At 37.7% G+C, this 121896-nt stretch overlaps 2 protein-coding genes across 4 annotated transcripts in view; one reads left to right on the forward strand and one right to left on the reverse strand.

Moving 5' to 3' along the window:
* The window catches only part of JMY (junction mediating and regulatory protein, p53 cofactor), a 64382-nt gene extending 38941 nt beyond the window's left edge, over positions 1–25441 (forward strand). For 2 of the 3 annotated variants that reach the window (XM_041470613.1, XM_041470615.1), the window contains 7 exons: positions 131–296; positions 3659–3846; positions 10444–10530; positions 13013–13108; positions 14329–14875; positions 16468–16778; positions 20063–25441. In XM_041470613.1, coding sequence (XP_041326547.1) covers positions 131–296; positions 3659–3846; positions 10444–10530; positions 13013–13108; positions 14329–14875; positions 16468–16775 — 1392 coding nt within the window. In that variant the 3' untranslated portion in view covers positions 16776–16778; positions 20063–25441. The remainder of the gene's footprint in view (positions 1–130; positions 297–3658; positions 3847–10443; positions 10531–13012; positions 13109–14328; positions 14876–16467; positions 16779–20062) is intronic. The other variant, XM_041470614.1, reaches the window with a different exon arrangement.
* A 10742-nt stretch (positions 25442–36183) lies between these two features.
* Positions 36184–121489, reverse strand: HOMER1 (homer scaffold protein 1). The gene is made up of 9 exons (XM_041470751.1): positions 121364–121489; positions 97210–97366; positions 91144–91275; positions 86690–86782; positions 80445–80587; positions 56741–56897; positions 44252–44362; positions 42528–42608; positions 36184–36953 (listed from the first exon to the last, which is right to left on the reverse strand). The coding sequence occupies exons 1-9, from the start codon at positions 121366–121368 to the stop codon at positions 36765–36767; spliced, it is 1068 nt and encodes a 355-aa protein (XP_041326685.1). The 5' UTR covers positions 121369–121489; the 3' UTR covers positions 36184–36764.
* Positions 121490–121896: the final 407 nt, after the last annotated feature.

Raw genomic sequence — 121896 nt, forward strand, 5'->3', positions numbered from 1 at the left:
AACTTTAACGTCTTACATTTATTGTACCAGACAGTATCTAGCTGTAATCATAAAATCTGCGGTTTTGTTCTCATAATTATCCTGGAGTTGTATGGTTTTTGTTTGTTTGTTGTTTTCTCTTTTTATTTAGATGCAGAGTCTGAAAGGGGGTACAGAAGCATTAGCCCATTTGGACCACTTAGAAGCTGATTACTATGATCTACAGCTTCAGTTATATGAAGTGCAGTTCGAGATTTTGAAATGTGAAGAGTTGCTACTGACAGCACAGCTTGAAAGCATCAGAAGATTGATGTCAGGTGCTTTATTTATTTCAATTAATACAAGCCTGTGAAAGATAATTTTCTTCCTAAGAGTCCAGGGAAGCCTGTGGAAATGAAATGAGAGCAGATTCTTTGCCATGTGAAGAGCTGCAAAAGTACTGTTAAATTAAAATCTACACCTGTTTATAAGGCATATACATACACATAAAGAAGTTCTGTTATGGTTCTCATTGCCTGTATTTGGAAATTTGCACATAAGATATGCAAACTATATATGTTTTGAAGAGCTAAGATGGGGGAGGAGGAGATGTCTTAATTAGTAGACTTGTCTAAAAATATGAAATACACATTGATATTACTAATTTCTTGAAAGTGATTGTTTTTCAAAAGCTGTATCTGCAAATTGGATTCCTTTTGCTACACTTGAAGCTCATATTGTTATCTCAGATTTAGAGCAGCAATGAAAACCTTATGCTTCCAGAACCGACTATTCTGCTATACCTCATGTACTTACAAACTGTGAAAACGGTACATGCAAATCATGCAGCATTTTTCAATCCAGTTCTGTCATTTAGACCTTTCTATATTTAATGTTTGTATTTAAGCAAGCTTTGTTTTGCTGTTCTCAGAGTGTAGGACTTGAATAAAAAATTTTGCTATGAATAGAAAATTCTCCTAAGTTTGAAGCTGGATTGTATTTTGAGTTGCCACTGGAAAAGGAGAAAACATAGGTATCACAGATTCATCTCACTGTAACATGAATCTCCACCTTTATGGCTTCTGATGGAAACAGCTATAAACTGTGCTTGGAACCAAAGGGTTGAAAACTTTGTAAATGAGTTACAGAAATGTGGCAGCTTTGACTAGGTAGAGAATTAGTTGGTGGTTTTGAGATAGATAGATTTTGGACTGGGAAATCAGACATGTGCTTTTGGTACTGAAGATGTGCTCACTTAGGAACTGAAAGAAAGCACCTGAACAGGAGACTGATAAGAAATGTGTATCAAAATCCTTTGTCTTCGGTGTAGTGATAGTAAAACGTCTGGGCCGACAGAGACTAAGCTGTAAAAATGTCACACGGCAATACAATTTGTCATTGATGTTTTCTTCAGAAATGTCAAAAAAGCCCTTAACCCACAAGCTAATCCAAAATAAAACCCTCAGTCAGCTAAACCATCACCCTGTTCCTTCCCTCATGGCAACAAACCAGTTCACCATTCTGGCTTCCTTTGCTATTTTTAATTTGTAAGATAGTGTTTAATAGTAATTCCATATATAATAATTCCAAATAATAAATAATTCCTAAATAATTCCAAATAATTCCAATAATTCCAAAACTATCCCATAGGACAGAAAATGGAAAATACAGTTCCTAAATGTCTGGGAATTGCTCAGCACATGAAATTACCTTCTCAGACTTTCATTAGGTGGATAGAACAATTAATGTGAAAAATAATGTGATGTACAAGTGACTACATGTGTTTGACACTATTCAACACCAAATCTGAATTCAAGCATCTAAAGCATTTAGTGGTCTTTTAATATGTGTTGTTTCCTATGATGCCAAAAGAAAAGCATGATCTGTTACACTTTCTTTTTGAACTGCACTGATAGTAAAGTAACAGACTTTGATTTCGCACATGTGTATGATTTGAAATTCATGTCTGTATGCCAAGTAGATGCTGTTGCTTCTCTCTAGTCTTTGACTGTAGTGGTTCTGTAGAGATAGTTCAGAGAATTCTCAGCTAATGTTTTGAGAGCATAGTTTGAATTGACTGCAATTGTTTGTGACCGAGAAGAACATCTTTGCAAATTCAGCAAAGGATCTGAAAAGGATCAAGTGATAATAGATTGTCATATTATGAGCAACACTACTCATTAAGCAAATACCTGCATTGAAATTCAAAAAGCATGACTTTATTAGGTAGAATTTTCAAGGGTTTTATCTTATTCGTACAGAGTATGAGTACATTCTTGTCAAAATGGTTTTGTGATGGATGAACTTGTATATTTCTATTTTGCATGAAAGTCTTGTAAAGCAAAATTCATAACTGCCTGGTGAAATATAATTGTCAGGCATGACTCGTCTTCTTACTCAGTGGTATCTCAAAGGGAGTTCCAGTGACTTGACATCAATATGTAACTTCCAGTTACATATTGATGAAGCTTTACAGGGCTTTTTTTTTTTAAACTGAGCCCTGAAGTAATGGAACTGTTTGGTATGTTTTATTAGCTTTTATTTGTTTAGGTGAATATCTTGCTGTGCTTATTGTCTGGTCCTGCCATGACTTCTGCTGAGCTGATACCAGCATGGCAGTCGAAATTCCGGTTGCAGCAGAGACTGTACACACAAATAACATGAAGTGACAACAGCTTTTAAAATGGACTGTGTGCTGAGGAAAATCCTGTGCCTGTCCCCAAATAATCAAGTAGCTGAAGTAGGAGAAATTACTGTCTTTCTGAAAGTAGTTGAAAAAGTTGAAGTAAGAAAGTTGGGTGTTGCTGTGGAATAGACACTTGGCAAACATGCCAGCTGCATCTGCCTGTTTCAGACAGCAGTAATGCATTTCCTTCTTGCTGTATGACAAATATATCCTACTTTGTATGCCAGTGGAATAAAGAGCAAGAGGTCTTCACTGCTTCTTCATCCCAACATCTTTAAAGGATTTATAATGACCACACTTTCCTTCTTGGCAAGCGATGAGAAGGCAGCATTTAAAGATGAGCTCAGTGTTATTCCAAATGCTTCACTCAGCAAGCTAAAAATCATAAGTGTTGATAAAACTATTAGTAATTACCTCCTTTTCAGGCCTGTAATGCTTTGAAGGATTGCCTTGAAATTGCCCTCCCTCCCTCCCTGGAGCATTGACTGGGACATCAAAAATCTATGAGAGGATTTTTGCTGTCCCGTTGTCTGAGTCCCTTACATGAAATTACAAGTTGGTTGTAACAGAAGAATCTCATATCGAGGACTTCAGGTAGTCTTGTCTATCCTGAACTTCATGGTGAAGACCAGTGAAAATTGCTACACCCCTTGGGTCGCTTGTGAGACGCAAAGACATGCATGGACATTGTGTTCAAATTAGGCTACACATTATAGCTGTATGTTTAGAATTGCATTTGTGTTTTAATATTCTGAGCTTGCCTGAATAGCAGGCTGAGCTTCATTGGTATTAATTTCTGTTCCTCTTAAAGACCTTAAAGCTGTATAGTGCCTTGCTGTGTAATGCTTTTCCTCTGACCTATTGACTTTTGGTAGTAGTCCTCTGAAAGGGCTGTGGCATTCTTCTGCATCATATCTTGCAAGTCACTGGGAGGGTTGTTTTTAAGGAAAACAAAATGTTAATCAAATACAAACCATTGATTTGATTTTTTTATTGCTGACATCTTTAAAACAGAGAAGAGAGATGAAGTGGTGTATTATGACACTTACGAAAGTATGGAAGCCATGCTTGAAAAAGAGGATATGGCAACATCTGTGCACTTGCAAAAAGAGGAGCTGCAAAAGTTACAACAAAAAATCCGCCAGCTGGAAGCAAGGCGTGGACGTATTTCAGCCAAGAAAGCCTACCTCAGAAATAAGAAGGTACTGTTTAATTGCCTTTTTTTTTTTGACATAATTAGCAAATTTAATGAAACTTCAAAAGGTTTCCTTCAGATACAAATTTCCCAGAATTTTTGTGGATTGTGTTCATTGTTTGCTAAAAGTTGTTTTGCAGAATACTAAATAAAATAGCATGTATTATTATATTGATACATTTAAGATTCTGTTTACCTTTTTCTAGCTCTAAAGGAACCTTCAATTACTTTGAAGTCAACAAATTAACTTACTTCTATTAACTAATCAGAATACTTTCATGCAGGAAGTCCATGCTAGAATGAATGTTTTTATGAGAGTAGTTTTGTATATGTTTGCTGAAGTGAACTTCCAAGTGTGTTTTTCACTAGTGAGTTCTATTTTCATTCTCTTACCATCCTTTTAAACTTACGTCATATGTTGTTGATACTCTGTGTTTGGCAGATGTATATTAAATACAGTCTATATTCTTAAATTGTATTCTGAGCATGCTATTTAGGTCAAAGTTTTGGGAGACCATTGTAATACTTGTTAGAAAATCAGTTCCACGCCATACTATGTAAAGCTATGCAGAAATGTCAGATGCGGTCTCATTCTGGATTAGGATGAGTGGTCAGTTTGGTTCTGTGTTCGCGATCATGTCCGTTATGCGAAAATGACCCTTTCATATAAAGAGTTCTTGGTAGATTGGCAGTAAGCTCTTCAGGTCTTGCCTCCACTTCATAATTAATATATCTATTTCTATCCCTAAATCTGAAGCGTAACAGAGAAATGAAAAGTTGTTGATACATTTAATGTATTTTATTTTTTGTATTTTGTCAAGCACTGCCTTGTTTCTGGTTAACCCAATATGGAAAAGACTGCAAATGAAGTATTAGAAGAGACGTCTCCTGTTAGCTGATTATGTGAAGTAGCTTGCTTTGTCATTGTGTTTGTTTTACATTAGTTTGTAAAGACAAAAGGTATCAGGAACGTTGTTAGTATTTTGAGTAAGAGACCTTACCTGTTGTATTACGCTAATTTACACAGGCTATAATATAACAAGATATTTTCTCCTGGATATGAAAAGACGCTGCTGGCACCTTACAAAGTAGACATACCTGTTTAAAAGTGACAGCCTGTTTGCTGTTCTTTGCTTAACTTACTGGAGTTCACAGGTCAAGAAGAAATCCTGAAGCAGGAGTTGAGATTTTTTAGCATGCCCATATATCTGTATAATGAAGTAGTCACCTTCAGTGGCTGATTTGTTTCAGTGTTATGCTGTGATAGAATACCTTGTTTAAGCTGAAGGAGTTGGTTTTGGCTGCAGCAGGAGTAGCAGCATGCCTGGTTGTGCACTGTAACAAGATGCAAAGCTGTGTGTGGTAGTGTTGCTTTTCTGCATCTGCATGCAGGAGTGGTACGGCTACGTCTTCTCAACATTGTGGTGGGATAGCTGTGGCTACAATGCTTTCAGGACCTGAGGTAATGTCTCCGTGTGGAACTTGGACATCACATCGCTCTCAGAAATAGTTCCAGCTCTCTTACTTATGTCATTGCCCAGCACAGCATTCTCTGCAGTTGAGTGCTGCAGGGAGATACTTAGCTTCTAGAAAAATCACAGAGTAGAACAATGTGTGTTTAAGCTTACAGGAGAAAATAAATGGTCTTTATTTGAGCAAAAAGAAAGGGCAGAATCTGTTGTGTGACGTTATGTGGCACTTGTTGAGTAGAAAAGAATATGGCCATTTTTTAGCTTCTCTTACTGCTGGATAACGCAGAGTACTACTAAGCTTTCTGGCAATTACCTGAAAATCAAAGCTCATAGATTTGTCTCATTTCTTTGAGCAATCTTTGTATTTTTAATGGCCTTTCTAGCGATACTGTAAAACATTGTTCATGAATGCTATTTAAGGTGCCTGGTGTGAGTACTTGTATTTGTGGGGAAAAAAAAATATTCTTGCTCTGAAGTGTTTGGAAGTCAAGTATGCAGAACTAAGATACAGATGGGATACAAAAGCAGACTGTAGATGGTGAGAATGAGGGCAGTGATGACTGAATGCTATGTAAAGAAAATTGACTTTTTGGGGGGTGAGTATGGAAAGTACATACTGTGTGGTAAACCTGTGTCTGTCTCAATTAAGAAACATTTATTGTTGAACTGAGATGAGAGTGTACTTAATGCTTTTCAGATTGTGTTCCTGGCTTCGCATGTTTCAGGCTTTTAAACTGGTGTTCTGTTTTGGATTGGGTTCGTGAGATTTTGGTGGTGGATTGGTGGTTTTTGTGGGTTTTTTTGGGGGAGTTTTGGGGTTTTTTGGGTTTTTTTTGGTTTTTTTGTTTATTTTTTGGTTTCTTTGGGTTTTTTTTTTTTTTTGTTTTTGGTTTTTTTGTTGTGGTTTTTTTTTTTTTGTTTGTTTGTTTGTTTTTGGGGTTTTTTTGGTTTGGTTTTTTTTTGTTTTTGGGTTTTTTTAAGCATGTCAGTTCTGCAGGTGGAAAGAAAAAGCAAGCTATGCATTAAGTGGTGTATAGGACAGTCTTGTGATATGTTTAGAAATTACAGTCCTTTCTCATTATCAAGATTTTGGCAACTGAAAATGCCTTTAGGAGAATATCTCCTTTCTAGCAGCAGATATCAGGATTAAGGAAACAATAGGAAGTTTTTGTCTGTCATCAGTTTTATTTTTTGGAAGAAGGTACTTTCATCATCCAGGTATTTGAAAATCTTTTCTATTGAGGAGATAACACAGTGAAAGGAAATAAATTACTCTTTATAGAGTAAGATGATTTGTAATTTAAATATAAATTTCAGTGGCTTCAGTCTATTTTGTTTTTCAGAAATTCCTTCCCTAATTTTGCAGATGATGCATCAGTTTTTCAGTGATGTTGTCAAATAATTGTACCAAATTTTTATTTAGAAACTTTTGTTGAAGGTTTGTTACAAACATAACTTAGTCATGACTCTAGAATAACTGAACTGACATTTTAAAAATTTATGGTTTTACAGAGTTTGATATTTTTTCACTGTACTACCATGAGTATAAACTCTTCATTCTCTTTTTTTTAATACAAATCTATTTGCATTTGTTGAACAATCATTTCCTGATGTTCGTGTTGATGACAGTGAGTTATTAAAAAATAAATTTTTAATAGCAGTTTTAACTTTTTTTTCCTTACTTCTGGAGAGCTAGCTGTAGGTTTTTTGTGCAGAAAGTTGCTATTGTTATGCCAGTCTACCCCCTGCTGGCTACACATTAGTATTAATTAGATTATATATGGAACAAGCAGCTGATTTATTAGAGGGCTGGATTTATAGCAAGGAGGCAAGTTAAAAAAAATGGTATAGAAGGTATCTCAAAAACTCTGAAAAAACAGAGTTGTGATGAAATCAAGTTATTTTGCACCTGAAAAGAGTATTCCTTATCATAAGCAGACTGGGAGAAGCAACTGGTTGGTGAAGCTATTTGGGGTATGTTCATAATGTGTGCTTTCATCTAGGAAACTTCCTCACATGCTTTTATGTTCATTTAATAGGACACATTTAGAATTTTGCAAGCCCAGATTTTAAAGCATGACCCATGCCAGAGTAGGTCTTATGAAGACACTGTGACAGCTGGCATAGGATTATTGGTATTCTGTTAATAACAACAGCAGCATAAGAACATAACTACACTGAATGCTTGTAGTAAAATATGATTTCTGCACATGAAAAGCTAGCCTTTTAATTGGGATGTTTTTTAAGCTGAAAGCAAGACTCACTGGTACTAGTTAGATATATACTAATGCACATCTCTTTTACGTATATTACATCTTACTAGTCTTAAACATTGTAGTTCATGCAGTGACAAAGGTTGAAATGGTTCCTCAGCTCTTCCTTTTTGTCTCTTTAATAGAAGTACAACTTGATACTGTGAAATCAGTCAGTTGATTAAAGAAAGAATGGGCATTACTTCTTGTTGCTTTCCTCGTTCCATACAGTTGATCAACATATTTCTGGAGGTGTGGCTCTCACTGGACATAATTTTACAGGGAAGTGGTGAAATCATCCCTGAAGGTGTTTGAGAAGTGTCTCGATTTGGTGCTGGGTGATGGTTTAGTGGTAACAGTGGCAGTGCTGGGTGGACAGTTGGACTGAATGATCTTAAAGGTCTTTTCCAAACTTGATGATATTTTCTATGATGATGTGCCTGCTTCCCAGTGCTTAGAAGTAAGGACTACCTTGCATGTGCAGTAGGCTGTTCATACACCCAATTATTATGTATAGTTTTGGTGTTTTTTTTGCCATTGTTCATTGGTATATGTTGAACTTGTCATCTACTGTAAACATCCAGTTGGTTTTCTTAATGCTGCTATCTGGCTGTTTTCAATTTCATCCTTTATTTGAAGTCACTTAATCTTGTCTACAAGTAGAACCCTGCATTTGTCCCTCTGAAATTGCAACCTATCCTTTTCTTCTTAAACCATTTCTGTAATTAGTTAAGATGATTCAGATTTCTAATCCTGTCCTGCAACATGTTTTCAGCCCCTCCTAGTAGTTTTTATTATTTCATGTCAAAGAGATCTAATTACATTGAAGTAGGTTGTTTATTAAAACAAGCTCAGCACCAAGTATGTTTTGGTCAGGTTTGTCCTCTTTACATACTTAAAATATCTTTCATTATTGCATTTGATCAGAAATGTTTAAATACTGATGCTAAAGTGAAAACATCAGATAAAATTGTGCCCCCTGAGTATCTGAGACATATCAAAAAACCCAAACCATGCTTGACTTATATTTTCTCATTATTTTATAATATTTAAAACCTAAATAGAGAATAAACTGTAAACTAGTTAGGAGTATTACAGAAAGTTGTTCAGATTTTCTGTTAGTATTATGTAGCTTGCTGTGTCTTTGAAACATAGAGATGAAGTATTTTCTACTTTTTCAGCTGCAAATTAAATTGATTGACTGTTCCAGGATTAACTCTTTTCACCAGGGGAAAAAAGCCTCCAGAAAGAAAGACAAAACCCAGCAGTGTTTGACTGTGTGCATGTGTGGACCTGTTACAGCAAGTCCAGAGTAGGTCCACGAAGATGATCAGAGGGTTGGAGCACCTCTCCTATAATGACAGGCTGGGGTTTTTCAGCCTGGAGAAGAGAAGGCTCTAGGGAGACCTCAGTACAGCCTTTCAGAACATAAAGGAAGCTTATAAAAAGGAGGAAGAGTGCCTTTTGACAGGGACAGTTATTTTACATGGACAAGGGGGAACAGTTTTAAACAAGGAGAGATTTAAATAGCTATTAGAAACTTCTGTACTCTGGGGGTGGTGAGCTGCTGACACAGGTTGCCCTGAGAAGTTGTGGATGCCCTGTCCCTGGAAATGGTCAAGGCCAGGTTGGATGGGACCCTGAGTATCCTGGTTTAGTGGAAGTTCCCTGTCTGTGACAGAGAGATTGGCACTAGATGAGCTTCAAGATGTCTTCCCACCTAAACCATTCTGTGCTATACCTCTGATGAATGTGGGACAGTATTTGCACAGAAATCTTTGCTTTTGTCAGTTACCTGTGTACAGCAGCAACATTGATGGTTTTACTGTCCTATACAGGAACACTTTTTTTATGTGATCAAAGCATGTCCATAGACAACTTGCAGAAGAACAGCTTTTTCTGCATTTTTATGCATCTAAAATAGTGAGGTTTCTTTAATCCCTTCTCTCCTTATTTTTGTGCTTTACTCTATCAGCTCCCTCAAGCAATGCTTTCAATGGCAAAGCTCTTTTCTGAATCTGCTTAGAAAGTCATACTGAATGATACTTGAGAACCCCATCAGCTCCATGCTCTATCTGGATTCACACTCCAAACCGCTAACATTGCACCTTCTTGCACAACTGTGAGATTTGTTTATGACTGTACATCTGACTTTGTTCTAGTTCTGTGTGGTGCTTGTACCAGGTCTAATTCCATTGCTCCTGCTGTCCTGGCTCTCAGTATCGTCCAATGAAGTTGTCAATCTACTTGAAGTTTGACTGTTATCCTCCTCATCAGCTGTTGTAACATGACCTAGGGGTTTTTTTTTTGTTTGTTTGTTTTTAACCTGTTCTTATTTGCAGACAGTGTAACAAATATTTGTTTTAAACCAGATGTTAGAGATGTGAACTCAGTGTAATAAATGAACACCATGAATTGTAACAACTTTATTCCTGTCTGCGCTTGCAGATAGTACATGGAAAAGATGAACAGACATCTGTAAATGGGAAGCTGTCTATTTGCATAAACAGAAATATGTGGTACATTCAAGAGTTAGTTATTTTCCATGGGTACCAATATATGGGGTTAAACAAGGGCATTATGAAGTGTTGACAGATTGGTTATTTTTTGCTACTCTTATACTGGTCCTGTAGAACAGACTTTCCAAGCAGCTGTCACTTGGATCTACTCTTTTGATAGTTAAAACTAATAGATTTGGGGTTGTCTGGCTTAGTTTTTGTTTTTTTTTTTTTCTAGTTACAGTTCATTGTAAGTTAAATGAGCCTGTATGAAATAGGCTCTGCAGTTTCTATTTTTCTACCTGCCATTTGCTAAATATGACATTATGTAAATTTGTATTTAAATTGCATGCTTTATAGGTTGTATTTTGTGTCCCTGCAGGAGATCTGTATTGCAAAGCATAATGAGAAGATCCAGCAACGTCGCCAGAGCGCGGAGGAGTACAAAACGCACCATACTGTTCAGATGGTAAGTCTGAGTTTTCCACTGTTGGGCTTAGCCTGTCATTAATAGCTTGCATTCCTCATTATACATTAATTAGGGGAGCATTCAGAGTGATAGCTCTTTCAAAAGATGATGTGTATCCCTGACCTTTGCACCATGGATTTCTGTGTTATATTATGCTGGCAAGGGGGAGTATATAGTTCTGTTAGGAAGACATGGGAACCAAGCAACGGAAACAGTTCTTTAGCTAGGTTGTTTTGTTATGTTTATCATCATGTGCACACAGATGATTCTGAACATCTCTGAGTACCATGTCGGGTATGCTGATAGGAGTAAGGAAATCGCACATATTTATTCTTGAATCTTAATAAGCTTGTTTACTACTTTTCTTCCTTCTACTAAAGCAATTACTGGAATTATGTTGTATAAACTTGTAGTTCCAGATGGATGCTCCATGTTTTTTTCTTAGTCTCGTTGCAGAGAATAGACCAGCTGGTCTCTTATGCTGTACCTAATAGTCTTATCTTAAAGAATATTCAAATTTTGGACTAGGTCTTGGGAGCTGATGTAGTATCAATATTTGATAAAGATCGCTGACAAAGATGCATTGAAATCCAAGTCACTTTAATTCAGTCTTCAGTTAGATTAGTGAAAGTGATTCTATTTCATCCTTATACATTTTTAACATTGATATTTTTGTCCAGGAAGTCAGCTGCATAATTTATTTTATGAAAAGGCTACTTGTCAAAGGCAGTATGTATTGGAATATTCTTTCAGGAATTTAATTTTTTTTTTTCATAAGTTCTCACAATAAGGCAGAGGAAGTTACTGTGGGGACTGTAGACCATTTATCAGTCTTACAAATAAGACTTGACAAAGCCAAAGGATTTCATTATCACTCAAGTACTGCAGAGCTTTATATTAGGGAGTTGCCTGCTTGAATGATATAAAGAACCTTATGTTAATTTTTTTGTTTGTGTGGGTTTTTTCTGATAAAAATGTGACTGAAAAATTCTAGCATTATGGTAAAATAGGTTTTAAATTACTGGATTTCATTAAGAATTTTGAAAAGATAACTCTTAGAAAACTTTGGAAAAAGAGTCCAAATTTGAAACTAAAGAAAAATTGCGATTTTACTATTTTACTTAAAGCGAAACAAAACCAAATACACAAGTTGGCCAAAACAAAAAAAAACTCCTTGATTTTGAGACTGCTTCAGGGAAAGTTTGATCTGAATGCATAGGTAATGCATGCAACATTCAGGTACAGTGATAGAACTTCTTTTCTTCCTTTCTTTAAATTTCTGTTCTAACTTCTTTGCCCATTGTTCTTATTTTCTTTTACCACATGCTTCTCCTCCTCTTCACCTTTTTCTGTTTTCTGTCCTTACTATTTTTCAGACATGTTCTCATCTTTCTCTCCCTAACGCATCTATACTTCCTTCCTTCCAAATCACAGGAGTTGGCTTTTTATGAAGGACACCAGGCCACTAGCTGACTTATGAAAATGGCAGGCAGACACTGCTTTTGTGGTGACTGAATGAGAGTAAAAGATTCACAAAAGTGATCAGAATTTTTGATTATGAAGATACGCTTTCAAAAGTAATATTAAATGCTGTGAGTCATCTTAAGAATTAAAGCTGCTCAGGGTTTTTGCTTTGTGGTCAGCTATTACATCACTTTTCCTCATAGCTTCTGAACTTGAATGCAGTGAATTTCACCTTCTGGTAATTAGCTTCCATTTCCAGTAAATTTCACTGAGGAGTGGGTATTTGTTTCAAAGGTGTAGTAAGTCTTGCTGAAGTTCTGTAAGAAAGATTAGTTAAAGGAGATGTACCCAAAGGTGTGTTTTCCATGAGGTAAAATAGCTGTACAAAAAAAATATGCAACTGTCCTAGGTGGGAGGAAGGCCTTTACTTAAGTGCAGTTATGTAAAATCAAGCTGGATGAAGTAACAAAAGCTGGAATAAACAAACAAATATTTACTGTTGTAAATGTAAGTGTGAAAGCATTTACTTAATTTGCTCGCTATTGGGTTCAAAACTTTGTGATGTTGAGTTCTGTGAATTCTTGTACTTTGAGAATACTAATACGTCTTGTTTAAATGGACAGCCTTGCGATTTGGACTGTCATTTTGTTATTGGAATGAGGGGTAAATGGATACTGCTTTGCCCTCTGGTTAATTTATGTAATTTTACTTCAAGGGCACCTCTCTAAGTATAGTATTCTGTCACTTGTTATTTCTCATCTCTCAAAGTAACAAGTCTGCCAAGTGTTCCTGTTCGAGATTGAAACATTTTTTACTGAGCTTTGCATTTCTTTGAGAAAACAAACCAGGAAATGTATACTATTTTCTAAGGGGAAGTCAGAGGCCAAATTTTGAGGTTATGTTTATTTAAGAAGTAACTTTTTAAGTAACTCTTCTCATTTAGAAGAAGAGTTTTTTCTAGTGAAGCCAAATAGAACACTGGATGTAACATTTACATATTTTCCATATATTTTCTCAGAAACGAGATCAGTTGCAAGATGAAGAGGAAAGAAAGAGCTCCTGGGTTAGTCAGGAGCGACAGAAAACCCTAGACAGACTTCGTACATTTAAGCAGGTAACAGAAGAACAGTTGCTCTTTTCTGGCTGTTTTGTTCCCCAAGGAAATTCTCACTCATTCCAGTAATAGCATTCACTTTCCTATTAGTGATTCTCTTTCATTGTATCATTAAGTGGTCTTTGGAAAATTCACAACAAAATATGGCATTGTTGGTAACAGATTTCTCTAGCTGTTGCATTCCCAGTGCCATAATAAGTTTCTGTTTACTCTTACCTTGTTACAAGACACTTGGCACATATTCCTGAGAAGTACAATCTAAACGGTACTTCCCAACAAAGAGCATTGCCATCTGACATGACCCCCTGCTGCTGATTGCTGGAATACCTGCCCCTTCTTATTAAAATGGAAGCATCAGACAGTGCATAGAAGGTGGAATGAAGGGGAAGGAATAAGAAAAGGGCTGAAAGTGAAAGAAAGCAGAGACTGTATTAATTGGTGAAGACTTTTTGTTGTATACATTAAAAAAAACAAAGGTATGAGAAGTTTCTTTGCTGGAAAGTTTTCTTCTTCAGCAGTATATTCATGTCCTTATTGTTTGCAAGGTTCTTGAATTCTGTAACTTCTGTAAATTGAAGCAAATTTACTTACTTTAACCATCAACTGTTTGTGAGCTGACTTTTTCTATTATCATACTAATATTGTTACAAGTTATTGCTTTAGGCCTTCCACAGTTGTGCAAAAAATTAGACCTGTCTTTCAGAAGCAGCTTAATTTTTTGCTTTAAAAAGGCTGTGGCTGAAACTAATATGAAAAGACTGATAATGAGGCAGCAAATTTAAGGAGTAAATTAAGGCTGAAAGTCTTCGATGTTCTCAAGATATACCTTTTAAAACTGTTTGATTCACATATAAGGCCAGTGTATTAAGTCAGGACTGGTCTGTACTTGCAGAGGGAGCCACTGACCAGATTTAGAAGAGGAAAGCAAGAGGGAATTTCGAATTTTTGTTTCCAGTAAAAAACCAGTTTTGAATGTGTAATCTGATTCATAGTAAAATCATAATTCTAACCTATGTATTTCACTGATTTAACTAATCAAATTGTGACTTAAATAAAAATAAAAAATATGAATAATTTTTTGCATAAAGCTGGGAATGTATTTGCTTTGTTTTTACATAGAGAGCGAAATGAAAATTGTTTGTCAGAAATGATAAGTACGTAAAATCTAAAATAGTCCATTGCATGTGCTTACGTAATTGTCAATACCTTATTCACTTTAGCGGTACCCTGGGCAAGTAATACTTAAATCAACCAGACTACGGCTGGCCCATGCAAGAAGAAAATGTGCAGCCAGCTCAGTGCCCTGTGTCGAGCAGCCTCAATCTTTGCCAGCAACCATACAAATCCAAGACAAGAGTGAGGAGGTGGAATTGGAAAAAGCAGTTCAGCCTTTGCAAGTGCAGGAATCCACAAGCCTAAAACAACTTCAAGATGTCTCTTTGCCTCCTAATGGTGTTACCTCTGAACTGCCCCATGTTAGCACTTCTCCACTCACCAGTGACCAGCTTCAACCAGAGACTGCTACTGGAGTGCAGCTTCCACCCCCTTTGCCTCCGCCACCTCCACCTCCACCTTTGCCCTCCAAGGAAGATGCCACCAAATCCTTAGAGAAAAGTGACAGCTTTGTTAAACGTCAGAGTGTGGAGAAGGGAGTCCAGCATTCTTCTGGTGTCCCGCCAGCACACCTGTTCGATAGCAGTCAGCTAGTCAGTGCCAAGAAGAAGCTTAAGAAAACTGGTGATCTAGAGGGTTTACAGAGGAGGAGAGGTAGTGTTTTAATTTCTGCATATTTAATGTAAAATTTGTTGTTATTAATTTAAAAATTGCAGTGCATATCCGTTCGTCTTTTGAATTGCTCTGTAGGAAAGTTTATACTGTGATTAATTTATTATTAATGGGAAAGCTGTCAAATCCTTTCTAGCTGAGAAATGCTAGCAGTTTGAACTCCAGAGCTTTAACGACAGCATGGCGTACTTGTTCAGTGGAAAAACAGTTGTGAAATTTAGTCTACATTATCCCATGTCAGACTAGACAGAAAATGGACCTAAATGCTGTTGAAAAGAATATTTATATATTTAGTTTCTGCCAGCCTTGTAAATATTCTATGCTTCACTTGAGGATGCAGTGTTCTATTTAATAACAGAATAACAATATTTTTTATGTAGTACTATTGTTTATTTTACTGACTTATATTTTGTCTTGCAATTTTTTATAAAGCACCTATTGTGTGTGCAATTTTAAATACATCATAATATGACAAATATAAGTTCAAATCAATTATCCCTCTTAAGAATACTCTTAATGTCTGCAGCAGCACTCCACCTGCTGCTCCATATCCCCTGAGATGTTTCAAGTTTCTAAGTGGCTTCAGAAATTGTCTCTTGTGTGACAGACAGGGACATTACAGTCCGTCCCTCCTCCCTCAAATGTGCAATACTGTATTCTTTTATATTTCTCTTCTCATTGTGTCTTTTCTGTCTAGGCCTTTAGTGGGATGGACAAAGATTATTCCTAAATGGAAAACAGGTTTTAAAAAACATATTGTACAATGTACAGAAAAGAACCTGGAGATAGATACATATTGATAGAGAGGTGCTGCACAAATTACATGCTATTGTATGCAAGGTGTTTAAACTTTATTATACTTTATTATAATGCATTCTCCGGGCTGAAGATCTTTCCCGCTCATGGTTCTTAAAAGAGCAAAAGCCTGATTTTTGCAGAAAACTCATTTCAAAATTAGTGATAAAGGAAGGATTTGCCATAAAGAACTATCTCTGACTTCTTTGTTTTCATTAATGATAAAGTAAGACAATTTTTATAACTGTGCTGGGACTAGATGCTAACAAATACCCAGAGAAGCAGGAAAATGCATGCTCTTGCAATTGACTGTATTGCTGCTTCCCTTGCTGAGAAATAGTCATGTAGTAGGTAAAATTAGCCTAAAAATGCAAGTGGTAAGAATGGATCGCGCATGCCAGTATGTAAGACACGTACTCATTACCTGAGTTCTAAAGTAAAAAAAGATGATGCAGTAAACACTTTCATTATGCTGAAATCCTTGCAGTTTATATGACTTTCCTGACTGCAGACAGAAAAGCCACATTGTTCAGAACGTTTTATTTCCTGATAGGGAGTTAAGTAGTTACAAAAGTTCTAATTGTCTGTATAAACCAGCTTGGACCCGATAATAAGGAAGATTATTTAGAAGCTAAAACAGTATTGGAGCAACCATTATATTTATAGTATGGGACTACCATATTAATAGTATGCAGGCACTTTTTGTTCTGTAGAAAATAAAAACTAAAACTGATAAAATTTTGTGAAAATAATACTGAAGGTCTTTTGATTTGCTGCAGTGAGTTCCCCGATGGATGAAGTGCTGGCTTCCTTGAAACGTGGCAGCTTTCACTTAAGAAAAGTTGAGCAGAGAAGTCTCCCTCCTTTTCCTGATGAAGATGATAGCAATAACATCTTGGCGCAGATCAGGAAAGGGGTGAAACTGAAGAAAGTACAGAAAGATGTTTTGAGAGAATCCTTTACAATTCTGCCTGATACTGACCCTCTGACAAGGAGCATCCATGAAGCATTGCGAAGGATTAAGGAAGCATCACCTGAGTCAGAGGATGAAGAGGAGAGTTTGCCTTGCACAGACTGGGAAAACTAACCTGTAATTAAGCTATATTTAAAGATAATATTTCTGCAGCAGTTTTTTTATAACACTAGCAGTTAAGCCTCAGGTTGTGCATTCTAGGAGACTTAGTAGGAATGTGACTAAACTGTCTGATGTCCAGTGTGATAAAAAAAGCACATACGAATTGAGTATCACTGACTTTTCAAAGAATTTTAGGTTTATAGTAAGGAAAACCTCTTTTTAGACAATATGTTAGCCTTTTACTCTTCCAGTACTTCTGCTGAATATTGACACGATGACTTAAGAAAAAAGCTCTATTTTATTTAGTAAATTTGAAGGGACAGTTCCCAGTTTACCTAAAAAGTTTAAAAAGCAGCATAATCAGTCTAGGACACACCTTGTACTTACTTTCTAATTATTTCTAGCCTTGTAAAAATTGGATATGTCTTATTTCAGACTGAGTAACTTCTAAGTGAAGGACAGTTAGGTTTGAATGCTGAACACATTGAAATCTCAGGGGTTATCCTGAGTGGCTGACTTCTTGATGGCTTGGTTTCAGTCTCTAAAATCTGACTTAAGTGAATTTCCAGGCTATAAACAGTAAATATACAATTTATGCTTCTGCTAGTCATATGAATTCCATGAACTTGCATTAATATTAAGCTACAGTGCCTGAAAGTACAGATATTAGACTTCAGCAGGTGAAATTAATGATTTCAGAACAAACCAAAAATTGGCAAAAGATCAGTTTTCAAAATAATTGCTGCATCAGTAGCACAAAGATATTTGTGACTGCAGCAGCAGCTTAGGACACTTCTCTGTGGTGGCTCTCTCATTTTACTTACATGTGAATGAACTTGAGTATCAATGAAGGTTCCCACTAAACCAAAAATCTGAGAAACCAGAGGTATGACAATCTGTAAAGAAATTAAAAATCTGTTTAGAAAGGCTATTTAACCAGAATGGAAGACAAATATTTGTAATCCTTGCAACACAGTTAGCAGTAGAAAGGAGATAACATTTTTGAAAGTTTACAATCCAGCATTTCTACCATGGTTAGTTGTTACCATAGCTGGAGAGTGACTGTTGGTAAAGTGCTACAGCTGTTTAAAAAACTGATTCTGACTTGGCACATCATCTGCTGCATGTTCTTATGATTATGAAATACTGTCTCAATCTGTTGCATTGATATGGTATTTCCAAATTATAATATTTTAATTTTTTTAAAAGGAAAATAAATGCTGAGTTCAATTCCTCATGAACTAGCCATTGGCCCCCCTAATGATACCACACTGTTTAATTATGTCTTGCTCCTTCTATTCCATACCAAATGTACTGCTAGTTTTGGAGTTGAGACTCCAGGAGTGGAGATGTGCTTAAACTCCAAGTGAAAATAATTTTGCTTTCATGTAAATTCTTTCTATTCTTGCATATTGAAAACTCCCACTACCACAGTTCTTCAGAAGTCAAGTGACAGCTGTAAGAAAAGACATGTCTTGGAACTAACTTGGCTTTCTTAGTTCAGTTGCAATTAGATTGCAATCTAATTTCCTAGATAACAGATCAAATTTAAACTTTGTGATTTGACTTTGATTTTAGTAAATCTATCTGACTGTTTAGAATTTTGTTTGCATTTTTTCGGCAAGATCCAAAGAAATTTTCCAAAACTGACTTAATTGTTTTAAAATCAAATAGGTTGACCTCCTAAGCATTTTACGTTGGAAGTGCATCTTAGAAGTATTCTGTGGTCATTGTCACACAACGTAAATATAGGTTGTTTCTGCTATTTGCAGCACTATAAAAGGAGTTCAGAATGCAGGCTGAAAATCACTGCTGCATGTTCCCTGGTTGTTGTCTGCTTTTTACCAGTCTACATCCTGCTGAAGTCCTGTGAAATCATTTGGACCTAAAAGCAGGATTCAGTGTCAGTTCAGTGTCAGGAGTATGTGCTCCTTGTTCTTTACATATCTGGGACTTGCTTTCTCTTACCAATGTTGTATTTTATTACAAAAGCAACCCTGTTAGGGGTTGTTTTAGGCAAGATTATTTAACACATAATAGTTTAGATTGAAAAATGGTTGTAAAGAATAGCTCAGAAAATAGCTCAGAAATAGCTGTATTAACAGCTCAGAAAAAACAAGGAAGGCCCTTGCTATCCAAGCACATGAAGTAATTTGGGAGAACAGAGATTGAGACAAAGCCCTTGAAAAATTCAACTGAAAAAATACTTTCCATATAGATGAGCATACTTGCTTGAAGATACAGACTGGTTTACTAGCATTCATCATACAAGACAGAAGTAATGAAAATCTGTTGTAGAAATAGCAGGCTAGTATTTTTTACTGTAAGGTTATCCACTTAATATCATGGTTTAAGATTGACCTACTGGTTTTTAACTTAAAAGCACTACATGTGCCAAAACGGTAGCATAGAGATTTTAGGTTGAAAACATGTTTACAGAAGTGTGTTTGCACATATTTTATATGAATTATGCTTAATTATATGTATGTCTGTGTAGGCTAAGTGCAATGCAGATTTTTGCCTTACAAAATGGAGGCTAAATCTGATACAGTGATACATATTTACTAAGTACCAGAAAGTTCCTTGATATATGTGAAGGGAGTATTAGCAGTGCTCAGTGAAGTGGATTCATTAATTATTGAAGTTTGAAGACAAAACTAATAGTAACTAATTCTTGCAGGAGATCTAGTAATTTCCCGTATCGCCTGTTCTGTGAGTTAACAGAACTTTCTACATAAAGTAACATCTTTTTAAGAGCAGTTCTTTCCAGACAGACACTCCAAAACATGTAAAAAGATACTGAGGCATTCGGTGTATTGAAGTAGCTGAGCAAGCAGTATAAATATCTAGTAGCTTCTGTATGAAAAATCTGAGAGATTACTGATTATCAAAAGTATCCTGAGAATATCTGCGTATGAGTACATAATAGTGCACCATAGTACACTAAGAGTACTATAAGTAATGCAGAACCTGAGTTCCTGTCAGTGGTGGACAAAGTAACAGGCAAGAAGGGAGCTTTTGTTCTCTGTAGTCTCCTAATCCAGTATTTTAGGCCTCTTAAACTCTAATCTGTGTTAACTGCCAATAATACCAGAAGGCAAAAAAAAAAAAAAAAGACCTGGTCATGTGTGTGTTCTGGCTCCAGAGTCACTGTGTCATTATCCTGGGAGCAAAGAGAACCTTTGCTCAGTACACACTACTCAGTATATTGCATGTTACCTAATATGTTGAGAATAGCAGAGAATATTTGTACTGCCGTTTAGCTTTTCAGATGTTCCTTTTTCTTTCTTCCCAAACAGGTGCTTGACAGCCACCAACGTGCAAAAAGAAACCCCAGTTGAAGATTACTTTTCATCTGCATTTCTGAGAATTCAGAGCCAGCAGTTATGACCATCAGTTCCACAGGAGGCTTTCTTTGGCAAAGAAATAGTCTTTCTTTGGCAAATGACTCAGTACGTGGAAAAAAATGGCCTGAAATGTTAATTTCAGGTCACTTTTTTCTTTATTTGTTCAGACAAATTCTGGTTTGGGCACGAAGCTAAGTTGTTAAGACATGCATTTTATACTATCAAGAATGCCCAATTCTTAAGCACTTTTTATATTTGCTTTAGTAATGTACGGCCAGTTAAGTGAGGGGGCCATTTTGAGTTGGGAGACCATTTGCTGTTAGAGTAACTTTGGGGTTCCAAACCAGCTGTAAAATGGCCCCTTCACTGCACTGAATATCTCATGTGCTTGAAAATTCAACTAAATGACTCCCTGTAGAGAAGCTTGCTGTGTAGCAGTCTGATATTCCAGAAAGAGAATTCCTAGTTGCACTACAGTAGCTGAAATTCAGTAACATGCAACTAAGACTTTTTTTCTTCTTAGCTTGAAGAAGCATATATCAGTATGAAAAGCAACAAGTGACCACAGCACAATGAAAATTAAGAGTTGAATTCAGTACATATTCAAAAATATGTTTGTTTCCATCATGATATATTTAGCAAGACATACTGCAGCACCTTTTTAGAAGGTCATGTTTAGTCTGACATCTTTTTAAAGTAGACATTTTCATGCTTTTTAAAAATATTTAGCTATGCTGAATCAAGTTAGTTATACTTTTATCATTTGTTATAAGAAGCAATATTTTGTAATTTCATACTTAAAAATATTTTTCTCTTTTGGTTTAAAATGGCTTTTGATTAGTATAAGCAGCCTTCTTTAAAAAAGATCAAAGCACTTAAGCATTCTGATAATTGAGTTGTGAAAATCATGCTATTCTTGCTGGTTTTCATTATTCCCTTTAGTGGCTGCGAAAATGTTTGTATTTCATACCCAAAAGCCTACTGGCTGAAAGAAATTTCTTTTGATTCTGACTGTTTTATTTTTAAAGGGAGAGTTACAACTTCCTCTGCAGTGAATACTTAGGAATAGTCCTAAACCTCATGACTAATGGCTGCAGGCAGCTACTCTTAGGATACCACAGTACCAAGAGGTATGTCATACAGAGATACAAGTAGCCTTGTGCCACCTAAAAACCTCATGTGGTATTAAAAATCAGGCCGTTACACTTCTAGGAAAGCTGAATTTCCACTAGCATTCTGTTTTTACTAGTGTAACATACACTGTGTTTGAGAAATACACAGTCCCTGTCCTTTGTGTTGTGTGGTCCATTCACTGTTCCTCTTTTGACAGATAAACTACTTTATGGGGATCTGGGTTCTTTTAAGTGGAGTTACTCATTGCTGCTGTCGTGTAATGGAACACGTACTGTGTTAACATTTTTAACAGGGGATTTCACGTCTTGCCGTTTACTTACAGAGAGAGAAGCAGGAGACCTTACCTTAGCAATAGGCTGTGTAATCTAAAGGAACCTCAGCTCTGGGACCCTTCAGTCTATTGAAGATGTTTTGCTGTGGCTGTCCAAAAATTAAAGCTCTGTCAAACATCTCGAAAGGATTTTCTTAACCATGTTGCCTTACTTATAAAGTTAGTGAACATTGATTTTCAAAGCACCTGTGAGCAGCGTTACTGTAGAATTGTATAGATTTTGCTGTGTTAGTTGCTAGGTCTCTATTTTTCAGCTGTGTGAAACACCTGATACTGGCTTTCCACAGGCCTAAAACTACATGATGCTTTTTTTCTTAAACTTATTCTCCAAATTCTGTGTTACATGGTATGGTTGCAAGCTGTCTGATGCTGTATTCATGCAGCAATAACAGCACTTTAAAGGTTCATAATCATGCGACACTGCCTATACCATCAGCTGTTTTGTTCTAATTTGTTAGTATTCTAAGTTCCACCACACATTAAAACCAAGGTTATCAAATAACTTTTTGGCTGTAGCACAAAACAGAACTTCTATGTAGAATGATAATACACATTATATATTTCATCTGAAACTTAGTGCTAAATTAAACAAGCAACTTTTATGTTCATTTTTTTCCTATTTTCCAGCCTGCAGTTTCTTTCCTTGGAATATGCATAGAGAACACTAGCAAAATTTCAAGCCGAGGAAAAATAGTGTAATTTTAAAGTATTTGTACAGTGGTTCCCTTGCACAACACGTTTGTCTGCAGTTTACCACTGTGTTGTAATCTAAATAGCTTCATGCTGTACTCTACTACAGTTTTCATATATGTTTGCCATGTGATCTGTCATCTTTGCCTTGAAAAATGTGTGCATGATTGATGAAATTACTCTTCTTAATCTGTTTCATATTTAGCTGAAATCTTAGATTTCTGTAGAAGCTTAGTCTCAATAGAAATGGAGTTCTCATATGAGCATGTATTTTATGGGCACACAAAAAGTAGTTGTTACGCTGATCATAGCAGTATGTATCAGTTCAAAACTGCCATCTGTGTGGAAAACGAATGGGTTTTTCCCTACATTCTGCTCAAAAAAAAAAACAAAAAAAAACCTGATTTAAATCTTCGTGAGTCACTAGATGTCACAATTTCACATAATTTTCACTTTGATAAAAAAGTTGTGAATATGTAGTGTACACAGGCTAATTCATAAAAGGTACCATCCTCTGCCATGTGAAATTTTCCAGTGGGATGGCTACTGCAGAAGAAGGGGAAAGTTTAGTGCATTTACAAAAAACTTAGGGAAATTATGACAGTCCTGCGTTGAGGTCAGTTCCTCCACAGCTGAGAAAAGCTGTAATAATTGTGTTGGTCTGCGAGAAATCTTGGCAAGCATCACTGAGGAAAAACACGTAAACATGCGCAAGGAAAAAGAGCCTCCATAAAAAGACCTGCCTATGGATATTTTTCATTTTATTGTTGTGGCTGCATTGTTCTGTTGCTAGTTATTTATCTTAAGTAGTTTGTCAGCTCTTGGGCTTTTCCTATTTTTAGAAACTTCTTTCTTTTTTCAAATTAGAAGTTTTACTATGGTATTACTGACCCAGTGAAGTAAAGATTTGGGATGCATAATTGTTTATTGTACAAATGCTTATGTAAGGACTGAAAAACCTTTTATGAGTGGGAACAAGAAACTAAATATTCCATTTCTGCTAAAATAACCAAAATGTAAGGTAAACAGCAATAGTCTTGTTCAGAAATTGAATTTGTATCAACAAGGATTTCATGTTCTCATTCATGGAGGTTCCAGATCTTTTACAAATGACCAATAGTCTTACTCACTTTACTGTATTTTCATGTTAGTTATCTGTCTAGGGTAGATGAAGGCTTTTTTTTTTATTCTTTGAACATCACTTCTAAGTTTTGCCTGGTTTTGTTTGTTGGTTTTTTTTTAATCTGACAGTCTGCATTCTACACCAGACACTTGTAAAATAAATTAGTATGATTATATATTGTGTACTTTTGTGACTGAATTGGGGATAGAACTCAACATACTTCACTACATTATTTGTAAAGAATCATTTTGAGTATAAGCACTATATTCTGTACTGTTTAATAATAAAGTAATGATAGATGCATTATTGAAGATGCAACTTATTGAGAAGAGGAGGCAGAAACATTATTGGTTTAATGTTACCCTTATTCCGTTTGTTGCACTGAATTTCAGGAGTATAATTTGTAAATCAAGTTTGCTCATGCGTGTAATCAAATTTTATTTTCATTGTAATGCTTATGTGATTAAATTACCTGGATGTATTTCTGGTAATGATTTCATAAGCATGAACAATATGTTGTTGATGTTTCGCATTACAGCATTAATGTTAAGAACAAGCAAAGCTTCTTGCAAAGAAAAGGAGTAACAGAAGCACCTTACTGGGAGAGCATGTTGCATGATTTCAGTCCTCTTGGAGCTGACAGACAGTAGGTCATCCTAAACTTGACTGCAAATTGCTCTTTGGTGTAATAAGCACATCAACATACTGCTATCAATGCTATCAACACAACGGCTGTTTTTAACCTAAGAAGTATACTGTAATTTAAGTTTTCCTACAAAGTGAATTTATATTTAATTGCTGCCTAATAGATAAATACTTAGAATTTCTAGGAGGGTTAAGGGAGGGTGGTGGGCATGCCAGTATATTTGTGGGAGGGGCTGTTGCATATATGGGTCTTTGTACTTCCCATTCAGTTTGACTGTTACTCCAAAACTCACAGCTCTGGCTTTGGTGAATCTGCAACCTGACATTATGTATTTTTATTGTGATTCAGGTCTTCTTTATTCTGTGGCTCAGAGCTTCAGAATTTGACAGAAAAGGTCATCTTTCCATTCTCAAATGTGAATGCTCTGTACCTCTAACATGGAAAATGACCAAGCAATGAATTTTATTCTCCTGAGTTTTTAATATTAATGTGTAGAGCATTATCTAAAGCTTGTTAACCAGTAGTGTGTCCATTGAAAACAAGTAGAAAGGATGAAGACCATTTTGGTGCATATAGTCCAAACTCTGCAGAGACTTTATTCCAGAGACTGTCACCTATCCAGGAATTAATTTGCCATAAACTGGCTTGATTTTCAGAGTATAAACATAGTTTTGACTTCTGAATTGGTAAATAGGTGTTGGGCATTGGGGATATTCACTTAACATCTTCCAGCGTGTTGTTGCTGTTGCTGTATGTTTCAAACTTCATTTTAAGTGTATACAAACTTCATTTTAAGTGTATACATCATGAAAGCTAAAGAAATACAGATGGCTGCAAGTTGTCTTACATGAATGAAGCCAGTGAAGCTTAATGAAACTAACTTCTTTGTTAAGCTTGTAGAATAAATAAGAAATAATGAAAACAAATTTTCCATTCACTAGCTTTGTGCAATATTATCATTAGACTAAGACACTACTAGCACATTGTGCTTGGCTTTAAGAAAGTTCTTTAATTCCATTATATTCAAAAGGACATATTAAATGCATATTTTATTGTAAACAACTCTGCAAATTTACTATGCCTGAAAATGCTCAAAGTTATTAAGTATTAAGCACAAGTATGTTTAAAAAAAAAAGTTTAATAACTAAACAAAGATTTCTAGCAATACCTAGAAACTAAAAAAAGTTCTAATTGTCTGCTTCTTGGTCTTTTTTCTTTAGTGCAGCTTTTCTGCAGTGCAAGTTTATTGCTGTGTATTTCATAGGGTTTTATTATCATGATTCAGAAATATAAACCTGTACGCAAAGTACTGCATTCACCTTATTGTACATGCGATGTAACATCATACTCACAGTTTTGGTGCTTTAAAATTATTCCTCTTTTCTTTATTAAAGGATATTTATTTGATCACTGTCTTGGTTTTAACTTTATGTACTAGCATTAAAAAAAATACTTTTGGTACAGTTTGGTTCCTACAAAAAGACATTTCAGATCTAATTCATTTCAGCTCCCATTGGTATTCTTACGGCTCCTCAATGGAGTTGTAAGAATAATGAGTTTCCCTGTCATGGTTTAATGGTAGGTGGTTGCATCTAAGCTATGTTGCAGCATGGAATATTGGTATTTAGGTAACATCTTTGTAAATGAAGCCACATTAACAATTAAATTATTACAGAAGAACCTTGCTTCTAAATAATGCTGGGTAGTTGTGTGTAGTTACAAATCACACCCACTTTCCATCTCTTGATGAAAAGACAGAAACACTCTGTGAAAAAGGGTGAAAGTTTAAATACAGAAATGTTAAGAGCTTAGTACCCTTATTACACCTGCCATGTCCCTAACTGGAATTCCTAGGGTCTGTAAGTTCTTCCTTTTATTGCTCTAGCCATTTTGTGTTACTATTTATGTAGACCAAATCTTGCAAAAGACGTATCTTTATATTGTATCTCTTTTCCCTTTTGTTTCTATGTTTTTGGTGTAGTGCAGGTAGGTTCTGTTTCTAGCTGGTTCCTTAACATGAGGAAACAAAAAACCAGTGTGTTTCTGGAACAGGAACTTTTTAGTGCCATCACGAGAAAACAAGAAAACATTTCAAAGAGCAACATGAAACCAACTTTGTATTTGCAGTGCAAATCTGTGCTGCAACATGTCTTGTACAAAATTCAAAGCTGTCTGGATTTGGTTTCCTAGTGGTGTGTTCCATGCCAGGTAATAATGACTCTTAATTTTGGGTTATGGCAGAACATGTAGAACAAGTAGGAAATGTGTTTTGAAATAATCAGTTCTTTGATTGTTGCTGACTTGAGAGAAGAGAGTTACATTTGTGTCTGAGGTCTGTTCCTAAAGTTCTGGCAGTGTGTGACCTTTATAACTCTCTACAGGATCCATGCAGGTTGGAAGTGTGTATGCAGTTGGAATTTAGTGTATGCATCAGGATTGCATATGAATGATATCTGTAGGCAGACTTAAAAGGCAGTGGTATGCCATGCAACATAAGGCTTCTTGTTTGTACAACATAGAAGATGAAAGAACGGTCTTTTTTTTTCCCCCTGGCTTGTTACATGTCAGATGTAAATCAAAGGTACGTTGTAAATAAATACTCAGTGGGCCACAGTGCCTCTGAAATTATACATGCAGGGTCTGTCTCTGTTCCACCTCGTAATGCTCAACAGAGGTAGTAGGTACAAGGGAAAGAAGTAAAAATGGAAGGTGTATTTTGCAGATGTTGTTTTCCAAAACCTATGTGCTGTTCCTTTTCTCAGTAGTTCTTAGTGCTGCTTCCCATCATAGAGAGAAGCCCATTTTATAGGCTTCATTTTTCCTGCAATTCGAGGGAGCTTAGAGGAATCCTGGACTGCCACAGTATGTGAATCTTGGGATCAGCAAGCCATCAGCATGTCACTGCCACCACTGCAGCTGGAGCTTTATGCTCAAGTCACAGATCACTGTCTAAATCTATCATTACAGAGTTGTGCCACTGTGTTTTTACCACTTGTAAAGGAAGGTTTTAATGTCCGTAAAAATGGATAAAATGGTGTCTTAAACCTTAGAAGTACCATGTCAGCCATTTGACTGTACAGGCATCACTTTGCTTACACAATCTGCCCTTCAGCAGAAAACCATCCCAGAGGAGTTCACAAGAAGCTACAGCATCATCACTGTGTAACCTACCTTGCTCACAGAAGTGCTGCAAGTCTCTGTCCAAATCTCCATCCTGCAGAACTGATCCCACAGAGTAGCGTTTTTGCCCTTTCCCCCTTTGCAGTAAGATTCTCAGTCTCTTATTACTTTCTCTAAACTTTATGCAAATCTTCACCACAGTCATGCTCACTGTCAGATTTTCATCAGCTTAAAAACAGCACATCTCCCTTGAACTGTTGCCTCCACAGGAAGGGCTGGTGGATAAAAACAGTCACAAATACTCTGTGCTGTTAAAGCTGCTGCCTGTGTTCTTGCTGGGGTTCGCTCATCATTAATCCACCCAAACTTTGGGAAAAAAAGAACCTAAACCAAAAGAGAAGTTATATTCACATTTACACTGTATCTGCTGTCTTACCCCTTTATTCCTATTGTAGTTTTGTGCTGTTTGTGGGATGTTTGTTGGAGATACTTGTGCCACAGGCAAATCATCTGTATTGCTTTCTTGTCACTCTTTCCTCACCATGGAATGCAGCAGCCTTCTTGACTTCTCTGAGACATCTCACTATACCCCACATGGCTTACATAAAACTAAGCACATTCACAGTCTTTCAAACATAAGTCACTGTTTACTTCATTCTTTCATCTTAACAACTTTTCTAATTGGCATCATATTCCCTCTGTACATTACTGTTTAAAAGTCAGGAATAAGGAGGATTGAAGAATCATGCAATTCATACAAAGCACTTATATTAACTATACTTTTTCTTCCTCAGTACTTTATTTTAATCCCATTCAATTTCAGTAAGAGTGTAACTGAGTTCTTAGCATACAAAATCATCAGTGCAAGCTCAAACTGCCATGCATGTTAAAAGCACAATTTAAACACCAGTAACAGACATTTATGAATCAACTTCTTTCGAAGCACCATAAAAGGGTGGCCATTCCCCCCCCCCCCCCCCCCCACCATGCACTTGGCTGTGAGTAAAATGACTGTTGGAGTGGATAAAGTTCTGTGAAAACAATTAAAACAATTTGACAGAGAAACCACTGCACACTGCTCTTGGTTTCTAATGACATGTTGAAAAAAAGAAAGGCATCTTAAATTTGCATTATGAAATAGTATTTATAGTATCAAAAAAGAAGAAAAAAAGCACACATCCTGTACTTCTGTTGATGGCATACATATATTTTTGTCATGGTTTCCTAAAGATTTATGCTGCTGAAAAGCCTTCTCTTAATAGCAAAGTAAGTTGAAACATAAGGTTCATTCTTCTCCTGCCCAGCACCCCTGTAGGAGGAAATTTATTTCCCCCACTTTACAAACAGTGTTTTATGTGTCCCCTGACACACCCATACCTTGCTGTGTCACTCAGCTCTAAGTCAAACTGTGCTCAGTGAGTCAGGCTGTTGGCTTTTGTGAGGTCTGACCATTCATGGGCCATTCCATGGGCCAGCAGTTGGTCAAAACCCAATGATACTTGGAGGGTGCCTACCATCATTCAGCCATTCTGGGAAAAGATCAGAGGAGTGCAGAAATTGTCCCCAGTCAAAGGTTCTATTAGTTAAAGCAAATCTGTTTAGGAGATCAGGTTTGTCACTCTTTTTAAAAACTTTTGAAAAAAGAAAAAAAGAAAAATGTCTACTTGGGCTATGTATTCAGGGAAAACATGAGCCACATAGTGCCTACCAGGGCATGCTTTGCTTAATTGGTGTACAAAATAACATGCATTATATTTAAATACTCAAAAGCAGTTACATTTCCAAGTTAGTGCTATGTCCCATTTTGCAGAAAACCCCAACCGTTCAAGTATTCAGCTTTTAATCTCTGTTTGCAGTAAGAAACTTTGAACAGAAACTTTGTGTCCCAGATAGCATTTGTTGAGACTGCGCTGTCAGCCATCTGGGATAAACCTGGGTTCTGCTCCCAGCCATTAGCTGCCTGAGATAACTACAGAATCCCTGCCTTTTGAGGCCCAGATGAATGAATCTGCTGCAGTCCTTGGTGGATGCTCAAGGTTGCAGGGATGCTTCTGGATAAGAAAGTGCTTGGTACTGTCAGTAGGACCAGCTTGGCTAAGTGATTGAATGCAAACATTAGCTTCTGCTCCCCAGTGGAAGGAGCCTAGCTGTTCCCCAAGAGGACACTACTTCTGTTAACCCATCAATGTATCATTGCAATAGCAAGCTATAAGTTAAAAAACTTACCCTGAAATACTGTAAATTAGAATTTCTTCACTTAAATCTGTCAAGACCTTCCAGCTGATGAAGCCCTGATCCCTTGATGTGCCACTGTCACCAGCTAACTATTTTCCAAGTAGCTGCATGCCAGCATTTATGCCATATAAGACCCAGCACTGTGCTTGTGGGAGCTGTGGAGGTCACTTTACAACTTCGTCTTGTAATGGTCCCTTCTTCTGGTGCAGCCCCTCTAAAGAGAGATTTGAAACGCTATGGCAAATTCCACAGCCACCTAGCAGCTCTTGCTAAAAAACTGGCCTCCAGGCTGGTGAATCTATTTGTTCTTATCCTGTGAGTGAACCATCCTCATTGCCAGGTTCAGAGAGCCGATTCAATGTTTGGGGACATCAGCAGTTCCAGTGCAGTTGCTTGCTCAGTCACAGAGCCGACCAGTGCTGTGCTCTGTGAGGCCTTATTCCCTTCTGGATTTTAGATACCTATATCCATGTCACAGCTTCAACACTGCAGTTTGGCCCAAGTGTCAAAATTCCTTTAAACCCCTCTGAAACGACATCGCTGTTTGCGACCTGCTCAACCTGTTAGTCAGGACTAAGTCCCATAGCTGGATTTCCCAGCCTGACTCAGCTACAGAGACCTGCTCTTGTCTTTGTACTGGTTCTCTCATGGAGATTTCCAATGTTGCTATAATTATTTGCAAAAGACCTGTCACTTATACTAGCTGATGACAGAAATCCTCTAGCTTGATGGGAACTTTTGCTGCCAATCCTAACACATTTTTGCATTTTGACTTGAGGAGTTATATGTGCCTTATAGGTATTTTCTATTTGTGCAATACAGTTATCATCATTGGTGGAGAGCATGAAAACTCATGTCTTCTGAAAATACTCACACTGCTGTCTTTTAGACAGCTCTGATTCAAGGTACTTTCTAGTAGCATGCCTCAGTAATGCTTGTTTAGAAGATCCCCAATGCTTCCTCACTGAGGCTGAGATGTTCATGCACAACAGTCAGCACCTCATTCCCACAGGTATCTCTTGTGTGAGTGGGTTTTGGGTTTTTTTTGGGTTACTGATGTCCCTGCTGGGTGAGCTTGACACTGAATATTTATGTTTCTCATAAGCAGTTTAGGGCTTACATTGACTAAGTTTGGTTGTTCCATGTTATGCAAGAGAAAAGAACACAGACAGAACAAAAGGAAAAATGCAAGAAATAGAGGATAATGAAAGTTTTGACTGGTAGGTTCAAATGGTAACAATAACCACCTCAAATAAAGCCTTCATAATTTATTTTCAAAGAGGTGGGGCAAAGCAGCTTATATCAAATCTACATATTACTCTGCTTCTTTAAGATATACAGAATGAAATTTCCCCTTTTCTCCCCCTGCAAGCAAAACTCCGAATGTGTAAAATGCTCTGGAGCAAAAGGGCTCCAGTCTGGTAGTGATAGAGCTACAATTTTGAAGCAGCAGTTTCTGAACTAAGGACAGCACGCACTCCTGGGTTGCTTCTGGGACAGACAGCAAGTGCAGCTGGCAGGGCGTAGCAGTGAGGCCATGCAGCAGGGACTAGATGCAAGATGCTCGCACGAAATACTACTTGAGGCACTCAGCTACATACTTCTACACTGGCTCCTCTCACTAAGTGAAAGTCGAAGAGAGCTGTACCTTACACTGATAGATTTCTGGTTCTCATTGCTGCAGATTCCTGAGAAACACAACTGCTGGAATTATAAAAATAACCATATATATTCAGAGGTGAAGAAAGAATTAGATTTAATGTTAAAATTTCCATCCAGAAGTAAGGGCTACGATCTTTCTCCTGTAGGCAAGTACAAGGTCATTTTGCTTCAAATTTCTTTTGTTTAGAGACAATTCCACTGAACATTTAACAAAATACAAGCCAGACTCAGAGAATTTCAAAGGCCTTGTTCTCTGCAAGTATCTGCATGACCATATTTAATTCAACAGGAGGAAATCCATACACACAGATTATATTTACACATACCTTGTCAAGTGTAGCTCTTCCTCTCCCCTTAGCACTTGGATGCATGGTACTGTTTGTGAAGGTCCTTAGTTCTGCCCTCCTTCTTGATCTAGTGGGAAAAAATCCTTCTTCTTCAAGAATTACCACAGTCACAGAAATGCAAATTCTCTTCCAAGAAAATGTCTATGTTGCTATTCTCAATCTAATGGAAGCAAAAGCACCTGACATACTGCTGGATCCATGCAGTGAGATGAGGCTTGGATGAGAGCAGATGAGAATTCCCAGAGCAGGGAACAAGGTTGGAAACTACTTCCAAGTTAAAAGAAAGAAAAAACACCAAATTCGGCTCAGAATTCCATTACACAATCATCATAGGAACTGATGGCATCAGAAAACAGGGAGCACTGATGGCTAATACTGGTATCAAACCTCTAGAGTCATGAAGGTAAAAGACAGAAAGGACATGGGGTTTGCAGACTGTCAGGACTTCAGCTGTGTTCATGAAACACACCCCCAGTGCTGACCTTGGGAAGTCTCTAGCAATCAAGAGTGGGCAAGCCTGGTGTGCTCAATGTCAGCGTGATGTGAGCACATAAGGAACATGAGATCCTTTCAGGTGGTTTGTCATTCCCTATGCAAATCATTCTCACCTATTTTACAGCTACACAAGGGTTCCACACTAGGGAATCTTTTTGAAATTGTGTTTCCCTCACCCACCCCGAATTTACAACACCTTTGATAGTTACTGTCCTTCCAATTTTTTGAAGTATTTTTCAAAATCCTTTCCTTTATCTGAAAATACTAAGGATTGCCAGATACATCATTGCATCTGATCTCTGCTTATGCAAGACCCAGCAATAAGGGGGAAAGTAGGTATATTGTGTTTCTTTGGTCCTATTATGAGCTGCCAGCAGTGCAGAAGCAGAACTGGCCACTACAGGTCCCTGAGAGGTTGTGGCAGGCAAGCTATGAGACCCCTTATGGTGTGAAAACCCACTTATGTCTATAGTATCTAGAGGTATTGTGACATTAGACTCACACCTGCTTCCTGGCTAGGCATGGCCAGAAGAGTGGACATGAGCTGAATTGACTCTGGGATCTAACACAAAACTCCGCTCATTGTTCCAAAACGTTTAACAAAACAGGGAAAATTCATCCATCTTGTCTGAAGTAAGTGGAGTGAAACGAGGAACTAAGGCTGCTAAGCAAAACCATAGATTTCAAATAATGTGTGTTATTCCATGATATGGTCTCTGCTTAGCACTGTTCAGAGGTAGTGCACAAATGCAGCATTACTAAGAAAATGTAAACAAGACAGTTTGAACATTGCTTAGCAGAGTCAGTCATTTTCTGAAAAAGAAACCCCAGTGTATAGGTGCCACTTAACTGGCATGTTCAGTTACTGAGGCTGAACTACGCACACTGGGACGGAGTTTCTTGATGGTATTTTTTTAATTGTCTTCTGACATCCAGATCTAATCTCTAATTAGATCTATCTTTGGCCTTAAGGTTTTTGCAACTAACCAAGTTAAGTGCTTTTACTGATATCTGCAGCTCTGCAGAGAATTACGGTCTGCAACAGTTTTCCATTCCTCTCTCCATGCAGTATTTCTGAAAAATGGCTTTGATTTTGACTTTTGAATGCAGTGTTCACAGAATGCTGTTCAGCAGCCACTTCAGTACAGAATATATAAGATGATAGAATGAAATGAGGTTTAGCTTCTTACTGAAGGCAAACCTGAAGTTAATCCCCAACTGGTAGAAAAATGAGCAGAAATCAGAAACGTTTCACAACTGAGAACTGAAATGACATATCCCAAAACATTAATCTTTAATTGACATATTGTTAATTCTAGGGTTTTTTTTTAAAGGAATTCTCTTGGGAATGCCACCGATAGTGTTAAATGATACTTATTTGTGTAACAACTGGTTTAGCCCTTTATTTATTTATTTATTTATTTATTCATATTTTACCTGAAAATGTATTTTCTTAGAGACGTTATAACCGCATTTCTGCATTATCAGTTCATTTTGTTCTCCTCTTTCCTGGATATATTGGCCAGGAAAAGGAACTTCCAGTCATCTATAATGGACAGTTTAATTCACATTTTTTACTTTGTCCACATTAAAAAATGCAATTTCTGGATCATTGAGGCATATGGATTATGAACAATACACTCCAAAATCTAGCTATCCAGACGGGGATATACTTACAAAAATTTTTTATGTCAAAGTCAGGATTTCACAACATAACACACTAATGCAAAATCCAGTAGCACCTGAAAGATTAAGGTAGCTGCTGCTATCACTTGCACATACTTGAAAAAGATTTAAGGAAAAAAAAAAAAAAGAGTCATACATTCTCCAGAGAATAGCAAGTGTATTTAAAAATAAAAAACTGTGGGTTCAATTTCTTTTCTCTCTCTTTTTTTTTTTTTTTTTTTTTTTTGTTTTTTCTGTGAGGCTTATGGTAATTCTTGTGTTGGCTTTTTTTTTTTTTTTCCCCAAGACTGTAGTTGCCATGTAAATTTATACATAAAGTAACTGCTCTCCCCTCCAGTGCAAGTTCATGGTCATGTTTTCAGGCTATAGTACTGAACACCGTTTTCTTGTACACATATTCCCATCGTTTCATTAAAGATAGATACAATGTACAGTACTTGTCTCTGGGACAGTAATGTTTCAAATGGCAAAACCTTCACCTTAAAACATAAGTGAAGAGGCTACAGTAGGTATAGCCACCTAAGTATGAACTTTAGATCACAATTTCTAAACACTTGCCTACTGTACATAAGCATTAAAAATAGTCTTAGACATAGGATTTTATTTATATGTGCACGTATGTCCACCTCATCCCATATTTATGTTTGGCAACTATTTGGGAATTCAAAGGTGCAGCCCTCAGTAATTGTATTATTTAAAAAAAAAGAAATGAAGCTTATCTACTCTATGAGAAAAAGAAATTCTCAAATATCAATTTCCAATTTTAAATTTAATTTCAATAGGAAAATATTAAAAATGTGCACATCTAAATTTTTCCATGTTCTGTATATACATATGTGTGTGTACGTATACATAGAAATGCTCATGTACCACACATATTCACAAAATTTAAGTGGAAATATTTCTGTCCACTATTTTCCCCACACATATGACATCATATCTTTAAAAATGTCAATAATAATATCATTAAAAATAATATTACATTTATTCCATCATTATGTTTTTTTATTCTTTCTTCATCCTTATTATGTCCACTGAGCATTAACAGGCCAAATTCTCCTTACACTTCCACGGATGTTATGCCAACGGAATGTTGCTGACATCACATCAAGGACACATCTGGTTTACAGCAGCACAAGTGACAGGAGAATCAGGCCCAAATATCCCCAGGAAAATTAAAAACTGGCTGTATCTGCTCATATGGACCTGATGAAGATATACACACTACTGTCTAAAATCCCCTGAATGATTAACATGTAGCTCACCACAAAGTTTTCAACCAGTAGCACAATGAAACAAGCTCCCCCCACCCCTTTAATAAATGTGAGAAAATACCCTAAAAAATATGGAGAAAGCGTAAACATTGTGTATATTACATACCATATAATACAAGACAGTTTTAGCATTTAACCTAAGCCACTTCCCTGACTAGTCAGGGGAGACCTGATAAATCACCAGTTAATGGAAAAGAAAAAGGTATCCTAGAAATAAAGCATGTCTTTCCAATATAAATGACAACCTGCGTGTATTATATGGTACATACACACAGTACATACATGAAAACAAACTTATCTTTTCTAGCTTTGAATATCAGTCTCTAAGTGAAGAAAACCGTGTTCTACAAATTGAATAAGCAGCTAGATTTCATGTTTAACATTCAAATTAATTTGGGGAGCAAATAAAGGTTCGTGCATCTTTCAACTCTGAGGTCTGACATTCATTCATACATTTTAAAAAAGCCCTCTTCTGCATTACAAGCAATTTATGGCAAGAATGCACTGTGATGCAAGACACATGACAATTGCCTTACCTTTCAAAGAGTAGGGTTTTTAAAATAAATCTATTCTATAAAGAAATATGTTTGCCAAAAGTCTGTTAAAATTACATCAAAACAACTTTAAAACCTGCTCACTGAGGATAATTAAATTCAATGTCCTGTTTTTAAATATTTAGTTAACAGTTCAGAATATTGCCTGGTGTAGTTTGGATAAAGATGTGATATGAAGACCCATAAAAGAGTAAACATGTCTTCAGTTCAATTTGCTATGACAACAAAACTTCAAGAAAAAACTTCTAGCCTTTTTGGCTAGACAGGCTCAGTGTATGAGCAATCCCTTGCGGTACCTCTGTGCTCCTAATGAGTCTGTAACAGAACAGCGCTCCCCATAAGCCATTATTCACAGAACCTCTGTTTCATGTCACATTCTGAAAAAGTCTCTTGCAGAACAGATTAACAGCAAATTGAACACTCAATATAAGTATCAAGGGCAGAAAACAAAAACCTGGCCATTCCTTGTTATGTGTGCAGGTCAAATTTAAAATGTTAAGTTTACATTTAAAATTCTCAGGGGATTTGGGCTTTTTATTTTTCCTGCGGGACTCACCTTCTATCACTGGTTGGCTCAAAATTTATTTAAGTGGAAGATACTATCTCACTGTAATTACATGGAATTCATACGAAAAACTAAACCTTACATTGGACAATATTGTAGAACACCAAAGTAAGCTCCATAAAGAAATACGGTATCTTCCAGTATATATGTATAGCTATAAAAAAACCAAAAAAAGCCAACCAGCCAACTAACCCCAAAAAAACAAAAAGGAAGAAGTTTATACAAGCAATTATAATAAATTTGTTTCAATTAAAGATGCAACTCTCTCTCATTCCTGGCAAGAATAAATTTGTTCCGGCACTGCTTCTCCACAGTGCAACATATCCTGAGAAATTATTAAGAACAAAATACAGGGCTGTCATCACTAAGTTCGTGCACAAAACACAGCATTTAAATATTTTAAATAAAACAGCCAATATTTTAAATAAAACAGACAGATACCTATATTGTATCTGTCACAAAATGGGGTGTGTCCTGGGACACTGCTAATTCTTCCATCACTGATAATTAGAAAAGGATTGCATTCAATTATTGTTAATATTTTTCAAGTTATCTGTAGCCAATAATGTAAAAGGAGGTAATTTGTAATTCAAGTTTTTTGTTAGTTATTTTTTTCTTAAACTAGCTACAAGCTAAGTTCTAAATTTTACACTGAATTACAAGTCAAATTTAAAACAATCCCCCTCAGAGGAGCATTTTCTAATTTTGTGCAACTTTGATGCAGAGCCCAACACAGTCCTATGAAGAGAGACAGTGCATCTTTAAGCTGATTGGCACTGAAATCCCATTTCTTTAACTGCACTCTATTAGCTTGGCCAAGTTATCTCGTAATTCTGTTAGTTCAAATATTTTTCCATCAAGAATTTCTAAAAGTGTCTTCAAGTTATTGCGAAAAGCTTCTTGCTCATTCTGACTTTTCTCCAGACGTTGCTCTAGATCAGACAGCTGTCCTTCCAGGTCTTTGTTTCGAATTTCTACTTCCTTCAGAGAAAATACACAACATGTTAATGTGTTGTCTGCAAACAGAAAGCCACCTAATGTCCTCTTGGTACTCATGTGCTATTTGTGTCAAGTGCTTTTTAAAATGACTTGTAACCCTTTACAGTTTTCAGTAAGTCAAACCAGAACCTGAATTGTTACTACAATTGCATATGTATTGCTACTTCCTCCATTTTTTCCATAATTATCTGAAGGACTGAACTTTTGGAGAGGAACAAACTTTAGTCAGTGAACAACTGATACACTTATTCAGGTGTGCTATCACTTCTATCATTTAGAAATGTACTGCCTAACGAAAACACCTTCTCAGAGTTTACTTACATTCAAGTATGCCCTGATTTAGACTACATGATTTGCTCAAGGACACGGTTCTCCATCAAAAGTTCTCATGCAAATACTCATCCAGAACACTGCTTTAGAGACAGAGGAGCACCACCTTATTCCCATCCCATATACGGGATTTGCACTCTGAAAATTAAGACAGGAACATAACCGGGCCCAAGTGGATGTCAAGGTGGCTGTAACAGAAGTAAACCAGGAGGTGCAAGCTGCACGTGGTGCCTCGCTGCACAGCACCCGCCTGCGGAGCAGGGACAGTGGCAGAGCCACCACTGCTGTACGGACGTGCCGCTCCCACGCAGCGGGGGCAAGATGAACAGCGGCGTGTCGGACACAGCTCAGGGGGTGGGACCCTGGGCAAGATCAGTTCTCACTCACCAGGAGAAGCCCTTGGCATCTGCCCTGGGACTCCTCGCAGCTCCAGCTTGCACCTGATGGGCGACAGTGCCCACAGACAGTGCAAGACAGGTGCCCTCTCTTCAATCAAATCACAGGTGATTCAATCACCTGGGTCTGGAATAGCATATTGTCCTTTGTTCCATTCATTGCACACCTAATAAATGAAATGCTAAGGTTTGTAATTTCAGTTACAAAAATAATTTTCAAAGGCAGCACAGAGGCATTGTGTTTAGTACACTATACACCCTGTACAGCCATCTCTGGAAAAGTGCATAATTAATTCATATTATGTATGGTAACATGTTTTTCAACACTTCCTCCCTTTACAGTGGTTTTGTGTCACAAAGCTTTAACAGACCTGCTCTGAGATTTTACTACAACTAGTTTTACAAATAGGAAGGGAGATCTGGCAGCAGTCAATGACCGCAGCATGAACAACTCCTCCTTCAGCCCTCCAACTCTCTCACTGGTTTTGGTGTGATTCTTCTGTCTCCCTCAAGGCTAAGAAATATATTCATGTTTATACTGGAGATATCTCAGCTAACCATAGAAAACAACTTGACCTATACAGAAAATATACTGGGTCATTCAAGAGTAACAGGTATGTAATGGCAGCCCTGTGTCAAAGCCTGAGAAAGGTATCCACTTGTGAGGGGTCTGATGGGCAGCATCAATTGGGTGCTGCATCCCTGGCCACAGGATGGACAGGGTGACATGGCCAGTGCTCAGTTTCAGCTCCCAGCCTCTGCAGCAGCGCAGAGTTCTGGGCCCCCCAGCAGTGCTGCAGGACATTCACTGCCTCATAGCTGTGGCTGCTTGTGGAGCCAAGGGTTACCTCCCAGCTAAACTGAAGGCCTCCCTTACTTCTTGTCTGCAAATGAGCAAGTAAAAAACTATGGAGTTTTCAGCACCAGTCTTGAACAGCCAGCACACCTGAGAGCAGGAATGACCCCCTACTGCCAGGGTCAAGAGAAGAATTAATTTGTTTAGCACTGAATAATTTAGTTGCCAAAGTGCCAAAATAAGCTAACTGGATAGCACACTTGTAGAAATTATACAAATAAAATGCATACATGCTTATATAGTGAATAACTACCTCACTGCTGCTACAAATGAAGACAACTGGTTATAACCAGTCATACTTGTAAAGGCTCTTCTTCATTGAGTGTACTCCTGCCTTCCAAGCCAAACACTTACAGGTACTACCTGGTGTAGTGATTACACAGGTTCAAGACACTCTGAGGGCCAAGTGATTACAGTATAGGACATAAAAGTGAAATCCAAGGTCCTCTCAGCTTTGCCAGAGTGACACAGTCCTTTCTTTAGCTCACAGAAAACTGATTGCTGTTTTTCAGTATTTGCCCACCCTGTCATTGCTTCTCTCCTAGTCACCAAATGTGTGTGCTCCAGGAAGTTTTCTTGCCACTGCTCTTACCTCAAAAATAATTAATTCCTGCAAGCAAGGAAGCCATTGGTGAAATAGACCACTTTGGGACAAATCTATAGAAAGTTATATGGCTTTACATTGTGATATCAGGGCTTGACTAGAGAATTCTGTTGGCCTGTATCTAGCACTGAAGAACACCTTTCAGGCCCTCCTCACACATTTTTAATGAAATATGCCAGAAGATGCTGCTTTTAATTTCTGGAAAATGCTACTTCTTAAATTTACATTTGACCCTTATGCATATTTACCCTAAATTAGCATTAATGAATTCTGCAATGCTATTGCATTGTAAGTTCATGTCCAGCTCATGTGCTGTTTCCTGTTTCAAATCAGTAAACCTCAAAACTTGTTTCTTGATTGGAAGAGGTGGATTACATGTAATGTAATCTCCTCCCCTAACTGTGCCATTTCCCTTTACTGGCAGCTGACCTCATCCAACAATAAACTGACTCTTTGGTACATTCAGGCCCTTTTCAGAAGGCATTTTGCACGTTGATTTTTTACTTTTGGTTTTTTTAAGCTCTTCTTTCATCAGATGTAATAATTTCTCATATTGTTTTCTCTTACAGAAAAAATAAATTATTACTAGTTATGTTTGTTGTTTGTACTGTAACAATCTTTTGCAGAATTCAGTGCAAGGATTGGAATAAAATATTCAAACCATACACAACAGCTATATTTAGAAATCAGCCATATTAATAAAGATATTCTGACCTACTGTGAGAGTCACACTGATCATGACTCACTGATATGACTTCTCTACATTACTAATGGAATTAGGACCCTGATACTTAAACTTCATGACAACATATTGTTCTTCACTAGAGTTTTCCAATGGTTGATATGTAAACAACTCCTGATACGCATGTGTCATAAATGCACTACACCTTGAAATACTTATTTCTTTGTATAGCATTTTTCATAGAGGATTTTAACCAAAATATTTTAAAGTTACATAATCCACCTGCAAAGCACAAGAGGGAAAAATAAACCACAAGAACAAAGAGTGAGAGAAACAGATACAAACCCTGAAGAGAATCACTCTGAAAATAAATGATGAGTCAGGTAAGTGAACATATATGAGACAGTGTGAAGCTACAGCATACGATGTGACAGATGTAGGGTGAAGTGCATCAGAGAACACCAGTATAACCAAAGCAGGACAATTACAGCAAAGTAGGGACTCAAGATGTTTTTCCTGGGCAGGATCAGGGCAGTAATTAATTTTAAGCTTAATAAAGGTACATTTAAACTCAGATCCTAAGTGATCCTTTAAATTTAATTGAATAAAACCATATAGACCCATTTCAGAAACAGATCACTTACAATGTGACACATGGACATATATACAAAATGTATCCATTTGGTGATTAAACAATCACAGAATCATGAAATGGATGAGGTTAGAAGGGCCCTTAAGGGGCCCTTAAGGGTTTCAACCCTTTGTCATGGGCTGGAACCCTCTCCTCTAGGTAAGGTTGCTCAAAGCACCATCCAACCTAGCCTTGGACATTTCCATAACTTTTTTGGGTAACATGAAGCAGTGCCTCACCACCGTCACCATGTAGCATTTCATCCTAGTATCCAATCTGAACCTACATTCTTTCAGTTTGAAAGAACTACTCCTTGTCCTATCACTGCAGTTCCTGATGAAGAGTCCCTCCCTGGCTCCTCTGTAGGCCACTTTCAGATACTGTAAGGTTGCTATGAGGTCTCCATGCAACCTTCTGTTCTCCAGGCTGAATAGCCCAAGTTTTCTCAGCCTCTCTTCATAGGGAAGGTGCTGCAGTCCTCTTATCATCTTCATGGCCTCCTCTGTCCTTCCTGTGCCGGGCCCCAGAGCTGCTGCAGCCCTGCAGGTGGGGTCTCAGCAGAGCAGAGCAGAGGGGCAGAATCCCCTCCCTGGCCCTGCTGCCCACACTGCTCTGGATGCAGCCCAGGACACGTGTGGCTCTCTGGGTTGGGAACACACACTGCTGGTTAGTGTTGAATTTTTTATCTACCATCACCCCCAAGTCCTTCTCTGCAGGGCTGCCCTCAATCACTTATACATAAATATACCAAAATGGAACTACTGACTTTATAAGGTAAAATTTTAATAAAAATAATCCATTTTCTAATCTTTCATTTCTTAGTAGTCTCATCATTCTGCTTGCTAAGGATAATTCTGGCTCACTGCTACTTTTCATATGATCATACAATGAAATTACTGCATTTGCTATTGCTGGAACAATTTCCAACTCTCATTACAATGCCTCTTTTTAGTCTCTCACCTAAATGCCTTTTCAGATGAAAACTTGTGTATTTAGCCTAAAGCCAGTAACAATTTTTGGAACAGGCAAGATCAGGTGTACTGAAAACACTCTTTAAACACTGTTCAAAGTAATAACATACTTTGTACAAACAAGTTGACGTAAGAAGGGGGAAAATGAATAAACTCATTTTGATCTTTAGTGTCTTATTCTGTAGGTTAAAATTTGATTCATAGAGGTTCCAATTCATGTCACACATTTCAAAGAATACCTGCCTAATGATTTTTAAGCTATGGCTGTGATCTGATGGGGCTTGCTTTCAGCATGCTAAGCCACAGAACGAAGAGAATCCCCTTTCAGCTCTTTAGGGTTGGAGCTATTTAATCCCTGAGTTTCCAGTTCTTTCAAAACTCTGAAGGCTGAACCCAGAGTGTAATCCACACAAGTTTTTGGTCATTCCAGAGGCAGGTGTGACAAGGAACGTGACTATGTGCTGGCTGGTCAGTGCAGCAACAGACAGGAAAGAGCTCAGATGGAGCATGGGAGGATATAATGAGAGAACATAATTCCAGCAGCCTCAGGTATCTGGCATTACACACAGTAAGAAAAAACTTCTAAAAAACCAATAAAAGCACAATGTTTCTAAATAATTCCAAGAAAATGTAGAAAGTGTGGTTTTAAAGCCTGTACTACACAAGAGCACTTCAACCCTTGCTTTCTCAGGGCATGTTTAAAGGCTGAACACAAACTCATCCCAGGTTGATGATCCACCAACAGATCGTTTCAGTGGCATGCAGAAACTATGGGAAGCCACTGCTGTGAAAATGAGACCAGAACTATCCATGCATCAGGGAAGGATGTTTGCTAACGTGAGAGTACTCTGTAGATTCATAAAAGTAACGTGGATGTGTTTCCTCAGATAAAAATAGTTATTTAGAGCAGGTAGAAATTTTGATACAAATTCCTAAGGGTCATCCCAACCCAGCACTTTCAGGGCAGTCTAACTTACATATTCATCTGGCACATTCAGTGAATATAGCACAAGTTGCACATGCAAACTGCTCACTTGCTGATCATTTTACCTTTTTCTGTTAATTAAGATGATGCACTACAGCTCACCTGTAACTTCTGGGTCAGAGAATCCCTCTGTGCCTGGAGCTCTCTGGCATTTTCAATTTCTTGTTTCAATCCTTCTATTTCCTAAGGGAGAAGAAACAACCTTGCTAGCAGTGTGTTACCTGGCTTGGCCTTGGTGCTGGTAATCTGGCTCCTGCTTCTTCTTCTGAGAAAGTCATCACAACAATACCAACACTGGCAGTTGGCTACTGCCCATCAAAGAACATGAAGTGTAAGCCCTGCTCCCAATACTTCTGAATCACAGTCCCAAAACAGCAACTCCATTGTGAATGAACAACAGACTTTGTAAAAGTTCAAGTTTTCTTTTCCCCTCGAAGAGACATGAAAAAATTTTTGCCCAAAAAATTAAGAAAACAAATTTTAAAATTAATTAATTAATTTTTAAAATGTAATTAAACCCCCAATTTATACTTTAAATTCTATTAGAATCTACTCTTCTCCATTTTTTTAAGGAAAAAAAAATCAAATTTTCAAATGTAAACTGCCTGTTATTTCACCAGCAGCAGGGCTGAACATCAAAAACTGCCTGTTTTGATTGACTTCTGTAAAAAGAGAATTTAAAAGAAATGGCATATTTAATTTAGCAATTAGAAAATAATGAGGTATAAAATAAGAAATATAGATGAAATAATGAACAGAAGAGAAAACTGTTCTTAGCTCACTTCCAGAGAATAGAATAGAAACAGTGAACAAAACTAAAAGGTATCAAACTTAAAACTATTAAGTACTCTTGTCCAGGTGGGCATATTCACCTCCCAAAACTCCTTTTGGCAAGATTGCTTTGCAGCCAACAACTCAGCATAATTCAAAGGCAAATGGGCAACAAAACGGGAAACATTACCAAGCTGACCCTAATCTATTTAAGTAGGAGGGAGTTTGGAAAAGGTTTCATTCCATTTTGAGAGGATATTCTGTAGTGATTGTGCCTTTCCTGCATCCTCCTTGGAAATACCTCACAGCACTGAGGGAAGGCTTGGCAAGACACACTGCCCCTCCAAGCACACATGCCAGTGCCCACAGTCTCTTACATGTGTCAAATAATTCTTTCTGTGCAGCTGCTTCCATCTCCTTTTTCCATCCATATAAAGGGGTGATTCTTGATCCTTCTGTGGCACAGATATGCTTTCCTCTAGGACATATGCCAATGCAGGTGTTACTCCAATTCCTTTTGTTTACTTTCTGCTGGTCCATGCCAAGGCACATGCCACAGTAAATACCAAGTTTCAGGCTGGGGGTTTGGCATGTGTTTAAGGAAATTGATCTTACGGACCATAAAGGTCAGCTCTATTAACAGAGCCTGGGTGGACAAAGGCATTGATCTATCACTTGTTTAAAACCCTGTTCTCCAGAAAAACAGAAAGCATGCCTACAACAGCTTCCTTTCTCAGGTATTCTGGACTGCATCAGTGTGATGATTGCCCTGTGGAAACCACTTATGACTTACTTTTGCAAACAGCAATGTTTGGTAAAAGCAAACAGGAAAACATGATACTTTTTTTTTTCTGCTATCCAGATACCCAGGTCTGTATTGGGCTGATGTAATTATATAAATTAAAAATACTAACAATTTCAAAGAAGTGGAAAAAGAATTTACTTTGTAACACTTATACTAAATAATTCAGTATCTGGCAGCCATCACAAGCTTAATATTGAACGGTTTTAGAAATGATGTAATAGAAAAGCCAAAAATAAATGTTAGCCGATACCTCTTCTTTTTTCTTCAGTGTAGACTCTAATTCCTGTATTGTCTGGTTTAATTCTGTTTTATGAGTGTGGACTGCATTGGCTTGACTGCTCACACACTCCAGCTCAGTCACCTGTTGAAATAAGTAGAAGAAACACATACAGAATTAATTGCAATATATTCAAGGTACTATTACTTCTTTGCATCAATAGCTGCCTTTGAAATACACCCTAACTTCTGGATGACTTCTGTTGATTAAAATGGTGAAGGTGCTCTTACAAAGTTAGCACAATAATCCATTATATATTGTTATGTAAGTCGTTGTTATGAATTCCTGGAAACAAAAAAAAAATTCATTTGTTATAGGCTGAAAAGAGCACTAATTAAAACTTATACTAATTATTGAAAGTTTTACGAAAGTTCTGAATTACCATTTCAAACACAGTAATGCCTTGATGACTAAACACAGATCTGTCTAACTAACCTCTCCATCTGACACTTCTTAATGTTCTACCACCTTACTAAGCCACAATGTTCACAAACTTCCTAGAAAGCCAATTAACATTTCACAGCATCACTCAGCATCAACAGTGTAATACCAGACACTGAGCCACCAAAGTGCAGCTGCCAGCTTCTAACTTTCCCTAGTAATGGAACTCATCTCTCAGTCACAAAGACAACAGCTAATGTCACAATTTGGATTTGATCAGTTCCCCTTTTATTAGCAGACAGCAAGCATGCTCCATCTGCCCTTGATTAAGTTAAGATACCTGGCAGTGGTATGGAGTTTTGTTTTATTTTATAATCAAAAGGATGCTAATATTCTGCCACTCACAGATAAACAGTTTCAAAAAAAAAAAAAAAAAAGCTTCTGCATGAAAGAAACAAAATCCATGCAGCTAGAGTTTACACAGAAAAGTCTCTGTTCAGGCACCTCTCACATTACAGGTCAGAATATTAGAAAACTTTCACACCACATGTCTGCCTGGATGTGTGCACTAAAACATATTTGTTTAATAACTAAAACCTAATAATGAATTTCTCTCCAGAAGTTATGAGTCAATCCTAATATATAGTTTTCAACAGACCTGCACCACATACCTACAAATCTGGCCTTTGAACAAAGTGTTAGTTAATTCTGCAACAAAACCTTTAACACTCAATTTAACATTCTTGGAGAGGTAGCCATGAGACAGAGGGCAGACATTTTCCAAGACAATTTTATTTCTTAGGTAAAATAATATCTCAGGGAATCAAGGTCGCCGCTCTTCAGCACCAATGTCCCCTAGCTAATAAAGCCACTGTGATACCAGTAATTTCAGACTGAACTATTTGTAGGCTCAAAAGGGAGATTACTAAATCAAGTCCAAGGGAAGTCAAGATGAAACACAAGGAAATTAGAACAACTCCTCCTGTCTGAATCACAGCCCACAAACCTCTCCGCTGCAGTAGACATGACGAATCCTGCTGGAAAGCTATTGGTTAGACATTTTTGCACATGAGGTTTGTAATGGAGAGAACTGGGATTGAACAAATTCCTGGCAGGGGGTAAAGGGAACAAGGGAGTAGGATATAGCTTGGTAATGCAACATGCCCTGTCCACTCCAAAGAACTTTCTTATTTGCCGGTATTGTCCCAGAAGGAATACCAGTGCTCATGACCAAAAAAAAAAAAGTTATTTTCTTCACTTTATATGCCACTGAGCATGACAACTGAAGTCTTAGATTATTTTCTCAATTACACATATCTATCCATATTTCGATTCTTATAATACTGTTATAGTTATTCACCCCTGCAATTACATGAACAAGAACTGGAACACATCGATGAGGACAAACCTATGTCTGCACAGAGTCTGACCTAGCATCTAGAGGGAACAAGAATCAGAAGGGCACAGAGCAATTTAGGCTGGAAAGGACATCTGGTCAAGGCCTCCTGGTCAAAACAGGGCAAATTTTGAGGTCACAAGTGCTTGCTCAGGGTCTTGCCCAGTCAAGAATCCTCCACTATCAAGGAGAACTGTGACAGTTCTGACACTGCAGGTTTAGGAAGAGCTCTAGCTCCTTCCTGTGTTTTGCTGGAACTGTCAAACTCATTCACCTCTTTCACCTTCAGCCCTTCTGATGTTTTAACTTCTCAAACATTTCCAAGCTTTCCTGCTGAGATGTTGAATAGTAACTTACAAGAAGACAATCTCTCTTTAAAAGCTGTTGCACTCAGCAAGACCCACTGGCCCTCAGCAAGCACCAGCACAGAATGCTCATTTACACAAAACCTCAGCTGGCAAGACAAAAGTAAGCCCAGTTCCCAAACTACCTCTGTCCTAGAACCTCATGCCTTGAAGCATACCTGCAGAGGTCTCTTGTCCTGGGACTAAGGAAGCACCTGGACTCTCACTGTTCTCCATACGGTTTCCTCTTGGCTGGTACATATAGAGAGGATGTATGTATTGCTGCAAGCTTGGAATCCAAAGGGCTGATGAATCAAAGTATTGGATGAAATGTTACTGTTCTAACTTGCATCTATCACTGCTGGTTAAACACACCTCCTGCAGCAGCCCAGCCAGGTGCACAGCTCATGTGAATACTCCCAGGTACACTCTGGTCCACATTAACTCAACACACTTACTGAAATTGCTTAAGCAAACACAGATCATTATTCTTAAGCAGAGCAGGCCGTGCTCCCACAAACCTTCTTGCCAACAGAGGCAACTGCTCTCAGAAGGACAATTAATTGCCGGCACTAAAAGGGTTGTGATGTCCTACTCTAGCCCAGCTTTTGTCTGGGCAAACATCCATCTCTTACTGATTATGCAAGAAAATAATGTTCAACTGTTTTGTTTACTGTTGATTGAAAACTCACTAAGTTGGGAATAAAAAGAACAAACTCAGTTAAAAAACTGGGTTACTTTAATCAGTCTTATTTAAATGTCCACTTTTACAGAGATCTGAAAAGATGTCAAATATTTTCATGTTTTTATCTTCTTGAATGTACCTATAAAGAAGAAAATCATATTGTGACCCTTTCAAAAAGATCTGTAGAGTAAGATGGGCTGGAAAATGATGTGATATAAAGAATATGCAATTGAAAACAGAAGTAACAAAGGATAAAGCTCTAGGCAAAAATCTGCATAGCATTTACTTGTCCTGTTTCTTGTCTCAAACTGCATTTAATTTTCTCATGACCAGTGGTCCAAAAATCATTACAAGTAACTGTTAATGCATGATGCACAGAAGGGGGCATAAAAGGAAGTTAAAGTGCTTTAGCCTGACCCTCCCACAGGCTATTATCAGGGGCACCTCCTCATTCAGTGTTTCAGGTTTAAAAGCAAAGCTTAATCAATGCTTCAAACCCTTGCACAACAAGCAATGTACCTGTGATTACACCTCATTTTAGTACAGAAAGAACAGTCTTTGAACAGTAACTGGCTAAACAATGTCCTGCTATTGTGCTGCCATAAGACTGCACTGACTTGCATATCTGAAAATGTCGATAACTCTGGCTTTGTATTTGAGACTAAAAAAGAAAAAAGTTACTGCTCTTAGCCTCTGTTTCTTTATTTTGCATTTATCATCCAGGTAAGGATTGCATGTAAGGAAAATATTCTGAAAAGGCTTTTTAGTGACTATTTAGTGTGCGAACCCTTCTAGCATGTGGATGGCATTATACTCAACTGCCTACTTCAGGGTGAAATACATCAGCTGAAGTGGGACGGCAAGGCAACTTCTGGTAGACCCTACACCCTCCTAGCAGTGGCCACTGTAGAGTTTTCTGGACATTTTAGTCTAGGTTCAACAACCAATAAATGCAGGAGGATTCCAGGAAGAGGTTTTCATTGCAGCAGAGGGCAAGCACACTGGGCTGCTGGGAAGACTGGAGGAGTGAGGCTTCAGGCACACAACACAACAAGGAGTAACAGCCTTGGTGTGAGCTTAAGACAGTGACTGCCCAAAGCTTTGCAAAACTCAAAAGACTCTCAAGAAAATCCTGACCACAGAAAATTACTTTGCAAGTGAAGACTTCAGGTAGACAGAACAAAAGAAGTGAATGGCACAAAAATATTGTGAGTGGTGACCTGCCCCAAGCAATTATTGACTAAATGATTCTGTGCTGTGTTTGCTCCAGCTGGATTAATTTTTTCAAACCACTTTCTTGAGATGAATTGTACAATTCAGTACCAACAGATCATGCAATTCCTTCTTACCTACATACAGGAAGTATTCCAACTTCTACAGAAAGGCAAAACAAGACAGATTAGAACACAGAAACCATATAGAACACAGAATTTGTCACACAAGTATAGAGTAATTCAGGTTGAAGAAGACCCTTGAGATCATTGAGTCCAACAGTTAACCCAGCCCTGCCAACTCCACTACTAAGCCACATCTCCAAGTACCACTTCTGCATGTCTCTCAAATACCTCCAAGGATAACAACTACACCACTTCTCTGGACAGCCTGCTCCAATGCTTGACAGCCCCTTCTGTGAAGAATTTTTTCCTGCTAACTAACTAAACTGGCACAACTCAAGGCCATTTCCTCTGGTCCTCTTGCTTGTTACTCAGGCGAAGAGACCAACCCCCCCTACACCCTCCTTTCAGGCAGTTGTAGGGACTGATTAAGTCCCATCAGAGTCTCCTTTTCTCCAAGCTAAACCCCCAGCTCCCCCAGTTGCTCCTCACCAGCTCTTCTGCCCTTCTCTGGACCCATTCCAGCATCAAAATGAGCTTCCTGACCTGAGGGGCCCAGAGCTGAACACAGGATTCCAGATGTGGCCTCACCAGGGATATTAAGCAGGACTGCTGAGCTCTGGGGAGCAGCACTGGTGACTGAACACCAGCTGGATGTAACTCTGCTCACCACCACTCTCTGGGCCCAGCCATCCAGGCAGTTTTTTTCCCATATTAGCATCATATATTCAGTGTGGCTGTAGCCTGTTTTCTCTACCTGACACAACTAACTTGTTTCTATAATGTATTCTTCTCCCTTTTATGTACTGTAGATGCAATATGCAGGATTTACTAGCTCAAGCTACAGTGCAGAACACATAAGAGTGCTCTGAAGTCACACAGAGTGCTAATGCTAGACTGAATTGAAGTATTAATTATGTATTTTTAACTGATTAAGTTACATCCCTAAAAGGATCGTAACTATGACTGTGACAGTATTGTTCCATCAATAATTGAAGATGAACTTCCCACAAAAGAAAAAACAGCCCTTTGCTTTCCAAGAGGAGAAGAGAAATGCTATTTCATGGGTCAGCAAAACTGTGGATAACTGCACAAAGTTTCACATAATTTATGCAGAGAAAATAGTTCTTAATGGAAGACAGTACTAAGAAGCACAACAGCATGCAACAAGCTAATCATAAAAATTATTCCAGTGTAGCTTTCAAGAATAAAAAATTCTGGGAAGATTTTTGGCATTAAGAAATGTGAAAATGCAGAAAAGAATAATTTATTTTTAAAGGTGATTCTGAAGGAACAAAAAGCACACAATGCCTTTATTCATATAAATCACTTCTGACAGGAAATTAATTATTGTAGTTTTCCAAGATTTACCCATAGATAAAGTAATAACCTGGGGGCAAGTGTTGTGCACTACCAGCAATTTATTACTTTTTCAACAGAGAAAACAGAAGATTTTGCTGAAAAAGGACACATTTCTGTCTTTGGGCAGTTGATGCCTTAAGCCATGGGAATACCAATATGTTTTCCACAGCAGATGAAATAGAAATAACCTATCATCTTCTTGATTTTTTGTGAAGAAAGCAATGAAACTGTAGTAGGAATCTTTGAAAATATAACAAGTTTACCAGACTTGATGATTTGACCTTCAGTCATGCATTATTATTTGCAATTGATAAGGTAATACTAAATTCAAAGCACATCCCTTTTCCTACAATATAATTAGCAAATACTTTTTCCAGTCACCTGGCCAGTTCATGAAACACATGCAAAGCAAACACTGTACAGATATCATCCTTCAGTCCTGAGGATCTAAATCCAGTCATTTTCTTATTCTCCTGCAGTTTTGAAATTATAGTATGTATTTAATTCTGCAAGCTTTAACTATGTAAACATCTTGTCACATGCCTCCACAAAGCATGTGCTTTATAACTTATAGATAAATGCATCTTAAAATGTAGGATTTTCTAGAAATAAGAAGATGGGGATGAGAGAGCACTTCTGTGAAAATTATTTTATTAGCCAGAGTCAGAGTAGCTTAGTTGCTGGTTTGTTGGGGCTTTTTTTTCCCCCCAAATTATTATCTTGTATATGACACTTTCACTGAAAGTGAATTCCCAGGAAAAAAAAAAAAAAAAAAAAAAGAAAAATAAAAAAAACCAAAAAAAATTTAACCCCCTGAAAAATAAAAAAAAAAAAAAAAAAAAAAGGCAAATTCACATTTTGATTCAAGGAATATAACCTGATACAGCTGCTGTCTGAAAAGAGATCATATTTCTTGTAAAGTGTAATAAAGGGTTGAATCTTCATAAATGCTAGGTGGATTATCTGTATTAGGAATCATGGACACAAAGGGAGATTAGAATATGTGCTGGGTTTCACAATTCTTCTCATAAGAAATGCTCTAATAGCTGAAGGCTGACAACACACACCATTTCAAAAATAATAAAACACTTATGTTGGCTGAAATGGATATTCTAGGGACTAAAATGTACATCTGAGAAAAAATTCCCAACATGTTGTCTGAAATAAAATACTTGTACTTTTTTCCACTGGTATCCCCTGATGCCATGCAAAAAAGTGGTCATCTATTTTCATTGCAAACAAGAAGTACAAAGCTGCTATCTAACCACATGCTAATTACAGTATCTTAAGGAGCAGATTATACTTGGTTAACTTTTTTTTCTTAATCAATCAAACCTAATTTATTCAAAATTTATTCAAAGCTAAATTTGAATTGTTCAGTAGGAGGGACAAAATCTTAAAGGGAGAATGACAAGAGATATACATCAAATAAAAAAGGTGAATTACCAATAATTTTTTGGATCAGAACTCCATTTATAAATTTCTTCTTAGCATGCTTTCTGTCACATTCCTTCATATTTCCACTCTTGGATAATGTTCTTCCGTGGCATATAAAACCGAACAGTTTTCTACAGTAGTCACAGGGATACTAACAAGACTTGTCAGCAAATATGAAGTCCACGGCATGGGCTCCAATCCAGAAGACAAATTCATCACGTCACATTTGCATGTTCAAAAGTTAGTTTTGGCTATTCAAGTATCAATGTAGCTGAGAGAAATGTGGAGATGACTTCTAAAGGGTCTGCAAAGATTTTCTATAGATAATCTGAGCAAAGGGTTTATACAGCACTCCATACTTCTAGTGAACTTTCACAATCCTTTTACAGACTGTTGCTCTCTTTAAGTGACACAGAAGCAGTCCAATAAAATGACCGTGTTTTATTTTGGTATGCTCATGCAATTTTCTAATATCCATTTTAAAATTTCTTTTAACAGTAGGAAAATCATGGTCTGTTATTTCTCAGGTGATTTTAATAACTACATAAGATATCTCACACTTAATTCATTCATTGAATGAACAAACACAATAGCCTAATTTTTACCTTATTTTATGGGAAATTTTTGAAAAATAACAAGCTAGAATTCAAGAGTTTACCTCTCTGTTCTTTCATCAATACCCAGGAGCTTGATCACTTCCCTTCATCTCTTTTTATCTTAGGCTTTTTTTCCTGAAGATGAATGATCTTCAAGGACTGCAGCTCTTATTATTATGCACTGGTGTTATTACTTTGTGCTATTGCCCAGTGTCATAGGATGATTTACTTTAGCAGATAGAGTGCATGAAAAAAATTAATCATTTTCTTTTTTAACATGACAAAGACAGAACTTTGGGTTACTTTCCGTAATTTATATCATCATTCAATCTTTTCCTCTTTGTGGTAGCAGGATTAATGTTAGGGCCCATGCTATTCTATTTGTCTGAAATAGCTTACTTCAGGGTTTTTCTTTCTGTTACTGAGCTGTTTTAGACTCATGAATCCCTTTTGATGTCAAAAAGCTATGCAAGGTGTGTAGGAGTGCTCACCAGCCACATTTAAGGGAAATTTTTTGTCGTTTCTGAGCAGATTAGAGAAGGCTGAGAGCTCCAAGTTAAGCTCGTGACTGGGCATCACATTTTCCTAGAATTATCTCTTTGTATTTGAGAGGTAAAAATCCATATACCCATTTAGCAAACTTCTGAAAAATAAACTGTCTGACAAAATATCAAAATACAGTATTTCTGAATTAAGCTTAGAATGTATCAGGAGAAAGCACAACACTTTAATTTATTGAGAATGTTTCACTCAGCCACACTGAATCTGTATTCTGTTTTATGTCAGCTCTAGGCATTATTAAGGCAGAGAGCAAATGAAGAAGGAAGATAAAGTTCCCAGAGGAAGCAAACAAATGTACGTTAACACAAAAAACTGAACTGATAGATGAGTAAACCTTATACTTACTCAGAGATGGCCAAAAAAGAAAAGTGGAATTATTTTAAATATGCAACCAAAATCAAAGAAAGAGAAGCAACCTTAGACAGTTTCCTTAAGAGTGGAACTCTAACTCTTCATGCTTTTGTCTCTAGAAGAATTACTAGGAAAAAAAGATGACTATCTTAGACTGCGAGACACTGAAATTGTTAATGGGTAAATATTGGTAAAATCACTGGAGGGCTTTTGCCCACTATAGCAAGATGCAAGGAAGCAGCTGTTCATCTATGACCACCAAAGCCCACCCCTCCCCAAACACACCTACTAACTGGAATTTGGATTGTGACTGGAACTTGAGATTAAAGATAAAGGGGATGCTATTGTCCAACCATTCCAGGTCTGGGGAGAAGAATGTATCCACAAGTAATACTGGAAGAGAGACTGGAATGCTAAGGTCTCACACATTCAGGGGGCAATCTGACGATGTGGAAAGTACCCACCCAAGTGCAGAGGGCTGCCTGGGCAATATCAGGACATTCACATGGGCCTGAAGGGGCTCATCTCTGCTGATGGGCCATATTGAGCTAGACTGCACTGCCATAATAGGCAGCTGTAACAACAGTGAACCTGAGCATATAAAACTCATGAAATCTTTTCACTTTTGTGGACTTCCCACACCCCTGATGGACCAACATCTTCACTTCAAGCAACAGACATCAAAATTATACCAAGTCTCATTACTTGAGCCAGCAAGGGCGGTTGACTATAGATCTTTCCATATTTGCCTTTTTTTCTCTTTCTTTTCCTTACACATTTTTAAGAGCTATTTTTATACTTTTATATTGCTATGTTACTGCAGATAATAAGGACTAAAATGGCTACAATTGGCTATTTGTCTTTCCAACCAAATTGTTCTAAAAGAAACTATATATATATCTATATGTTTACAGACACTGACTATTCAGTTTCACTCTAATATTCCCCAAGGGATTTAATAACAAGAACATGGGTTACCCTGCCTTAAAGGGCAGGATGTAACATAGATATATAATTTATACATAATCTCAGGTGAGATTGATTCCAGTTTGGGGAACATTTTTTGGATCAACTGCAGCTACATGCTTATACAGAACAGATAAACTGCACAGAAAGATAGAACAAGACAAGGACTGAACACTGCTTACTGCCACATGTACTGTAACCAACAGTCTCAAGATCTGCCACTTCAACAGCATATTTTTGATCTCTATAAGAAAGAAGCATCTGACTTGCAGTTTCTTTTTGAAGTGAGGCACTAATTCAGTTTGAAAGATCAGTCTCCAGCATGCAGTTTAGAAGAGTTTTTGTATTGCACTGCACTGTATGGTAACAGATGGAGATAGAAATTTTTTTAACACTACATACATTTTTTTGCTTAGAGAATTTAATTCATTGGGTTAGCCAAGTCTAAATTTTTCTAAAAGCAATTCCAACAGAGGGCAGTACTTCCAATGAACTACCCTGTGCTAATTTATTGGCATTCCCAGAGAGAGTTAGGAACAGAGTGTTCCTAAATTCTTTGTGAAATATCAACAAGTCCTGAAGTTACAGGTTACAGAATCACCTAATAAAGGAATTTAAGAAATTATCAAAAGAGCATGGTGTAGATAATACCCTGCTATGGATTTTGTGTTTCCTCAGAAATACAAATAACTGCAGGAAATTTGCTAAGAAAAAGTTAAGAAAAATCATCAGCTATTAATGAATGTAGCCTCAAAGTCTTGATTAATACTGTTAAATGTAGCATCAAATAAAAGCAAAATGAAATGCTAAAAACTCCTATATTCATTAATTTTATTTTCATTAATTTAATTCTTCAATAACAGATTTTCAATAAGACTTGACTGAGAGTGGGAGTAACATAAAAAAAATAAAGGGATATTTGGCTGTCTTGTCTGATTGAGTCTCCCAAGGCAAACACAGCTGCTGTTGTTGTGCATTACTTTTCTTTCTTAGGTAAGGATTTTATTGTCTCAGCTTTGCAACACAAGCTGTACGTTTTTTTAGGAAGAATGCCATCTTATTATGTCCACATTTTAGCCATGAGTTATTCACTGTAAAGCCTATCTAGTGTTCAAATTCACCTGAACATTTGCACTGTAGTAACTTTAATACAAGGCTGTAATTTAAATAATTTCATCAACAGCAGCTGTTATAATCTATTCACAAACCTGGAGCACAGGCTACAACTCCCACTTTTCCAAATGAGAAGCTTAAATGAGATGACAGACAAAGTGGCAGTCTCCCTCTGTACAAACACACATTACAAGCTTCTGCTTGACTGGAACATTTCTGAAGCAAAGTTTTGTCAGCAACTGCCAATTTCTTGAACTGAAAGCTCTTTGCAAAAATTACCATTCTTAATTATATTTCATGCCTTTTGTCCAGTCAGCTATGGTACACACAATTACAGTCTGTTGGAAGCTGTTGTTTTTTCCTATCAAATCCTTTGCCTGGGACTCCAGGAGTGTTGTCTGCAAGTCAGTCTAAGTGTAGGACATCCCCAACAACTTGCCATTTCCCTAAGTTTCTTAAACTGCAGGGTATTCTTGTTTCTCTTCCACACAGGTTAGGCATAGCCCACTGGATTTCTCACACCTCAGATGAATATAGGATTATTCTAGGGACTACCTGAACAGCCTCCAGTTAGACAAGTCCAGCACAGTCTGAAAGATGGATTTTGCAGGTCTTTGCTAGCTGTAATTGCTATATCTTATTTTCTATAGGTGACTACAGCACTTAAAACCAAAGCGTAAGGTCTGCAATATTCACCCTTCTTTTTCAACACATTCATGACACCTGTTTTCATGCATGAAATTGCAATGGTTTAGTTTGGGTTTTTTGCATTTTTTTCTTAAATAAGTCTCACAGAATCATAGAGTGGCCTGATTTGGAATGGACCTTAAAGATTGTCTCATTTGAACCTCCCCTGCCATGGGCAGGGACACCTTCTACTAGACCAGGCTGTTCAAAGCCCCATCCAACCTGGCCTTGGACACTTGCAGAGATGGGGCATCCACAACTCAGGGCAATCTGTTCCTGTGCCTCAGCATGCTCAAAGTAAAGAATACCTTCCTAATGTCTAATCTAAATCTACCACCTTTCAGTTTAAAGCCATTTTCCCTTGTCCTATAATACATGCTGTAGTAAATACCACCACTCCAGTGTGAAGTACAACTCCATGATTTTTTCTAAGCTAACCTTTATTAACAAAAGTGATAAAGCTTCATCAAAGACATCTTTCCTTCTCACATGTTACTCATGCCTTCACTTTGGAGAGAAATTTGCCCTAAGCTATGACAAATTCATATGGGTAAAGGTTGATAGACTATACAATACAGAGAGTTACGCATGAAAAGAGAAGGAAAATTAGATATAGAATATGTCTTTTCATAACTTAGACTTCAACCTTGCATGTTATATTCCTTCCTCAAACATTGTCCTTCCTTCCCCGCATTGTGAACTAACTTCTGGTTTGCCAAATGACCTCTGCAAAATTTGTCATGAAGGCAACAGGACCCAGACCCTTCTGTATGAAAATAGGTGCAGATCTCTACTTGCATATAGTGACCTTGTGTTTGTATTGTTCACAGTCCTTCCTGTGCAAGGAGGAGAGTAAGCTCTTCATCTTTGTTATATGAGGGCATTACAATAAGGTTTCTTGAACTTAGAGATTTGATGTCAAGCTTCTGAGGGCTTAAATGCAGAAGAGACTGGACTTCAGTGCTATGGACAATGTAATGAAACAGATATGATAGCATCAGATAAAGAGGTAAAGCTGCCAAATAAGTCATAAGGTTTGATTTCTTCTTGCAACAATAACCTTTGCAGAGAAAGAAGTCCTACAAAGCACATAATTTTCAACTGGAAGAAATGCTTTTAAGAAAATCATTGATTTCTGTCTCAAAGATTAACCTGAAGCTGCAACAGTAAACTTGTTTTACTTGAAAATGGGTGAATACAGTCACTAGTACTTCCATCTCAAGGATCCTGGCCATTTGCCTTGACTTACCCGCTTATGAAGACGCTCTGCTTCCTCCTGATATGCAGCAAGTTGCTGTTTCCATTGTTTCACATTGGCAGTGGACTCCAGCAGGGCTGCTGTGAGCTTAGCGTTATTACCCTTGAGCGTGGCCAGTTCTGCCTCCCAGTGCTTGCTGATTGTCGAACTGCACAGACAGAATGAGAATGGTCAGAACTCCCAAATCTCTTCCTTTATGCTTCCTAAATGTCTTATAAATTTTCTTTTAATATCCAGCAAAAAGAGAATGACACAAAAATTATATAACTAACAATCACCAAATATGATATCTATTTGGTATATAATTATGTACCAAACAGAACAACCAAATCAGAATCCAACTGCTCAAATCACCAAAACTATAAATTAAGAAAATATAGGCAATACCATTGTGAAAAAATCTACCTTTCCCATTCAACAGGGTGTATTTATAAATAAAATGTTAAAGATCATGAAATCCACATTAGCTTCTCAAAAGCAACAGCATGAAATTTGGGAATATGTATATGATTAGTCACGCTTTTAATATATGCCTATTGAATAGAAGTGCTTTTTTAATCCACTACTGTATTAAATGTGTGGTAGAAAAATATTTGTCTTTGACTTGATTAAAGAGAGCTAATCACGTGCTTTGGATGTGCAGCTTTGTTGTCTTAATACAAGTCTTCCATTCCTGAAATATACATTATTAAACACCATATTTAATTTGTTCTTGCAAATTCAAAGATCTTGAATTTCATAATACTGTTAATATGTTTTTCCTCACTAATATGAGCAAAAAGAGTAGAGATCAAGTAGGATGGATATACTACTGCTTTACTTCAAAGTGGAATCTGATGTTGAGGTTCACTGAAGCAGCCTATAGAGGAAAATTTCTGCTTACAATTTAGTTGTTCTCTTAGCAAATACAGGGCTTTAATTTTCACATGTAATTAGTTTGCCATCATCTGCAGACCATATCTGTACACTCAGTATGCAAGGGGAAAGTATCTTGGACACATCAGGTGAATGCATTAGATGCTTTATATGCAAATAGCTCATTAATGTTTACTTGTATAATGCTAACACCATGTGAGTTGCACACCTACATGGACAGAACATGTAGAAAATAATTAATTTTGTTGCATTAGCTCACTACTAAAGGCATCAGTGAAAACCAAAAATCTGTAACTGACCAAAATTATGTTCCATGAAGAATTATTATTATATAATTATATCTTTTAAATATATCTCTTAATATTAAATTAATTACTATTTTGAATGTAAGTTTATATATTTATTTGAACTTTGTACTCATTATAGTGAAATATTTTGCCATGATTTTATCCACTTGGTTTCTTTCTTCCACTTCCTGCATATGCAAAGTCCATCCCATCAAAGCATATTTCAAAAACGTTATGACTCCTACAAATGCTTCTTAGGTGTTCAAAATTAACCAGACTCGGGGGAACATTCATTACCTATTCAGACCACATGTTTCACTAAAATATTAGATCTAATTCTTCTACAGTACAGCATTTCCTTCCAAACAATACTTCGTCCCCTTGAAAAGGAATACAAGTTCCTCCAGAATAGGAATATGATCTAGCATTTAATGATACAACTAATTACAAGTTCACCACTGGAAATTTTAGATCTTAAAGGACTAAACTAAAATAGTTATGATCCTACTTCCTCAGGGGACACAGTCTCACATATTTAAGATAAGCATGACTTCTGTAACCATGTTCACTGTTCTGTTCCTCTAATCAGATTTAAGTTTCACTTACAGTAGCCCAGAAGATAAACAAACTGTATTAGAAGAATGCTCAAAATATCTAGTTCATTAGTATATTCATACTTCTCTCCTGATGTTCTGATCTGACAATATCCAATCCAGTAGTTTCATGCAAGTGAGTTCCATTTAGCAGTCCTGCAGGACTATTGGCTACAACTTACTTCTAGGAAATTGTTTACATATGAGACTGATACTCTCTTACCAAATGTGCCTTACTACTCATCTTTGCCCTCAGAAGATATATGCATGCAAACTGACCGAACACAGGTGTATCTGAGGCAGTCAGAAAGGCTGCGAACTGTCTGATCATTCATTATCCAAAGAACAGAAAGGACTTTTTTTTCCATCTATTAATGCATATATCGACAATGATACCCTTCCAGTCCATGAAGAATCCAGAAGTCAGCCTCTCAGGTAGTGATGAGGGTGATTTGAGGCATGTATCACTTTCACCTTTGCCTGGTGCCCCTACTACAGTGTCTCCCAAGAAATCAGCCAGGAGCTTTTAAGTTATTCCTTGTATAATGGAATGTCAGTATGAAATATGAAGCATGTATTTTCTACTACTGCTATGGTTACCCTAGCTTAAAAGCTGTAAGGTTTCTTTGAATCTGGTTACTCTTCAGTTGGTTATTCTCAGTAGGAATGCATCAGTATTATTTCTCAGTGGTACTCTTTTTCCCTAAGAGACCTCCACAGTCGGCAGGAATGTTCCTGTTGTAATACAGGTTTGACTTGCTTGTAGCATATACTGGGGTTTTTTTGCTATGAATAATTGTTACTGTATCTGCTACAAATTCTACTACAGCACCATAAAATGGAAACACGTTACTTAAACTAGTCTAGTTCTCTATGTGGTAATATACAAAGGCTTCCTAACTCTTTAGATTTACCCTGTTTCTTTTTAATGGATATCATACTGGGAAACACAGTCCCAAGGGTGTGGATTTTTTTGTTTCAAAAAATAATAATTTGATTAAAATAGCCCATAACCAGTCCTGGCAGTTCTGACTTTTTTTCTCAAATACTTTCTTGAAATTAAAACAAACAAAATAAAAAAACCCAAGAAGATAATGAAATTATGTTCTAGGGATTCGTTTGGTTAAACTGGATTTATATTAGTTACTTTAGAACCAGATAAAAGCACTTGCACTTATAGCAGGCTGTTCTTAGGTTAGACTGAGAATATCTCCATTGAAGCTTGTATCTGTAAAGCTATTACTGGTTCAAATTTACCAACCCTTCCTGAGAAAGCAGTGAGAAACATATGATTCAGACACAATGAAATTGTCCCTTGGAGGAGGAGATACTGAGACTAACCTCTGTGAAAGCGAACACAGATATCAAGAAGATGATGGACACATGAAAGTCCAAAGGGGTCCCAGAAACTGCTCAAGCATGTAGCTGGAATTTTGATGGTGAAACAGGTGCACTACAGTCCCTCGGGATAGGTACAGGAGAGCTGCACACACTCTTTCTCTCTAAAACCTTATATTTAATTCCTGTCTGAAAGGCTTGCTGCTAAAAGGAATTGATTTTGCTCTCACTGCAATAGAAAATACACACAGGTTGTCATAAGAGTTGTAAATACCTAAACCTAATCTGAATCATCCCTCATGTGTTCTGAGACTATGTACTCTACAAAGCACTTAAAATATGTACACTTACTCAGTAATCACACTGATCCAAACAGTAATATCTGCCAGAGCACTTTCCAGCTCTGCAGTGTTGTGGAGAGCTGTATATAGACACTGAGGGACACATGGCCATACCTACTTGCAGTCCTGTGGTGCAAGAATTTAACCTGCATGCATGCTTTGTTTTCTTCTGAAAGCCATCCATCCCTTTGCTGGCAGTGTCACAATTTTAACAGTTATTTCTTGAAACCTGTCAGAATTAACATCACTGACTGCCTGACAAGCCCAGAGTTTCAAGACAATCCTTCAAAAAAAGAAATGTTCTTAACACTCTGGCTTGTTGCCTATTTTTCAGCATGAAAAGCTACACAAAAGTTTTAAAAATACCCTAATAGAGAATAAAGCCTGGTCATTTCCCTTGTGAAACTTCAGAACATCTGAAAACACAAGGACAAGCTGTTTTGCATGTATCCCATTGGTGCCAAATACAAGAGAGAGAAAGAGATCCTCTAAAGAATAATAGCAAACTATGAGTTTTATTTGCTCAACTACCATATTAATTTAAACAAAAAACCCAAAAAAAACCACCCCAAAAACCCCAAAAAACCCCACCAACTTTCATAGCAGAGGTTTGGGTTTGACAATGACAACTCTTCACGGGATTCCAAGTGCCTTTAAGTGAGCAAAAGGTCAAAACTCTCCCGAATCTCCTGTCCTTGGTTTTGGCCACAGTATCTGGTATATGTGTAACTTTAGACATGTCCACCGTCAGAACAGCACATGGTGCCCCACTGTCAAGGCAAATGTTTCAAAATGAGATTTTCAGCATCTGTGACATCCTGTAATTCAATCACTCTCACAAAACACTTTCACAAAACACTCCTAGAAAAACAGCTGGTGATACCACTCCACCTGTGATACCCTCTGAAAATTAAAGTAGGAGTCAATGATCTTCCTTCCATACATTCAGGCATTCTGGCCAATTAACATCAGGCCAATCTCCTTTCTCACTGGGGATTAGTTACAAGCCCAGTAAGTCACTGAGGAATTGCTTTGGTATCTGTCCATCTGTGACCTGAATAGTGTGCCAGAGGCTATAAATGCATGATTATCTTTCTCTGCAAAGTAGGTCACTTAAGGAAAATTAATCCGAAAAGCTCCCGTCACCACATTTAGCCAGTTGGAGAAGGCTTGCGAAGGGAAGGGGGGATAAGCACACATTGATGAGTTCCATTCAGAATGAAGTTATTTTGAGAATCGCTTTCATGAAACAAAGAAACAAAAGCACTTCAAATTATGTTTCTGCTTTTTGAATCATTATTGCTTATTTTCTGTTCACTTAGTTGAATGCAGTACCAACACTGTGAAACATGGTTTAAGGTTTATTTCAGATTTATATCAATAAAATGTGAAAAGAATTCTACTTTATTAATATTTAGGGGTCCTAATATTGCATTCATTGCATAAAATTGATTAGTTTAAAATTTATTCTATAGCATAGTCATGGTTTCAAGAAACTACTGTTATTCAAGAGCAGGTAAATTATTTTCTTCAGGTGTCACTGTGATCTCCTCTGCAGGTGTGGGGTGAGCAATCCTGTCTTGGGACAGCAGATGTAAAGAGGAATTTGGCCAAGTAAGAATGGAGTACTTTCAACATAAAATATGGATTCTGGTATAATAAATCCATGAGACTTGACAAATACGAACAGAGCACAGTCCTGGTAGCAGCTGCCCAGATCATAAATAGTGGCATGTGTTGGAAGCAGCCCAAGAGTCTGGTGGAGTGAGCATTATCAAGCAGAGGGAGTGGTATGTCAACCAGCTGGTAACTGTGCTGGCAGCAAGGACTGATCCCTTCTGACAGCAGGGCTGGTAAGCCTTACAGAGCAGCTCTTCATGCTCAACAAAGCACAGGGGCATTGTGAACCGTTTGGTTCTGTTGCAATAGCAACTGAGAGATCCACAAAGCATCGCTTCTTCTCCTTGGAAGTCTAAGGCAAGTGTTTGTGTTTATGTAAAATTCCCTGGTGATTTGGAAAGGAGTGCCGCAAAAGGTCCTTATGAAAGCCTCCATATCAAATAAGCTTCAGCTAATGCTGAAGGTTGTAAGGGCAAGATCTCTTCAACAAGCTATGCTTGCTATTGCCTACACTGAAATGAGATGACTGCTTGATTTGATTGAGATGTTGACTCTGCTGGTACAGCAAGGGATTGCAGCATCCCTCAAGGCATTCCTAAAAGCTCACAAAAAACCTCCTCTCATTCATGCTGAAAATGAGACTCAAGCTCCTCAGTTTACATCCTGATGTAGAAGAATTTTTAAACAAACAATTTGGGAATTACACCCCTTTTTGGAGATTTCAAGAAGCATCTACTGCGGCTGTCTATAAAATGTCTAAAACAACTTTGTGACGGAAAGGATTTAAACCTGATGGGTTTTGGGAGTTTGTGCTCTTGCTATTCCAAAGCACCATAAGCCCTCAATAATGACATGGAAATCTCTCCCTCTCTCTTGAATATTCAAAGCAATAGGGAAGAGAAGGGAGTTTTGTCTTGTATTAAATTATGCAGGAGGAGCCCTATAATGAACCGGAAGCCAGAAGAAAGAGCCATGGAGTGTACCAGGTTCTATCTCACCACTCCAGGAAGCGACAAGAAAGAAAGGGTGTGAGTTGGTCTGCCATTTTTGTCTTCCTACAGAGCTGTCTGCTTGTAGGGGCCTAACTCTGAATTTATGTACATATGGGACAGAGTTGCCCAGTTAAATAATTAAAAAACAGCAAAAGAGGGAAATCTACAGTAAGAACAAGAGATTTTGTAAGAGGAAAACTTAAGACACAAAACAATTGCCTCTTCACAGTCACTTAAACTGTCTTACATGCAGCTGTGATTAACAGTACACATACAAAAGGAAGTCTTACTTGATAAACTGGAATTTATTAAAAAAAGTAAATCTTCTCGAAGTTATAATCCAGAGATAATTACCAGGAAATCGCTTTGAGTTAAATATTTTGAGTGCGGCCAATGCAAAACTAATTAATATTCAAAGAGATCCTTATCCTTAATTAGAGTATTCAAAATAATTTTTAGCAAAGGAGGATAGGTCCCCTGGGGAGAGAAGGAAGAATATTAACAGAGCATGAAAGATCTGTTCTCCCTTTTGGGATAAGGAATATCTACATGATCTCAGTGGAGTTACATCAGCACAAAACCAGAGAAACATGGTTGTGAATCAGCTCATAGCAAAAGAGATGAAGGAGGCCCTTGAAGCACATTGTACTTTAAGTGAGGTGGCTAATATCAAAGCCACCCTGCTGGAAAGCAAGAAAGGCAGCTGAGTGGATGAAATGAGGAATCAGCAGATGAGAGAATTTTGTGTCTGGGAGTCTCTTGTTCTGTACAAATATTGAAGGTTCATCCCAATCCAGGACATGTTATTTTGTTTTGCACACACCTTTGTTCAACTTGGAGCTACAATATGCTTGAACTCCCAATTTCTATATCAATGTAGAAAGCAAATACAGAAGCTTTGTCTGCAAATTTGGGCAGCTACAATATATGGAGATAGAACAGATTTCTTCCTCAAAGTGTTTCACATATGAGTTTTCACTTCTATTTAGCCTATCAGCTTGGCCAGCCTCTTGACTGGACTCTCAATCACCCAGAGGACCCATGCAGCCCATGGACAGAAGACTTGCCTTTCCAGTTCTGTTACAGGCAGTACTGCCTTATCAGCTCACTGAGGAAGGATCAATATTTTTGTGGACTTAATGGGTGAAAATGACAAAAGAAGTTGAGTAATGATACAGACTCTTTCCATTATAGAGCAGACCACTATGTAATGAAAATGGGTGGCCATATCCTATTTAGATTCACCACTTAAAGTCATGCTCTGTATGTTGTAATGCAGCCTTTATTAATCACAGGGCTATAGAAACCACTGTAACACAGACTGCTTTATCATGGAGGAACAGACTGGATATGACAAAAATTTTTAAGAATGGGAATTTTCACGTAAATACCACATCCAGCAACCCAGCATCGTATGCTTGCAAAAGCCAACAAAGCCAGAGTTAAAAATGGCTAAGTATATGTTCACTGCTCATGGAAACACTAAGAGTTAATAGAAAAAAGGAGCTCTTGAAAGACACTTCACAGGATGTTAAGACAAAATTAATGCTTCAGCAATAATCTCCAGTCATGTGGGACTTGGGTCCCAGTCCTGGCCCCAGTTAAAGAAAGGAACAAAGTGAAGACAAAACAATGACACTATTAAGTTTCCTGTACAGCATGCTATTGCATCCCGGATGTGTTTACACAGGTAACATTTAAACTCTGATTCTTATTTAAATTACAGATAATAAAATTCTATTAAGCGCAGAACTAAGCATGATTTTGTACACTGTATCACAAAGCAAAAACCCTGTATTTAACCTGAACAAAGCCCCTGATCTCTCTGAAAAGGCTCAACTTCTAATTTTATATTTTTAAAAAGACCTCATTTTTATTAGTAATTAAATGTTATAAAGTAAACAGAATTTGTTATCTCATTATGAAGGCCACAGAGTATAAACAAACAGTAATTCTTTCTTATTACTTTAAGTCCTTTGAAAGCACAAGCAGGGGTAATTAATTTCTAGGGGTTTTTTGCAGTAATCATTAAAACATTACTCACCTACACATAACACATATTCTGAAAAAGTGAAAGAAGAAATTGTCCTTGTCCCCTTATTAAAATAGCATATTGGTGTTGTTGGAAGTAGTTTACTCTCAGATCTGTAGTGTGTAACTGATACCTAGTAAGTTTTTTTAGTGCACTGAACATTAGGCATAATTCCTTGCTGTTGCTATGGTGCTGAGTACTTCAAATATTCCAACAAAATTACATTTTTAAAATCAACCGAAGTTTTTTAGGAACTTACATCCTATTTTCTGAAATGAGTAAGTATTTGACTGCAAAGAATTGACTCTGGCATTTATGGCACTTAATCACTTTAAGAAATCAATTAGATGATGTGGCTATCAGCAAGTCAGATACTAGGACACGGTAACCCTGACACTAAAATGATCTTCATTGTGGAACTCATCTGTACACATAAGAATTTAAAGCAGTTTAACTGAAAATTCACACTCTGAACTAGTATGGATTAATTCTGCTAGGCCTGTGGCTAGGCAAAATCCCAAGTTTCTTTCAAAAATGCTGCTAATAACAATCATGTGTGTGTGCACTGAATCAATTTGCACTCTATCAGCAATGTAACAGAATAGAATATTTGACTTCCCTACACTCCTCTTACCTGGGCTATCTTTTATTGAGCGCTATTCAGATTTCAACAGTTTCACTGAACTGCGCTCTCAATGACACCTTCAGTGAGTTTTTTTGTCACAAAAACACTGTGGTGGTAAGGACAAGGAACAACTTCTTTCACAGTGACCACCTTCTCCACTTAGTAAAATAGGGCCAAAAGCCCTGAGCTTCCAAAGGTTGTATGGACTGGGAAGTCTGCACTATCTGCAAACTGCCCTGCCCAGTGGTACCCGGCCAAGGAGATTCTAAATACAGTTTGCCCATGGTCACGTTTAGCACTCTTCCATCTTCACAGTCTTCTGAGGCCTTATGGGATCTGTAACCCTTCCATTCCCATCTGAAACACTCCTGGGCACGTGATGTTGATTTGTGTTTTTGTGCAAGGAAAACACCACTCAAGTGGGTGACAGTGAAACCCTCTGATCACTGCAGGTATGTTAGTGTGGAAAAAAGTGCCAACAAAACACAGTAACTATGCCCTACAGCCACAAGGACACTGAACAGGCACAGAAGAGGAAACATGAGGAAACAATCCAGCCACAGACCTCAGTGCCAAGGCACATTTTATTTAGCAGTCTAGATGTGGCTCAGAAGGCTTTGGTAGCTCCAGGTCAGTTCTACAGGACTCAGCAGAGGTTTTCAGCTCTGCAACAACAAAGTGAAGGGAGTAAGAGCTACTCTCTGGGCAACCCAGCACATGCAGAGCAGTGAGCTGGCTAAAGAGACTTCTCCCAGTCCTGCAAGCCTGACATAAACCTCACGCAAGTAGTGGAGATCCTCAGCACAAGCCTCTACCTGCATTTACCGGTGCATCACAGCTGTAACTGGAGCGTGTTGTGCCTTACTGAAGATGGAGCAGCTGTTACAAGTGGTTCAATGTGAAAGATTTACAAATGTCTAATTTAATTCTTAGCTGAACCTTCTGTCATTGATACAACAGGACAGCTCAGCCTATAAGACCCTTTAATGCTGGTTCCCATCTTACTTTCATAGCAAACACTGACGTCAGCAGAAGACAATACAGCTGCAGGGTCTCACAACTCCACCACCAGCAATAGAAAGGCATTTTTACAGAACGACCTACAGAAATGGTTCTATATAATTTGCATAAAGATTCTGATTTATGATTACAGGGCCTCCACCCAGATAGTACCTTAGGTTATCTTACAATATCAAATAGTAACTACTGGTGCAATTAATTTTTGCATTACAATTGCCAGTTTGCTTATCTCAATAAATACAAGGACATGCACTAATCACACAGGTAGTGCCAGAGATGGACTTTCGTTTGCATGCTGACAACAAAATAAGCTTATTCCATTAAGGGAACTGAAGCTACATGGAAGCATTGAAAAAAATTAATTAAGTTTCATTTATCTCCTAAGGTAGTATGCAATTACTTAAGAGCCAATAGTGTAAATATAAAGTCCAAACTAAACCATCTATGGAAGTCTCAGAAGTACTTTGAAGAACAAGCAGTAAGTCACATGATATGATCACAGTAAAATATTTATTGACTGTATATGTTTGAACAAAACAAATCACAAGTGAGTTATAACACATGCAGATACTGCAAGTTGTGTTCTTTTCCATTCCAGTTCTTTAAGAGAATGGAAGTATTACATTTGCCTTGTTTAAGCCAAACCTGAATCCAAGAAGACACTATATTACTTGCACTATGTTGATCCTAAAGCCAAATCTACTAAAATCAAACTAAACTGATGAATCAAGAGATTCTATTTAATACATGGGAAGTCTCTGATACTGATACTTTTTCCATTAACTACAGCTTTACACTCAGAGGATTCAGTCCCTATGTAAGATTCTCTCCTTAATTGTAAAAAAATCTCATTTTTAAAGAAAAAAACTAACATGGCATCTTTCTTAACTAACTGGTAGTTAATAGTTCTTATTTACTCAGTCTAGACTAAGGTAGTTAATAGTTCTTATTTACTCAGTCTAGACTAAGTGATTTTAGATGTCCTTCATCTTCTTTTTGGAATAATGGAGATAATTAGGCTCAGGAATTCAGCTGGAAGGTAAAATATAATAATGCATAGATCCATTCTTTCCAATTCAACACTTAATTGATGTAACAGTTTCCAAGAAGAATATAAAGCTTGGTTCCCCTCTAATCTCCATGTCTCATCTTACTTAACCCATTGCAACCCAACAGGGAAAGAATGAAGTTGCACATAAGTTTTTCTAGTTGTGAGCTCACAGACAGCAGAGCAGAGACTGAACTTTCATCCTTTCATGAGGCTGTGCCTATGTGACACATTTCATCATGTTTATTTTCTAGTATTGCAAGCTCTATTTCACTTTTCCTGATAAGGCCTCTAGACAAGAGAAGGGATAAGGCAAACACAATGATGTGAAGATGTTTAAAAGCCAGCTTCCTTCAGCCTCCCACTATGCTGATCATAAGCTCAGCACAAATAATTCCTAAAGTGCCAAAGAATAATTAAACCAAAATATGAAAACTTCTGGAGAGTATAGAAGGAAGGTACTACACGATTGGTGTTGTCATGTAATTACATTAGTTTTACATTCCAAAATACTCCCTAAATGAAGTGCAAGTAACTTGCAGTCATACACAGTGATCAGTTAGAACACACTTCACACATATAGGAAATTATTTTGGCTATTTTCTTAAAATTGGGCCAAATTAATCTGAATATCTTAACTATATGCATTTGGCTTCAGACAAAAAAAAAACCTCTTCTATTTTTCTATCTCTTTGCATTATAGTGAAAGGAAAAATCCCTTTTATCTTTCTTCTTTTGGCAAATTACTAGAGCTGAATAACTGAGCAGAATTCAGTCAATTCACTTTCAGGGTTTTGGTTTGGTTTTGGTTTTTTTTGTGTGAACCATGTTGTTTGAAGAAAATTACTTCTTAATTACCTGTGGGATTGCAGTCTCCCAGAATAATGGTTTCCACTACTCTAACTTTAATTTAGAGACCAAACCCTCTGCATTTCATATCAGAAAGACAGAATATTATTATATCACAGTGCCATGGAGTAAAATCAGCAAAGGCAACAACTGTACAATCAAAGCTGATCATGAGATGTGGGCCCCTCATAATGCTTTATTATTGTGTACTTGAGAAACCAGAGTTCTGGACTTTCCAGACATTTTATTTCAGCATGTTCACACAGATCTAGCTTCATTTGCCAAATGGCTTAAGAGCTGATTAAAAAACTTATATTCTAGTTCATTGCTGATTTGTGCCAACTCAATTCATTACACTTCAAAAACTTCATGGCTGTTTGGTGTTACTATGAAATACTCTTAAACTCAAAAAGATAATACATTAAGTACACATTTTTGACAGACAAAATAGTTGTGTTTATGTGTGCCTGCCCCTAACCTCTACCCATGTCTGCCAGAACAAGGCTGACAGTATTGATGTCCCATTTCAAGGGGTCTGCCTACTACAATGTGACAGAAAATCAACATGACACAATTATTTTAATCAAACGACTTGTTCAGGTGCAGAATGAATGCTGTTTGCACATTTAGACATATCCTGAAATGGTGTAGAGAAAAGCAGCCTTGGTTTACTTGATCAATGAGGTTTTACTCTAGTCTTCTTGGGGCTTACACTATCTAGACAGGAACCCTGACCTGGAGGGTAGGGAGAGTAATTGAAACAGTCCATCAGGGAGCCATGGCAGGGTGACCGCAATCCCAGGGAACATCATGCTGTGTTGCCTCCATAGAATACTGAAAGCAAAACTGTGGATTGCAACACTGCCAGGAGGTACAAATAAAGGCTGTATCTGGGAAAGAGGGTTTAGTGAATGAGACATGTCCTCAGCAGGTTTAGATGTTTAAAAGCTAAGAGAGGTTAAGTATCCCAACATGACACTTCATCCACCCAGTCTTAAGTGCCTATCTAAGAGGGAAAAGCATCAGGCTCTACGGAAACCCTTCAGGTGTTATTTTTGACCTCATTGTCACATGGATGTGGGAGAATTTGCTGGGTCTCCACCAAAACATCCTCCGAGAGAATTACTACCTTAACCTATCACTAAAGAAGGGAAAAACCTTTAGCAATCTTAATTCATTTGACAAAACCAAGACACTTATAAAGTATCATATAAGTAAAACAGCACGGATCTTTTGCCTTGGACTTGGAACTAAGCTTTTAACTTCATGTAAAAATTAAGAGCTTCTGGTCCTTGGTCCATTGGTCTTGCAGGGATGTAAAATGATCCCTCCAAGAATATACACATCTTACATGCATACACACATACACACACATACACAGAGATTTTATGAATTCCAGATAAATTCCAGAAACAATAATTTAGTTGAAAGCTATTTTTGTATAATTTATTCATTTAAACATGAAATATTCTTTATAAAATACACTATGTTACTACTCTTTTAATAGAGACAGTTTTCTAGTCTCTATTAAACTAGCAGTTTAGAACTGCTAGTCTCTTTTTTGTTGAACTTTAGCTTTTATACATGCATTCTTTCAAGAAGTGGGCAGAGGTATTCCATTTGATTGAATCCTATCAATAAATATCTAAAACCAACAAGTTGCTTCATCAACATGATCTCTTTGCACCACACAGACAACTGTATGTTGGCTCTGAACTGGTGAAGTCAAAAGGCACAACAAAGTTAGCTCCTAAGACACATGTGCCTGTGAATAAAAAATATTCCAAGGACAGAAGTGTTCTTGCAACTCTACCCTATCCTCCCTGCTCTGTGTAACCACTGGAGGAGCCTGTATGAGCTCAAGGTACAGTTGCAAATTCTGAAGATCTACTCTGGCATCAGAGAGGTAGCAAAGGAATAGGAGCTGCATTCTCCTGAATTCACACACTATTTCTGCCTCCTCTTAACCCAAGCAGAATTTGGTATAACAGCACTTCTACCTCACATTTTCCACAAGAATAAAATCGTAACTGAAGCCAGCTCTCATTGCTTTTGACTTTCATGCTAATCCTCTAGTATTGAAGTATCTAATTGACTAAAATTAGCTCATTGGAAGTCCATATGGGCTTCATTAACACCATCTAAGCACTTTATAAATGGCAAAGCCCATGGATGAAAGAATCCATGCTGTGAGTTTCAGGGGAATCCACAGCTAACATTTCACCAAGACTCAAAGTGGAAATGTTTCATGACCAAAGATGCTTGGCATCTTATAACTCTGGTGCAGTGTACACTTTACACGCAGATGCAGTGTAAATTGCCCTATCATATATCTAATATATCCCCTATCATATATCATATATTTAATACTATTCTCATAAACAACATCACGAATAAAATGAAAGACTGGCTCTTAAGCTTAAATACTTGCAGAAGATGGTTCTAGCCATCCCCTTTCTGTTTGCAGAAAGTATTTCTTGTCCAAGGAGAGAGGCAGATAGGAAGGGAGTAATACAGCAAATTCTAAAAAGAATATAAAAATCCATAGACGAAATTGGCCACTTCATCTTTAACATGAGGTGCTAAAGGATGAAGTTCCATTTATTTATTTTCTGATTGGAAGTTTGAGAAAAATGTGTTCTACACTGTTTCAAAAATAGGAATCAATTAGTCTTTCTTTAACATTGTCATTATAGTTGTTTGTTTATCATCATGCCTACCAGATGGCAGTGAAACCATAATCACACAGTATACATAAAACTTCAGAAGCAGATCTCTATCTATATGTGCATCTTCTCATAGGAGATGTACACATATCTCATGATCCACCACTACACCTCAAATAACACAGGAGGCAGAGTAACTTGTTGGTATTAATAAAAAAGATCTAAACTGATATATCCATCCAATGGAGCTTCACTTTTGCTAAAAAGTGTGTTCAGCTATAGCTTTTTTCTTACCCCCTCCCTCTTTTAAAAAATACTTTCTTCAAGGATTATACTGGGTTTGGCCCCACTGCCCAAAAAGCGTAACATACATCCTCTCTCTTGGAATAAAACTGGCAGATAAGGAACAGCAACACAGGGAAATTTCAGAAGAACATGGGAGCAGGTGAAACAGACACAATACGTGGTGCAAAGGTAGAGGGACCAAGTGACTTGGAAATGTACAGACCCTGCAGTTGAAAAGAGCCTCTAACTGAAAGATTCAGGATTGTTTTATTTGTTTTATCATAGAATCACAGAATGGTATGGTTTGGTTTGGAAGAGACCTTAATGATCAGCTCCAACCCACCTGCCATACCATTATCTTCCAATAGACCAGGTTGCTCAGACCCCCATCCAACCTGTCCTTGAACACTTTCAGGGATGGGGCATCCATGACTTCTCCAGACAGCCTGTTCCAGTGCGTCACCACCCTCACTTTAACACATCTGGGTGAAGATATTCAAGTACTCGATCAACTGAACAGCTGGAGATGTTTCCTCATTAAAACATACTCTTCATAAATATTCAAGAAAGTATGGCTGGGGCGGGGGGGGGGGGGCCAGGTTTATGTAGACTTGAAAGGAGTAAGCTTTAAAGCTGTATTTTGAAACTACATTGTTACTACGAGTTGGAACATATTTTAATACAAGAAACTGGCAAAAAGCCAAGTTTTCTCCTGCTGAGGATTTTTTAAACATGTTTTGAGCTCGTGGACTTTGAACTCAAAACTCTAGCTACACTTGAATTTCCTTTACTAAGGCGTATGACAGAGGCATTCTTCCATGACTACAGACTGTAAGTTGCACAAGTGTATCTGATTTTGCTAAAAAAATCAAAGTTAACATGAAGTGAACCTTGGGATGAGTAAAATACACAAGAATTGAAAAATGATAGTGATGGAGATTGTTCTGCACAAACCTTCAATTCTCTTCAGTGTTTTTTTCTCTAAAACTGTATAACCTTTTCAATAAATTCTACGTGGATGAGAGTATGTACCCTGAAACCAAAGACCAGATTATTCTTGCATTTCACAGAAACACATCATAATGACAGAGTCAATTTAGAGATAGAAAACCGTAAATTGACAACTCTAGAAATGCTTCTTTAGCATTTGCCTACCCATATATATGGTTGCATAAGCGTTGTATTTTGTGTTGGCAAAGATAAGGGGACTTGAAAAAAAGCAGCTACACACCAGCTACTAGGAGTCTTTATTTTCTAAAATACACTTCTGTCTGACTTCTGGGGCGTAAGACAGGGCACTGAAGAGGTCTCTCTGGCAAGGCAAAGCAGTTGTGTGTGCAGACAGGTGCAAACTGTGTGATACTCTTACCTGCAGAACAGACTGCCATAAGAAAGTCTGATTACAAATAGTCCAAATTTCAGGTTCTAAAGAAAGCCCCCAGCTTTCTTATCAAGAAGTAATTCTAGGCTGTATTTACAGGCATGGGTGGTTCATGTTATGTTGGTCTTGAAATACTTCCATGTAACTCCTTTCCTAGCTAATGATGAGGAAACTGTGATGTTTGAGTGATCAGACTTGGTGAAAAACATCCCCTCTTCTTTCTTTTTAAAAAGGGCTTCTCTTCTCAAGGTCAAGACTTTTGGAAAACCCATTGAGACCCAAGAGATCAATACCTATGTGGTTGTTTTGGCTTTTTCTTCCCTGGCAACTTCAGGTATTACTGGCTTTCTGGTTTTCTTCCTTTAATGGGAGGCTGAAAAATTCTAAGTATGCAGTGACGCTTCCAATGCAAAGAAAGCATGACATTTGTTGTTTCAAAGTGCTAAGTCTTTCCACAGATGAGTTTCAAATGAAAAACAATTCTATAAAGTGACTATTTCCTCTCAAAGCCTTTTGTGTGCTTGTTTGTTTTCTTGGAGAATAGTTTGTTGAGACCTTCAACATTTCTTTGGTGTATCTGTTCTCTTTTACATTAACAACAATTTTCAGTCTTGAAAAGAAAATTTTAAAGGACATCCAAAAGAGATCTCTAATATATTATGGACAGGACTTTGGTCTATTCCATGGTGCCTCAGGAAAGTTCAGTTTGCAGTTTACAGAATCACAAAATCACAGAATGGTAAGAGTTGGAGGAACCTTAAAGATCATCTAATCACAACCCCCATGCCATGGGCAGGGATACCTCCCGTTAGACCAGGTTGTTTAAGACCTTGTCCAACCTGGCTTTAAACACAGCCAAGGTTGGGACATCAACCTCCCTGGGCAACCTGAGCTCCACTACCTTACCAGATTCAAAGGAAATAATTTTTTCCTAATATCTAACTTAATTTCATGTCTTTCAATTTGTACCCATTACACCTTGTCCTAGCACTACAGTTCCTGATGAAGAGCCCCTCTCTGACTTCCCTGCAGGCTCATTCAGATACTGGAAGGTTTTTATGAGGTCTCCACACAGCCTTCTCTTCTCTAGGTTCAATAGCCACAACTTTCTCAGTCTGTCTTCATAAAAAAGGTGCTCCATCCCCTTAATTCTAATCCTTATACACCTAATCCCTTCTTACTAATTGAAAGGTTTCCTATAATGACATGAAACAATATCAAAAACAGTGACAGAAGGAGGAGTAAAGAAGATGTGAGGTATCAACTGTCTACGTAAGATCTTCTAAAACTACCATTTTAATAATGCTTTCTGAAAAGATGATAGCATGCTTAAGCTTGCCAACTCAAAATTCATCAAATTTTAAATATGTACAAATTATACCATGTACAAATCCCACAGACACTGCTTATAAATTTAAACAAGTATTCACTCTGGTATCAAAATGCACAATAGAAAAAGCTTGTTATTCAAGTAAGTTACTTGGAAAATCTAGAATAAAGAAGTAGTTCCTTCACTACTGCCTAAAAGATGACAAAAACCGGTGACTTCATGCTTAAGAATAGACTTGTAAAATGAATTAATGCAGTTCAAAAATTGCATTTATGAGAATATTAACAAAAGCAATAATTGTTAAATAATGGGCACAACATAAAAATCCAATCCAAGCCACTTGCCCTACTGGATCAGATTTAGTGTCAAGCATCACATATCCCAACTCACAAAGCTAATGTTTATAGTTGTTGAAGTACTAACAATCTTTAATGTCATCCATACTTTGAATAGGTTGGAACTAATGCATTTGCTTCAAAAATAGAATTTCATTCCTTAAGCAAGTTAATTTTCTTTTGGTTTTAACTGTTTTTTGATTTTCTTGGGTTTTTTTTTTCTTATGTATGTGATTAAAGGGAGGGAAATCACATAGCAAAAGTAGTATGGTTTTGGCTTGTTTTGTTGTCTTGATTTTTTTAAAATATAAATTGTGTAAGGAATTAATATTCCTCTAAGAATGTACTAGACAGGTATGTTTCAAGAGTGCTTTGTTGTCCCTGAGGATGGTATTTATATCATCTAATTTCAGACACCCAGCTCCTATAATTTACGTCATTCTCTCGGAGTTCTCACTAAATAAACCTCAGGAAGTAAGCAATTCACATACCCTGAATAAGAACATGCCTATGTGCACAAGGGAGATGGTGAAATGACTCTCTTAAGCGTTAGATTATTTTTAGTTTTTTGCTTTCACCCATTTCCCCAGCTATTAAAATTAGCTCTATTAGTTCCAGAGTTTCTTAATTTTGAAGAGTTAAACAACACACAGACATTCTTCCCCTCTACCTCTCCTTCCATTACTAGAGATATCTTATTAAAATGGTTTACTATGTATTTCAAAGATATCTTAAAGAATAATCAGAAATTGACAAAATCAGGGAAGTCAGACACAAAAATAATAATTACACAAACACAATGTGAGACCTTCCTTTCAAACTACTAATTTCCCAGCAGGAACTTTTATTTTGAAGGAGACCCTACATGAGCTAGATTCCAGCAGCTCAGGCAGAAGTGCAGGAGTTTGGGAAGCAGCAGGAACTGGGTCAGGAAAGGATGGGAGAGCACCAGGCTCATGCCAGTGAAGCACAAGAGGCTGGAAGAACAGTACAGCTGGCCTTTACAACAACAGAAAATGTTGGTTGAGGGCAAGTCAGATCTAGGTGTAAGTTTCTCTGTTACCCAGTTCTTTGCTTACACTGACAGCTGGAACGTATCACCTCTGAGTTTCTTTTCTGAATGTGACATAAGAAATAATCTTGTTCAACAGAGCAATTGAATTCTGCAGGATTCCTCTAGTGTGCCCTAAAATGTCACAGTTCACTATAGTACTGTGCAATGTGAAGAATTGCTGCTTTTTATGTGATACAGAAACCTTTCAAAAATGCCTGATTTACCATTTGCTGTTCCAGAAAGCTTTCAAAACCCAAGTGGATAAAGTTTAGAGCAGCTTGATCTCATCTCATAGCTGTCCTTTGAGCAGGAACTTTGATTAGAGAGCTTGTGAGCATCCTCACAACAATAAATAATCCTCTGATCAGGTTAAATAACATTCAAACTCCAGTATTTTTAAAAAAGCAATCCACACCCCAGAACTACCTGGTAAGAAAGCATAACTCTATAATAAACATCTAAATACTAGGATTGGAGTTTAAATTCAAATTACAAAATACCCCAATAATTATTAACTCAGATATTTTCCTTAGAGCCAACTTTACAGTTCTGCCTGATTCACAAAGTACCTGTACTATAACATAACTACAATATTTAAACTTGTAGAAGTGAGTAGTTTCAATACACACAGTGAAAAAATCTACTGAAGAGATTTCTATATACAACTTTTAATGAAAACTCAGAGAAAGAGCATGACCTAGCAGCAAGACTTTTTGGTGTTTCTTTGTTGTACAGCATTGGATTTACATGCAGCATTATTAAATGGTAACCTATCTACACAATAACATATCTAAGATATAAGCATCATTTGAATTAAGTCCATTTTCACTAAGGCAATGAGTAAAAATTCCCCATTAAATATTTGAATACAAAAATATGAGTTTTAACGAACAAGCAACAAACACACACATGATATATTATCTGATCAAAACATTATGCAATAGAAATTCCAAGTTTATGTATTACAAAATAAAATGAGGTAACAGGTACAAGTCATGGTTGACAGGAAATTGAAGACTTTCAAATTTTGTCCCAGAAGAATCCTCTTATATTTCCTTTCTGAAAATTTGCTTTATCAGTTTCTTAAGGTGTCAAAAATGGAATAAAGCTTGTTATAAGCAAATGTATTCTCTTCAAGAGTGAAAAAGCAAATTCAACAGTTATCAAAAAGCAGCACTTGCAAAGTTCACCAAATACACTATTCAGCCTTAAAATGTAATTCAGATATTAACACTGAATAGTTTTAATAAAAGTTTTAACCCTCATGATGCATAGTAGACAATTGCTGGTTATGTGAAAATTTTAAAAGTCAGTCACATCTGTAGTAGTCAAAATTTTTTAGCAAAATTTTTAACCAAACCCCACTTTATAATCAACAGCTTTCAGTTGGAGAAAAAGACTAAAAAATCACAGCTTGAAGAATGTGGAAAATATTTTTAAATAGGAAATATATCTGAGGAAACTAAATTTTACTAAGAACAGAAATATGTATATAAAACAAAAATATGTCTATTTTTAGTCTTAATTTAAATGTTAGATTTGATTACCTACATTCTGCTAGAAAAAAGTCTTCTTGGACTAGGTATTGTTCAGAAAAGGACTGATCAATAGACAAGGACAAGACTTTTAAAAATTCTAATGCCATTCCTCAGGCTACATTTTACTTCATTTGTGCTGGCAACATTTACCCATAACAGCAGTGCTCAGTCTGTAGATTATAGGATGTGGGAGTTCACAGTAATGTTATTCCATTGTTCAACAATAACCATCATACATAGCTTAAAAAAAATGCAAGATATTTAATTGCAAGAGTTTATTTTTGGTGCAAGACTTGTAACTGTTTAGTACACTTATCTCTCAAGCAGTTGATCTGAATTACACTGCTTGTGAAGTGCATTAGGACTTTCCAGAAGCAACTAGACTTCAGCACTGTAATGCTCACGGGGTATAAATGGAATTTTAGACATATTCTGGACAATGTTAATTTCAAGTCTTACAATTATTTACTGAGGTAATAAGACATTTGCGTTCTAGTAAAACTCTGGTGACTTGAGTAATGCTGATTTTTGGGGTCAGAAAATAGCTCTAAATACAAAAGTAGTCTACACTTACGCAGCCGAAATAAAAGATCTCAGCTACCTACGCTAAGACCTGAAGGGCAGAAGAAAACATATGTGGCCAGAAAAGACATGTTGTAACAAAATCCAACTGAACATTTTTCAGGTGTGCAGATTGAAAATGACAAGTAGTAGGATATAAACTAAAGCACGACTTTCACACCTGCAATTGCTGACCTTTTACACTTCTGTCAGACTTCCAATTCATATAAGGACATGAAACCCCTTACTTGAATCACTGTTTTGACAGTGGCCCCCTTCAAACCTTTACTCCTCCCTCTCCTCTGCCACAGAGACATCCTGTCTCTGCTGTGCCTGACAATCTTCTTGGCAGTCACAGCTCTCACGTGGCCAGCCTCTGCTGCCACACAGAGCTGCTCACCTCATCTGAGCTGCCCATGAAGCCACAACACCTGCCCCATGACTGCATGGGCTTCTTCTGTGCCACCCCACACCTGCTTCCGTGTGCTCCAACATGCACTGAGGACCACACCTTAACATTCTTCACACAAATGTGAATATCTAGTATTAATGCCAGAGCATAATGGAGCTTTCCCATTTATTGAATAAATGGACTTGCTATGGTAGTGTTATTTCAGTGCAGTGTAAACCAGCCTGGGTGACTCTCACACGCCCTACACCTAAACTCACTGCAGGGAAATCCACAATGCCTTTTCTTCTGAAAAGCACCTAGAGATTGATCAGCAGTTTCTGGACTAAAGGCAAATCAGTGAAAATAAATGGCACAAATAAGAAAACACTCAAATGCCCTTGCAGCACTACCTTCCTCACCCAGCAGTGCTGATTAAACTTTACCTTTTTTGAAATGTAGAATGCAGAAGGGAAAGGCCTAGGATCAGCAGAAGTTCCCAGGAAAGGACTCAGTTCAGCAACTCTTCTCCATCACACATGGAGTGCCACATACACACCACATCATCAGAAAGGCAGGCAACAAGGGAAACAGTTCTTTCCTGCACTCATGACACATTAGTAGCCTGGGGAGTCTCCAATAACTGGGATGTAAGGTTTTAATTTTTTTTTCCTTGTAAGTCAGGGCAAGCAGACTGCCTGTGGAGAGCACCCTTTTAGACAGCACAAGCAGCTGGGTATGTCTACCTAGTTGCCAATTTATTATTACAAAAACCATCTACAAAAACATGCCCATTTAACCAGGATTAACACAATCCTGGTGGCTTCACTTTCCATCTCCTTTGTGCATGTGTTTCATGCATACTTATTTATTTATGATAAATAATACTTATTTATTTATAACAAAATTCTTACCTATTCCAAAAATGTAATTTATTTCGAAGAGGTATATAAATTTGGGTTTTCTTCAGTAATAGCTCACTAACAAACTTGAAGCTAACATTAGCAAGACAAAACACTGGTCTTTGGAGAATGAACAAGAAGTAAATCTCAAAATGCAGAGATATTGTTGGAAGATTAATTCTAGCTACTGATATCTAACAGGACAAAAACCTAAAACTAGGCACTCACACTGCATACATTAAGTAGATAGAAAAATGCAATGCATGTAAATGTTTTGTAAACTCTATATCATTAAAAATGACAACAGGGTTTCAAAAGTGTCTTCAGTAATGCTCAATGGAGAGCAAATTTAGTTACTACACTGGCATACCAGAAAACATATTTACATATGCAGAACCAGAAGGGACATCTTCAAACTATGTTTTTTTAAAAAGAACAAACCACACTATTCATGTGCGGGCTTTATCACAACTCCTTTTCACAAAAATATTGATAGAAAATGTTGATACTTAAACAGTTTAAACAAACTTGTTACAGAGCACTGATAGATCTGCAACATTTGTAATACTCCTTTCACCATGCACATAACATTCTCACAATGCACCATTTCTTCTGAAACATATAATACATGCACTGGTGACAGTATAAAAATAAACAGAATCACTCTGTTAAAAAAAATAGTGTAAGAGGGTTTTTCTCATTTGAAAAATGCTTTTTTTTTTTTCCAGATGCTTAACAGTATTATTCTCTTACAAAAACCGAGATTTTCTGCACAATTTTGGTTTCACTTGTGCTCACTTTGAATTGCATTACATATTTGAAGTATTAATGTTCCCCATACTTAGATCAAGAGCTCTTAAACTCTACTCAGGCTGAATTACACAATGCTTAAAAAATAAATCTAGTATTTCTAGATGTGTTCTAACTTTATTAAATGTTTCACTTACTCTCCATGGTCCCAATAAATTACGTGTTTTATTGAGAGCAACTCTTTACAATTACTTCTAATAGGCAAGATATATCCATTGTAACTCATCACTTGTATAATTAAATAAAAAGTCCTACCTTTCTCAAAGAACAAAGCACAGCATTCCTAATGCACAAAACAAGAATTCAGTCTGAAGCAGAGCTGCACTTCTCTTGTATTTTGAAAAAAAGTTGAAAAATTTTACAACTGTCAGAGAACTGCAATTAAAGCCTGCTTTAAACTTCATAATCCAAAAATGCTGTTAAGAGTCCCTTTTCTTCCAAGAACTTGTCAATGAAAGGTTGACATCGAGTCCCATCAGCCATTTAAAAATGTGTACAAAAATAATTTAATTGGAATATTCTATGAAGCAGGTAATTTTACTAAGAGCTCAGACATTGAAATATTGATTCCTGTTAAAGGGACACCTACACTAACCAGTGTTCAAGGGCTGATTAAACTATAATGTTCCCCCAAATCTTATTCCAAGAGATTTTCTCTTTTTTTTTTTTTTAAATTAGAAAAAATATTACAAATCCAAAAGTGAGTCCATTTTTGGGGTGAGAGATGGGTTTGCTTTGTTTCCCCAAACAACATGGGAGAAGGTCCCTTTAACAAGGAAGGAGACAGGTATCACTTAATCAGGATGTGGGAATGGAATCTGTACCTATGGGTAAATGGCAATGCGTTCTGTGTTGGTTCAGCCCTTGGTTCTGAGTTCTGCGTCACTTCTGGCATCGCCCGCTCGTCATCTGTCCCGTTAATGCTCTCCGGAGTTAAAGGAGACTGAATATCCCCTCCAGCCGATTCCTTAAGTGAAAAAAACAACATATTGAAATTACAAACTGACCTACCCAGAAAGATTATGTACATAAAAGCACTATCATTCATTCTTAAACAATACACAAATTTTATTTAGTATTAATATGGTGTTCAGATTTCTAGCACCCCTCATGGTCCCGTTTCATCATGTGTATATAATACAGAATTATACTACCAAAAGATTCACATTATCTTACACAAAACACAAGTGGCCTATGAATTCTTTGCAAGATCCAACCTTCTACCTATTACAGACCTCTCTCTTACCTGGAATTACATTCCACCCTCATTCTGATACACAGTGGGTGACTCTTGACACTAGAAATTCTTGTCTCATACTTTACATTCTAACGCAGCAAAACAAACAATTCTGGTATTTGTTTCAAAATCTAGCTTTTGTGCTGTTTATTAACCAAAGTGAACAGTGGGATGGCGATTTGCAGTGTGTTCCCAGTTTCACCTATGAGCCATCTGTAAAGAACACTTGTTCAGCAAAGTACAGGCAAAAATTTTCATAGGCATGTTAGCCTGGCCTAGCTCTTGCTGGTCATGCTATTATCTGGGAAGGAGAATACTCCAGCTACAGCCAGATGTACACATAGCTATGGTTATGCAATGGAACACCTGAAGAACTTAATGTTTGCCTCCTAGCAGAAGGCACTGCTGTGGTTTTCATTATCTTTCATCACACCAGGATGTATGTTTTTGTGTACATTTAAGTATGAAAGAGAGTTGATAATATAAAGAGACAAAAATTTTTCTATACAAATGGCATGGTTTTGTCTTCTACTACTACTACTACTACTATTATAGTTATTATTATCATCATCCAATAGGATAGACAATTTCCATTGACAATAAAAGAAAGACTTTCTGGATCTAAATGTTTTTCTTCTATTTTTTTTCTTCTTCTCAAACTACATTATGTACTATAAAAATTTACATACCACAGTCTAAAATAGCTGCATAGCTTGTATCTTTAAGATAAAATTCCTGCAACACTACTACTAGATACATAAAATCAGAGTCTACTTATGAAAATGTTTTAAATGTGAGTGCAAAAAAAATTATTTCAATAGAAGGAAAAAAATTACAATTTCCATCTAGGCTTATTTTTTCATTAAAGTACTTCCACAGACTCCTAATATAAATGAAATTCAAGTAACAAAAATTAAGGCAGAAAAACATCCCAGTCTATGTAATAGCTAAAGGTTCATGGCCTGCAAATTCATGAACAAAAGAAACATCAGTTTTTAATGTGTTTCTCCTCCACAAAAAGTACAGGTTAATCAGTGCTTTCACACATTCACAACTACCACTGCCTGATAAGTAATTTATTTGCAGACAACTCTAATGGAGCTGACTATGAACAAAGCACCAAATATAACAGAAAAAGCCACTTACATTGAAAAGATTTTTCACAAATGTTTACAAATAATATGTTCCCATTTTATACTAATTAGAGGACTAAAAGTATTTTGTGAGATGTGCATCTGTAATTAAGTTTTTATTGCATACCATTATAACTTCACATATCCACTCCAGATTTACAAAATTGGGCATGACATTGTGATATTTAGTATTTAAACAAACATAATAGTGGGGTATTTATCAAAAGATATCTTATATTTCAACATCTTAAAAAAAACCCCACATGCACTTAGAGAAGAGTCCTTAAAGTAAAACAAGTAGACATTACAGCACAGATCAAACCTCCTTTTAGTGATAACAATAAGGACAGAAAAAATAGAAGTTAGTGGTTCTAATAATTAACAAAAAAACACCAAATCCATCATGTTTAGATACTGAGTATTATACTGTTGCCTCAATAAGGATTCCATACACCTTCTTGGCACAGCTGTTCTTCATAGTGCTTCCCTGTGCTGGCTGGCAGTGGCATAAGTCTGCCCGCTACTGCCACCCAGACATGTACGAAACATTTTTTGCAGTATTTGTTGCAAAAAATTCATATAACATCCCAGACCTTTTTCACAAGCTCTAAGTAAAATTTGTACTTCTACAGAGAAAAAGACAAAAAACTATAAACCAGCATAATTTTACCAAAACCAACCATATTTTTTCACTAAAAATCATGTGATTGTAAAATTTTTCAGGCAATAGTTACTCCTAATAGTTTGCATAGGAAAGGCTCAGAATCACAGACAAGACTATTTTAAATAATTTATCCACCCCACAATTTTAGAAACTTAAACAGGTCCTAATCTGAAATGACCAGGGTAAAAAAAACCTATCACAGCACAGTCATCCTTAGAAGAAAAGAACTGAGGTTCAGATGCCAGCTGATTGGGGTGAAGCCTCTCAAGGCTGATGGGGTGCAACTGCCAACTGTACAAACTGCTCTATTTGGTTCTGCGCTTAAACCTAATTAAGGCTACTTTAAATTAAAAGAAAGAAGTGCAGGTAGGTAGACACAATTGTCAGGCTATTGCTTCATGCACCTCAGTGAACTCCAGAGCTATGTGTAAGGGTATGGGAAAACTAGTAAATGAGAAATGGGTGGCTTGCCACTGAGATATCCATGAGTTTTATGAAAAAAGCAAGATGATTTCCTGTATTACAAGATGGATCTGGGAAATAGGAGGTGGCAAAGCAGGGGACCCAGTATTTCAGTTTTATGTAAACAATAGTAAGAGGACTACAAGTTTTTATTACCTAAGGCTCAGTTAAATGGACACCAGATGGTGTAGCTATGTGCATAGGTGGTCTTAGAAGTCCCAAAATAGACAACTTCTTTCTAGACCAAAGCCTCCAGACATACCAGATATAGATAAATTGTGTACTATTATATGAATCTGTCTTCATACAGATGGCTTTAAAGTACAGGTTCTCTGACACAGAAACAATATGCTACTCTTCATCTCGAGAAAGCCCAGGGTACTCAATGGGACTTACATATAAAAAAGCAGCATCTCTTTTCTAATTTGGTGGTCCAGGCCACTGTCTTTCTCTGAACAAGTATAGTTCTCTTTATAGTTAAGGTAAATGGTGATTTATCTATTATCTGATATTCTGGAAAATTAAAGTAAAGCCTGCTGGTAGGCAGGCAGAGAACAGGGAGCATTAAAGAAACAGGGAGAATGAAGAGTTTAAAATTAGCAGCAGCATTGCTTAGGGGACAAGGCACTCCTGCTATAAAGTAACTGCAAATTAGGCTACCTATGGTTTTCTTTCTATCATGGGTTTCCCAAACACTAAAAAAAATATCCAAAGAACATATTCCATCACATGAAACAAAATATCAAAAAAAAAACCCACGGAACTTCTATTTCCTGGCCATTGAGGCCCTTTATAGGACCAACACTTTGCTAAAGCACGTAACACCTGACAGAATCAACCTAATTTTAGTGGATTAAAGGCAAAATTGCTGTGAAATTTTAGCATGGCTAGAGTCTGCTAAATATTTGAACTACAAATGCATGCCAAATTTCTGAGATATTGTTGCTGTTGTCTTGATTTCTATTTCTCTGCAGCTTCCCAAGTTTTTGCATGGCATTCAGAATTGAAACTCACATGTAGCAGACGTATTTTCAGGCTTGCATCAAACAATAGTGAACAGCAAATGTCTTGTGCAGTGTTTTGTTACATTAGTTGTAGAGATATTTTATAAAGAATCAATGTGTAAGGGCATACTGAGGCAGAAAAGTGTACTTTTACTGTTTTAGAATTCTGTAGTAGAGAGGGTAAGAAATGTACCATATCCAGTACTTTAAGTGATAAATAATAAGGACATTTTTTAAAGTTGTACCAAGAGAAATAAAACATTCTATTTAAGTTTTAAATTTGATGTTTATATTTTCCAATTTTGACATGCAGTATTTTCCTACTTATTACTAATTTAACACAGAAAGATATCTGCATGTCCAAGACTGCAGAGGGACTGATCCTTTTTGATAACTGAGTTATCATTACATAGCTCATAAACCTCCCGATGTCCTTCCTGTCAATGCTGCCAAAGCTCCACTGAAAAAGCCAGGTTCCAGCAAGGCATTTACTGACCATTAAAAATATCCCCCTCTTTCACTCTCCCCCCCTGCAATGGATCACTATGCAAAAGGGAAAGAAGAGCTATAAGATGATTCAGAAGGACAACAATTGAATTGTTTGCCTTGCAGCCACTTTTAGCAGATGACGAAAATGAGAGCAGGTGCTCTTTCAAATGTCTCTATGGTCCCAACTTCCCTCCCTAGTACCAAGCACCCATCCTCCTCCCAGTCATAAATCCAACTGAATGAGCCCAGTACCACAGAACTGCTGGAGTTTGTCATGATGCCGTTGCTTCTTAATCTGTTCTAAACTCTGAAGTTCTTGATTTGATTCCCTTCTCTCTACGGAATTAGTATGTGAAAACTACTATGCTCATGTGTCAGCACTTGCACTAACTGTATTACCAAGCTACACTAGCTTATCAACACAGTGAAAAGCCAAGAGAAGAAAAGTAAGGCCCGAATAGGAAATTATTCTTAAGTGTGCCATAATGAAATTGCAGCCCACAACAGGCATTATAGAATCACTCAGAGTAACATTTCTGTAACTGCCTACAGCATAAAATGTTAGGTTTCAACTGTAAAAAGAACTCTGTACAGGAAAATGAACAATATTAATAGCTCACACAGTTTAAGAAAAAGCTTTAACCATGATTAGCTGCAAGACAAAAGCATCTTATCTCTGAGTGAATAGCTCAAATTTACGTCCAAACCATGTAATATGTCACTCTACGTGACAGTGTCAGATTTAAATTCTGGTCCAAAATATAAATCGATGTGTCGAAAGAGAAGCATAATAATTTCTTTGCCTATAACATCAAGTAACTAGAAGTTTGGGGGGGAACTTCACTGTTTCTAAAGTCAAGTATGTATTATTGATAAGCGTATAATATTGAAATACATAATTTCATTGTCTCTGTGGAATTTATCAAAAATTTAGAGACAGTAAAGTAAATTTATAGAACTCCCTGCCTTTTTTTTTTTTTTTTTTCATTTCAGTGGAGTAAGCAGTTTCCCATTAACAGCAAGAGCTAGCCTAGCATTTGGGCAAAATGCTTACAGGGAAAACAACATGATGCTTGTTCATTGTGTATGTTCTGATTTCCACTGACTCTCAGTAGGACACCAGATGTAGATTTCTGTTAGCAATAAAACTATTTGTGCAGCACGCTGCAAACTGCCTGCCATCCTTACTCCATCAAAGAGCAGGAGACTGATACAGTAAAAAGCACTGAAGATACACTGATTCAATGAAAAGACTCCCCAGAAAAAATGTTCAGTCTACTCAACTCAGGAATCCCTGCTGTAGTTTTAAAGCTGTTGCATTCTCCAAGAGAAGGAATTGCATTTGTCTTCGCTACTGCTTAAAACAAAGCAAATAGCTAACTGAGTCAAAAATCTTAGGCAGGGGGAATACAGGAGAGATGGGGCATAAAAGCCTCAAGGAGTTTCTTTTTTCAAAGCAAATTCTAAGTATTCATAATTAATTTTAGCCATAACTAATGTAAATGTGAATATAGTAACTGACTCTCTGATTGTGCCTAGATTAGAGATAGCTTTTATAAACTCTTACTGTACATCACAACTAACTGTAATATAACTCCAGAACCAGGCTGTGAATCTATCATCTTCCTTCAATGCATCTCACAAGAGAAAACTACACAGTAGGGAATAAGTAAAAATGGTTTGCTGTTTCAATCTTTATTTTTGGTGCAATGATTGTTCTATAAAAGTTATTTACAGTACACCACCAGAAGTTTTGTGGATATAACAGGAAATAGTACAAAAAGTGTTTAGTATAGTCCACTTACATAAACATGTTTATTAATTTTCTTGGGAAAGCTGAAATAAAGGAAAAGGAATAAAAAACCCACACAATTTTATTTTACAACAAGTCCCTTTGACTTGCTTGCAGTATATGTTAAACGTATTTTTAAGACTTCTTGACACTCTTGCTGACCAATGAGAGGATTCACAGTAATTGAGAAATTGCCCCTTAATTTTTAATACATATGTATGTAAGGAACAATAACAGTAAGTAGCACAGACAAGAAGTATGATGCTTGAATCAGGCAATAAGACTCACTTGAGAGGGTGTACTTGTTAGCTCCATTTTTTCATGGGATTTTTCCTTTGCTATTCGCGCAGCTTCTTTGAACTCCTGAAATTTTTCAGCAAACTGAAGGTACATATGTTTGAAGAATAAAAAAAAAGAAAAGAGAGAAAGTGTAGGCGTGAAATAATACATTGCATGCAGAACAGAATGCTGTACTTTGCATTTCACAATGTCAAATTCTGTCAGTAATTTAAAAAATTTTTCTCCTTATTAGATACTCATTTAAATGAGTTACACAGTGACATACCTTTCAGGCACTTAATACATATCTTAATACACACTCTTTATATGTCAGGAAAATGGCAATGCAATGAAACATGATCTGTTGCTCATAGTTTTAAGAAACTCACCTCAGAGATGGCTAATAATAGGGACAAACTGCTTTGCATAGCTGCTTTCAGATTCAGGTTTTACCCTTCTCAAAAAACAAATAATCTGCTTCTGAAGCCTGATGTGGTCACCATGAGCTACGAAAGCTTTCAATGTAATTTGTTCTTTCATGACTGAAGCAATACTGACTTCTTCCCGAATGTTAACTGCATTTCTAATTTCAATAGCTAATTAGAAAAGAAACAGTGGAAATACTGTGTTCATCTCTAGAACGTTCATTGACATCAATCAATTTAAGAACAAATTCATTGAACTAGAACTGCCTATACTGAACACTAAATCATGAAATTGCACATGGAACTGCCATATGAGGCTTTATTTCTATGCTACATGCACCTCTTCCAGAAAATAGCTAAAGCAGCAATTTAGAAATATATACCCTCTTAAACCTGAAAGATTAAATTAATTTCTTAAGAATAGGGCCTGGTTTCTCTGGCTAGAAAAAAAATTGGCACCACAGTTCTCATCTTGCCGCTACCCTAATTTCTAGAGTGGCCACAAATTTGTTTTTGTGTCCTACTGCTTTTATACAGACCATTATCTTAATATGATCAGCTTAAGAGTGAAATGATTCTGCAAAAATATCAGAGGCTTTTCCAGCAGCTTCTAAATCTCTCTGGCAGCAGCATATGAAAAAATTGTTTTGCACTCAATATATATACAAGGTACAAAGGCTACCTTTTGTGTGGCACAACCTCACCAATTATTTTCTATCAGAACTTCACTTACCACACAAGACCTAAAAAAATCTTACTGTCTTTAAACCTTTTCCTGGTAGCCTACTAGTATCTGAGGACTTTTATTTCTCTCCACTTGTATTTCATTTGTTACGTTATTTGAAAGCTTATTTTTCCTGAAAGTTTAATCCAGCATCAAAAAGAGTCTCAGAAAAGATGATGAAATTGGCAACAGATGATGAAACAGGTCACCAGATAATACTTTTTTAAGACTTGTGCCTAAACCTCAAAATCTTATGGGTAAACTATTGTTTAAATCAGTCTTAAGACCAGAGAATTATTAAATGGCAAATATGATTCTGAGGTTTGGAATAAATGGCTGAAGACAAAGGCAGTAAATATGACAGCCACAGAAACGTTTTTTAAAAAAAATCATAGATCAACAAACAGCATTCTAAAAAGCCAAAACGCCCAATTTGGTTGAGATTTCCACAAATTTTCTAGAATTCTTTGAGACAGTCAGGTGATGAATAATAGCTATCTCTTGATAAAATTCCTCAATAACAAAGATGAGTCTCATGGCATGAAAGGAGAAGTTTTCTGGAAGATCACATTTTTAAGGAAAAGATGAAAAATTGTGCATGAAGACTACATAAGGCTGCTGCCAGTATCCATGGTGGCACTTTCCATTTGGCATATTCTTTAAGCTTTATGGAATAAATCAGGTCAGCTAACTCAAGAGGGTAAGACAGCGTACCCTAAAAGGAGTATTTCTGACACATCAGGATACTATCAAAAGCATAGACATTTTCTGAATGAGAAAGTAGTTTCAATTTTTTGTGAAAGTGAGAGGACATTTTGTTTCTCTTACTGCAGCAGCAAGAGGGACTCTGGTAACAAATCATGGTCCTGTGAATATTCTTCAAAACAAGTATCTTTTAAGTATCACCGACATCTGATGGAGCAGCCTTGAGATGGAATTTGTGGTCTAACATTGAGAAAAGGTCTAGTGAACAGAAATAAATGTTTTAATTAATTTTCCTCTCTACTGTTTATATGTAAAGTTGATTAGAGTGCCATTACTTTTCCATCAGACAGTCTCACTCCACTAATTTCTATTCAGAATAATTGTACAGAAAAGAGGTTGGCATTGTTGCACTCTACCCCAGCAATCAGTTCAGAAGGACAGGGGCACGTAAAACAAACCAAATAGTACAGAAGTCAAACATGTACTGTAAGACATGCAGACAATAATATGAGAATAACAGTTTATCAGCTGGGATTATTTGCATCATTAAACTATGGAAATTGGTCACAGACTAGACCAACTTTTTTTGCAGTTGTAGGCTGCCTTTTGCTCTCTGGAACTTAAAACACAATCTTAAAGTGTATCAGAGTGCTCTGGTAAACCTGGCTATGATGCACAGGAATGAGGGTAAGTAATCTGAGGGAGAGACAACACAAGAAAGAGAATATAGACATGATTTCTCTAAAGTTACAGGGCAGATCTAATTCAGCTCTTCTGATTCCCAACCAAACATACCTACCAGCCCCAGTGGCTGAGCAGCTTCTAATCTAAAGTTTTCTTTCCCCATCAATATGTTTATAATTTTTAAATAACACAAAAGGTTAAATCTTTAGGAATTTTAGTAGTAACAACTGGCAGTTGCAACTCACAGGAATATCAGTTTAATAATTAAGATATAATACAAAAGGAATAGTATGCGGACAAGGGCTCATAGTTTCACCAAAATCTTCAGACAAGGTCTGTGACTCTGTATTTTTCTTAATATATTTGCTTATTGTCCATAAAACAGCAATCTGAGTAAAAAAAATCTGCTCAGAAAAAAAGAAATTAAGAAAAAATGTCTACTGTAGCCTTTCAGATTAAATTTTAACACCAATATAGGCTTTATGTCAAAGGAATATTTAGAAGTCTTAGACATTTGTTTGGTGGCAGTGAAAAGAATGGGATTGAAAGAACTGTAATTAAGAAGGTGACGGAGGGCAAAAGAAGAGTTGAGGATGAAGATTAAAAAAACCCAACATATTTTCACTGGCAAGGATAGCCTAGAGCTTGAAGTCAGGCAAACAGAGTGTATGACTACAGCAGGATGCTTTGCCTTCAAAGAATCATCTGTGAATAATAAAAACAAGCTAGTCTACATGACATACACACCAAATTTACTGACAAGATCTCCAAGTTCACTGAAGCAATGATAGATGCACAAATGCACGTGCAATACCAGAATCACTCAAAATGTCCTGTGGTTGTGTTGCTTTGTGGAAAGGAAAGCCAAGAGATTATGAAAGGAAGAAATCTTACACGTTGGATGCTTGCCCAAATAAAGTAGCTATACTGGGTCTCGTTTTAATGGTTTTCTGGCAGGCCATGCGTATCCTTGGACAGTGACAAATACTTTCTCAAAAGGACTGCTATGATTACTCTTCCTTCAAACAGCTAGCCACCATCATTCCTTCCTGAACATGTGTTTCTCTTATTGCACTTAGGTATCCAAATCTTTTCTTTATTTCAAATATGAAAATTTTCTGCTTAATATAAAGACAAGCTCTTAAATTGCACTGAAATTCCTCATCTGAAGAAAAACCATGCTTGTACAGGTTCTTGGACTCATCTACCAGGGCAGTAGCAAAAACAACAAGTAATGTAGAAAGGATGCTCAGAGGACCTATGCCATCGGTTTGAGAAGCAGGGATTTCTTCTTTCCTTGGAATAAGGTCTATTTCCTTCTTACAGAAGTAGACTAGAAAAGAAACTCATGTACAGCACATACTGCTTCAGCAAACATTTCAACTTTTGCATTCTAGCAGAAGATGGATTTTTCTTTTACACTGAATATATTTCCCACTAGCTTTACTTTAACTCTGAAAATTTTGAAGTAACAGTAATTTGATGTACTACATAGTAGAAAAGTGAAAGTGAATGTAGCCTAAAAGACAAAAATGCATCTAAAGACTACAAACATCTTTTTTCTAGAAGATCTAAATACATAAGAAACATCAAATTGTTTACTTCTTTAAATTCTATCATGGAAAAACTGTAATGGAAGAACAACTTTTAAAAAAGAAAAACCTAACAAATCAGTAATTAGAAAGCATTAGCAACACAATGTGTAAGAGGCTTCAACCTCCCTCCTTTTCTTCATCAGTTAGAAGAAAATGTGCAGATATCACACTTACTCTCATGCTTTCACATTATAAGGACTAATACAGAACAATTTTTTGTAAATTATTTTTAAATAACAGTTGTGAGTACTGAGTCAAGACATAGTGAGCGGGAATAAAATACACTTAAGTAGCTTCACTAGCTGAAGAGTCGCCACTGGTCATACTTACTTTTGAAAGGTGATGTTCAGATGAAAATCCCAAGCCATAGACTGTATTCGCCCTGCTGTCTGCCCACTGGCCAAACTTCTGGGATGTTTTAGTAAATGTCATGTTGGGGGTGATGGTGCTGTTTATTATTGCCTGAAAAAGGTAATAACTGTAAAAAATGGGCTTCGTGGTTTTTATTTTTTTCTAAAGACAACTCATAATTGAAAATGCCAATATTGTAAGCAATTATCTGAATACACTGAATGAAACACACGCTGGGAGCTAGGAAACAGTTTTCCAATTCAATGCCAGCTAGAATTGCAAAGGCATATTTTTGCATACATTGTAAGGAGGAAACAGCTGGGGAGGGGAGTAGGCTTCAATTCGCAATTGCAAGCAGTCCTTTAAAGTTTCTACATATAAAGCCTATCAAAGTTCTTTTTTGTCTCACACTTGTATTTCTTTTTCCCTTAAGGCAGTGCCTCCCAAGTTGCCTGTCAATTCCACCGCTGCTCTTCCCCCACCCCTGCTGCAGATGAGATTCTCACTGAAAAACACTTAGTAATACAAAGGAACACATTTTCTTTTTAAATCTCAGTTCTACAAGAGTCTGTTCCCTTTACACACATACAAGCAAAGCTAATGGCAGGGTCATACACCAACTACAGAAGTGGAGATGCTCTTGTTTTAATTTTTCTTCTCTAGTTCTTGTTCTTGCATCTACAGGATGCAAAAAATTATCATCCTCCACCATTTAAGTTCTGATAATACAAACACAAAATGAAATTACTAGGTGATATGCTGGTTCTACTAAAAGCAACTGAAGTTTCACTGTGGATTTCAACAGTATTTCCATGACATTAAAGAGCACATATGTGCAGTGCAAAATGTAGAGACGTGAAGAACATAACACTGTTTTCTCAGGATGGTGACTGATAAACTTTAACATCACAGAGACTAAGTACTGCTCTCCTAAGACCAAGATCCTCTAAAGTCAAAATCAGCCTATACTACTTGAGTGATACGGACTTCTGGATGGATATTGAAATAAGTAGTTATTTAAAGGAGTTTACTGTGCACCCTTTGTTTTTGCTGAGAGATTTGGGTACCATTGGAGCACAGCTACCATCAAATTAATTTTTTCTATGAATTCTACAAGCAAGAATTGAAGGCAAGCCTGAAAAAATTACAGCTGAGGAGCCAGCCAAGCTCACAAACAGCACCCATGTTCATATGGTGATTCTCAGATTAAGTAGTGGAGAGGAGTATTGCAAGAAAGTTCAAAAGAATACATTGCATTGCAACATGTAGAAAGACAAGCAAAGATACTGCAGCACAGATAAATTTAACAAAACTCTTTCCTGGTGACTTTGGCAGCTTCACTATACTCACATTAATGAAGATGAGCAAATCTGAACATAGCCAATTCTTTCTGATAGTCTTTGTCTCTAAATACAAATTTTGCCTACCACTGTGAACAGCTCCTTGAAAATTCTGGAATGCCTGAAAGCTTACATTTGAGTCAAGAAGCCTCATCAGATCAAAGGCAGGATTTGCTGCGTGACCAGAAAATGGAGAACTATCTCCAGCATAGTCTGAAAGACATCCCTCAGATTTTCATATAGAAGCTGCTTAGTGAAGTCACTGAAACACTATTCTCCTTTTTTTAGGCACAAGGTTCAAAGCTCACATAAAGCCATCAGACTCGTACTTGCACAATCACCTCCAACTGACCACCTAGAAAACTGCTGTCTATAGCACACAGGACAAAAGAGAGAATGTGAGACAGGACTTCTCAGAAAAGAGGTGGGTGCTCTGTAACTCTTTTTTACTTGTATGCTTCTTGTCTTCTTTTGCACTGTTAGTGGTTGGAAGCCCACATTTGAAATAACAAGGTGGAAGCCCAGAACAGAGCTGTGCAAGCTCATTTAATGCTCAATCTCACTTCCTGTGGAAACTGTCAACAGTAACATGCTTGAAATTAAATATCCTGGGGACTGTGTAGGACAGATTCTTCCTCCCAAATCAAGCTCTAGCTATGTTGTCTAGTCTGCTTAAGCCCAGGCCCATCCAGTTCTTGATTAATTGAAACTTGCATCACATATTTTAGAGAGTGAATATTATGTCATGGACATAACTTAGTCAATTCAGAAGAGGACTCCAATGCCAGAGAGCTAAGACCTCCAAGCAAAACACAGGTTTAAAGCCTCCACAGCTGCCATTTCCTGCAGTGACAGCAGCATAGCTGGCTGCAGCTTAACCCAGTCAAAACAGAGAAAGGCTTCTGCTGACCACATGACAGGCTCCACCACAGAGAACCTGAACAGGGTGCCTGGTCCAGAAGGGCATAGCTTTTTTGATAGCAGTCTGCATTTAGGCTGGGTTACATTGACTGTCAAATTGCTTTCTTCCAAGAGAAAAAGGCAGAAAGAAAGCTTCAAAAATAATTGTGTTGAGAGAGTGTTGGCTGTGATTCTTCCCTTTATTTTCCAAGAAGGAAAAGTAAAGATGCTTCACTTCAGTAGACAGCATTAGCTCAAAGACTGGGAAGACTACATTCAGATCCCAGTGATTAAAAAAAAAAAAAAAAAAAAAAAAAAGCCCTTTCACTGAATCTACCCGTTTTAAAAGGAAATCAGGGTTTTCCATCTTCTCTAAATTAAAAGCCTTGGTATGCTAAGTCTCTCACATCCAAAACTATGCTTTTAAAAGTGTAATGCTAGAGCATCCTACAAATACAGTCCGGTGTCAGCTACCTCTGGAAAAACTAGATACCAAGCCTTCGTATATTTAGCTTAAAAAAACATTTTTTAAATCAAAATTTATAATTAAGCTTGTCTTGTCCATTCAAATGGGTACTGCTTTAACTGCTCTCCTCTAATCCAGATTTCACTGCATAGTTATCAGTATAACAAGTGTCAAATATTTCATCAACTTTTAAGAATGTTGTTTCCATAAATGAACAAGAAGATCTTAAAAACAGAACAGAGTCAATCTGACAGGAAGACATTTAGCTTTTGAAGAAAACTGATTTAGTTATCTTCAGGCTTTTTGAAATTATAAAATAGCTTTCATGTTTCCCTTTCATATTACTTTAGCGATGAGAAAATAGGGCATGTGTCTGAACTGTTCATTTTACGAGCTGCAAACCTGACAGCTGCAAGATATATAGTTGTGGTCAAATATGATTTTTATCTTGTGCTTAAACTAATGGCAATAATAATTTAAGACACAGAACTTTCTAACTTCTTCAAAGGAAAATCACTGCACACTTGTGTGTACAGGTCTTACTTAAAACATTTATTGAGCATTTTAAAAATTATCACTTTAAACTGAGACAGTGACTAAAATAACAAGATCATCTGCAGTAACACCAATGGAAGACTTGACTGAGTAATAATATATGCAAGGTTCATGGAACCTGCAGACTGGGAAACCACTCTTTTCCAGAGTCTTCTCTTGTTCTAGAATAATATAAAATTTAACTTTGTTTTCCTACCTTGCATCTGTCAAAAAAATTATCAGAGAGTTAACTAGTACAGCAAGAACCACACTATACTTGGTCTCCTTCCTTTTCTCAGAGATGGTGAGACACAAAATGCAAAAGACAGTGGGACACAGACTTCTGCCAGTACTGTTACTGGAGAAACAATGGAAGCTTTGTTCAATCACCCAGGAGAAAGAAGTACTAAAACACATTTTTCCAAGGAACTCTAAAATGAGTATATAATTAATGAGAACTGAAAGCCTTAGCAACAACTGCTCAATGTTGTCATGCCATACTACATAAGAAATCTTATTTTTCAGGCTTTCTTTTGATTCTGGGACTGGAAGGAGAAAAAAAGTCACATAAAAGATATTTACTCAAGAGGTAAGAGAAACTAGATTAAAGTTCTGTGACATTACTTGCATCAAGTTTTCTCTGCAATGGGCAACAGGGCTCCAAATACTGTGCCTGACTGTAAAATATACAGCCTGTACACTGAACACCTTATGGTCCTAGAACACTTTTTGTAGTCAAGATAGAGGGACATACATCATATCTGGTGCAAGATATTTCAAGAGGAGACTAGCTTCAGAAATCATTATACAAAATGCATTAAAAGTAAGTTGAAGTTGTCTCTGTAAGAACTGTCTTGGCTAAATCAAGTTCAAATAAGGAGAAAAAAAAACCACCCTCTCTTTCAAAATTAACCAAAGTCCCCATAAGGGAATTCAGGTTGGAAACTGCAATGCACAATAGGGGAGTGAAGATCATGTCTTTAAATGTCCTTTTGTTTTCAAGAAGATTTAATTACTCTTAGATAATCAGCAGAGAAGTTAAATTATATCCAGGAATACTTTTAACTCTTTGGAAATGCAATATTGTATATAAACAGGCACGATTGAAAAAAGGATGTGGCTTTAAGTAAAAATAAAAAAAGTCTCTGGGAATTATGCTGGAAACCCACTTAAAATTCTTCCATGTGTCCCTCCACTATTCACCTGTGTATGTTTCAGAGCAGTTTGGTGAATGCCTGAAAGAATGGGACTCTCTTAACCATGACTGGGATTCTAGATCTTCATCTAAGACTTAGATTAAAATATTATTAGGATTGCAGCACTCACAGAGTAAATAAAAGCAATGAACTTAATTATCAATGTACCTTGCCATTAGTATTGGATGTGGAGAGAATGCTGCAGCAGACAAAAGAACAACTAAATAGGTGTACAACTACTTGACAATTTAATTCAGCAGGCACTCAGCAGGAGTTGCAGCATCAGGATGAAGGCAGAGGAACCCCAGTGGATGTCAGAATAAGGATTTTGTATATTCTCCAAATCAGTTAAAGCACTACATTTTATAACTGGTACTCTTGATTTCATACATCATCTAGTTCCAATCCCAGTGTCTTTATTCATTAATACTGACTCAAAAGTAATTTTCATTATTTGACAGAACTAATTGAATCATTTCATGAAGACTGGCTGAGAAGGAAAAAAAAACAAAGTAAGACTTAAAGAAGAAAAAAATCTGGTAGGCTCTGATATCAGTCTCAGTCACTTCAAGCAGAGATTTTTGACTATGAGATTGATTCCTATATACTTCTTTGTGATAGAAAAATCTCATTTTACATTTAAAATGGCAATATTCTGGATATTTAAAAAAATACAGGGTAATAATTTTCAGCTTTAAATAAGTAGTCATAAAATCTCCATGAATACTGTCATGCTTTTAAGAGAGTATTTAATTTCGAATCATTGTGAACTGATGCATTTCCAAAAGCTTCAAATTAAAGTCTCTGGAAAGGATCACAACTTTTGATTACAGTCTGTGTATCTTTAATGCCCTTAGTGTAGAGTTTTCTGCTACACCGTTTGCAAAAGTTACTGTTATTATAGCTATGTGGGTAGAAGCAGTCAAGGATTTTCTGCACATCAAATTAATTGCTAAGACATGTTTTACAAGAGGAGCAGCTCAGCACAATATCCTTTCTAGTTAAAATAGAGAAAAAACCCAAACCAAACCAAACAAAAAAAAAAAAAAAAAAAAAAAAAAAAAAAAAAAAAAAAAAAAAACACAAAAAAAACCCTACTAAAACCAAACTGAGTCTAAATAAAAGCTTACCATTTATTAGGTAGGCTTTATTAGGAGACAATCCTCGCTTTCTCTACAGCAAAAAATGGAAGATTACGTAACAAAGGATTTACTAAGTGATTATGGCCACTGAACAGATGTCCTTCATAAAGCTGAAGCTAATTATATTGCTAAATGACTGAGTACAGAAATGAAAACAAGTTATTGTAACCCTATGAGTACTTTTTGTACAATTTTCTGACTTTTTAGCCTTCTCACAGCATTAACCAAGGCACAGGTCACCACTTCAATTCAGCAATAGTTATTGAAGTCAACACAACTACACGGAAAACAGAATTTACAAATAAACACTTAAAACATACGATGAGGCACTGTTACCATTTTAAAAAGTCAGTAATCCGTTGGTCAGATAATAATACAAATATCTGAGAAGAAACACGGAGAACATCAAACTAGAAAATAGTAGCAAAAATGCTTCAGACAACTAGGTTTTCTGAAACATAATTTACCTTTGAGCCATCCAAACTGATTATCCTGTAGACATTTCTTGTGCTGTCATAGAAGTAGGACACAGTAACAGCATGCTTGCTGGTGGGAACCCAGTTCTTCTTAGTGTTTGGGTCAATCTGGAAGACATGAGCTCGGGTGCTGAAGATGGGTTGTTCCCTGAAGGAGAGAGAGAAAAAGTCATGAATCTAATCTGTACCTACTATCACTGCACACAAGCTATCTGCCATTTGTGCCCATTTGGATATACACAAGTTACTCTACACAATAAACCTTGCCTGATGACGTCTGTATGTGCCACTGCATAGAGAAGGTAAGTTTGTTAATACACATATGCAAGCAAAACTCAAGTCTTCCACAGCAAAAATCAGCATCCAGTTGTGGAGTCAGATAAATACCTCTCATATAGATTCAGCACTATCTCATCATCCCCCCCCAGCTCTTCACTGCCCACCTATCCCTTAAAACTAAATGGCATTAATGCATGTGTAATTTCTGTCATTACACTGCACACTACAGAATGTGCATAACTTCAAGTCCACTTCTTCTCGAAAAATCTTCTAATATTCTGATTATTCCCATCAATTTTATGCCACAATCTGGATCTGAACTAGTTGATTCAATGCAATTACTCTAAAACTAACATTAATTAAGCTAGGAACATGTGTTGTGAATCCCTCATTCTTTGGAGCTTTACGTCTGAAGGCGTAAAGGTATTTACCAGCATTAAATAATGTATAAAATACATTTTAAATTGTAAATTGCTTAGCAAATAAAATTATATGAGGCAAAAAACCCCCGTATTATAATTAACAATTTACAACATTTTTCCTCATGACCACTACCAGGACACACAGCATTGCACAGAAATCTAAACACATTTTAATATCACTAAGATACTGGTAAGATGGCCTTCTACAATAGAGTGACTTTATCAGTAGACAAGGGGAGGGCTGTGGATGTCAGGTATCTGCACTTATGTAAAGCCTTTGACACATGCCCTACAACATACTTCTCTCTGGGTTGGAAGAGATGGATTCAATGGATGAACAGTTTGGTGAATAAGGAACTGGTTGGACTATTGCATCTAGAGGGCAGTGACTACTGGCTCAGAGTCCCAATGAACATCAGTTTTGGTATGTTCATCAGTGACAGAGAATGGAACTGACTGCACCCTCTGCAAGTTTACTCCTGACCCCAAGATGAGTGGCACAGTTGATGCACCTGAGGGATGGCATGCTATCCAGAGAGACCTGGACAAACTCTAGGAGAGGGCCCATGGGAATCTGATGAGATTTAACAAGCCCATTGTGCAAGGCGCTGCACCTGGGTCAGAGCAGCCCTGGCACCAGCACAGGCTGGGGATGGACAGATCACAGCAGCCCTGCCCAGAAGGACTTGGGGGTGCTGGTGGCTGAGAGGCTGGACATGACCCAGCCAGGGGCACTCCCAGCCCAGAGAGCCACACGTGTCCTGGGCTGCATCCAGAGCAGTGTGGGCAGCAGGGCCAGGGAGGGGATTCTGCCCCTCTGCTCTGCTCTGCTGAGACCCCACCTGCAGGGCTGCAGCAGCTCTGGGGCCCCAGCACAGGAAGGACACGGACCTGCTGGAGGGAGTCCAGAGGAGGCCACACAGATGGTCAGAGGGACAGAACACCTCTCCTATCAGGAAAGGCTGAGAAAGTTGGAATTGTTCAGCCTGGAGAAGAGGAGGCTCTGGGGAGACCTTACAGCAGCCTCTCAGTACCTAACGGATTATAAGAGCAGTGGGAGAGGGACTTTTTTACCAGGCCATGCAGTGAGAGACAAGGGGTGATGGCTTCAGACTGAAAGAGGGCAGGTTTAGATAAGACATTAGGAGGAAATTCAATACCATGAGGATGGTGAGACATTGGAACAGGCTGCCCAGAGAAGATGCGGCTGTCCCATCCCTGGAAGCACTCAGGGCCAGGCTGGATTGGGCATTGAGCAACCTCGTCTAGTGGAAGGTGTCCCTGCCCATGTAGGCAGGTTGGAATTAGATTATCTTTAATGTCCCTTCCAATTCAAACTATTCTATAATACTGTAGTTGTCAGTTTAAGTTTAGCTACATTTTAATGATAAACTGATTGCTGTATTTTTTAAGGAATGTTGCCATGAAATTCCAAAGATATTAAGTACCACAACTTTAGGTTGCATTTAACTTTTTAGATGTTTTGACTCTCATTTTAAGGGTGTAAATAAACATACCCTTTGACCTGCCCTCACTTTATTTTCAGAGGTATGTTTTTAACACTTTTATTCCCCAAAACAGATTCCCTCAGAATTTTGGGTACCTGTAGTCAAAGGGGTTTAATTTGACCTCACTACAGAGGCCTATGTGTGAACTCAATGAAATATCTCTATTGCTCAGCAGAAGAGCAGCTTTCAGTAGGAGAATTGTATTACTCAGCTGGGAATCAAGATTCCTTGAAGGTCACCAGATTACAGACGTGGTGTTCTCCTATGCTGGGTGCTGGATGAAATGACAGAAGTATGCAGAATAGATCAGAGACAGCAAAACAGACTTTCAGTGAAAGAGGAAGAAGAAGGAAGGGAAGAAAATGGGATCAATGCACATGCTAGTTCTCCACAGAAATGTATCCTCAGCATCAATTCATCTCTTCCTTGTAAATCCCCAAGCTATAGGAGGTTGCACACCTGTTTTCCTGATCTAAATCTCTTGCACACAAATGTTATGCAAAGGTGACTAGCATTTATAGGCCTTTTGTTTAACAGAACAAACTAATTCTTTTTGCTCTTTTGAATATCTACAATTACTTCTTCAATCATACTTAAACTTCAGTTGTCTTCAATATTAGGTCTATTTTATAATTTACCTCCCAGTTAAGCATATGCCAATATCAAGTGATGCGTATTAACATAATGCACCAGCTCTTTAACCCTGGAAAATTAAAGAGCCCATCAAAAAATGAGAAACAATCTTAGAAGCCTACCAACTGTTTTGATGAATATTGACATTGAAAGGAAACTATAAAGGTTCTGACGACATTAATGAAAGATCAAAGAAGAACTGAATCCAAGATGTAGATGTGTGGGTAATGAATATGCATTTGACCAGCACTGATGCTCAGTTCACTCCAGTACATCACATCCCACTATATCACATAACTGGGACTTTCAACACACCACAGGTTAGGATTTTAATATGCAAAAGTTAGTGAGTACTATATGGCTGAAGCGAGTGCCAGTGAAAGTCAACTGTTCAGCCCTGAGATGTTGCTCTCCAGCACTGTAATCACAAAAATTTTCCACAGCACCACCAAAATATCCTCAATTTGTTTGATGAGGTGGCCTGCATGTTCCTGTTGATTGCTCAGGAGTGCTGCTCAAGACAAAGCAGAGCACTTTGCAGGGCAGTGTGGGTCTGGCATAGACAGTGCAGTTAGGTATGGAACAGTATAAATGAAGCTTACCTACACTTCTTTAATCACTTCTGATAAAACTAGAGTTACAGTCTTTTCTTTCCATGCTTAAAGAACAGCTGTACTGAATGACAAGCTGTCTTCACTCTGTGGAAAAAGCATAGCTCCCTTTGTTAAACGAGTTGGATAAATCATGATTTTGCCAGATTATTGGGGTAATTAGGATTTTTTTTCTGACAAAGACACAAAACTTCACATGACTCTAGAATTAGACCACTGTTTTGACACTTGACAATGAACATTCATAAAGATTATTTCTGCAAGCTAATGGAAGTTATGCACTATATATCTACAGGATTAAATGTGTTATAGAACCAGTCACTGATGCACCACTGAAGTCCTTCAAAGCTGCTACACAATTACATCATCTGCACTTTTCTGTAGCAACATATTATATAGAACTACTTAAATTTTAGATTTCCTAAAACACCTGTGAACATGCAACACATAATGTACAAAACATATAAAGTATTTGTAACTTCAGCCTCATCTTCACATAAAGTGAAGTTTTGCTCTTCCATTATCCTCATAAGGACAAGATGCCCTCCTAGTCTGGAAGTTTCAATCAATTCAGCTGAAATAACATTAATTTTAGCAATATTCATTAAATAGGAAGATAGCTTCCTCTTTTGCCTTCCTAGGTGGTCAAACAATGAATATGTTTTTTAAAAATTATAATATATATTTCTATATATAAAAAATAAGTCTTCTACTTTTCACAGGATCACAGGATAAGCTGAGTTGGAAGGGATCCTCAAGGATCATTGAATCCAACTGTTTGCCCTGCATAGCACCATCCCCTCCATATGAAGTTGAGAAAGGAAGAACATCTTTAAAGAAGAAAAATCAATCCTGTAAAAAACCAAACCACCCTACCAGTTTCTTACTCTTCCCTCTCTTCTCTTCTCCTTTCACCTTTCTCTTCTTTTTCTTTCATTATCAGAAGGTACTCGTTAAAGACATTAATAGGAACTAAGGCAAGAACTTCCCACTAATTACAAAGCAAAGTAATTCATTTTTCCAGAAATATACTGATGCTGAACAAAAAGAAAACAAACTAACAAGAATGCCATAGTGACACAGTTTGACTATTAGAAATGTCCACTCAGGCATGTAAAAAGATTAAGGCTCATATCCTGCTGTTCTTAATTGCCTTAGGCTGCAACATTACGGTGGTCAGACAAAGACTAACAAGAAGTGCCAAGTCCTCCTGGACCCAAGAAGCAATGTGATGAGTAAGAAAGCATAAGAAGTAGCACTTTAGCAAGCATGCATAACAGGCTTTTCCATAATCAATACAGAAATTCATTCATTGATATGTGATCAACTTAGGAGATAAACCTGTTTACTAACAGTTAAATGAATAGTTTCCAACCACTCTTTCCATTTTGACACCTTAACACAGCCTTTACCAAAAAAATGCAGACTGCTCAATACAAGAAGTGTTACACTAATCAAAGATTGCATAAAAGAAGCTTAAGTTAGTATAGAAGGTTACAAAGTACTTTCTTTGCTAATTCATAATTAATATATGCTTCATTTAAAAAAAAAATACCTATTCTTTAACGTCTGGTTCTTCTACAGCACTAGTGGTGAAGACCTCTTTTTGCATATTTCTTCCCTCACACTATTGCTTACCATGACTCCAAAATTAACTTGAATGCTATAAAACCTGTAATTTCTGAAGACTGGGATTCTATTGTCTTAGTTACTCTGAAAACAATAATGCAACTGAAAAGAAAGTATGAACCTCTACAACGTTACTTCATGTCCTACTTGCCTCCCCTTATGCAGTGTTGATGATGCTAAAAAACATGTTAAAAATTAGATACAACCCTCCCTTCCTCCTCCATACTCGGCTAAATTGACAGTGTTTTGGCAGAGGAGTTGCTGCACTATGTAGGATGAGGTGCACTTCCCTGTATGGATACAAGACCAGGCCAGGATTGCAGATGAAGACAAAAGAGACATGGGTGGTGACTCTTAAGCAAGAGCTGGAGCAAAGAGCTGCCCAGGCAGAAGCAGACAGCAGACACCAAAATAGGCTAACACTGAGTGACTGTGGCTCATGAGGGAACTGAGTTTTTAAAAAAAAGGAACAACCACAGGCAACGCCTGCCACATGGAAGTTTTAAATTTCTCAGCAGAGGTATTTTCCCCAAACAGTAAGACAAAAAGGGAATGAATAAGCATGTGTGATGGGGATGTTCTTACTCAGCTCAGTTTTGATAGTGAAAATTCCATGAGATTCATGTCCACGTCTATGTCTCCAACATGGATCTTACAAACTCCAGTGCATTATCCAGACTTCCTGGCTTTGATGCACATGGAATCCACATACAAGACTGCTTTCAAAACAAGTCCAACAAAATGTGCCTTGGAGATTTTTTCTTGTTGCAATCAGTGCAAGATTTCATCCACCAGGTTTCATAAAAACAGTTTCAGAGGAAGATAATGCCACATGCAGACAAAAACAGGACAGTATCTCTCTGCTCAAAATGGGAGTGCAACCACACTCCAAGCTGGCTGGAGTGGTGAAGGCTGGACACAAAGTGTGCTGTCCTCATGCCACTACAGCCCTGGACACAGCAGACCCTGCCACATGACAGACAGCATGCTCAGCACACAGTCTCTGGCAGTCCTGAGGACTGCAAACCCCCACAGTAGGCATGTTTTGCAGGTGGTCATTTTGCATACACTGAATTCCAAGCCTCCATAATAGCTGCCATCCAAGGAAATTTCTCCCCAGATTAGACAACATGAACACTGCACATGGTATTTCATGGCATTTGCTGATTTAGAAGAGGATGAAAACCTTCTTGCTTTTTCCAAATGTCAGCATACTAATCTCACAGCTTTTTCCCAGTGTCCTGCTTAAAAATATTCTCCCCTAGCTTGTTTCTGAAGCTGTTAGCAAGCTTTTGTTACTCTAAGCAGCTTGAGAAGAGATTCCTGAAAAGAAATTAGGAGAGTGATTAAAAGTGCAGCTCTAGTCAAAACCAGTTCATAAACTACAGCATCCAAGCACAGTCAGTGTTGTTTAAGGAGTCTAACTCAACATGCTCTGCAAACAGTTCAAAGCAACAGGAAACCACAGAATATTCCATGTTCATAAAATGCTCTGAAGTCTGATAAAAATTGTATACATTTGGGGAAAAGTATTGCGTAACGCTGGCTTCCAATGTGTGGAAACTGTTCTGAAATGTAATCCTTTTCTAGACAGGAAATAACTGACAATACCATCTTGAAGTTAAAATTATGAAGTTGAACAAACACAGAGGACTTGTCTAACGACTACAGCTACAGATTTTGCTTTTTGCCTTACACACAACTTTCATGTACAATGGTCATATACAATAACAACTTTCATATCTCAAAACAAGCTTTGAGATAGCAAAAAAAAGTGGAAGTTACAATCATGTAACCAAATCAAAATCTCTCCCATCCCACCAATGGTTTATCTAGTTCTACACCTACATTCTTAGACCTGTTTTTGCTGTTATGTTTTGGTTTATTTGAAGACAGCAAATGTTTAGAAAGTTGCTACAAAAAAGCTTGTTTTCTGTATACAGTTATCAGTTAATATGCATAACTGCCTATTCACCTATAAAGTCCAAAATACAAGCTTTACAGCTGTGCTCTGTAGCTATGTAACACTGCACAGGCAGTGCCTTCAAGCATTTTCTAAGCTGTTTTGTTTCCATTTAAGAATCAGCTTTTAGTATTAGATTTTTAAGCACTTAGGAGTTAGCATAGCATCACAAATAATAACTGCCATTTTTCAGGGTTTGAGGGGAGAAAAATTATCTAGAGACTTTCACTAAACCTGTTAGGTTAAGTAAAAAATACATTTACCTTAGCCAGAAACATCACTATATACTGTCCATTACATTTACAAGGACCTGAAGTTTTAACCAATTTGTTTCAGCTTGAAGTAGGATATTGCACAGTACTTAAAGAGACATAAGGTATAGGAAGTCAGCAGAAAATAATTTAGTGATTACCAGAAATCTATTATCTTTGAAATGTCAGTGCCTCTATAAAGACTAGTGAAAATCTGTGAGCTATATGGACAAACAGAGGGAAAAGTTGCACTCTATTTACATACCTTAACACCCACATTTTTGAAAAGGAAAAAAAAACTAATAAAAAATCCAAACAACAACCTTGAAACATTTTACTGTGGGCTAAGAAGTATATACAAAATATGTATTTATACAGCTAAATGCAAAGAATATAGTTTTATACAAACCAGGTTAAATTTGATGCCTATGAGCAGACAGAACTCTGCTTAAGTCAGTGATTATGGACTTCCATTAGCAGAAAAACTGTTCACTTGTAATTATTGCATCAGTTAATAGAAGTTTTATATTACACAGCAGGCAAGTCAGGAAACCACATAACTTAAAATATTTCAATTCCTTTTGGTAACACTTTGGCACATCCGCTAAGGTGGATGGCATCTTCAGAAAGGTAACAGAGCGAGTGAAGGGACTGGAGCACAAGTCATATGAGGAGCAGCTGAGGCAGCTGGGGAGATATAGCCTGAAGAAAAAAAGAGACTGAGGGGAGACCTTGTCACTGGCTACCACTATCTCAAAGGAGGTGGTAGCCAGGCCAGGTGGGGGTCAGTCTCTTCTCCTAGGTAAAAAGTGATGGGACGAGAGGAAATAGCCTCAATTTGCACCAGGGGAGGTTTAGAGTATGTATTAAGAAAAAAATTATTTATGGTAAGGGTTATCAAGCAGAGTGCCCAGGGTAGTGGTGGAGTCATCATTTCTGGAAGTGGATATGGCACTTGAGGACATGTTTTAGTGGTAACCATAGTGCTGGTTCTAGGCTAATTATTGGACGTGGTGATCTTACAGGTCTTTTCCAACCTTAACAATCCTATGATGCACAGGTATGCAATCCTATAAAACAGTCTGTTTGGGGAACAAATGGATGACTCTGTATGTGCCAATCTCAACCAAATGCTCAGGAAGCCCACACATGGTACCTTCCAGAGAAGGAAGGGAAAGAAAAGAGCTAGGGGAGTTTCATACAAACAGGCACCATAAAACAACCACTGACAGTGTAAAATGTGTTGCCATCATGTGACATCCCAAGAGTTAGGATTACCATATCCTGGAAGATATAGCTCTTGCTACTGAACAAACATGAAGACAAATGAGAAAGTTTACCTAACCTCATTCCTCTTCCATCTGAGCTTACCATTCGTAAGGGACTCATGAAGGATCTCAGTAAACTTTAGAAGAGTAAAGAGCTGTTTCCACAGCACAGATTTACATTGAGTTGTAGGACAGTACAGGCATTACAGTCTCACAAATTTAGTAACATCAACAGCATGCAAGGTGGCAGAGTTGCAAAGCTGAGGACAAATCAGTGCCCAGTACTTAAAATTAAGGCTTGTATAGTACAACAAAGAAAAATCCCCAAAAAACTTTTAAATTTTTGGTATAATGACCAAAAAATGAACATGGAACTGTTTACACTAAAGATTAATAAAGCTACCCGTATGTTATGTATAGTGCAGTGTTAAACTGATTTTTTTTTTTTATAAAGAAGGAAAATAAACACTGGATTTGCTTTCACTTCTGCAGTTCTCTGGGTTTGTCTTAAATGCCTGTTCTCCAATGGCCCATATGCTGTTATTGTATGCTGCTCAAGTTCAGCAGGTAAGCAACCAGCTGAAGTGTTGCAGGAAACATTCACAGAAATAATTTATCACTGACTGTGAAAGTTACTCCCACAGCTGAATGATAGTCCATCTCTCTAAGGTTTTCCTTTTTTTGTCCTTTCACTCAACCTTGAAAAGCTCATTTTCATAGCAGAAATCAAGGGAGAGTTTTGGGAATCAAATGAGGTACTAAGAAGTGTATTATCAAATACTCAGCTTTATCTTCCTAAAGCTCTCACTTCAGTTTAGTAATTTATTCCAAGAATATAGGTATACATATCTTCATAATTTTTCTAGGTACCTAAGTGATTATTCCTCTAAATTGTGCAAGTAAGTGGACAAAGGTATCTGAATAAATGTTTACCTTAAATTTGTTTTAATTACAAAATTGGATAGAACCAACCATTAGCTTTTAATGACTCAAGAGCAGCTAAACTATGTTAGGTTGAATTTTAGAATAGATATTTATCTACAGTGAAAATACTAAGAAATCATTACACTAAAAAATTGTAATTTCTTCTTGAATTTTGCTCTGTGTGAAAATTCTTGTCAGGAAGCCAAGAGAGGAGTTCTCTCTCTAGAACTAGACAATTAATTTTAAGATGTACAGCTATTTTCCACATCTAGTCACTAAAAGTATTTATCAGACGTAAACAAAAAACCCCCAACTTAATGTCAGGTTCTAGTCTATAAACAAAGAATCCTGAAATAACAGTGTAATGAGATATTTCTGAAAGAAGTCTAGATATTAACATTCCTACAACAGCCCTTACATGCATTAAGCTAAGCTATGCTGCATCTGGAATAAGAAACAAGCAGGCAATGAATGGTCTAAAAATATTCATTTCTCTCCACTCTACAGCAAGGAAATCCAACTTAGCCACACTTGCAACACAAGCAGAAAAGAGAAGAAAGTGGAAAGGAAGAAATACCATGATTCATGCTTGTTAGTAGAATAAGTTTAGAAAGGCCTGAAAGCAATCCACAACCAGGCTTTCTAGTTAGTTCCCCTAGTTCCTTGATACTGTCTGTACAGAGACAATTCTTCCTTTGCAATCTTTATCTAAAATCTCCCTGCAATGGAGTTCTGACAGTCAGACTACTCTTAGAGAACTCATGTAAATATCTTAAGGGAGAATATTAAGTAGTTTAACTGCTTAGCTTGAATTTCTACTGCTATTTCACACAGTACTTTATTACATAGTCATGCAACAATTAAGTTATAGTTTCCTGTCTTCCTGCACCACCAGTTTTCTTGAGCTTAAATGAATAGATGTTTTCTATATTTTTTATTTCTATATATTTTACATTTCTATATTTTTCTACATGGTCCTCAGGAACAATATCTATAGTCTTCAGAACCATTACAAGAGCTACAATTTAAAGGGGGGGAAAAAAAACCAGAAGAGAAAAAATAAAGAAACCCCTTAGACCAGTAGTACAAGCACAGATCTCCAAAATAATAGAAGCAGAGGGAGCAAGAGTACAAAGTTGCTTTGGGATCCGGAGACTCTGCTAGTGAAGCAGGAGTTCGTGTACTGCTTTACAAGCAGGCGCAGCAGCAGTCTCCTTTCCAGGGACATGGAGAAGGATGAGGAAAATGAGGAGGAAGGCTCCAGGTGGAACATAATTTTCAATCTCTGCAACTTCCAGAATGCAAGCCTATTCATGACCTGCATGTTTTCCTTTTCACATTTCACAAACACACTCAAATTAATTTATGGATTCTTGAAGATCTGAAGTTCAGTAGTTTCCTTTGCAAAACAATTTTCAGCTTGTAATAAGGGCTGTTTATGCCACTCACAAGTAACTAATTAGACCAATTGATGCTGACTAAACAAGGTGAGAATTAAGCCAAATTGCATGGGCCACTTAGGTGCTCTTGCTGAGGCAGAGATAGATAGACACAGCACCGTGCAAGGTCTTTGGTGTTAATCATAGTGGTCAGCGGGATGTAAGGGTCATACAACAACACTGGTAGAAATGCCACCCAGAGCAGCAGATTCAGAAGATTGACAGACTGAAACTCCTCACTGTCCTGACATGAAAGCTTAAGACTGTCTGTAAATCAACACCCTCTGTTCTAAAGTTTGGTTAGATCAATTTAGCAGCTGTAATAAAATCCTTCAGCAGCGCTGACAAGTGTCATCATGCACAGGTAGTGCAGTATGAAGGAAGAACAGAGGGATGGCACTAGGACATGAAGCTATGTAAATCATTGAAATAATAAGAGTGGCAATCCCACATCCTCTTAGATTCCATAAAATACAGCAGAGTTCAATAAACAATGTAAACACAGTATTTTCTGATTTGACATTCAGTGTGATTTTGCATGCTCCATCAAGTCTCATCATTGCCTAGACAAGAATTTCTGTTCTGATGGCTGTATTTTACAGCTATGGAGCAAAGTGGCAAAGCTGAAGCTTTTGACAATAGACTGATGAGAATTCTGGAACCTAGAAAATAATAGAAGAAATACAAAATCACAGAATCAAGTCACAATATGTTTCCATTGAGATAAACGGCAATTATATGGTAAACAGTGATACTATTGAAAAATTAGTCTAACTGCTGTTTTTCTAATCATCTTTGACTTTGAGAGACAATGCTAAAATAATACTAGTCATAATTTTGTTATTATTAAGACTAGATGTCTTGGCAATTTGTTAACAGCAGAAAACCCAAGGAATACATATTCTCCTTGTTTATTATTCCACATTTGGAATTTGTCTCAAAGATATGTCTGTACTAAAATGAGGTTTCCTCATTTGGCACCACAGTCTTTACCAACTTCTCTTTGCTTTTTAATAGCTTTAATTCATCTCCTTATTAGCTCTAAACTTCCATTTTGCTTCCCTGTAGACCTTCATATAGAAACAATCACACCTCCTCACCACTTCTCACCCAATCAACCACATCCACTCCATCTTTTTCCACATCTCCAGGTTATTAATTTTGATATGTTTTCTCCATGTGAAAAAACTTTTTCTTTAAGTGGGCCTGGCACTTGTCACGCCTTTCACTTCTAGCTTAAAACCCACAAACAATATATTTGACATTAAGAATTTGTCAGTTAACAGTTTTAAGAGCTTTTGCACTTAACCCTCAAAAATAAACACCCTGAAATAAACCACTGGCACTACCACATGTTGACTACAGACACCGCAAAGCTGAACTCATGCCTCCACCAGCACCAATGGAAGTATCAGAACTGACATAAGAAGGGGCTGAATAGACACGCATTTCATCACCAGCACTTGATCTTCAAACAATTTGCAATCCCAACAAGAGTGCTACAGCTGCATGTTGAGTTTCAAAGGAAAAAAAAAAAAAAATCACTGTTCCACATCAAAAGATGAGAACTGGACCATTTGATTTGTATCAAGGAACTGAATTAGACTCCTAGAAAGGTAAACAAATTAATTTTACGTTCATAAATAACAAATCAATTTGAATCACTCATTGAGCACTACAGGAACTATAAAGACTCTTTAATTAATTTTCAGCATATTATTACCATGCCAGCAACTTTCTCCCTCCCGATAACTTACAGCCGAGTAAACACTATTGAATTTTGGATGCAGTGGTTGAACCTATATTGACCTGTAACTGGGAGTCCCAGGTCTGTTTCCCTGATTGTTCACAGCACACTTATGCCAAACATTCTGAGACATCCAAATATCATTCCTGATAGGTAATGCAGTTTGCTCATTGGATCACTGAAGGTATTCCAAAGATGGTTCCAAATCCTGTCTCTCCTAACGACATGCTTCACACTGTCAGGCAACCTCCCACTGTAATGAGATACAAAATAATGATAAAGGGCAAAATCCATTTTTAAATACACTAGTATGAACACACACCAAGCATGGAGCAAAGAGTCCTCTGCACAGCCCACTACAGTGGCTGATAAGGGAAAAGTCAGACAGGTTTGCATAGTAAGCATCAGTCAGGGAAGCACTTACGCAAAGTGCTGTGCCATGGGGATGAACCTCAACAGGCAGAGAAGGACAGCCACACCTGAACTAGGCTGTTCATTCCACTGATAAGCAGCTCATGAGGGGAGAGCAGTCAATACTGTCTACTTGACTTGGGCAAGGCTTGTGACACCATCACTCGCAACATCCTCATTCACAAATTCAGGAAGTGTGGACTGAATGAGTGGACAGTGAGGCTGATTGAGAACTGGCTGAAAAGCAGATCTCAGGGGATCAAAATCAGTGGCAAAGTTGGAGGCCTGTCCCTAGTGGTGTCCCCCAAGGTTCAACACTGGACTCTAAACGTTTAACTTGCTCATCCTTGACCTATAAAAAGGGGCAGATTTCCCCTCAGCAAATTCAGTTATGATACTATGCTGGGAGGAATGACTGACACCTCCAAATTTTGTGCAAGCCTTCAGAAGGACCCTGACAGGATGGAAAGACAGGTAGAGTAGAACAATCTGAAATTCAGCAAGCGCAAGTGCAGGGTCCTGCACTTGGGGAGGAACAACCCCAGGCACCAGCACAGCCTGGGGCTGACCTGCTGGGGAGCAGCCCTGTGGAGAAGGACCTGGGGGTCCTGGTCCTGTCCATGAGCCAGCAGTGTGTGCTGGTGGCCAAGAATGCCAGTGGTATCCTGGGGACAATAGGAAGAGCTTTGCCACGCAATGGAAGAGCAGGTTATGAAAGGTCATCTGGCCCTGGTACTGCTGAGGCCTCACCTGGAGTGCTCTGTCCAGTTCTGGGCTCCTCACGGCAACGGAAACATGGAGTTCCTCCTCAGCAGAGGCCACAGAGATGATGAGGGGTCTGGAGCATCTCTCTTATGATTGATTGAGAACTGGCTGAAAAGCAGATCTCAGGGGATCAAAATCAGTGGCAAAGTTGGAGGCCTGTCCCTAGTGGTGTCCCCCAAGGTTCAACACTGGACTCTAAACGTTTAACTTGCTCATCCTTGACCTATAAAAAGGGGCAGATTTCCCCTCAGCAAATTCAGTTATGATACTATGCTGGGAGGAATGACTGACACCTCCAAATTTTGTGCAAGCCTTCAGAAGGACCCTGACAGGATGGAAAGACAGGTAGAGTAGAACAATCTGAAATTCAGCAAGCGCAAGTGCAGGGTCCTGCACTTGGGGAGGAACAACCCCAGGCACCAGCACAGCCTGGGGCTGACCTGCTGGGGAGCAGCCCTGTGGAGAAGGACCTGGGGGTCCTGGTCCTGTCCATGAGCCAGCAGTGTGTGCTGGTGGCCAAGAATGCCAGTGGTATCCTGGGGACAATAGGAAGAGCTTTGCCACGCAATGGAAGAGCAGGTTATGAAAGGTCATCTGGCCCTGGTACTGCTGAGGCCTCACCTGGAGTGCTCTGTCCAGTTCTGGGCTCCTCACGGCAACGGAAACATGGAGTTCCTCCTCAGCAGAGGCCACAGAGATGATGAGGGGTCTGGAGCATCTCTCTTATGATGAAAGGCTGAGGGAGCTGGGGCTGTTCAACATCAAGAAGAAACAACTGAGAGGGCATCTCATCAGTGTATACAAGTATTGGAAGGAAGGGTGTCAAGACAATGGACCAGTGGTGGACCATCTTCTCAGAGGTGCCAAGCAATTCAACAAGAGGCAATAGGCAGACACTGATGCACAGGAAGTTCTACCTGGACATGAGGAAAAATTTCTTTACTGTGCAGTGACTGAGCACTGGAACAGATTGCCTAGAGAGGGTGTGGAGTCTCTCTCACTAGATAGAGATATTCAAGAACCGTCCAGATGCAACCCTGCGACATGTGCTCTGGGATGACCCTGCTTGAGCTTGGAGGTTGGACAACATGACCCACTGTGGTCCCTTCCTATTTTTCCCATTCTTTGATTCTGTGAAGATGACAGTTCTGGAAACACAAAACAGCATCAGTACTAGCCGCAGCATAGGTGTTGCTACTGAAATAATGTCAAGAAACATTTTCTCACTGACAGCTCATGCACTTCCTTTGATTGTGCTGGTGGAGGCTGGTAAAGACAAAGTGTTATGTGTTGTACTGGAATTAGATTAACAACCACTCCGCAAACAGCACTTCAAAATTTAGCTTATAATTCTGAAAGGCACTTATGATGACCTTAGTTCTAAACCCAAGATAGCAGGTGGGCGTCAGAGCTTCACTCAGATGAAAATAATTTTTAAAAATCAGGTCTCAGAACACTGCTTAGCATTTTGACAAACTGAGGGAAAAAAAAAAAAAAAAAAAAAAAAAAAAAAAAAAAAAAAAAAAAAACACCATACAGTTTGTGCAGAAGTTTTGGCTCCAATTACCTATTTTAGAGGCCTATATTTACCAGTTCAATAAAAATATTCAGCAACAAATGCATGTTACTACAGTTAAGAAGCATCTAATCAAAAAGCAAGAACTGGTGTTTCTTAAGAGCTAGTTATTTTAGCATGATTTTTTTTTTTTATTAACAATTTTCCGTACATGGTACCTGAATGAGCTGGTAGGGTTCCATGCCTTCAAAACCTATGTGTGAAACAAGAACTAGAAAAGCCTCCCTCACTCCTGCCTGTGCTTAAATATCAGAACAGATATTAAATGTAAGAAACCAAGCCCTAGTGTTTCTGTATCGATGAAATAAACAGTGGCCAAAACCGAGCTACTTACAGAATGCTTGCATTGCAAAGTCAGTTTTAAAGAAAGCTGCATTTAAAAACATTTTAAAGCTGTATGTTAAAAGTGGTATAGTCTTCCCAAACTGGAGCACTTAGGTGCTCCCATGGTTATGTCCAAAAGAGGCTTAACTGAAGCATCAAATACTAGTCCATGTAGCAGAAACTGCTATTTCCCACTCACTAACAGATTTTGCATTTACAGACTGGTTAATATAGTAAATAGAACACCGTGAGCAGGAAGTACTCATACCATAGTTAACTGCAAAAATTTTTCCAGTGTTACAAGGAAATGAAGAGTAACAGTTCTTCAGGAAGATGAACAGTATAGATATAAGAAAAAATAATGTAAGGTGCCCCGAATAAGCAAATTCTTCGGTTTTAGAAAAGCATTAGCCAGTGGCAGAATTACAAAGACAAAAAGACAAACATGACGGTGAAGCAGAAGGTAACCTTTGCAAGATTTAGATGTGAATTCTATCTGTAAAAGCTGATTTAGTGCAAGTGATTTGAGGACTACCATTTCCATCTCTGAGCACTCACGACCAGCAGTATCCTTTGAATGCTGGATTTGCCATTGTTACTAAGGAGAAGAAAAGGACTTTAAATATATTTTAATGCCAAGTGAAATTGTTCTTTGTAAGAACAATTAAAGAAGATGCAGATTGCCTTTCTTTGTCTAAGAACTTCACCCCAGAATAATATTAAGTCTCCAGTTCTGCTAACAACAAAAGCGGCATATTGGAAAGGACCCTGTAATACCCGTCATCATTCCATCCCAGGAATAGAACTACTCTAGCTTTTGTTGCAGTCTGATTTTAAAAACTATAATTAATGTGGACAAAAGAGGAAGTTTTGTTGTTGTTTCTTTTTTAAATTTCTATGTCACATTTAAGCTCACCAAATACATAAGTCTCAGTAAAAACTACCTCAAATCTCAAGTGGCCCATTAAGATCCATTGTAAGAGACATGGGCAGCATTTACATTCAGATATGAGGTTATCTTAGGGAATCTAGTGTTCAGTGCTCGTTTCACAAAATTCAGCCAAAACAGAACATTTTTTAATCATGTACTTCAGCACTGGTGTCTTTTCTATGAAAACTTCTCAAAGATCCTTTGAGTTTTACTATCATATGTAGCCAGACATACCATCTGAGCTCTGCAGTACTTTTAAGAACCACGAATACCCAAGACTGCAATTGCAGGACACGACCTATTCCCAAGCACTGCTAATTGTTTCCTAGTAAAAGTCAGTTCCTCCACATGTCTAGATGTAGTAAAGGGACTTGCACTTGAATGTTGAAAAAGCACTTGGAAATTAGTATCTAGAAGCTGAAATTAAGTTAAATTCAACAGAAGTTGAAGTTCCTGTCTAATTGCAGGTTAACTCTTTTAGTCACACAGTCAGTGAAAAACCCAAGCAGTGCAAAAGCAAGGGTTAAAGTGAATCACCTGAATATCTGCTTAGGATCCCAGTTTACTGCATACAGCCATTTGACAACAGAGATACACAGCACTTATTATTGCATATGCTTATTTTTGTTAGCATGAGAAGTACCCTAAGATACTTGCCATGGCTGTGTACTCCCCAGTAAGTCACAGTGGAGAAAACAGCGTTTGTTCCAGTATCACACAATACATTCTTTCAGAATTTTGTACAGACAAGCCAGGGCTAGCAGTCTGTTGGAAATGAACAGGCCTAAGAAGTAGGTCTAAGAATTGTGAGAATACATGCCAAAGATTATTTATTTCATCAACACTTCACTGTAAAGTGTTGACCATTTAAAGCTTATTCTTCAGTTTTCAAAACTCAGGGAAGATCTCATCATATGTCCTATTACAAGAAGAGATTAAAGATTAACCACGGATCCAAGACTACAGCATACTATTTACACAATAAGTAATTTAAAAGCACTTTAAAAACCCAAATTCTATACCCAGCAATATAACCTACTATCGTTTGGGCATAGTGAGTTTGTTTGTTTGGGTTTGGCTGTGGTACTGTTCTGTTTTACTACAAAATATACCATCCAAAGGGGAAAAAAATACCATTTCTCAATAAGCTGAGATTCAACCTAGAGGACAGTCACAAAAAACCTTTCCAGACCTGAGCTTCAAAACTGAGGAGCAAAGTTCAACAGGAGTAGGTCTGAGTTCAGACCTTTTTAAACATTCCCCCCCAGAGTAAACAGACAGTGCTGCAGTAAAAAGTAGGTCTATCCCACCTGTAGTCACCCTTCCCTTGGGCACAACCCTGTATTTGCAGTCAGCCAGGTTACAGTACTGACATAGCTCACTGCACAAACATTGGTGCTGTAGCAGACAAGTGGATGAAGCAGTGCTTGCCTTCTGTGGTTCCCACCATTTGATGGCAAGATCTGTGAAAATTTAATAATCAGGATGTTTGCAAAGAGCACAACCACAAACATCAACAAAACAGTGCCTGTGAATCATTTGCATGTATGTAGAGGAAGAAGAAAAACCTGAGAGGAGCTATGTATTTCAAGTTCTCCCCTCCCATTACAGAAAACGAGCAATGCAGTCTGCTTAAGTTACCTAACTTAATAATCATAACTAAAAAACCAGAAATTATGACTAGTTACTGGAAATGTCAATATATACTTGTATCTGGCAATCCAACATCATCTATTTCATGTTTAAACAGTATTTTCCTAGACTAATTTTTTAACGATGACTGGCGTTCATCACTACTTGCCACCAAAGAAGTGTATCAGAGTGCAGTCTGTTGCCAGAAGCATGATTGTGATGCAGCTCCAGAAAATCAATATAGTACTGAAACACAGTTCCATTACTTCACCAAATGGAGTAATGCCACTACCAGAACTCTGTGTAGATAAAACAGAGTTCAATACTGCATAGTACAAGGACCAGGTAGAATAAACCCACAGCTCCCTCTAGCCTCTTCTCCCCTCTAATATTTCTGTCCTGAACACAATACTAATTTTGGTGGATCTCACATGGCTGAGCCTTGGGAAATATAAAAAACTTGAAACAGAAAGGGGAAAAGAAGTCTACTATCAAAACTGGATGTAAAAGCAGATTTTTCATAATGCAATGCTTTCAACACCCATTACACCTTATCTTTAAGACCGAATATATCTGAAAAAGCCTTGCAGGAATAACAGCACAAAACCCTGAACAGGAAAACATGCTCTTTGAAATTTTTTTTTTTTACAGAAAGCTTTCACCTAAGTAGGGTTTTTAAATAGGGCGTTTAAATACATGTTTCATGGTATCTTTAAAATAGAAGGAAAAAAAAAAAAAAAAGAAGAGGCGGCCTCTGGGTTTTTTTTCAGTTTAAATAATACAAAATTACTTAGTTTCTTTGTTCACTGTCAGTTAACTGTTACTAACACTAAAACCACACACGTGGGGAAGCCTGAGAGTCTTCTCCAGTGCAAAACTGTCTCAGAGGAGGTGCACATTGATAAAACACAGGCACATATACATATACTCATACAAGGTACGTTCCAGACCTAGTCACAGCTTGCCTGGGTATGAACACACCACACGGATTTCCTTGCTAAGCACCTCTTAACTTTTAACCTCTGGACTTGCAGAGACCTTGGTCCTTGGTAATTATTTTAGGCCTCAACAGCTTCCAAATTACAGACATCTAAAGGAGAAGACAAATTAAGTTCTAGTCTGAAGCATCTGCATTGTTTATATGGTTTGGAATACCTCAGAAAACCATAGCTTCAACTAAAAGAATGTCTGAGGCACCTACACTAGAGAAGCTACCAGTAAATTAGTGTTACATCTTATGATAATGCTCTTCTCTGAAGTTCACTAGTTAATAGACACAGATTTGAAAGGCAATGATTTAAAGAGTGATTAGCTAAGAGCCCTTAATCAAATTACAGTTTTATGACACAATCATAAAAAACAATTTTTTTGCAACAAAAATTCCAATAAAAGTGATATCTAAATTCAACTTAAAACTTTTACTAACTAGCAGGCAGAAATACTTTGCTCAGCTCTAGTTAAGTATCATTGCCTTCCCCAATTAGAAGTGTTGATCTGTTACAGAATTATAAGCCATTGCAACCTCTGTGGCTCCAAGACTCTGCATTTCCTTAGACACTGGCTCAACATCTAGATGAGTCGTGCAAAGATAATGGTAACTATGGTAGAGCAAACGCTGTTTCAGAAAAGAAATCACAAGAACACACATAACACACACACATCTGATGCTTGCCTTGAGAGGAAATATAATGAGAATAAATACTGAGAATAAAAACAATCTCAACATAATTAATTGGAAGGACTTAAATGTTTATTTTCAGAAGTAGGATTTTTCCAAAAGGGTTGGCCTATAAAATCTTGATAATGAGTGGAAGTACCAAAACAGATCAATTGCAACCTTAATTCATTACAAGTACCCTCACTAGATCAGCAATCATCCCCTCATGATGATCAGGACACTCATTTATATTTTACCAGGCCAGAAGATCTGGTTCAGATTTCTCAGATTTGTTTTGAAGTCATAAAGTGACTGTGACAGAATATAATTTAAGCATGGTAGAGGTCTACACGTATTGTTCTCTGAAAAGTAGTTTATTAACCATTTCAGGCTGACTAACATGCCATCTGTTTTGGTATTTATACGTTACTAATTCTTTATAGATAATCGAGTTTTGTTATCTGTATAACTTGTTATACTCTCCATTCTGCTACAGAAGACAGCATAAACTACTTTGCTGCCATTGCTTTCACACAATAAGCATCTTATTTTACCCAAGACAGCAAGCTGGCCAGGAGTTGCAGTAACACTGAACTACAGCCAAGAAGCTACACCTTTCGCTCTATCTGAAGTATTTCTGTGGAGCACAGCTGATGGAAGTATTGCTAAAACAAAGTCCAGGCAACGCTACCGTTAAGTCTTGTGGAAGGAAAACAGGTTAAAGAATATGAGTCTGGACAAATTCAATGATCAATAATTCTTCTGGGTCCCAAGTGCTTTACAGTGTTCACGTCTTGTTACCCATATACAGAAAGCAAACAAACATTTCAGTACAAGAATATAGTTTGTTTTGTTTAAAGAAATGTGTTCAACTAACTACACATACTTCAAATAGAGTAAGATCTAGGAGGGGATCAGCAAACCGCAGACTACCAAAAATTAAAATACTTATTTCTAGGCAAGTGCAGCACTAACAAGTATACCCTGAAATACTAATCTTTCTCAATATTCTCCAGCCAACTTAAGAACCCTAGTATTCTAATTCTGCCATCTCACACTGACACGTATCATAACTACCTTTATGAGGATAACATACTAAATATAGTCCAACAAAACTGAAGATGAAGCCTTTATAAAGACACCTTGACTAACGTGACATGACAGAGATGAGCACATCTTCCAGAAGCTTTTACCTTGTAATTCCTTATAATTCAGCATGAACTATGGGAGAAGCAAGTAGCAAATTTAGATATTTGTCCACAGCTGTCATGTAAAGGACATCATGTGAAGTAGTTATGGAAAGACTACACATCAATAAATCAAGAATTAATACTAGATATACTGTTTAATGGGACATCAATTTCTGCATCCCTACCAGTATTCACAGCTGTGCAGCTTCCCCATTGTGTCTGTAAAGAAGTGAATTCATTCTAGTCTAAACAACAACTGCATCCCTGTCTATGCTTCCCCTGCTCACAGATCGAAGTACAAGCAGTATCAGTAACAAGAAAAATATAGCAGTGGCTCCAACTGGAAACACAGTACATACCTAGTCAACGCATACAACAGCCTAAGCTGCCAATATAAATCCTGAGTATGCTTTAGAGCTGTTATTTGAGGATTTTTAATGGAATCAGACTCCTGCTCAAAAAAGACTGATTGTGCAATACTGGCAATGAACACATGAATACATGTTGTCAACTAGGACAGAACATGAGTTTCTCTGGTAAAGAATATTATATTGTATGTGGTCAATCCAACAAAAGGTTGTCCACAATGGTTATATCATTCAACAGTAACTATTGATAAGAATTTGTTTTTATGCAACAGGAATGAGGAACTGGGAGAAGTGAGACAGACTGACAGATAGAGAAACAAGAAAGGACATCCTGTGTGTCTGGCCTATATAATCCACAGGGCTTGATACACTTACCTCCTGTGAGATGAAAGGATACAGCAATAAAAAAGTGTCCTGAACTACTCTACCTTTCTCTAGTTTCAAGTTTCTCAAAAAAGATGTTTAAGAGCAGCACTGGCCCAAAGCCCAGTTACTCACCAGTCGGTTTCCACCACACACCCAATGCATAATTACCTGGCTTGCCTGATGGCATTGCATGTGCCGAACATTGCACAGCAGAACAGTGAATTCTTCATTATATGTAATTAGACTAAGAAAACCCCTGCCAGTTTGGCAAGCCAACTTCCCTCTCCCAAGTTTTCTGTGCTCTAACCATTGAAATAGATGAGCTCTGCACCAGCCAGGTACTACAAGATCAGTCTACAAGCTCACATAGCATACCAGTACCCATTAAATACTGAATATAACACACAGACCATCATGTGACCCAGGTACATTGAATTATCAATGATTTTGCAACTTGCTTCTAGAATGCCCAATTTTTAGTAGAGTATCAACTGTTGAATTAAAAGCCCAGTGCATCTTGGTTTAGAAATACTCTGAAATCCATGGGTACTTCCATTTAGAAATGAATTCAAAACAGCTACCAAATCAAGACCTCTGCTCTGAACAGTAACAGATGTCTGATACTTAACCATAGTTGCACTAAGTAGGTGCTGGCCCTGACCTGGGTGTGCTCACTCAGATTTACAGAGATGTGGGCTTATCAGTAACACATACCTACATTTCAGGGTTTGTCCTCCTTGTTAGAAGATGGTCTGCAAAGGAATTCTATATTGCAATACCCCAAAGCATACTGTCTAAAATGTCTTTAAAATATTTGCTAGCAAATTTAGTGTTCTTGACCTTAATGTGCCAAGATACTACTCAAGTCATTGCACCAACAATTGTGGTTTTTTTAATTATTTCAGCTCTCTACATATAGGGATTTGTAGTGTTTATTAAGAAGCTATGAAACTAAAACACTAGGAGAACTGGAGTTCTGGAGACAAAATGTTTGCTCAACAGTTCAGTGGATTTGTAATATGATATGCTTAACCCAAATATCTATAAACATAGTATTGATTTTAAATCAATGAGAAGGTTTCCATTATTTTAATTCTACATAATCATGTGTGAGATTAGCAATTTTAAGTATATATCAAAAAAAAAAAATCATATCATTTAGACTTTTGGCAGAAACATAATTTTCTTGGATATGCAGACAATTGCAAGTTTGGGTTTATTCTGTTCGAATTTTTTAATGGAAGAGAAGACAACAGAAAAATAAAAACAAGCCTAAGAAGAAAGGAGTCATTCCTTCCTACATCTTGACCTGTGACCCCCAGTGATTGCACAGAGACAAGGACGCAGCTGTTATCACCACATATGCAAGGAAGTTAATAAATTGAAGAATTCAAACGTCCTAAACAGCTTGAGGAGACATCTGTAACTCCCATAGTAATATGCCAATTTCACATCTGAATTCCTAAGTTACCAAAATACAAAGGACATAATTTGTAACTTTTGTAGACTGCCTCTACCTTGCAGTTTGCCAGATCATACCAGGTTTCTGTTGCTTTGGAACACGGATGAGTTTCCATTCCACTATCAGACAAGCCCGGTAGCGTGGATTATTTTTTTCAAATCACTATACAAATTCCTAAGGATAAGACTGTGGAAAGTTTTCATAGGTATCTATGTCACATTTTTATCTACCAATTTGTATGAGATCTCACCAATTTTATATATTTTATTCCTTCTAATTTCCTTAAGCTGTCAAGTGGATTCTCCAGTTTACTAGGGAACCTGCTGTGAAGCCGAGTTCCTCAGAGCCTTCAATTTATTGAGAAATTCCCACGTAGTTCGATATTCTCTGAAGACTCCAGAAGAGTGACAGCGAGCCTTCCCTGTTCTGGAATTTCACCCTAGCGCACCGAGTTTAAAGCAGTCGTTTTCAGGACGGAACATCACCTAACCACCCGGGAAAGATCCTTACATTGAGGAACTGGGAGCCGAGACGGCTCCTCCAGAATTCCGATGTGGCTACGGCGGAGGCAAACCTCTGCAGTTCGCGGTGCGCCCCTCACGGCTCGCACGGCTCTCCCCTCACCGGGCTGATGCACGGCACCGACTGCAGCAGGATTCCTGCCGCTGGCGCACCCCGCCAGTGAGACCCCTCGACTCCGTACGCATCCAGCAGCGCCCACAGCTCCGCGGGCGGCCGCTCCCACCCCCAGCCCCGGCACCAGCCCGGCGGCCCCCGCGACATCCTTACCCCATGGCGGCCGGCAGCGCCTGGCACCAGTGGTGCCGCGTCCCCGGGGCGCTCCTCGCCGCGCCGGCAGCTCCGCAGCCCCGTGGCGGCGGGGCCGCTGCTCTGGGCTCGCCGCAGCTGCCCGGGGCCGAGCGGGGCCGCCCGCGCCCTAGGGAGCGCCCCCCGCGGGCCGGGCTCCCATGGCCACCGGCCCCGCCGGGCGCCCGCAGGCAGCGGCTCCGGCCCCCGGGCGGGCGGCAGCGGTGGCTTCGGGGGCGGACGAGTCCCCTCCTGCAGGCGAACGGGGAGGCGCTCGCCTTCTTCGCGAGGGACTGGCGGCGGCTGCGACGCTTCTCGCCGGGACGTGCGCGGCCGCGGAGGGCTCCGTGTGCCTCAGAGGCGGAGCGGGATGGGGCAGGCGGTGCACACAGAGCTCCACGCCGACGCTCCCCCTAGCACCGCCGCCAGCAGCGTGGCGGGCACGGATGCATTCTCCCGAGAAGGCAGAGCGAGCCGTGGCACCGGCGCTGGCATCGGACTCCCGGCGAGAGGCC

The sequence above is a fragment of the Pyrgilauda ruficollis genome, unplaced genomic scaffold (assembly GCF_017590135.1).
Source record: "Pyrgilauda ruficollis isolate IOZ18807 unplaced genomic scaffold, ASM1759013v1 scaffold25, whole genome shotgun sequence".
NCBI classification, from domain to species: domain Eukaryota; kingdom Metazoa; phylum Chordata; class Aves; order Passeriformes; family Passeridae; genus Pyrgilauda; species Pyrgilauda ruficollis.

Bases quoted from the DNA above. Each gene is read 5' to 3' on its own strand.
- HOMER1 (XM_041470751.1), bottom strand. The intron at 91,276-97,209 runs GTAAATTATGTT...TACCTTTTTCAG, and splicing joins TCAGTTTGGATGGCTCAAAG to GCAATAATAAACAGCACCAT. The intron at 42,609-44,251 runs GTATCGGCTAAC...CTTCTCCCTTAG, and splicing joins CACTGAAGAAAAAAGAAGAG to GAAATAGAAGGATTGAAACA.